Here is a 144,179-nt window from a genome sequence, read left to right on the forward strand (position 1 = left end):
GGACATTTTCATTCGTGCATATAAAAAGTCATGTTCTGCGTCAGCCAAGCAGACCTCGTTACCAGACTCTTTCGAAAAGAAAACAGCCTGACTGCGCCACATGATTGTGAATTTTCTTCCCACGATAGGGTTAAAGTATTAAGTGCAACAGAAACGTGCCTCCACACCAAGCATAACACCTTATTAATATAATGTCTTTTAATTGGTTGTTTTTGATCACGTGGCTTTAAATAAGAATTTTCATTTTACTGACTGTGCAATGCAAGTTTTCATTGCTCAGTCTAGCCGTGCAAATAGTTATTTTCATTGCAGGGTTGCTTTCACTATATTCAATCACTCAACGGTGTGCAAAAATCTAAAAATTTGCCCCTAAATTACTTTGGTTTTAGCAGCGATGGTTTTAAACTTCGCTCTCGTACTCGGTTCGTTTTGTGTCAAATTAACCCATGAGATTAGCCATTAAGTTACAGTCTTTAGGTACGGAAGACGTCGACGAGCTCGACATTAGGTCCCTCTGATGATTTGGAGTCCTTACTAGTTACTACTTCCAAACGGTAAGCTACAGCAGCGAGTTTTTAATCCTTTGAGCATAATCATGGTTAAAGCATTTGTCATTCTTTCTTGTTTTTAACTAAATAATTGTGTTCACGACTTTTCTGAACCCAGTTCACTTCACGCGGTCGACCAATTAGAAAACGTCACAAACGTATGTCTAATCGTGTGGATGTTAATAAGAGACTAATTAGGTTGTTAATTATTTCTAATTGCGCGTTCTGAGACGAACATCTACTCAATTTCACGTGAATCCATAGCTTTAGAATGGCATTTTTTGCACAACGTCGCCTGCTGATGAGTGCGGGAGGTATCTTGGCCGCTGGAGGTATGGTCGCTACTGGTTTTCTACATGGTCAAAGTTTACAAGCTGCGAAAATAAGAAAACTTTCTCCCTCGTTGGATTATCCAGATCTTCGAGGACACAATAACCTCATGGCTAAACATTTAACTCCAAGGATCTACTCCAAACTTCGTGATAAATCTACAAAATCTGGATTCACGTTAGATCAAGCAATCCAGACTGGAGTGGATAACCCAGGACATCCGTTTATTTCCACTGTTGGTATTGTCGCCGGAGATGAAGAGAGTTATGAAGTATTCTCTGATCTGTTTGATCCAATTATTGAAGAAAGACACAATGGCTTTAAGAAAACTGATAAACACAAGACAGATTTGGATTATCAAAGGCTAAAAGGAGGAGTCCTGGATGATAAATACGTGTTATCTTCGCGCGTGCGCACTGGACGTTCAATTCGTGGATTTTCTTTACCACCGCATTGTTCACGTGGAGAACGACGGGAAGTTGAGAGAATTGTGAATGATGCGCTGGAGGGACTAAAAGGTGAGATGTTCATACGTATTTCGTTAACAGTGGGTATTATTATTCTGCTAAATATCTCCACTGTTTGCTGTGCTGTTTTGCTACACGAGTAATGTAATAGAATCTAGATCTTGACAGCTTACGCGCGCAGTAATTTGCTCGTGATACTAAATTTATTGTGCGACTGTATGTCTTCAACTGAGAGACTAGATTGGGATCCAGTATTAAAAGTTCACCTGAGGCTAAGTAAACCAGTGGTCGCAGTGGACCCAGTGTATCACCTGAGTCATACAATCATTGTTCTTTTACGTTGATTGCGCTGAATATAAAATATGTATGTTTCAATGAAACAAAGTTAGTCTGCGCAAGTACGGTTCATATTGTCAATGTTGGGGGAAGTTCAACACAATACAACACAATGTAACATTTTATAATTTATTAACTAAAACGAAAGAATAGATTTATTCTAACTTTAACTATAGAGAGGTTAAGATACCCCGGTTTCGGTGTTCGGGTACGGATATTTCGTTCACGTAACATGACGGCAGCACCATGTTTTCCGCTTATTATAATACTATAATTCCTGGAGAAAATAAAACAAAAAACATGGCTGCTGCCACTGACCATGTTTGAACTCTGAAAAATATTTTTTCATCAAAATGACGAGGTGCGGATAAAATTTTATTTCATTTTGACTACACTTGTATCACAAATAATGAATTTATCAATGAAATCCGCTTTATGTATAATAAAAAATGCATGAACTTTGAAATGCTAGACTGCTGCCAGTGTTGGTCATTTAGTGTTTTTGCAACGTGACTGGCTGTCCCAGGCATAAAGTAATAATTATAATTATATTTATTTCAGTGCAGATATTAAGTAACACTTTCTTCCACCAGCAACATTATCTGTAGCTTAATGGTTAAAGTTCGATATTTTTTATGTTGAAATATACACTTCTAATCTATATTTCGTGAGAATCGATCGTCCAGAATCTTTGGAAAGCAAACAATGCTGCAAGAACGTATGTGAACTAGATGAAATAGTGAGTTGTATCTTTTAATATGCTTTACAAAGGGGATGCAAGAGTTCGTTACATCTATCAATGACATAAAGTATTAACTGTTTAACAAAGACAATTTTGCCTTGTCCACATGCAGACGAAGAATTTCTATCTTCTGTCCCTATGATAAAATACAAAAGGAACTGGATTAAAGAGCGATCATGAGCGATTTAAGAGACGGACTCGTCACTCGTGGCTCTATCAGGAATGGCAACGTTTTTTCAATCCTACTCTATCTTTTTTTTCTAGTTCATTTTATAGTCAGAGTTCAGGAATGTTCGATAATGTTTGACTGAATTATTTGTCCCATGCACTAAAACACCGATATAGCAAATTAGCAATATCGGTACAATATACTTTGAGAGGATACGAAGGAACATATTGCCCACGTACTCTTTTGCATTGTGGTGATGGCTTTTTACCCCAACAAGAAATTTTTTTCCCTGGCACATAATAATCCATATAACGATTCGAGTCATTGACGTGGTGAGTCCAAAGTACAATCACGTTGACAATCATTTGCTGTACGACAACATTTGAAATTAAATTGTCTGTCTTCGTTATCAATACTGTGTCGTGAATGTACACCATTGTATCATAATTATATAAGAGTTGTTGCAATAGCTTGAATCACCTTATCAAAAATACTAAAGCTAATTACTATAAAAACAAGCTAATAAACAGTAAAAATAGGAAAGGAAAGAAAGGGAAGAAAAATATTGAATGATTTACGATACAAAAAGCTGGTCTCAGCAAGTTTTCTTTATTAACTGATGATAAGATCATCGCTGAAGAATAAATATTTCAGTGCACTTGGGCAAAAGGTCGCAGAGGAGACCCGTCACTGGACGTCTAGATTTCATTGCGTAGGAAACCTAAAATCAATTAAAACGCGTAACACTTATTGAAATCAATTAACAGCTAATTGGGTATCGCGAAGTATAAGATCTTGGCGAATTTACTAATTAATTAATTAATTAAGAAACTATTGCGACGCAACAGTGAAATTTCGTGTCAGTGGATGTTGTCGAAGGATCAGGTCATGGTATTTTTAGCACAACGTAAAGTTTTACTTGCTGCTGGGGGACTCTTTGCTGCAGGAACTGCTCTTTATGCTTGTTGTGGTAGAAATAAGAAGATTACTGTCACTTTAAATAACTTTCCTGACATACGGCAACATAACAACTTAATGGCAAAACATCTCACGCCAAAGTTGTATGACAAACTACAAGATAAGGCGACAAGTTCTGGATTCACGTTAGATCAAGCAATCCAGACTGGAGTGGATAACCCAGGACATCCGTTCATCTCCACTGTTGGTATTGTCGCCGGAGATGAAGAGAGTTATGAAGTATTCTCTGATCTGTTTGATCCAATTATTGAAGAAAGACACAATGGCTTTAAGAAAACTGATAAACACAAGACAGATTTGGATTATTCTAAATTGAGAGGAGGCAATTTGGATGATAAATACGTGTTATCTTCGCGCGTGCGCACTGGACGTTCAATTCGTGGATTTTCTTTACCACCGCATTGTTCACGTGGTGAACGACGGGAAGTTGAGAGAATTGTGAATGATGCGCTGGAGGGATTAAAAGGTAGACGTTTGCCTAAGTGGTTATGCAGTCAGCGGTCTGCTATGGTTTCATTATTTTTTTATTTTCCCTCGTTCACTTTGTTAAAAATTACTCTAGTAAATTAGAATTAAAAAACGATGCTTCAAGTACTGTACTACGATTCTGTACGATAATTGACAAAATACACACTTATTTGACAAAGAGCGTCTGCTAAGAAGATTGACAAGTAACATTAATATATTAGAAAGGACACGTACTGATTATTTTTCTTAGCGAGAAATTTGCTCTATTTGATAATAAGAACACAAGAATTGTAGCCTCAGGTATATTTCTCTTCACGTGACAAAAGGCCAAGAAGAGCGGTTGAAGAATTCATTATCATGATCTTCGCATAGTCCTAGATACAATCTCATCATTTCATTGTTTATAGGTGAACTATCTGGACGTTACTACCCATTAAATGGCATGACCGAGGCAGATCAAAACCAACTTATTGAAGATCATTTCTTGTTTGATAAGCCCGTTTCTCCGCTGCTGACATGCGCAGGAATGGCGCGCGATTGGCCTGATGCAAGAGGAATATTCCACAACAAACATAAGAACTTCCTCGTCTGGGTACGTGTGTGTAGACATGCAGAAAGAAACATGCAAAATAGAGAGAAAACACAGAAACCGACGTTTTCAAATACAAAATCAATGAAATGATTTCGGAAATTGACGTTTTCCTTCCAGATCAACGAAGAAGATCACACTCGTATAATTTCGATGGAAAAAGGAGGAAACATGAAAAAGGTTTTCCAACGTTTCTGTGAAGGATTGAATGAAGTTGAACGTTTAATCAAGAAAGAGGGTTACGAGTATATGTGGACATCTCATTTGGGATATGTGTTGACATGTCCTAGCAATCTTGGAACAGGACTGAGAGCTGGAGTTCATGTCAAATTACCAAATCTGTCCAAGGTATATCTTAATTATAGATTTTGTTTGGTATACAGCTTTAAATGATTATTTACATCTATATCATTAATCCATAACTAAATATTGCACACCTTTGCCAAGCATAGTTGTGAATAATTTGATCGCGGAATGATCTATTTAAGGATAAACGCTTCGATCAAATTTTGGAGAATCTGAAGTTGCAAAAACGTGGGACAGGTAGGAAATCTTGTTTCAGTCTGATTTAGTTATGTATAGATTAAAAGCATGCAATTAGAGCAAGTTAGTTATAAGGCGAACAAACAAAGTTAGTGCATCGTTTTTCATTGAGGCGTAAAAAATATTAGGGCCCATGCAGGTCAGTAGTCTAGTCATGTGCATACGAAATGATGATTGATTGAGTAGCTAAAGCTTTTGAGTGTAACAATAGATACAAGTTTTGGTTCTAGGAAGTCACTGTCTTGTTCCTTGTCTCAGGTGGTGTTGATACAGCAGCAGTAGGTTCAACCTTTGATATCTCGAACTCGGACCGTCTTGGATTCTCTGAAGTTGAACTGGTTCAGCTGGTTGTCGATGGCGTCAATCATCTCATTAAAATTGAAAAGAGATTGGAAAAAAACCAAAAGATTGATGACCTCATTCCTTGTTTGTAAGGTAAATCTATGTACCTCGTGTTTAACAGTAATTTGTAAGTTTGGCTTTTACCAAAAACTTGCATTGAATACGTTATATTTCGTCGACAAATAATAGTTTCTATGTATACCTTGTTCATAAGGTTGGACCAGTGGACCTACATATTGATTTTCACGGGGAATAATACGTTATAATTCGACGTGCATGCATGGGATCATCAATCTTAGTACTTAGTTTTAAATTTGCCAATTGCAATCTTGATGAATATATTTAATATTTTCGGCAGCAAGCCTGAAATATAAAGGTGAAAATAGAAAGTCAGAAAACTTCAATTAAAGGACCTCTAATGTATTGAAACAATGTAAATGTGTTTTGAGACGCCTTTACTGAATTATTATTATTTTGTTTTTAGAACTCAAATTTTATCAAAGAAAGAATAATTTGTGACATTCCCAGGATATTTTTGATAATCGGATGAACGTAAGATGGAATAATTGTATATATACAACTTGATGATGACATCTCATACCACATGCACATGAAATACATTTTTCATTGAAAACAATTCAAATTATTTCGCTATATTTTTATGCTAAGAAATCTCCAACTGCGTTTCCTTTCCGGGGCTGCTTGTGCCTCTTATGACCATGATTGAGCTTGTGAAATTAAGAATTGATGGGAACCCACTCAGGATCAAACATTGCGGGTCAAGTGGCAGGTTGCATGTAGTAGGAATGCTTTGAATTTGTGTTGATTGCGAGGTTGCCACTTTAATCATTGCGTAAAATTGGGGTGGGTTGTATAGAAAATGAATAAACTTTTAACTATAGTTAGCATGACAGAATTCGCAACCACAATCGTGTATTTTCAGTAGAGATTACTGCGATTTAACCATATCACGTATAGGCAAAATGTAGTTACGCATTCGTAACGCTGCAACTAGAGAGTTACGCAACTGCACCTCCTTTAAATTCTATACATGTTGTACTTTGTGCTTTTTATTTGTATTTGATTGCCAGGCCCATGTGGGATACAGCATGTTACGGTATAAAGTCCTCCTTACTGATTGTGTTGCATGCAAGAGAAGCAATTAACAACATGCACAGTGTAACAGCGCCAACGCAATCTGACGGCAGCAATATGCATGTCAAAAGTGGTTAAAAAAAGCAACAAGGATCAACAGCCTATGCATGTGTAGCTAATTGAAAGTAAATATTACTTCAGCAATGAAATCTCCATATAATAAACTGCTTTGCATAAAACACTTTATAATATCGTAAACATTGATTTCTTATGAAGACATGCACTAATAAAATATATGGCTTTGATATTTGTTAGAATAGTCAACTGGTATATTATCGATCTATTCAGATGTTAACCATTCAGATGTTAACCATCATGTGCTATTCTCTAACTCTCTTTGGTGAGTCCACTGTCTATGGGTTATATCAATTACACATCTTATAGAAGGAACTCTTTTGAAGGGAATATCGAAATCTCTTCATCATTCTGATAAGAGTCTCGATGCTATATGCCTAGCATTGTTTATCGGTCTATCCAGCACCTTGATGGTCCAACTTATCCAGCACAAATATATAGATCCGTCTTTAATTGCAGTAGTATATTGTACGATATGTCGTTATATGTACTTTTTGATATTCAGTCCTAAAAACACAGATATTTCGTTAGATATTTAGTCTTGTATCAGTTGTTTGGGACGGATATATTGTCGGTTATAAGTAATTGCATGAGTTATGAGAACATTAACATGACTCCTATAATAAACACCATCAATCATAATTGCAATATATAGAGATTGACTATATACCTATAGCCTATACACGTTCAAACTATACATTTTTGAGAGTCCGAGCTAGTGTTTTAAATTTAATCTAGAGACAAAACTTAAATAGATGTGCCTCTATATCCACCAATGAATGCACCAAACATATATTTAAAGAACGCCTATAAAAACCTCACTTGCATGGTCTTGCCCATCTTAGGTATCGAAGACACCATTTTGTTGAACTTGTAGTAATTGGAATATATTCTGTCCTCCTTTGTGGAACTACACGTGTTTTGTAGATACAGGACCTTAATTAATTGTGCAGACAGCATATGAAGATGAACATATATAATATCAAAGGTGACTATGGGCACTTACTATATGGTTGATATGCAGAATAATAATAACGCGCATTTGAGTTGAGTTGCAAAGCACTCTGGTCTTATAGCAGTTAAATAATGCATTTTCTATACTATTACTGGATTAGATTAGATATATATATGGTGACGTATTGTTTAATTATGATCGTACCTTCTGTCACAAGAATTTCCAAAGAAACCAGAAGGACAGACACATTGATTTGGAGCCACACATGTTCCTCCATTGCGGCACCCCTGTTGACATACCGCTAAAAAAGTGATACGCCGTTATTTGACGAACACAACATTTAGTTGCAGTAAACTAACTATTTCTTGATATTGCCGGCATAAAAAATTAAACAGCCATTTCACCTGATGGTTAGTTGTCGTTACTTACGTGTTTCGCATCGAGATCCTGAGTATCGATGAGAACAAAGACAAATATTTCTTCTTAAACATTGACCTCCATTCAAACATCGGGGAGTACATGCCACTGAAAAAATGTAAAAATGTAATAAATTATGAATAAACATACATCGATTTTATACCGGCTATAGTCGGTCACTGCAGTGAGGACAAAGTGAACGTCTCCTTTGTCTAATTAGTTCTCTCCCGCTTATCTGATGCGCAAATCTGAGCAAGGAAACATGTAGGTTTGCGGTTTGCCACACCATTTTGATGACGTGCAGAAATATTTTGTAATTTACTATAGCGTGATTTTTCGCATTTTCTAGTGTAGTGCCTCATGCATGCATGTGACACACAAATAATAACAGGCTTAAAGGAAATGTATGAGCTATGATTTTTGTAGATTTAATTTAATTTAATTTAAGAGATTTCTTTTGCGTGTGTTACATAGAAAGATGCTCACTTACGAATTTCAGAACCGTTAATTAATTCGTTTGGTGGCCGCGCATGATGGTTTTGAAATCTTTATATCTTTAATCTCTGCCCTCGGGTGTATCTATAGTATGCAGGTATTTCGGATTATTGATTATGAGATTAATCTTACAGTTGTTTTTATTGTATTAATTGGCAGAAACAAGGTCACGATTTTGAACTCACTTCTTACAAAGAAAAAGTATAAATCGACTAAGTTTCTCTTCCAAGCATGCAGGCATGTATATAAGTTATAAAAACTAACGTATATTAAAAGTTGAAAAAATAATGCAGACAAATCAGGCTTTAATACAACAAATACGTTTTATAAATGTTTCCAATAGAATTGGTTTAATTAAATTAGATTTGCAGTCGGCATGCAACAACTCCCTGCATGTTTTTTCCAGCTTTATATGCATGCACTGCATTGGTAAGCCAGCTTATAATAACAGGATTTTAAGTCATCACATTTAATTCTTTTAGATTAGAGCATTTGAAAAACCGCAAAATAAATATTGAAATTTCTCACTAAAGTACAATAATATTTCTGTAATTATAAATATAGGAATTGGCAATTTCTTACACGAGTAACACGACACTAAAACGATGAAGACTGATTTACGATTGTTGTTCGCATGGATGATGTTCATGCTTTCGAAATCTTTTCTTCAGTGATGAATGATGATGATGTAATCCATATATTTAAATCTCTGGAATGACAGTAAAACTCGAAACTAGATTGGAATTCGCGTGTTTGTCGAGTAATGATAACGCTGAAGACAACGATGATGAACTGGATGAAATAAAATTTATGGGAAATGTAATATTTTCGTGTTTGACAAGTGAATAATTAAAATATTTTCGAGCAACCTTGTTGTTAAAATCTTTCCGGATTAAGAAAAGAAAACAGGAATCTGATTGCTTATGTCGTTTTTCACTCAAGCCTCGAGCAAGATAAGGTCTGACTGGAACAGAAGAAGGAATATAGTCTAACTTATGGGCAATTGAATGAAATTATCAGATAATTATAACTGAAGAATTATACAGTATATTTTCTTAAGCAATGTATTTTAATTTTACATTAACACAACCAATTTTCACTATTAGTATAGAATTTTAACTGTATACCAAGAGAATATGTAACGAAATGCTTTGAAACGACGCTATGACGTGTTTGCTAAAATGGAACAATGGGTAAGTGTTTACCAGTAGCAGTGGTTTTTATCACAACAATCACAGTTTTCATAACGTTCAGTCAGTGTCAAAATATACACGTCGCAAAATTATACACTAGAAATCCATATAACACAGGGAGCCGCGTAGCGTTAATTATATAAACTATTTAGTGTTAATTGTTTTACTTTCTTAATTTATGTCGTCTTTTTTAGCGTCCATGACAGTGGAGATCACCGATGCATGCATGGGTCAAAGAATGTTGGGGATGGACGATGGTGACTATGATTTAATGCAGTTAACAATGGATCGGTGAAAAATTAAAGCTAAATTAAGTTTCAAGTAAGTTTTATACTTGGTTCAACTAGGTTCGCTGCATCATGGTTTGCCTGTAATTAAAGCTAGCTGAAAATTGAAAGCAATTGAAAATTGTATTCCCAGCCCAATAAGAAAGTTTTCTCGGAGCCAGGGAGCATAAGCACCCTTCTAAACTTACTCGATCCGTTACCAATTAGGTATATACCTATATTTCAAAAGCAGAAATAAAATATTGTCACTGACGAATATCGTGCTTCGAATGCATGCATGCATGGTTTTGTTTCGAAATTTAAATTATTTGGAGGATGTTCTATCTTTAAACACATGCACATGCATTCCTATACGAATCCTAACAAATTCCTAAGTATGCAGAAAAAGTTCTTCACGGTTCGACCCATAAATTCTCTGTACTAAAAAAGCTGCTTGGCGGATACATAATTATCTGATTTTTTGGAAAATACTTAATACAACCGAAATACTTTCCTTTTTCACCATGGAAATTTATGCTTAATCGCCGCGTAATTGCCAGTATGGAAAAGAGAAATTCTGTGAATTCCAATGGTCAGTGAATAAATGTATAAAGACTTTTAATTTAAAGAGAGTAGTCAATTTTGCCCTATATACTATTTTACATATATATATATAAGATACGTTTTATCTAAACGTTTTATATATATTTCTTAATTTATAGTTTAGCATGTGACTAACGTCAAAAGTATATTTTCTCACAAAAGGTCAATACATAATTAGCTTCTTGCAAAAGGTAACACAGCTAGTTTATTGTTTCTCATTGTATAATCCTTTGTTCGACATCAGACTAGTAGATTGATTTGGTAAAAACTCTGCCTTATGGCTTCGTTAATGGAATAAGTTAATCAACCATGCAAATGTTAACGTTAAGGTTAATGTCAAAAGGAATTTTCTAACCAAATCGGTATTCTTTTGGAAGCACCAGGTCAGAGCACTGATGTTACAACTAAAATGGAATAAAACGAATGTCAGGAAACTGCTCAGGACCATGAAGTGAATTTGTGAGACGTGCAAAAATAAGTAAGAACATTAAACCAAATCGATTTTATTATGTTTTTTAATTGCATGTGTCTGAAATGAAAAAACAAGTCATGATTGCACGCGAGTATTGCTAGTGAAAGCACAAAAGTAAATGATTCTACTATTCACTGAATTTCATTGGATTTCTCAGAATTCCCTCGTTCAACATTCACGAATAAATGTCAACTAATCTCATCATCCAACAGCCGCGGGTCACGTAATGTCCAATTCAATCAGTGCATATTGCTAGTGATGCATGGATGTTCAGTAATAATCGAATACGTGCTTTCTGCAGTAAATAAATAAGAAAAAAAGGACGTGCAGAGACATATATTATAAATAAGCTAGATAAAGCAAATTTGTCAAACATTACATAAGGATATATGAGTCGGTCAGTCACTATATAATCCTATAATGACAACGATGTTTCCATTTTTAACCTATCATAACTAAATACAAAACAATAGAAACTCCGTAAAAGCTAAACGTTTAGAAAATCACATCAGGAGAAGAATGATTTATCTGCATCATGATTTTCCTTTATGATTCTCCTGATGATGACAATATTTTAGTCGAGACAAAGAAAATGATATATTTTAAAATATGGAGTTTCTTTTGTCATCCACTTTTGGGGTAGGAGGGGCGAATATATAATTGTCCTCCCCCCCTACTTTTTATACCATAGTTTCTTATTTAAGGTTTATTAAATAAGAAAAATGTTAAATAAAAAAAATAAGAAATGGTCTTCACAAATGTGAACTTGAAAGTCCATTGCCCAACCATAACATAAAACAATTGATAAATGAATGCAAAATATAAAGATAAATTGCATTGATCGCTGACCGACTTTGAGCTAGCTTTTGTAACGTTAAATAATACACGCCTAAAAACTCTGAGCCTGCGGTCTATCAGCATGGAGCAATGTTGTGCTGCCAATATTATTCACACTTGTCAACAACATTGAACAATGTAGGCAGCAAAATATTGTTCCATCCTGTTCATATCAATATTGCATCAACCTGATCGTTTTTAGGCGTGTAACTAATGTTAATTTTATCAAAAGATATTTAAGAGATATTTAAGAGGTAAGTTCTGTTAAAGAGTTTATATTTTGATTTTACCCACTATTTTCCTGGTCCCGCTTAGCGGAGATGCAACGAAGCGTTAGTGACTCAAAGTTTAATCATAAGCATTAACTAATCTATGCAAACCGAGGCGTCTCCCCACTTTCCAATTTTCGCCCTTGTAAAATGCATGCTACGGAGTTTAATTGCTTTGTGACAGATGCTTGTGTTACATTTAGCTCCGTAAAATTATTTTTAAGAAGCTGATCCATAAACGAATCTTGAACTGCTTTTCCCTCTTTATTGGTAATCTTAATTTTATCTTCTAAATTATGATACATTCGAAGTCATCATACGTCATTAAGTGGCGATGAATGGAATTGTACTGATTGCAAGAGAACTCGAACGCCACTTTTGAAAGAAACAAGCTAGAGGCGTATACATGGATTCAAGAATTATGTTTTCTCTTCGAAGGCGCCTAATTGTCTCCTGGTTTCCTCCAATGATTAAAACAATTCCGTAGTACAGCATATGCTGTATATTATGAATTATCATTGATAATAACAGAACAGCGTGTGTTCGAGATCTTTTTTAGTGTCTTAAAATGTACTGAATGGAACATTGTTTTACATGCTCGAACGAATATTATTCATTTTTTTTAAATCACTCTGTTTTTAATATATTTATTGGAGTCGTGCAGATTTACACAATTTTGGCGTTTGATTGGAAACATTCGTACAAGTTTCTTTATATTATTTTCTTAACCCAGAAGCTTCATTTGATGAGCATGCACAAGTGATATAGCACAAACCATTACGGGAATAATGATATATAATATTTGCAGTCAGACGAGACTAAATGGCAGCCATTGGCACTTGTCATTGCCAACAGAAGTACAGAACAAAATATGAAAGGGGAGAAAGAGGTACTTACTGGTAGGTTTATAGAGAGAGAAGAAATGAACCACCTGATCAGGGAAGATCTTAACGCAGTGAAAAAGTACTTACCATTTTGACAATATGTCCCACTTGTTTTGTTCGGACAGGAACATCGGTTAGGAAATCTACACCTCCCTCCATTTTGACATTTTGGATGACATATCGCTGAAAGATAACGGGAAAAGAGGATTTTTACCCAGTTTTAAGGATCTAACTATAAACTTAGCTACTTATTTCCTCGTTCCTACAAAAACCTTTCCTACGCATATACGTATACTTACATTAATAAGAAATATCTTACCAACATTACATGTATCACCTGTCCATCCTGATTTACAGTTACATTTATTGTTGTCATAACAAACTCCTCCGTTCAAACACACTTTCCTACATACAGCTGAAGAAACAAACAACATCGCTATCAGAAATTTGACCAGACCATAAAAACAGCCAAAGAACATGATTCTATTTGGTCATGGGAATTTGTACACAATTTCAAAATCAAGAGGTTTTTGAAATAGCTCAAAACACGCAAATCTTTGGCTTCGGGTCAAATATGAAATATTCCTTCTGGCAAATGCCAAATTTACAATAGCCGATTGTGCAAATACGGCGATTGCTACCTTTGCTACACTCTTTGAATGGTTGGCAATTGCCATATTTTCAAACACCCTTCTTTGCTACGCTCCTGGTTTAGACAGCAGGGCTGGGTTTATGTTTCTCGGACGCGTGCTGCTATTTAAGCGCTGGGATATTTCATCCCTTCCTAGCGCTTGAATTCGATATGGGAAAAACCGTTTCATATATTTGCGTTTGTCCAGCTTTTTATTCGAGTCTATCGGAGTATATGCATCTACCGAGAACTATCATCATTACAAAACAATCACTTCTCCTTGTGCGGAATATGTTGATAGCCTCGAACTGTCCCCCTTCCCCCCAATGCATTGCATTGCCCCATGCACCTGTTTGTAGCTCGAATTTATACTACAGGGGCCGGTTGTACAAAGACTGGATAGCGCTATTCAACGGAGAGTACATTTTTTCAACCGTTCTAAAAATGCTTGAAAAACAATAAAATTTCTGCTTTTGGAACAAACAATTTTTAAAGAGGTCCTCAATTTAGGAATACTAAGATGTAATCAAAGTTATACCCAACAACGGATAATTTTAAAGCGAAATGAAAGAGGTAATGAAAGGAAATTATCGCATTCATGAAAAGTGCAATACAACAGTATCAAATCGAGATGCGTAATGTTCCTAGAAATACAAAATGAGTTTTCTGATTGGATAATTAACGGTTGGAGATATAAAACTATTAAACATGTATCTATACATATCCTTTGTTACATGAAATCAGGGACGTATTTGGAAATACTGTAAGGGTAAGTGTGTAAAGTACGCCAACAAACAACTCAGCAACGATGTGTTATCTATAGAGTCCTAGACGTTGCAGAAAGGATCGATTTTGCCAGGTTTAAATTTTCGAAATAATTCGAAGAATAAATACTCCGTTGGGTAGAATGTCGTACATTAACCAAAAAATAGTCTTGAAGCTGCTATTTATTGTACCTACATAGTATGTAGCATGTTTCTGTAACGGCGACTATTATCTCACCCATTCATAAGCTAAAAAAGACGAGCCAACTAACGAGGTACCTTAAATGTACCTGGATCTAATTGGGCCAACGTAGTTGATAGAAAGCGTCATATGAAAATCCAAATGAAGTTTGGTAGTCAACATTGTCGGATTTTTTGTTCTTTTATATTGGTTTTTACTTTTTATTTTACCAGCAATGCGGACATTTTTTGATCGCATTAGCCCAAATTTGCGGAATAATTTAGACGCGAGAAATTGACCAATCCGGCTAGTCGATCTGTTGGTTGTTACCTTGGTAACTTCAATAATACTGGTTACTGAAGGTGAATATATTATTTAGAAACCAGTGATTTTAGTAATAGAACCATAGCTTATATACTGCCGCACCATGCAAAGAATTGTTTTTAGAATGTTAAACGTCCATGCTGGAGACCTCCAAGACGTGGGTAAGTGTCAGTTTTAAAGCGTAGCTCGTTCTTGGCGTAGGCGAAAACTGTAGATTTTTTCAACTAAGTTCCATGAAAATTTAGTGAACGTTCGTCCCATTATTTCTAATATTTGTGTGAATTGTGCATGTCCGCTACCATCTTGACCATAATTATGCTGCAAATTTTCATCCATTTTTATACTCTGAACACCTGAATAGGATGAATTCGAACACGGTGTTCCGTGTGTTAACGATCGTAGTTCACGTTTTAAATAACAGAGGCAGTTTTGGTTGAATTTAAATCTTTTTATTGCATCTTGCATAAGCCATGATAAGTTGTTAATTCTATGCAGATTATATTATCGCTGCTGCTAGTGCAATTGTGGCTAATAATCTGGCATTAAAAATCTTCACAGCATTTTATTAATTACAAAATTGGACCTGCTCAGATAGGAATTTCGAAAAGTGCAAAAGTGCCCTATATCTTGATGCTTCAACTTGCAAGGTTTATTAGTCAGTGTTATATGTCTCATATATCTTGAACATGCAGATTCTGCATAGATACTACATACTAGCTATATTAGTTTGTTTATTTTGCTATGTGTTCTCTCCTGAAAATTCATAAACAACAAAGCTGATTCAAGTAAAGGTCGTTTATCTAAAAGTCAGCTTAAGATGGTTAAACGTGCATGAAGACTGCTGCACCATATGTTATAATAATAGTTTATTCTGTTTCATATAATACATTGCATTTTATGAAGTAAGATTGCAATTTCTTATGTATGAGTATTGTAAACAATATTTAAATATAAAAAATTTAAAGTTAATCACCGTATTGACATCGTCTGCCAAAATATCCCCTTCTGCAATGACATCGATTTCGCATAAAACAAATGCCTTTGTTCATACATGATGGTCTACACACAGCTGATGGGAAACAAAAGAGAGGTTTTTAAAATTATTATTAGTGGTAACATTTTCCAAGGGGATTTTTTTAAAATTGAGGAGAACTTAAGTCTTTTTTATAGTTGTATATGAGCACCCTTTACCCTTGTGCATTTAATGAGTACCAGTGCTTGTTTTAACAATGATTTGAATGATAACTGCAAAATATATTTCTTATAAATAAACATTACCGGAACATTGCATGACATGAGAGTATGATGCAAAGAAATGCATGTGTACTAATTTGCATTTCACCCCATACATAATGAACTTCAACTATAGTGCACATCAATTAATCAACTATCTGGAATTGAAATATTCCTATGATTGTGAGTTATTATATGAAGTATGTTGAGAGGATGTGGCCAAAACAGCAAAACTTTAAGTAACATATTTTTAAATGGTGAAGATTGAAGAAATGCAGAAGGGAAAGTGAGAAGATTTGATTACAAAAAAGTTATTAAAGAGTTTCTCTATTGATGTAGAGGTCGGAAAACAGTGCTCCAAATCTGTGATGATTTTATGTTATATATTTTCAATCAATGCATTTTATTGTAAAGGCCATTATGTATGGATGAAATGCAAATTGTGTCCAAGCCATTTGGTCACTAATTTCTGTAATGCCTCACTGTAAAGAGCTGAGATTCATGTATGTTTATAATGATACAAGAGGAAAAAATCTCTTCTTACATTTACAAAGTGGGGGTTTTAATCCAGGTAGACATTTGCACACTCCAGCTTTTGTACAAACACCCCCTTGTTGACACATTGGAGAGCACTTTGCTAGAATAAAAGAAACAGAGTGTTGATAGATTCGTTGGACAATAAACTATGCAAAAATATATCTAAATAGAGACAGCAGACCTTTTTCACAACTTTTCCCGAAAAATCCTTGTCGACATTTACAAATTCCTTTGCTACATTCAGCACCATTACTGCAGGCTGGTTTACAGAGTGAAGCTAGAAATATAAAATATTTTATTGCTTAATTTTACATTGAATGTTGATTGCCAACAAGGTTAATTAAGACGTTAAAAATGGAATACGTCTTTCAGACATCTTTATCTATTAGTCCAATAACTATGTTTTATTTTATGGTCATATTTGCTTTTATGTGCACTGTATGTGTATCTCACGTTCGTCAGGGAATTGCTTGAATTGCGTTTACTTCTGTGCGCACTAATTTAACATAATTGCGTTGTATATTGTGACGGCTTTGTATCATGAGAGAATGAATTCATTGGTGAATGGAATCAATTCACCAGACTACGCACACTTCTATTTTCAATTAAAGAAAGTAATTAAGGAATACAGTGGCAGTGCTAACCTCTCTTATAACGACAATTAGGGCCGTAATAATTTTTTTTGCATTTGCACTTGTTTTTCGCCGCACATATTCCATTTATACAACGTTGTCGACACTTCCCTATACAGATAATAAAAGAACGATTAATAATGCCATATAATGGTAATAGAACGAATAGGAGTGCTATTAGTTGATTTGTTAATCACGCGTATGATTTTGCCATTAATTGCACGACTTAATTCGTTCTATTACTTATTAATTATATGCCTTCTGTAATCAACTTGTTTTAAGGAAAAATACTAAAACACAATTGAAAGGGTGCGATTAATGATCAATCACACTCCTCTTCACCAATGAAATTGCAGTATTTGCCCCTGATTACAGAAGGTAATCAATACTTCAATTGTTTCACTCCAAAGTTTCTTCCATAGATTGGAAATTCACTTTTGACAGATTTAGTGTCGTCGTCATTTCAATCTTACCAGGACAAGGAATATTATTGCAAGATTGTTCTTCAGATAGTTGCAATATTTGTTGGCATTCTTCTGGTCTTTCCTCCCTGGATTTCCTTGAACACATCTTTATACGACGTCGAACTCCGTCCGTTCCGCATGTTTTGCTACAAGCTGTCCATGTTGTCCACGTGTACTCCAACTCTAAATTTTAAAACAGATTTAAGTGATTAATTACGTTATTTGGTTTGAATGAGGCAACGCCCAAATCTCAGTTTATATAAACGTAATCCAGCCTTTGCGGGCAATAATCTTTTATATTTAAGATATTTACTGATTTAAGGCTGGTCTTCACATGAAATATTCGGCGTATTTCTGTACTATTTCATACGTCGTAATTTGTTATTATTTTTTTAATTCGGTTTTTATATGTCAGATTTCGAATAACATGTACAACGAATTACAAATTATCACATGTTAACTAAGACGAATTATAAAGCTTAACATTTCAAAATTTTGATTTTGCATTATTTAGGCACCGTTTAAATTGATGTTCATGTTACTCACGTTTCCCATGAACTGATGAACTAGAAACTCAAACAATAAGTTGAGATACACTATAGGTTTGTTCGGATATATTTTTGGAAAAAAATAGCAGGTGTTACTAGAAAACATATGTGGGTAAAATGCACAAAGTTTTTCACAACATTTACCTGGTGGCCCAGCACCTGATCCCTCTGAAAACGGCTCCTGGGCAGTTGATGTCTGCATTATTAGAAAAAAAGGATCGTTTATATTTATATATGAATAACTGCATTCACAAAACAACTGAATTTGAAAGGGGTATATTCTAAGAAGGATCTTGCCTTTACTACTACATGTCTTGAGACTTTACATACGCTAAGAAATGGTTATGCCTAGCCTACAGCCTGCAGGCAAAAGTCGTGCGTCATTTGTGTTGCATCTGAATGATAAGTGTGAATGGCAACTGTACAACGTGATGATGGAATGAGTCATATATATTGAAACCAGCCTTGAGATTTTAATTAAAAAACGAAAAAATTCATCACGTTTGTAGTCCGACGAGTGTGGAATGCTCACGCGACTGTCAATTGACGGGAGACATGTCCACTTGTCTGACGCCTAATTTCTGGGATTAGGAATACATTTGCAGATTTTCCGTTAAGATTAGAGTTATAATTGCAGATAATCCGCATTATTTCGTAAGAGTTAATCAATATTGTAAATATTTACACGCTTTTACTCCACTTGTGAGTTCAGAACGACCTTGCATGGGCCTTTTTTTTTCCCAAAAATCTTACTGACTTATAAATAAATGACACATGGATTGTATATACGTATAGAGAAAGATTAATTTAATCATTTATAATCTATGACTGTGCATGTACACTCGATTTAAGAGGGATTTGAATGTACAAACCCTGAAGAATATAATGCATATGAAGACAGAAAACTTTGAGGAAATAGAGACATTTTTAACATTTTTTCACCACTATATAAGCCTGCCGTTTTAGAACTTGCCACACTCTTAAATAAGGCGATAATGTATATTTGGTTGATAGAGTTCCTGTAATGCAGCAACTCGGTTAGAACAAGACAAATCCTTCTCCAACGTCAAAGACAAATATTACAATCAATGAATTAAACTGAAAAAGCAACAAATATTCCAAACACGTTCCCTATTATTAGATCAGTTGGATATTACCCATTACACGCTATATTAGTATATATGATGTCTCTTTTGAAGCAGGTGATACAACAGTTATCATCGTTGCGTAAAATGTGTCCTAATACTGAAAATTTAAGGCATATGTACTTACAAATATATTATCATCCTTGCATTGTTGTTGACCAGCGCTCGCATTGAACAAAGTAAGCTCTTCGATATAAAACTGAAAATTTAAAGAACGTATTAAAAAGCACGTATTAAAACAGGTGAATTTAATTAAAAAAAGCACAGCTTTATTTAAGTTTATGATAATGCAAACAGCTTCTAAGACTCATGACTTATGGTATTATATCGCTTACCTCGATATTTTCCTCTCGTCTCTGAGGAGGCTCGGGTTTTGCATTGAGATATACATTTCCTGAACGATCAACACGAGATAGGCCATTTTGTGCAATTTCGCGAGTTCCTATCATTTCACAATCTAAATAGAACGAAACTAGACCTTCTCCAACGCTGAAAGCAAACCGATGCCATTTTCTGTCTACGACTTCCACGTTGAACGCTATGAATTGATTATTTCTTCCAGCCTGGGAATATTCCAGTGCAACTGAGGTTCTACTCACTTTGATACCAATCTGCAGTCTATCACTGGCATCAATGAAACTAATCATATATCCCCCAGTATAATTGACATACTTTGCAGCAGCAAACATAGTAAAATGTCGTGGAAATGGCTCCCAGAATATTTGATGTGTCGGTACAGAGAGATTCCTCAAACTGTTGATCTTTAAAGCATCTTCATGCATGGGAGGTGTTGGAATACTGCGAGTTTTTCGACGCTCTATGAAGTGTTCCAATACGTTCGTGGCTCCTGAAAATGTGTCAGATATAGTACTAGGTATAAGGAATACATGTAATGCAGATAACGAACATTGTTAAAAGTTTTAGGAAAATAATGACACCCATGCATACAACGAATAGCGTCCATACTGCTTTTAATTACGGGTAATCTACGACGTGACAATTTTCGAGTGTTCAATTTTTATATGTTTAAAAGTGATGGTAACAAATAATTGGTGGAAACTTCAACATGTGTTTTTTTATTTTAGGCAATTGTTAAAATACACACAGCTGTTTAGATATATAAGCTCATAATAGAGTACTGCATGATTTATTTTGAACACGATTGTTCCTATAAATGGATATATGAATATTCTAATTTCGCTACGGCCCTGTTAAAAAGTTAATCACTATTCATAAACGCTAGGATATATATTTTCCGCTATGCGCCTGAAATATGTGAAAATGAAATCATACAGTGCATGTATCTTACTATATGAGTTTTTTTAATGTATTAACGCCATGCAGATTTTTCACATATGCATGTGTTATATAAACAACTTTTCCTAAGAATATATACATTTTATTACAAGCAGTCCTCACGTTCTTTCACAGTGATTCTATATTAGTTCATAAACAATTGATATGCATGGATATATACTTTTACAATGATAGATAAACCTCCGTAAATAAGAGATACATCATATAATGCAGACAATTAATATCCCTATATTCTACGGGGTTTTTTTTCAGTCAAAGTTCCTAAATATTGTTTTCAGATAATCAGATATTTTACTTTTACATTCTTGGATTTCCTGTATGAGTTTTGCACAACACATGACAATGCTCTTGCGCGCCAACATAATCTTCTCGAATCACTATTTTGTTGTGTTGCTAGGTTCAAATCACACTTTGAATTAAAAAAAAATTCCGGCATATCTTTCATAATGAAAATTTCATCCCATAAGTGTGAGGTATTTTCAGTATGTATTAGCGTGTCATAGATCTTATACGTATTTGAAGATTATATTTATAGAAAATAAAAGAACTTAATGGTCTTGATACATGTTTCTTTCCAGCCAGATTTAATTTCAGTCCGTGGGGTAAGAATGTCGCTATCACATGTCGCAGCTTGATTTGGCACCACTAAAAAGTTTCAGTAAGCGCACGAGACATAGCATGCTGACTACACATATAACTTGGGAATTACATGAAATTTAGAAAATTAAGAAATTTGCCAAAAGTTGTTAGATACTAAAACGAAATTCATCTTAATTGAACTACGGTAATGCTAATTGCTTAATACACAAAGTTATAGTCACCGGATTTGAGTTCTGCATGGACATAATGGACAACAAAATTAGATAATAAACCCTGTAGGCCGCTCAATATCCCAGTTGGTCATTTCCAGTTTTAGCGTCTTTGTTTGCCACAGGACATGGTTTTATCAGTACAGACTATAAATCGTGTATATAATGCGTATTTCTTTTATAGAATCCCCCTAAAAAAACCCGATTTCTATTACTTCCTTCAAGGTGGCGTCTTGTGAGAAAAATTCAAATCAAAATAAAATGAAATCACCGACAAACTGCGGATGCGCAATTCCACAAAGCCATGCATTTAGAAAAAAAATACATCCAGATGACAAACAGGAAATTAAACCTTTTTGCGAAAGTTTGATAAGTTATTGGATATGAGTTGCGGTAGATTTTCCGACATATACGATAAATTTCTTGAACACATGATCAAGACCGTTATAAAATTTATAAAATTTGTCATTACAAAATATAAAATTCAACAACTTCGTATGGAGATCACGATAATTTTTCTTGTATTTTTATGGAAGCATATATAGATTAATCAAACAATACAAAAACGAGATGTGATACAAAGAAACTGTCGCCATATTGAATTCATTACCTATTACCATTACTCATGTTTTCACCATGAGGTCAAAAATTCACCAAATCATTATGACGCACATTTTTGTTTCCATTGACATATTATATAACAATTATATAATCATTACAAAATAATCGCTCTTAAATGAAATCGTTTTTGCTTCGATCTACATGCCGCCCTAAGTGCTCTTTTTCGTGTTTTCTTACCAATACACAAAAGGTATAAAAGTACAGTGGTTTTCCCTTCTGCATGATCTAAAACTTTTTGCAAGACGCCAAATTTATTTGGACAGGTTCCTATATATAGAACTACACTATACCTGTTCTAGATAGAACGGAATTAAGGATCTAACTATCTTAGGAAGGCGAGAACGATGTAGAAACTTTATGGATTATATAAACTTACCATCACATTCGTAGTTATTACAGGCTCGTCGTAAGATTTTGGAACCCTCACATCTTCTTTTTCTGCACGTCCTTGTTCTTCTATCCCAACCCCCCGAGCAAGAGGCTGAGCACGAGGACCAGTCTGACCAGGGCCCCCAACCTGAAACAAAAATATTTCTTATTAATTGATCATGCAGCAATGTTTCTTGGTCGTTTTCGTAAAGTCGAAGGCCAGTGAAACGGAATGAATTTTCAAATTCAAAAATCTACATGGCAAAATTCGTAGATATTCTGTTCACATAATCTAATCTAACTGGCATCATAATTTTTTTCTTTATCTGAGAAAAGAGTAGCAATAATTGTTTGCAACTTTCCCATTTATGATTTTTCGTATATAAATACAGATGAAGTCGAAAAATAGGTCGAAAACTAAAAGATGAAGCTTTCTCGGACTTTTGATTTTGACATCATGGCGAACTTTATATATCATTGACTTTGGTATCTTCAAGACTTCAACATACATGTACTATGCTGTATCTTTACTCTACATGTATATATTTATATAAAACATTCGAGGATTGACTTGTGCATGCATAATATAAAATTTTCCCGCTTGTATTAGCGTTTCTTGTAGCCGGTAAATGATTATATAACATAGGGCATTTAGAACACATAAGAACTGTTCGTATCGCATAACTGCGTGTAGTATGACATATTTTCACGGGTATGCGTTTCATCTACGATAAAGCAACATCATGCATGGTTGTGCTTTATGGTCATATAATTAATTGCTATATTACACAAACGCTGATCCTCATACACGAGATGAAGAAATAGTCCGAAGATTGCCCCAATAAAACCTCGGTGTTGTCATGTTTCTCATGCACCATGCACGTTTTTAAGAGCAGGGATCTAGATTATGTTTTTATACTACCACCTTGAATTTGTAAGCCCAGCACGATTAAATAAACTTAAAGGAATCTAACACTGCCGCCTATAGTTGAACAACAATGTAAACACCCCATGATTAGAGGAAGAAATATAGTTTATAAAATCAACAGCGGTATTTCGATTTATAAAAGGCCCGAGAGGGTGAGAATTTTTTATTGATATTTTCATACAACAAGTTATTATCTCACTCTTTTCGATGTATAATTTATCCAGGCGGCTATGACCACATGGTCATAGTGTATTTAGGAGTTGTTTTTATATGGGATTGTTGGAACCTCAAAAAACTCTATTAATCGCTATAGCAGCATGTACAAAAATCAGCGTCCCGGTTTGTAACTAACAACTTCATATTTTAACTTGACTTCAAAAAATTATTAGAAAATATGTTTTAAATATCTTAATGCAATTGAACAAGTCATCATACTGAACTTATCTGGGTCTAATATTTTTCTTTTAATTTACTCTTGTGACGTTAACTTCAAAGCTATTTAGTGCGATCTTTGTATCTCAGCTCTTTTGGGTTTTGGTCAATCAACAGACTTATTAGTTTCAAGCACCGTTAGATTAACCAACCAGCTATAAATATCTGAGATGATCAAGTATATAAGAGGCATGTGGACTCCTGTTTAATAGCATTCCTTTTAACGTTATCTGGCGGCAAACTGTCCGATACAGAGGATTTGAAATATGTCGTGAAAGATATGAATCTTAGTCAGACAAATAACACGATCCTGATCTTTTTGGCGCTACACTTATGTTCACGAGCAAAATGCTAACTTTCGGTTCTACACTTGTATCTTACGTTTCCATAGGCAAAGGCCTAATTAAGGTTTTTAATTAGATTTCTTTCTCAGCTTGTGGTTGAACTATATAGGTCTAGCTAACCTATACAAGCACACACTACTAGTCAAAATACATATAGCTATATATACTTCTCGTATATATAAAACACCTTGTTTTTCAAATATAAATCCTGTCAGGTTTCAAATAATGATAGTCTGTTTCATTCCTGAGCCTGAGGTAAACTCACATGAAACATCAAACAAATAGGTATATAGAGAGTTTGAAAGATAATTGCGCCGGTTACAATGATAAAATGAATTTGACTGAAAAAGTTTTATAAAATGAGTGCTATTAAATGTAACTATAATAGCTAGTGACTTTCCTTGCGAACACGAAAACGTCGATATTTTTCTTTATTGATGCATGATGCTGTTGCAAATGTCCTAAGTCATGTTACACGTCAATTGCTGTGGGCTTACGTGATGCTCTTAAAAAGTGAATAAGTGATACCTTCACTCTCTTAAGTGTTGCTGCTGTCGCAACACAGTTAATGGAACCATTAAAACTGTGGTCGCAAGCAGCCAATACATGTCATGTATGTACAGTACGGCCAAATTTGCCATGTCCATATATATGTCTGCTATTCATATCAATGCTATTCAAGAACTATCAGGAATTTGATATATTTATGTCGATGCATTTTTGAATGGACGTAAACACATTCTTAAATTTTTTTATGCGATACATACAATTCGTATATAAAAAGAGTCATTTTACTTTTGTGATCTGGATGAATTAGATTCTATAACTCTATAATTTATGGCTCACAGAAAGTCGTTTTCAATTCTGAATAAAAAATTCATTGGCAGTGGGTCCGTTTTGATGTTAGGCATTGTGATTGACCTTACAAGTGACATTTTTGCAGTCTGACCTTCATCCATGCAGACACCAAATGAACTTACAAAATATAGAATTTTCATTATCGCAACGCGGTTTACAAAGTATTTGGGTCTTACGAGCTATTTATTATTGCAACTTGGTACGATTTACCAAATGTTGTTACAAAGATACTGAAATTTACATATATATAATATAGACTATACATTCTACAACGTTTTCATCAGTCTTTCCAAAGTATAAAGTAGAAAAGCCTACTGCAGAATCGGTACAACATTGAGACAATAGAAATACTAGTTTTCCAAATACTATATATAGCAATATTTAGGATCTATGACTATGGCGGACGTTTAGCGAATAGATTTACATTAATTCAAAACGTGTTTATGGTTTTGTGGAATGAAAGCTATGTATAGTATAGTATGGACTCGCAAAACGTCTTTTACTATACGTTCACATTGCATTGGCAAGTGCACTCCTGTCTCCTGCATGGGCTAACGTGGATATCTTACACCACAGTGGTAGCTAGTGTATATAGTTATTCTTGCACGTTTACCGAAAGGTTTCGCGCAATTGAATGAAAACAGATGATATGGACAATGATCGGTATTAGCAGATGAACCGACACAAGTATCAAGATAACAACACTTTATCAGAAACGGATCTCAGAGTCTTCTCATTTGTGCTTTGTCTTGATTGTCTTTGCCACAAGTGTTCATGAATACGAACACAATTCCCTCCGTTGGCAATGCAAAGCAGTGTGATGCTTCTATATATAGCTAATAATAATCGACTATTTAGGTATTTGCGTGAGTCTTAACCACCATGGGAAACATGCGATTTAACAACACATGTGCAGGTCATTGGGACTATTTTTTTTACCTAAACCTAATAATAAAATACACTTCCTTCAACAAATTGAACAAGATACAGTTTTACTGCTGACATTTGATTTATTTAATTGCTTCTAAGCGAACATGACAATGTCAAGCAATTGTAAACATCAAATTTTCTATATTATTGACCCCAGGTTGACAAAACGTCTCCACTGTAATAAGCACCCTCAGCTGTTTCTCTATACGAGGCCTTCATCAGCTCAATATGGAACTAAGCCGCTCTAGGATTTGCAATAAAAACCTACATTCTTTGTTGATTTCCCACCAAAAGGTCAGGGTATCGCTAGACATAAAATAACCTCGCCAGCATATGTGCAATATGGCCTAGATAATATATGACGATTAACATAAAACGCGTTCAGATTAACGCTATTCAGCACTCGGAACTTCCTATATCAAAAACAATCCTAAACTTCCGTAAAATATTACACTTTTTACCACACGAAACCTCTCTTCCGCACGAAAGGATTTAAATAACTCAAATTACCTTAAAATCAAACTTACCCAGTGAAGCTAATATTTTATCTTGATTTTCAATAGTTGCTTCGGCTGTTGCGGAAAAGGCTGTTTCGTATTTAGCAACCAACGACGTAGTTTCTGGCACGAAGGTAAGAAATAACAAGTATGTTTTATATTTCTCGATATCAGCAAGACATCTGGCTGAGCTGCCGAAACCCAAAACATAAAATACCGAATCGTTGTATTTTTTATAGATTTTTTCTGTTATTTGTTTTCCTTTGAGTACATCCAAAAAATAAAATCCTCCAATTTTCCAAGTGCGATTCCGAGAGTTATCGGTGAGGATCGTGACTGACTTCCCAACTGCTACCACATTAGCTCTTCTTGCGCGCTCGACTACAGACAGTTGTTTCCATCCCTCCTTCAATACCATTGGGCATGATTTAATTGTAGTTGAAGCAAACAGCAAGATATATAAAAATCCATACTTCAATACTTGTTGTAGTTTGAGAAACATTGTTTATCCAAGCTGGTTTTTATTTAAGCGATTCCTACATCCGACTAGTATGTTTGTCAGTGCCGGGATCTCTAATAAACGGTCTGAGCATGATTTTATATCCTTGGTAGTTCATGTATGTCTACGGTGTAACGTATCAACACTTTACGGATTAGGAAATCTTGAGTGTCATTGTTTAGTGAGCATACAGTGAACATAAACTGTTGCAATATTATATCGATCTGTCAAATACCGAAACAATGCTTTAATTATCTCACATATACAAATCGTCTCGGATGGCGTTAATCGCACGGTAATTGACTGTGATTAAGTCGATTAATTAGAACCATTAATTAGAACAATACATTTGAATTATTTGAAGTAATCCGTCTTTAACGTAACAAACCTTTTTGAAAGGTTTCTAGTCAGTGAAGATGTGGAGAGATTTGCTTGAAAGTTTCCAGTGTGAATAACGTCATTCAGCGAGAGTTAGGTTACTTTAGCAGGATCATCATTACAGCAACCAATTCTTATTATTTTTGCCTACTCACAAGTTTGCATGGTAGCTAGATAGCTTCTTAAGTGCTAATACTCGCTTATGCGCAATTTGTACGGATAAAACGTTTGATAAAATATAAGACCAAAAAATGCAAATAACGGAGTGTCCGGCTTCGCCAGAGTGATAAACATGTTAATCCAAAATCCAAATATGATAAACTGGTGTCAATACACGTCATTTGCGTCAAAATACTCTCTTCCAAAAGGCTATAAATGCATTTTTACATTCATTCAATAACACGAATAATTTTTCTTGATTGCGCAATTGTACTTTTGATGGTTTGTCGGCCTCTACTTGGACTTATTGCATCATCATCGCAGTGACTCATTGAGATAAGTTTGACTGACTATATTTTAGATCCACCATCAAAACCTAGATTAAAAGCAAATTTCACGATCTAATACCGAATTAGGGGAATTTATCATTTAGAAGAATATGGTTATACTTACTGGCTTATTTATTACATTTATTACATGATTTCAAAAGGCTTTTTTTTCTTGAGATAGGAACAAAATAATAAAGTTTTGAGTGACATTTGAAATAAATTATTGTTGATATTAACAGAAAAAAAGTTGGTAGAACTGCAAACATTTTTCTTTTTAAAATACATTTACTTAATTAAAGGGTATAAACATTTTGGAAGAACAGTAAATCACATGGGCGAAAATACCATTTTATGTTGCCTGGCGCGTGATTGATGACTAATCAATTCACCGTATAGACAAAGCGATTGAGCAGAATGCTGGCGATGATAAGATATCTTCCTATATCTATATCTAACCATAGCTAAAGTCCAGAGGCTTGAAACCATTACTCTTTATAAGTTTCGTATGAAGTTCTGCCTTATCAATATTGACAAAAACGTGTGTAGTCGAGATACACATGGTCATAAAAGGTGGATGAGTGAAATATGTATCAGCAAATCCGGGAAGATGGTTAAAGGTGATAAAATATCTTATGCCACCAATATGGAATTATGTATTTCTCATATACTCTGTCTTCTCAGCTTTCATTTTTCGTTTAACATTTCAGACAATATACTGAATTATTATACTTGTTGGAGATTTAATCACCAGCTTTGCAAATGGTTATTCTTTCATGCCTTATAAGGACACGTGCCTCAACGTTAGGCTTAGTTCAAGACAAACAAAAAATAGTGTGGTGCCATCGTTTGACGTAAGACGAACTTTGTGACATCTTCTGGTAAATAAAAAACAGAAAATTAAAGTTCAAATCCTCTGATTACAATTAAGAACAGAAATGCCATGGAGTAGTTATTTCCGACTTGGAAGAGTGGATTTCCGTTTAGGTAAAATCTTATTTGAATTATTAAGAAATTAGTGACTTTTTTTTACGGGCGTCAGTTGAAAGGGTTTTGAAACGTTCAGTTGAGCAGGATTTAAAAAACCCAAGCGCGTTTCAGTTAAAATTCCAAACATCATGAACAAGGATCCGATTATGATGTAGCTATATACGGTTTGAGTCAGTGCTCAGAACAGTTTGAATATTTCGAGGAACACTTATCTTATTTTGAGCCAATCAAGTTTCTTCTAGTATTTCACCGTTTTTCGCGGCTTTTGACGTCATTGGAAACGTTTTAAAGTCTATTTGAAATATGACAGTAGCTTAAATCCGTGCAATATGGGCTTACCTATATCTTCCTTGTCTGCACTGATTCTAGTAAGAGAGAGGATTTAACCAACGTTACGTCAAGCTCACTCGGTTTAGCCTAGAGTTCACTGCATGGTTTAGCCCGTTTTCGCACTGATTTATATTTGCCTTTGGTAGATCGTGTTATAAGTTTACTGACTGAAGGATTTGTCCCAATAAATTGACTTACTAATACGTACATTTACATTGTGTTATGCAAACTATAAGAAGTTCTGGAACTATTTTCCATTGCAACCATAAAGAGTCAAAAGCAAATCAACTAAAATCCAATCTACTTATGTTCTTTACCATATTATCTGTCGAAAGAATTTTGTGCAAATAATTTCCTCAATCTTTTAAGGATCCGTATTTCTAGACATTTGTGAGGGCCTAATTTTTAGATTGCCGTTTTTTGCTCTGCGAGTTTTTAGAAAACATGTTTTAAAAAAACGCGCAACCCTGTTAAACGACTGATGCACATGTAACCTGGCAGTTCTAAACTGTTCTAGTGCACCTTGTGTAGTTACAGTTAATAAGCCTTTTTCAAAAGGAAGTCTTCCTTGATTTATCTGACATTTCAAATTGGATTTGTCTCGCCATCGTCTACGGAAGGTTCTAAAAGGTAGCGGGCATGACATAAGACATCGCCTAACCTTCAACCACTGGCAAAATACTGTTAATGTAATTGATTCTACGTACAAGTACGTTTATTTGATTTGATCAACAACCAGCCTACACCGGCGCGTCAGCAAACATGAAAAATTGAACTCACTCCCTGGAATAAACTGGGGTAAAAATATACACGTTACACGTAAATCAGTTTTGGTTAAAAACGCTTTTACTATACGAAAGTCAACTGGTTTTGAAATATGATTAAATAAATGCACATTACACAAAGATACTGAGTGTATGCATGTTAGGCTATATTATACATGTACGTAAAAACTTTCATAAAAGCTTCACTGGGGTTCACTCGAATCCCGAGCCGCGAACCCGGAGGTTAATATCCTGTCATCTGTAGAAGCGGGAAGGGGCGCTTTATAGGGGTGCATGGCGACAACCAGCACACGTTTGACTCCTGCCCGTCTGCCAGGTACTCATTTTTTAAAATACTGAAGGCACTGTTACACTATACAACTTTCTTTAGGTTCTTGCATCTTGCAATGCAAATTTACTCCTGAGGCAAATAAAGTTGACTAATACGAACATTTCTTAAGATCTGCTAACTTCTTCTTAGCATACGAATTAACATCCCTCAAAATTATAACCGCATCGCAAGTTGCAAGAAAAATTGCCTAGTGTAACAGCGCATTTACACACGAAAGCCTACGAAAGCCTCGGTTCTGAGAAGAGGAGTTTGTCGGCTCAAATATTTGCCAAGAAATACTGACTTTAGTATCGGTATCGAAAAAATGGCGGTATCCGCATATCGAATGAAAAAAGGTGGTATTGCCTATCACTAAAACTCAAGACTTCAATTAATCGGGTAACTATAGGGTGCCGATGATTGAATCTACCGAACATTGAATAATTATATGCACAAATACACATCATGAATATAATATGATATCTGATATCTTATTATGAAAATGCCAGTGTCATCTTGTGAAAGTAAGAGATTAATATTACAATCATAAACACAATTCCTGCAGTTAGCTGTAGAATTTTGGTCTTTAATCTTTGCTTCCATTAATATGTGGTCAGAATGAAAGGTAATCATATAACTGTTGATCGTTACGTTGACGAACATATATTATTATATGACGTTGGCAATTTAATGCTTTTTCAATCAAATGCTTTTTATTTATCGTCTGTGTAATAAGTTTGAGGGCATGCTTGTGTAGAAAAGCACAAAACAGGGGAGGCTAACAACACATCGTAGTGTAATCACTCGAGATCACTAATGTCATGTAATGAATATGAGGTATGTTTGTTTAAACAACTGCCTTAATTGTTCCTTAAGAGTTCCATATCATTTATTTTATGTTCACGGTAGGGCGCATGCGCATTAGGCGCCCAAAGGGGCCTAAAAAGGTGCCTTATTGCATGCAGTTTGCCACTACACAATAGCCTCGGCTTTAGAATTTCCTAGTTTCTGGTTTGCCGTCTCCAGTTTCTAAAAGAATGTAAGTAAAGAAAGATCGATCAATTTATTTAGCAAATAAATAAATAGCATTTCTGTTATTGTCTTTCTTGCAGGCATTAAAACCTTTGTAAACTGTTGTGTCGAGTATTTGGTATTCCGATGTTTGTAATTTCGTTTGCAAAGGCGTTTTTACGAGGACGTTTTCCAAAAAGATTTATCATCAGGATTATATTAATCTCTATTCTCTTCCTTATATTTCTTATTGGAACTGTCAAAATAGCTTCAAACTCATCGAATAGTATTGCTTTAACAAATGACATTGACACTGACAACTGCACTTCATCAACTAAGAATATTTCGTGCATCAAGTCTGGAGAATTAGAGATCGATTCAACATCGGAACGATTCAGTCAAAAGTGTGACATACCAATAAAAAATAGCCATTTCTCTTTGGCCCATAGATTTCCTCACATTATAATAATTGGTTTCGGAAAGGCAGGAACACGTGCTCTGTATCAAATAATTCGCCTTAACCCCAAGGTTGTTGGACCTCCCAATGAACTGCGCTTCTTCTCAAATGACGCGAAATACAAATTGGGAGTGAACGCCTACACCAAACGGATGCCACCAACAACGTCAACTCAGATAACAATAGAAAAGAGTCCAGATTATATAATTAAACCAGTTGCAGCTATACGATTGAAGAAAGCAATTGAAAGATGTGGTCGCAGTAGGGACATTAAATTTATTGTTGTTTTACGAGACCCATTCACTCGAACAGTTTCTGAATACCTGCACTGGAAGTTGTATTTACAATCTGAAGGGAAAAACATTCGTAGTTTTGAAAAACTGGCTATCAAGAATTCCGGCCACGTTGACAATCTCCGTGCTCAGGTAAAACCGTAAAGCTAAATGTCATAGTCATTGTGGTCAGTAGTGTAATATAGCGATAAGCAAAAACCTCACTTAATCATTCTACCACACTAACCACCGTCCCTTAATATTCACCTTATGATGAAACATAAGAAAATCACACTCCGAAGAACATCTTGTAATACCAAGATTTGTGTATTAATGATCACAGGGCAAAACCAATGGAATCGAAGATGAGAATATCCAGCAAAAAAACTTGAATGCCTGGGCTAGGGAAAACAGTCCTTAGACTTAGGGGTGGGGGGTGTTTAGGAATGTGTCACAGGGAGTGACCGTGTTACTGGGGACGTGAAATGCCTCGAAGAATGTTTGTCGCTATACAATTACTTAATGGTTTCCGTGTTTGGATGGCCTGATCCAAACACGCGGTTAATTTTTAAACAACTGGTCCCAGTGCGCCAGAAATAGCTGTAAGAACGTCACGTATTTCTATTTCGAAATCGTTAGGTTTTAGTGTCCACCGAAAAACGAGGTGACGTTTATTATGAATTATTTCAGGTAAATACAAGTGCTTATTCTTATCACGTACAAAATTGGCTGAAAGTATTTGATTTGAGTCAAATGTGTTTTGTTGACGGTGACCGTCTTGCCAAAAATCCATATCCCGTTGCGAAGAAGTTAGAAAAATGTCTGGAACTTGAAGACTTTATCACACAAGAACATTTTTACTATAATAAAGCGAAAAGATTTTACTGTCCTGTAGACCGTAAAGGAAATCCAAAATGTCTTTCTTCAAACAAGGGTAGACCTCATCCAAAGATTGACGTGGACGTTGAAATGAAACTAAGAGCATTTTTCAAGCCATACAACAAGGCGCTGTATAATGTAACTGGGATAAATTTTGGTTGGAGGTAGTGAAATAAACGTCAGTGTACCTGATTTTAACATGATACTGATGATAGACTTGCGGATGATAAATAAATGAGTACAAATTGCTCGACTTGTCACCAATTATTCCTCGACTCCTCAAATCGTACACCTCTATTCAACTTCACAGGATTGACCCTAACCCTAAAAATATCGTTTGGTTTAAAATGTCGGAGACGGGGGGCTTCGAGACATAGGGGCCTCGTACAAAAAATAATTAGAACTACAAAACAGTAGGACTAAAAGACCAGACTTTGAACTTTAGTATGGCAAATGCCATTAGGATTCTTTGAAGCCATAATATCAACGTCATAAAATATTGGAATTAATTATTTTGGTAGACAAATGGGTCCTATTTTGTATTTTAGCGTATCTGAGGGGGCCAAAAATGAACGATTGAGGGATGGGAGGGATGGTGGCACAACGGTTGCGTTACGCAACTGCTAACAGATGTCATACCGTTCATAACCAAAGAAAAAAGACAAATTAGACAATATTTTCGCTGATCTCTATGTGCTCCCAAGCCATGCTATTTATGCGGAATGCTGGTGCATACTATGGCTGGTGGAGTCGCTATATATAGCTCAGTGCATCAGTAACACGAAATTTGATTGGCTATTACACAGGTCAATGTCGAACCAATCAAGTTTAATGTTACATGGGTCTTCTATACGCTTCACTTTAGTACTAGTTTTGTACTTGTATTTTGGCTATTATAAATAATAAATATTTCATTTTCACAAAATCAATACATATAATTGTATGTCCACGAAAAAAAGGATTCTTTGATGGTGCATATTTGATTCCTGATTCTTCTTTAAAGATAATCGTTACGAAGGAAGTGCTCTAAAGTTCTGGATATGTATATAGAAAAACGACCTGGTCTTAAAACGTGTGCTTATTATAGCTCAAAAAATTCACTGGCTGTTTTAAATGTTATTTACATTGTAAGTATATAAATGTTCATTTGATTATATCTCTTCAATTTATAATAGTTTCAGTTTAATGATGATGTTTAAAAATAAGAAATTGAAATGTAGTGTGAATCATGGGCTGTTCATTTAATAACCAACAACCAACCTGAACCTCTTTAGTCTTTCCTGAGGACAAATGAGATGTCATTTTGATTTACAATGTTTCATAGTATTAGGAGGTTCAAATAAAATTTAAAAATATTTTGTGTGCAGGTTGCTTTAGTCAACTACTTAATTTCAGGTTCCTATAAATCTCAGTTAATCAAATTTCAATTAGCCATTATCAGCTCAAGTTTTAATAAAGATACCAATATGATTAGCTTTTCATATGACTCTGCTTTCTATACTTTTGCCTTTGACAATCATTTCAATCAGGAACAAGCCCCACAATACCCCCTCCCTGTCTTTCTAATTACTTCACAGCCTTGGTTGAGCTGTATGACTTGATGGCTTGTGATTTTAAACCTAAAATTCCAAATTTCAGTTGTTACAGTATACCATATTTGATGCTAAGTTGTTTGAAGACGCTACCACGTTGCACCCTGTTTATATTAAAATTCACTGTGGTAACATTCCAGATATTTTATGTGACAAAAAATAGGTGACACAGAGTTGGATAAATTTTTACCTAGCCAGCTGAGAAATAATAAATTATGACATATATAATATTATTACATAGATTAATGGTTGTATAATTTAATTATTTTCTAGTTTCTTGCAATTCTGTTAATATGCATTGCTGTCTATGCCAAGATCACAGCTGTGTTGACTAGTCTACCAATATTGGGTGCTGTGGTAGCATGTGGTGTTTTCTTGCTGATTATTTCAATATTTGGTCTTATTGGTGCAGTAAGGCATCAACTAGTTATCCTATTCTTTGTATCCATTTTATTTTATATCTATGTATATTATATCTGAGAATTTTTGGTACCTAATTAGGTCATAATCAAAGAATTTGAGAAGGATTAGCTATTGCCCCCCAGCATACTAGCTGCTACTGATATCCATTGTTTATTGCAATCACAGTATATGTTTTACCCAGTACACTTCACAACGTAGTAGTATTTCTTAACATGATTTAGTACATGATAACACTGGCATTCTCATTTTCCTACTCTCCGTATCAATTGCTGCTCTGACTGTGCCTCCGGCTAAGCAAGAAGCCTTATTAAGATCGAGTTGGCAACGTCTGGGGAATCAAACAAAGGATGAACTTCAAGTTGCAGGAAATTGTTGTGGTTTTCATGTTTTGGCAGATTTGGCAAATACTACCATGTCTCATCCACCCTGTGTGAAAGTAAGGTTTCAGACATTGATATGGCATGTGGTTTAGTCAACTAACAATAATATTCTCATCTTCTTTGTCACCTTTCTAATGATTGGCTTTCCTATTGCAAGCCTATGAATAACAGGTGTCTGGCACCAAAATATAATATTCTGTTCCCAACTATTATTAATATAAGATGCAGTTGGGTAGTCAGCCTGACAATTTAGTCCAGCTCTTTAGAAAATAATGGTTTTCACAGAACTTTAATGAGCACCAAAGTTTCAGTACAGCAGGATTAAATCTTTAGGTCAGCTATGCTCCTGATAAGATGTTATAGAAACATATAATTATGAAGATTGTTTAGAAAGAATTAACACCAGGGGCCGGTTGTATGAAAGCCGGATAGCGCTATCCACCGGATAGTGGTTTTTTCAATCGCTTCAAAATCGCCCGTTATTTGCTACAACTTGATTAAATCTTAGTATTCCTAAATCGAAGATCCTCTTTAATAATTGTTGCTTCTAAGCTGAAATTTTATCGCTTCTCGAGCATTTTTAGAACGGTTGAAAAAATCACTATCCGGTGGATAGCGATATCCGGCTTTGATACAACCGGCCCCAGGTCAATTATACATGCAATCCAGACAAACTTTGGGCTTAATTGTAAATGTATGTTATCCTAACAATAAAAGAAATGGTATATGTTCTCTCAATTCGTTTGATGATTGGCATAGATATGTCATAAGTTTTACAACAACTTTCCAAACATGTGATGAAGTAGTCATTCTAATGAAATTTTTAAATTTGGTTGCACCCAATAGCAACTACACGCCTACTGCTGTAGTTGTACATTACCAAAAAGGCTTTCTGCCAAAACAAACAATTGTGCTGGACAGTCACTTTGTCATACTGGGGCCGGTTGTATTGAGCCCGTTTAGCTTAAACGGTGGATAGGTTCAAAATAGAAAAAAAATTATTAATTTATTGAATAACTAAACTAAAAAATTTCAATGTAAATAGTTTAATTTTCAATGGAAGTGCATATTTAATACGAAAGATGTATGTTCAGTCATTCACAAGATGCATGAGAATATTTTTACACTTTGGCTTATCAAACGTTTAAGCTAAAGGCCTTTCGAACAACCAGCCCCAGTACAATAATTTACCAATCTTTGCCCCAAAATGTATTTATTCCAATTAATGAACAAAAACTTCACAGAAGTAACAAATAACAAAATATTAAGTCAATTGTTATGTCCTATGACATTCATGTTTTCCTTTTTTTAGCTTCCTTGCTGTAAGAAAAAGACTCACAATCATTGCGATGAATGCCCAGCATGTTTTGCATATTTCAAAGATTCTATTGATCAAGTTCTCTCAGTTGCTGGAGGTGTTGGGTTATTTTTCAGTTTTACTTTGGTATGAATAATTCTTTAAATTATAATATAACGATGCTATAGTTAGCCTTTAACTGATCAATTAGCTTTTCTTACTATTTATGTGCATGGTCACTGTCTTTTCCAGTTGTTGTTTGTGGTTCATGACTTATATCATTGTTTCACTAATGAAAAAAGTAGATTAACGATTTAGTCCAGACTATGTTTTTACAGGACTCCATGTTTTACTCTCGGACAACAAAAAGCCTTGGGCTTGGGAGAGTTTTTTTATCATTTCATAATTCATATGCTATTTTGATTACATGGATGGGGGTATTTTACTGAGAACTAAAACACTCGTAGAACTCATACGCCGGTCTTTGGTTCGTGTATAAAACGAAACTAACGTTGGAAATACAAACGAAAACACTTAAAAGACATCTTTAGATAAGTAAAATTTATTCTACTTTAATTTTTAGGCCATAATTTAAAAAATATTCGCTTTTATAATGGTCTTTTGCGGCTTACTTACTTGTCGTCTTATGTCGTCGAAAATATGGATTTTATTTTATATTCTCGTGTAAAAACGATTTCTTGCCACTGGAACATAAAATCCATATCTACTCGCAACCGAGTTTAGAGCAATATCTATATCATTGTCATGAGCAATCGAAAACACTCCTTGCTATATTTCTTTTACAGATATTTGGTGTTTATGTGGCGTACAAGTATCGAAATATTAAAGATCCAAGGAGTCTTTCGGGATCATTTCTCTAACGTCTGTTCCAAAGGATAGTTTAGTGCAGCTTCACATAGCTTTACAGTAAAGCTATAGTAAAACAGTAGAGCTGGATGTATTTGAAACCCCAACTTAATCTTAAATATTTAAAAAGAATGCGATGAGTGATGAGGGTTCGCCTGACTCGGTCAAAGAATGTTGAAAACTTGAAAGAAGACGAAACAAGAATACTGATTCTAGGATATTAAAATGATTGAAGGCGGAGCTGTTTTCTTGAAAATTAGTATTTATTAAGACATATTGTAAGGCCTGTTTCAGACGTCGAACTTTTCATGTGCCTAATCGAATGTAAATGTAGTTAAACAAATACTGTAGCTCATTAACATTAACATTAGGTTCGGCGCATGAAAAGTTCGAGAAAAAAAGTTAAGTTAAGCCTTTAAGGCATTTGGTTCTGTATGGGAGGCCTTGTAGTATTTATGTATGCCGTGTAGTATTTTAGGCTATTACTATGTGCACACGATTCACACGATTTTTTTCTAGTTTATCGTTTCGAAAATAAAAACGCTCCAAAATGATAAGCAATGACGTTCTTCTTCTATATGATTGATTGAGGTTGACCATGCAATGGCAATGAAGTAGATATTTTATTTCTATCGACAAAGAATTTTATGCACCAATAAGGCAATAACCACCGACAATATCCATTGCGGACGAATCACGATTTGACTGCGTTTGACCGTTGCCGTTGTTACGGTCCGTCGCGTTGATGCATTTACGACTTCCACTCCTCCAGAAGTCGATTTTTGATGACCAGACCATAAAGGTTTAATTATTTATATCACACAGGGCTGCCCGAAATAGTCTAATCCAAGGTAACGGAGACTTAAAGAATATACTGCAATCATAAAATAACTCTGGCTTCAGGGCAGGCTGTTCACGTTCCTGTGAGAGGTTATTACATTAAGTGGCTATAATTGGCTATTACCACTGAGCTATATAATAATTCCTGGAGGACCGGCTCCTAATGTTTTTTTCTCAAAAAGTGAAGCAAAAACATGGCGGACTTCGCCCTTCTGCGCAACCGCAGAAGCTCTGCTGACGCCACTTGGTTCCTTTTGGCCATGGTATTTACCACTGACCAGGCTCAATAATGAGCCCGCTACAGCAGTATTCTCCCCCCTGGTTTTTGTAAATAACATTTCTCCCCCCTGGTTTTTATATTTTTTTTGCCGTGAAATCTTGTTTGTTTTTGAAATATTTTTTGGTTGTTTTGTTGATATTTTTCGCACTGACATCTAATAAAGTTTTATTTTAAGATGAATACAAGTCATACACGCTGTTTTTGCCAGTGCGGGAACGAATATATATTAAAATATCGAAAAATGTGGACAAACTAAAGATTTTAATACTGACACGAACTGACAGGTTTATTATTTTATTAGTCTTAATAATATTTTTGTTATTTATACATTCCAATATGAAAGTTTACAAATGTTTGAATGTTTTGGCACTATCCTCGCATATTTTGAAGACAACTAGGAATTTATGGGCAACAATTTGACTTTTCTAAACCCTGAACTGATGAATTGCGCAGGAAGTATGTAATCAGTATTCAGTATGTGATGCTGTCTTCAAGACTTTATATCTATGCACAATCCAAAATCCAAAGAAACAGAGGCCATAGCTCAGGCAAAATGCTGGGCAGTTGACGAATACTAAGTGCAGGAATATAATTTCAACCAAGAATCATATTTGCATAATATACTTTTCATTCAAGTCATCAACTTGTACCTTAATAAACCTGTTTTCAGCATTCTCTAATTGCATCCCTGGACCCCTGGTCATAGAAAAAATAACATTTATCCCTCCATAGGCTCCACTGATTAGCCTAATGAATATAGCCCTCTTAGAGGTTGATACCATACACAGAAAATTACAAACGTTGCTGCAGATTGAAGACACACTGCTCAGTCAATGCATGTTTATATTTATTTCATTAATTAATAAATATGACAAATGGTATAAGAACACCAGCCAACAACAAATCAGATAACATGGAAATGAAAAATAACAATGCACAGTCATAAAATGCATGAACTTCATCCTGAAAAATAAAAATGGAGATATAATCAAGATTTATTCCCAAGGTGCAAGAAGCTAAAAAATAAATTAAAAGCCATTATAATTGATCATTTCACTTTGGATTTGACAAAGTAAACAAGATAATATATTAACTAGGCTTTAACAGAGCTCACTATCAAAGGTTGGAATTAATTTACACTGTTTACAGCATCTTTTTATTTTGTATTAGCACCCTCAGATCATGTTAATTGATGCTGGGTGGGATCAATAGAAGAGGGACTATAGTAGACTCACTGGGGGAATGGTTTACCTATTAGCATTGATGTTTGCTATCATGAAAACAACATAGACCAAACTCAAAAGATTGACACTGCCAGGAATATAATTTTTTCCCCACACAAGTTAAGAAAAAATGATAAAATTTGGGTATATAACATTGCATTGACTGTTTGTACCAAACCTTTTGATGGATTTATTGTCTCAGAGGCTTTGGTAACCAGTTTATACTATAGTCCAACTCGAAAGGCCAAAAACGAAATTGTTTATAGTAAAAAAGTTGAAAAACGGCTTACCTCAGTTTAATACCTGGATGTTATAAAATAAGAGCAAAATGAGAAAATTCACCCTACCGATAAGTGAAAATAAGCCATTCACAACGTCAGACGCAGAGCACGAAGCTACGTGTCCTTTCCATTTGTTGAATAGGGAAAAAGAGAAACACTTTTATCCATTTTATATGAAAAACAAAAAATATATACGGAAAGCTGAAAATATTTTCATAAAATCCAGGAGGGAGACGGACTCAATTTCTCACTTTGTATCGCGGTATGTCAGTGGTAACTACCATGAGCAAAAGGAACCAAGTGGCGTCAGCAAACGCCGAAATCCGCCATGTTTTTTGCTTCACTTTCTGGTCAAGAACCGGTCCTCCAGGAATTATTATATAGCTCAGTGGCTATTACGCAATCAAAATGAGTGTTGCGCGATGCATGCTGGGAGTGATCAAGTTTCTCCAACATGGCGGCGGCTGGCCTTTCTGTTATTTCATCTTTTAATAGCGAGAATAGAAATATTTTGAAAAATGATGATCTACCAAAAGCTAAAAGCAACAAAGAAGTTAAGGTAAATATTTTCTGTCAGTAAGATACAAAGTAAACGTATAAAAATACTTGAAATATATTAAATAAAAATTACAAAGTTTGTGTTTTAGTTTTATTTCACGGCTTCTTGATTTTATTTGTCAAATTTAGTAACCATAGTACGTCTATAGTACGTTAGATGTACGGATGTATGATTGATTTAAACCGGTCATATAACTTTGATTTCATATTTCATTTTCAACTACACGTGATTTTCTAGCTTAATAATGAATTTATTTATAGATCTTGATTAACCATTCTGAAACTTTTTCTAACGTTTAATACGTCATATAATGTACTTATATCTTAGTTGTTTCAGAAGGTACATATATCAGATTATCAGAAATCATGTTTGAGACATGACTTCAAGTCATTACTATGTAACATGTGGTCAGAAAAATTTTGCATCAAATCTGGTATTTTCTGCTCCCTGGTTTTATTGAGATGTAGACAGAAGTGTGACCAACAAAGTCTAATTTTTTTATTCAATCACACTAACGTGAATATTTAGAAATCACAATTACTTTTGTTTGTGAAAAATAAAACATATATTCAATGATTATAATATAAGCTCTTGTGAAGTAAGATTTGATAGCCAACAAGGCAAAGCTGAGCAGAAGCTGAGCTATTTATGATGAGAGTGAATGGTATCATTGTTAACATTATAATCTCAGCTGTATATGGTTGGCAGCATTCTCACTTCTAAGGAAATTTCCTTAGAAAAGTTTGACTTTTTCAAGGGGAGGGAGGTATATTTAATATAATATACTCAATTTTTTTTTGTCTCAGGTTGTTCAAAACATCGTGAGAGCCCTGATGGCTGGAGTGAATGACATAATTGTTGAATAAAATAGCCAAAATAATAATAATAATATAATAAAATATTACAAAATATATAATAAAATAAAATATAGGGTTCAATAGCTATAGATAAAAACAGATAATTTTGATCAGTGTATTGGTATAAACATATTGTCTAAAATTGGATATTATTTGTAACTGATTGCATATAATATAATAGGCACATTTGGATGTTATATGCTTTCAGATGGAGATTGAAATTGATAAAAGCCATGAGGGAATTCAGCAATACTATGTCACAAAAATTGAAGAACTTCAGGTGACCTTTCACGTCTTTAGTTGCAATAAAAATTTGGGTTAAAATTGCAGATATAAGTTCATTCATTCTGGAAGAGAATTGAATTCATAGTCAGTCATATTATTCCATCTATGTTACAATTTGGAAACCAGGAGAGTAGTAAATGTTGTTTTGCATGAGTTTTTGGTGGTTGTGTCACTTTTCGACCCTATGAAGCATGGATTATATTCTTACATTTGTTTGTAAACAATACCTATTTTTGTTTCAAAATAAAGTTATGCATATTTATCATCTTAAGAAGTGCCTTTTCTCAAAAGTGAAAGTAGTTTCTTTCGGATGACTTCAGAGTTGCGTTAGCAGTTAGTTGGGTACTGTATAATGTAGGTGTTTTTTAAATAATTAAATCAATGCATGTCATAGTTGTAAAATACTTTGATTGAATTTTCCTCAGCTGACAGTTACAGAAAAGGTTAAAAACCTTCGAAGACTTGAAGCACAGAGAAATGAATTAAATGCTAAAGGTAATTTATTTATTTTATACTATAAAATGGCTTTTAAAATTCCTTTTTAAAACATCTCACACAATACTTTTTTATGCTGTTCAAGTGTTTATGATATTTTGACACAATGTTGAATTCATGTTTTGTTCCAGTGCGTATGTTACGAGAGGAATTGCAGTTATTGCAGGAACAAGGATCATATGTGGGTGAAGTTGTAAAGCCAATGGATAAAAAGAAAGTTCTTGTTAAGGTGAGTATTTGGTTTAGTAATTCAAAAAAATCATTTGAGTTTAATTAAATGAGCACATCAAAATCATCATTAGATGCTACTCACTCTATGAATGCTAATCTATGTAATATGTCATACCAGAAAGAGTTTTTTGTTGTCAAATTGTTAACTCCTCCCATCACCATTTTGGTGATGAACAGAATTCATAACCCTTCTGTTTAATTGCATACACACATCTGGTTCATATATCAAATAGGATATTTATGATGCTTTTTGGTTTAATATTTCAGGTTCATCCTGAAGGAAAGTTTGTGGTTGATTTAGATAAAGCTATTGATATTAATGATGTATGTATTCCTCTTTTGCTTTCACTAGATATATACACAAGATATTTGGTTTTTTATGGAAAATCCAATACTTTTGTGCAAAGCCTGTTTCCCAGTAATAATATTAAATGGACATGTATAATTCTTGAATATATAGTATTTATTATTGTTTCAGGTCACAGCCAACTCTCGTGTTGCTTTAAGAAATGACAGTTATACCTTACATAAAATTCTTCCAAACAAGGTATGTTCAAATTCCCAGTTATACAATATATGTACATACATTAGAAGACTAAGCTATGTGGACAAAATGTTTGTTATGATACTACAGTATATCTTTGTTATTGCAAGGTTGATCCTTTAGTAAGCTTGATGATGGTTGAAAAAGTCCCAGACTCTACATATGAAATGGTTGGTGGTCTGGATAAACAGATTAAAGAAATAAAAGAAGTATGTTTTGTTATTGTTGGTCCATGACTTTTGTAGCTTTACTGTAGAATGTAAGTTTGTAATTTTTTAGGTAATTGAACTACCTGTTAAACATCCTGAATTATTTGAAGCACTTGGGATCGACCAACCCAAGGTTTGTTTTAACTTGTACAGTATAATATTGATAATACGAAAACATCAGCTGAGCTGTATGCTGGCCAGGGATATACATAAGGGTGTGACACCCCCCCCCCACCCTAGCTCTTGTTAAATTAGTCAGTCTGAATATATGTATTGAATGATCAAATTGAATTAAATTGAATTGATCTGGTTTAATGTGATACAAATTGTAAAGAAATTGGTGAACACAGTATTCTAATGCTTTAGTGTTAAAGAAGTGCATTTGCATCATGGTACTGTTGAGTATTGTACTATATCATCTATCGACATCGTATAACATTGTATTGGAGTAACCCAATTCGCGCTTGTGGTACACATTGACGATCCAGTAAATTAAGATCACTAGATCCATAGGCGGCCCAAAATTATATTGACAAATTAGCTCTAGAAAGAAAACTAGAAAAATTTCTCGCGCAATTTTGTGTTGCCTTTTGCTAGATCTTTGCGAGTGAGAGCGAACCAGACAGGGAGAAAACTTGTTTTTCTTAAGCAACTTTCAGAGCAAATGTCATGCCTGTGGTCCCGGCAAGAACCTCATCAGCTTTGTCTACTAACAATCTTTAAGATTGACTTAATAGCATTGTATCGCATTGCGCTTCGCTAGAGTATTTTATGTAAGTTACACCACACCACTGGAAGCCTGGCAAAGTACTGTAAGCCCAAAATTTTAATATTGATTTAAAATACATATCAATTTTATTTTATATTCAGGGTGTGCTATTGTATGGTCCACCAGGCACAGGAAAGACTCTTCTTGCTCGAGCTGTGGCTCATCATACTGCATGTACTTTCATCAGAGTCTCAGGTTGGAAATTCATTTCTTTTATCCTTATAATTGTAATCTATTTGTCCAAGAAAATGGTTTGTATAGTTGGTTTGTATAATGGTTAGTTCCACAACAAGGCCTTGACCAGCAATTATTGTTAATAGAATTTTTTACTTCTCTAACTTAGACACGTTATTATTATGATTATTATAATAATATTAAAATTTTAAGATAAATGATCAGAATGTAATATCGATTGTTGCAATGTATACAGTTTATGTATGTATCATTCAAGTAATCGACGATAAACTAGATGTTAAAAATCAAAGTTTATTAATGTAATTATGCAACACATAGATATAATAAATAAAGTTTTCATCATCATTATTATTATATAGGGTCTGAACTAGTTCAGAAGTTTATTGGAGAGGGTGCTAGAATGGTGCGAGAATTGTTTGTTATGGCCAGGTAAAGACATTTAACAATTAATTCTGAAAAAGGAACAAAGTACAAAATAAAACATTAGTACAATTTGCTAACATATGAAGAAGAGATAATACTTTATATCATTTGACACGACTACAGAGAGCATGCTCCGTCAATTATTTTCATGGATGAAATTGATTCAATCGGATCTTCAAGAATTGAATCTGGTGGATCAGGTTTGTTTTTTGACAATGTTTTCATTGCATGTGTAGTAAATATACAGAGTGCATTCGTGATTTAATTGTCTTGTGCGTGAAGCTTTTCTAAATGTCATGTTAAATTATTAACCACTGTATCCAGAGCATTGAGTGCAGGACCGCAAGTGATGCAGTAAACTTTGATTTGTAGGTGATAGTGAAGTACAGAGAACAATGTTGGAATTGCTAAACCAACTAGATGGATTTGAGGCTACCAAAAACATCAAGGTTGAGTTCTGGAACTTCTGGCGTTCATGATTTTTCGATTGCGTTAAACTTGAGAGGCTGAGAAAATATCGAAGCGATTATACCTTAAGTTTTCGTACTCTGTAGGTTATAATGGCCACGAATCGCATAGATATCTTGGACGCAGCTTTACTACGACCTGGCCGAATTGATCGAAAAATTGAATTTCCTGCACCGAATGAAGAGGTATGATTTCTTTAGATTTTTAAAAATATTTATTTCTTCGCAGCTTGTTAAATAACAGACATGCATCTAACATTATTAACATCAATATTTATAATAGGCTCGCTTGGATATCTTGAAAATTCACTCACGCAAGATGAATTTAACGAGAGGAATAAATCTTCGAAAAATTGCCGAATTGATGCCTGGAGCATCTGGTGCTGAAGTAAAGGTAATTTTTTTAAGTTCCAACACTGCTGCAAAAAGTATTACATTAACATTAAATATAGTACATCGTCATATGACCTGTATGCTGCTATTTCCCAAATCTAGGGTGTCTGTACAGAAGCAGGTATGTTCGCCTTAAGAGAGAGAAGAGTTCATGTGACACAAGAAGATTTTGAGATGGCCGTGTCTAAGGTAACAAACCTGTCGGTAATTACGTCACGTTAAACACATGCAGAACATCTTTCGTAAACGCATGCATTAGAAAGAACTTTAGGAAAAGGTCCTCAGCGAAGACACTTGAAAACGTGCAATGAAGTTGTGACGTAATTACCGGGAACGTCTATTGTTTTTAATGCATGTTAGCCGACAGAGGTATTTTATCACCGTCGTAAAGGCGGATTTCCATTCAGTGCAAAATGTCGCGCAATCGGCTTTTTGCGATCGCTTTCTTTTGAAATACAAACAGTCTAGCAGAACTAATCCCATTAGGTGAGCTTGTATGAATACGTTTCAAAAGAAAGCGATCGCAAAAAATTGATCGCGCGACATTTTGAACTAAATGGAGATACCCGCCTTAAGACTGCTTTCCATTTTGTCAGAGTTAGGTCATGCACTATGTAGCTCGTTGGTCCTAGCATTTCCCTGGTCCTAGCATTTCCCTGGTCCTAGCATTTCCCTGGTCCTAGCATTTCCCTGGTCCTAGCATTTTCCTGGTCCTAGCATTTCCCTGGTCCTAGCATTTCCCTGGTCCTAGCATTTCCATACACTACGTAAAACATTTTGCGAGATCATGGCATGGGTGCATGTAGAATTTTTCCCTAAATGTAGGGTGTTTTAGACATTCTCTATCTAGAGAAGTGAAGGCCCGGGTTAACAAACCGAGAGCTCTATTGATGTCTGCAAGACTTTGGTTATTAGGTTTTAAACATTTTTTATGCAACTGCGTCGAAACATGATCGACATTTTTTTCTTGAATTTCAACAACACAAGGTGCTGATAATTGAAATCTTTATTTTACTGAGTGGTTTACTGTTTTTCTTTAGATCATGCAGAAAGATTCTGAACGAAACATGTCTGTGAAGAAGCAATGGAAATAATAACGTCAGTACGAATTGGTGCATGGACGCGTGGTTTTTTATTATATCTGTCGATTGATGATATGCATATTTTGCTGTTGTTACATCAAAATTCTAAGTTAGGGAGGAGTGAGGTTGCAATTTAAAGAGAGTATTTGATGTGGATGATTGAATACACATTACTCTGCAGTCGTGTGCAAGAGTCAGTTTTTGACAGCGATATTCCATCACTTGAAAAACGTAAATGTTTTTTATATAAATGAAGCCTGTTCTACATATGCGGAAAACCTTTCTAGAGTATCAATCCAATCTCCATACCTTCTATAAATGAATATTTCCTAATTACCTTTTGGACTTTGTACGTAAAACCAGATTGCATTTATCAGATGTGCATAACGTAAAGTAAAGTCATTTGTCGTTGAAACTTCTACAGTAACCGTGTTGTTATGTAATATAAGTTTGCTGATTTCGTCCAACTGTCGTAGGTTGCTTGTAATTTTTGCAGTATTAAACTGAATATAGAAATTCGAAAAAACACCTTGCAGTATACTTGTTTGCATAGTCATCGCAGTTGTATACACGAAATATTTTCTTACTGTGTATACATTTGTATTAAAATACACAACTTTACACACTGGTTCTCATATAATAATATTGTTGTACGTTTGCATGGTGACAATCGATAAGTAATTAAGCTTGGGTACACCACATACCACGTACCTACAAGCTTAATTACTGTTTCTCATATGTTCAACGTCAGTCGGCGATGTATTGTTTGTGCCCGGTGCATGACGAAGAAAGTTTATTTAAAATAACAAAGCACTTCGTTCATCAGTGATCACCGACAATAGCCATCGCGGCCGTCGGTTAAGCCTGGTTTTCTTGTGGCATATAACGCCGACCTGTCGCCTCAAAATTAGATTGCCTCAGATGCTGTCATCACAGATGCTGTGTGTGGCCTGGACACATTCAGTGTCAGAGCCAATCAGAACATTCCATCTGAGATACCAAGATGGCGAACAGAATGCGGTTAATTTGAACAGGAGTAACTACTTTTTTAAAGTTCTTCATAATATAAAAGAGTCCTCGCAATTTTTCATATATTATGGACTTCTTTGCAAAAGAAGAGGATGATGTGCTGATGTGTTCATCGACAAATTTTCGTCGGATTGAAGTTAAAAAACTGAGATCAACGGCTGACGAAATAATATTGTTTTCTCATAAAGTAAGCACGCATGTTCTCTACAGTGTGTTGTATTTACCGTATGTATTATCTATTTGTAGTTATGACTCATATTTACTAATACCCAATAGATCCATCTAATGGTAGTAATGATGTCATGCGGCTCATGCCTACAATTGATAGAGAGAATTAGATTAATGAAATGATTATTAAGTTACTTCTCATGTGATATTGAGAATTATCATAGCCTTGGTTAGCATATATTATCTGTATCAACCTGCAATAAGTAATGGCACCCTCTTCCTTGACAATTCTTGCAATCATGCTCAAAGCCAACCAGTAATTATTAGTGATTGACCGATAATTGGTTATTGGTATCAGGCCGATATTTGCCTTATTGGTAGATTTTGAGTAAAAATAATAAATATATTCAAAATGTATGACATCGTCTATATTCGATCAATTAATTAAATTATGATTTCATTTAAAATTGGTATCGGTATCAGGTTTGAGTGCTGTGTGAAAAATTAACACAATCAGTTAATAAGTAGTAATAATTTTATTTGTATAGTATTAGCTGTTACTAACATAGTTTTTACTTTTATCTGTAAAATGTTTGACAAAAGGGGGATTTTCATCTTTTGCAGGAATTCTTATGGAGAAATGGTATCAGCTTCTTGTGGTTCATATGTCTTCTACCTGCAATCTGTATTTTGTATTTGACTCTGGTTTTGTTTAGTCTGCAACATCCTCTCACTTGGATCACAGGTGCAAAATAATTACGTAAACACTGTTTTAGTTGATTATATGAATTATTTGTAATATTATTATATGCAATTTTTATCATGAAATTTGTCAATGTTCTATAACCATTAAAATCATTTGTATGTGCTATTGTATTGTAGATGTTTTGTTGAGGATATTTTCATTTTGGGATATTTTTGTTTTTGTTGTCATCTTTGGCATTGCTGTTACTCCTGTGATCTTGCTTAATATAAAAATATGCTCTGGTATGTAAACTTCTGTAAGCTCTAATTTACTTATTTTCTGTGAATTATGTAGGTAATTTTTAATTCAATAATTATCTCTACACATTTAGTTGAAATAAAAACGGGTATAACCAGGCTCTCTGTGATCAAATCATTCTTCACTGTTAAACATTTATCTCATTTGATATTCTCGACGATTACTGCCTCCTTTGCAATTCATTGGCTCACATCGATGACATATCATGAATATGGAGTATTTACACGCAACTGTTCCATGTAAGATAATTAAAATGAATATGTTTAAAATTATGAAGTCTCAAGACAAATTTAATTGCATTAATTTACTTGATTTAGTTCCTACGACCGTAGAATCTCGTTGTGTCTCAATGAAACTACTTTGTTCATTCATTGCTTTGGTGGTGTTCTGGTAAGTATGCATGTCAAATATATATGTAATATTTTAACAAGGGGATAGGTGTTGAAGATTTCTGTCTATAAGCCCATTACCGTTTCGTTATTTTGAAAAGTTTAAATGAAAACAACCAGCGACGTTTTAACCTTGTTAGCAATTATAAGCTTGGTTTCCATTTAGTCCTAATGTAATTTAATCCTGAACATGTCTGGTTGATACATTACAATGTTGCTGCTACACATGTGCAGTCTGGTGTGCACTCGACAATGACAAATTTGAATACAGGAAAAGAAATATATATATATAATATATATATATATATATATATATATAATTAATAATATATATATATAATATTTCCCATTGGTGAGAATGATTTGCTCACAACAATTATGACAAAGTGGAAACAATGAAATGTTTTATTTTATATGTTTAGGGAGTTGTCTATTCAATCTTGTATTTTAAAGACAAACATCACCATATAATATTTCCGGTTGTTCAGGTTAGCATGATGTAATAAATTATGATTATATTGAGTCCAATTATTTTTTTCTTGCAAGCAAGGGCAAGGAGTCATATAGCTTTCAGAGTACCTCTCTGCATGCATACCCAAAGCTCATGAATGCATGATTCAATGTTTTGAAACAACTACTTTTAATTGAAAGGCTATATGCATAGAAAAGACAGAAGTACAATTAATATAATAAAATTCTGCTTTCAATAGCTTTACAATAACATGATATAGTATAATATTGAAGAAAAAACATTAAAATTGCATTTTTTTTCTGGGAAAAATACGATAATGGCACATTCAATCTCCAGCTGGTTCACAATAATGTCACATGTTTCATTTTATGGGAAGTCTCCGCACTTTTTGTCATGTACTGAAAGAGTATCTTTTAAATATCTTATTTTAGCAAGAAAGGATTTTCAGAGTAAAAGCATGTATGGTTCCTTGTTTGTGGCAAGCTATTCGCATTTCTTTCAAGGTACAAGCAAAAAGGTTTTCTTGCAACCACTGCATGCAACGCTTTAGGGTGTTTGATACGACACTATGACATATTTTGTGTAATTAATTTCTGACGTGCATAGTTATTTATAAAGAAGCTTCCCTCTCTTGATTTTTGAAAATATCTATTATAGATTTTTATTGAATTTACTTTCATTTCTAGAGCATTCAGATTGGCTTTGTTTTGTTTTTTTGTTTCGGTAAATATATTCAATAATTTTTGTGCTATAGTAATTTATTGATTTCATGTTTTATATTAAGAATAGTTTCATTTATATCTCTATCCATGCATGTATATAAATGCTTCATTTTCATACTATTTTTTTCAGGGTCTTGTGCAAACGAAATTGTTCAACTGCTTACTGGACTTGACCATGATAGGTATTTTGCTTTAAAAATTGTAATTAAATAAAGAGTTTATAACCTGGAAACCCACATCAAGTTTGTACATGAAGTCACCAGTTAGCTATATTAGGGACCTTTATATGATACACGACTCCGGATGTGACATGAAATCAGCCGGTAGTGTTAAGCACCCAGTTTTAATTGGTTTTACATTGTTTACCAAAAGGAGTCCATAATTTTATTCCTGTTGTGAAACTGTGGAAATAAAGACAGTATTAGTCATCCGAGTTAGGCCCTGTTAGTCATATATAAGACAAGTATGTTTAAAGATTTGTAATCTAGGCATATTTGCAAAAATTTATTTTCAGTCAAATTAATCGTTTGGATTCTTTCTATCGCCTATTTGACCTTCGTTTCCTCTGGTTCTGTTTCTTATCTGGAATTGTAATTCCTTACATCTGGTTGTTGACAAATAAATTGTTTGGAATAATTCATACAGAGGTTAGTTATTTCATAGCTTATAACTGATATTAATTGTGCTTGGCAAAGTAAAAATATACATGCAAGGGGACTTTTTGCCTTTTTTCAATATACAATGATATCACAATAAGTGGTAATTACAAAATGTAAGTATGTTAGATGTTGAAAATCATCCAGGAAAGATAAGATAAGATTTCCTTAGAATTTGCCCTAAGCATCTTGTCGATTATTTACTTGCTTAAACTTTGGGGGATCCATGCAGGGTACGTACAGCAGCATAAATTACCCTGGCAGCTCTATATGTCATATGTGGCTTGCATGTATTAAAAAAACTAAAATTATTTGGAGATCAATAACCAATGGGGTTATTATTAAGGTGTGTTCAATTTGAAATCATGCTATTGTAGTTTATTTTGCTAAATGTCTTGTTTTCCTACCGTTTTCAGGTTCTTAGATTTCCACTTCAGTCAACATTTACTGACGTTTCTGATCAAACTCTTCCTGTTGCGTTGAAATGCCAGACTGTTCCGTTACTCAAGGTTAGTATGTGCTACTGAATCTTGAAAGAATTAACACGGCCTCACCCTATCGAAATTAGCAAATGTACTTCGCTTTATATTTCAAACGACTGTTTTTCTTATAGTAATCATGCAAGGGTTGTATTGTCTTTATATGAATTTCTTTAGTACCATGCCTTTAACGATCTCTGTCAATTGTCGCAGTTTTCACAGAAACGAAGAAAACAAATATTTGCTTTGAGTGTCCCAGGTAATAATGCAAAAATCTTTTGAACCGTTCGTTTAGTGCCATGAATACTCTATAAAGACAGTATCCTTGCTTACTGGAAAAGTTTTAATTAACAGTCTTAATTTCGTCAATTAAAATGCCTTCTGAAACCTACCAATACTACAGGATAAGATATTTGATATTCGCTAATTTTGCTTCTGTGTGGTAGTCTTTCAAGACCATTTCATTTTGTTGTTCTAGAAAACCTTTTTGGGAAACATTTAATTTTTATGTAATTCTGGAAACAAGTTGTTAAGAACAAGTTATTGAGTTATTGATACCCAGCATTGACCGTCTTGAAAACAAACTTCGCGTAAAAAGGTTTTTAGTTACCCACCAATGCACTGTTTGCGCATGCACGAGTGCACTTCGATTTAAAACAGGCTTCTTGATCAACAAATGGTTCTATTGTACAGTTGAATATTCTCCTCAGCATTTTTTGAGCCTAATAATTGATATGGGAAAAAAACAGTTAAAAATACAAAACAAAACAAATCGAATTTAAAAAATGTCTTTCACGTAAAACAGTTTTCGTTCTCAAATGAACGAAGCAAAGAAATCGAGCTTTTTTAACAAGCTCACCCCAGTCCTAACATGTTCTGGTCCCTTCATTGAGACTTTCGTCTGATAATCTCGTAGATTACCTGTGCATTCTTGTATTTCAAGACGATGATCTAATATTTTAGGCGTAACTATGATTTATCATGACGTACATTCTGCATGTGTGATACGAAAAGGACTATCGCCCTGTATATAGAGTAGAACAATCCGGCGGTTGATTCAGCAGTTTTTTAGAAAGTGTTTTTCATTTTTGACCTGGATTGCAAATTGTTTTCCTTTTACCGGCTCTGGGTGGCTTTTCACGACACTTTTAACATTTTAAACTTTGCTCCCATCTATCTTTTTTAGGTGGTCGACCCTTGAATTGGTTATGGATTTCAGATGACTGTCTGACTTGCCTCAACAATCTCAAAGAACGGCTTGTTTCATATGACAATCATAATCACGTTGCGTACAGACAATCTGGAACAAACGAGTCTCTAGGAGAGAATAAAAACCAATATTTCAGAGGTATGCGGTGACTTTTGGAAGTAACATTAAAGAACAGGTTTGCGGTGTATTATTTATGGTAGTTTTAGGAAAACTATAATCGTGCATCTTTCGCTGTATTTTCCCATCCACATGCAGTTATCTCATTGCAAATATGTTTTCACTGCGAGGTTTTGAAAATTTTTGTCGCCACGATATCGTGTCGGCATCACATCAGCCGCACAACGAAAACTAAATTCATATTTTATATTGTAGCAAGAAATCAAAGTTCAGTGAAGAAAACTCCCAATTCAGTGAAGTCTCAAACAACACTTGGATTAACAAATTCAGGAAACAAGTCGCTACGGCATACATTAGCTGGCCATCAGTTATCATCTTCACTTCCATCTGAGAATACCCGCTTCGAGATCAAAAGCAAGGTATTACTATTATTAATCTTTAGTACATCTGTGATCTTTATTCAGTCATAGCTTAATAAATATTAAAGCCCAACATAGTGCTTTTAATAAAGCCATTTAGGACGATTTCAACGATTTAAAAGTATAAAAATATATTTAATGCATGGTGACATTTCGTCGTAACCTAAGCAAAAGTATTGTCGAGAAAGTTGCGGACAGCGCGGTGAAACAAATGCGAAGGGCAGGTGTACATGCAGGGGGCGCCACCCCCAGTTTCGGCAAGGTGGTCGGTTGAACGCGACGTCGGTCGGTAATCTCCAATCAATAATTATGTTCACTTTAAGCCAGTGGGTAATGTTTGTATATGTTTGTATGACCAGAGATTGAAGATGCGATAGAGTAAGCATGATATTAAGCAGCGTTTGTAATTAAGTGGTAGCTATAAAGAGCTATGGAAAATGGCGAAAAGACCTGAAAGTAAACATGAATTTGCGAGAAACATGCAGAAGTTCGTAAATTTACCTTTGGAGCGTATATAATATCTCAACATCAAGAAAAGGGAGCTTGCCATTGTGTTCGTTGTCATATGTGAAAGATATATTGGAATGTTGTCGGTTGAGATAATCAAGAAAGAAAGGAACGTGGTCCAAGGATCGGAACCAATCATCTATTAGCGTCGATAGAGTTTTCGGTTTGAACGGGAAGGACAGTTTATCCAGTCATGGTGATTGACGATGTCTCAGATGATTGATAATTGTCAAATGATTATTTTAATACTTCTAAATATTTAATGGCTTTATTAAAAGCAATTTGTTGGTCTTTTTTAATATGATTAGGTGTCCTCTCAGTAAGCTATTGTTCACACGATGCAGTATGTATATAGATTCCAGTGGTGGTCAACTGAAAATCGAGACTCGATAATCGGAGTGACAGAGAATGAGTTCTTCACTGGATGTGTTGGTTTTGTATTTGTTGAAAATATGTGTAGTCTCGTAACAATGTTTCACTATACTTCTCCTGTGTTTCATAATCATCGAAACATTTCAGGTTGACCACTAAATGAAACACTGATTAAAATGTTAATGAAACTCATCGATTCAAAATTCTGAATATTATATGTCCCATAATGCCCCTAAAATTGCATCTTCGTATATAACTATGGTCGTAATTTTTGTCAACGAATGTTACTGATGTCCCTTATTGTCTATTATGCGTGAAGGTTTTGCTGTCTAATGAATTGAAGCAAATTCCAGTGATAGAATATTTTTTAGAGAAGGTAATATATATTTTTTAATATTTTGAATCTGTCAAAGTTGTACAAAAATATGGGATAAAATGTTTGGTATCAACAATACTGAAATTTACTATCCTCTGGCTGCTGTTTCGAACATAATCCTTATCTTTTTTCCAACATAAAGGTGGACGAATTAGAAATGGAACGTTTATTTACTGACGTACAGTTGCAGATTTGGGCCGCAGAAGGTTTTGTTTCTAGCTAGAATTTTTTCGTGTGAATTTGGTGATTTTTAAAGCTTTATAGTAAATAGGAAACTAGAGATTGCCATTTTACACAGTCGCATTTTATAGCTAGTCCAGTGGTAAAGTTATATTCACACACTGTATACTAACCACCGATTGTGTTTGGTGCGTTTAAAGTGTATAGCTACTCTTCTTACATAAAAGTATTGAATCTGAAAAGAGTTACTGTTATTTCAGCTTTATCGCGACTTGTCGTTGCATCGTTTACGGATGATGTTTTTGGTGTCGCTCAAAAGGTAAATGTTTGGCCTTTCGATTTCACAAATGATTTGCATGAACTTTTAAAAAGTTCTGTATCTTCTGTATTTTTACTTTTATCCAGTCATTGCCATTTATACTGACATCGTTACTGGAACTATTTCAGGTATATTTTTAAAAACAGTTTTGACTAGACATGTTATTTTTTAGCTAGCCGTACGCATGATTGTGGAACTTTTCATTTAAATTTTTCTGATATAACCAGGAAGCAGCATGAAGGGTCTTCAAACCACTTCGCATTAAATGTTGTATAACAACGGATAAAATAGATAAAACGCTTCTCAACGTTTCGAGTGTGTTTTGCCACGTTCTCGTTTCCCATTCGGTACCAATACTACAAAAGTGTTCTATAGTGTATATCTGGGTTTTTAGTTATCGATCTCATGCAGAATTATCACAACCGTTACATGCATTGCAGAGTGTGAAATTCCAAGCTGTTTTGTTGTTTAAGGCAGTAGAGCTTTACCTAAAAAGACCTCCTGATGTGGAAGCATACAGAAAACGACATCCTGCGAAGATAAGGAGAACGGTATTCGTTTTGAGAGATTGTGAGTATTTCATATAGAGTCAGAGAGTAATTAATATATATGATATTGTAACTGAGCCAAAGGACAATATTTAGCAGCTACAACTTGCATGCAACGCAAATTTTCACGCATACATGTTATCCCGCCCCGCGTTTGTGGTTTGTATAAATAGATATGCCCATGCAGTAACGAATAAAACAGCGTTTTATTACAATGACCAGTGATGTAAATGTCATGAGTTTTTGTCGCCTCAAATGTAATGCTATCAGTGTATTATATAGCACGAACCATAATTATATATGTTTATTCGTTTTTTGGGCTTGCATGGCCCTTTAAAAAGCGGCATTTTTAATATTTTAGCTTTACGAAGTTCTATATACAGAATAACTGAGACTTTCAAACAACACATCAGGTATTTAAAACTTGCGTCTCTTTTCGTATGTGGTTTTCTATGAACTACATTTTCGTATATCATTGTCTTCATGCAGGAGTAAGTGAACTCAAATGTAAAGTTCACTGTGAGGAGTTGATATTATCAAAAGAGTAAACGTCAGCCAAATGCAAAAGCAACGCCTCGTTGTTATATCCCACCTTTCGGCAAATTTATGGTTTTTATTTTTATATACTAGGGCCTTTATTAACATGAATGATAACGATGCTTTAAATCTCTTCTTTTCAAGTAACATCAAACTGTCAACAAGTAACAAGGAATTTTTGGTATCTTTCCTGGAGTTCCAGAACTGAAGAGGTAGCCCTAGAATTGCTAAAATTCATGGACTAAATAGCTAGATGTAAACTGTAATATGTCTGACATTTTCCAGTTCTGCTTAAGCTAAGGCGCCAAATTAAAAGACGAATTCAAAGAAGATTTTCTCTACATGATTTGGCCATGAGAATTGAGAATTGGGTGTTTCTTTCCAGAATGATGAACTTCGCCACCACGGGAAAGATTATGTACCATATGATATGTATTACATGAAGTACTCTACTTACAATGCATGATTATTTCTTGTAAATTTTAATAGCTTTTCTGTTTAAATCACAAATGCTTTTATAATTAAACCATGTAGATGGTTTCACAAATCTTTAGATAAATAGATATATGTACGTCAAGCCAGAGTCAAGTACGGTTCAGTCGGGAAAGATGGTCACGCTCCAGTTGATGCTCCATTATTATGTCAGCCAAAATGGTCGATGGCGGAACATTCAATTATGATTTGTGATCAGATATATTAAACAACGATTGTTTCGGTATGTAAAGAAGTTAATATCAATGGCACTTTAAAATATGGAAAGCAGGATCGCGTTTATGAGCAGTGCCTAAGGGACTAAGTATCTAATTTTTGCCGCCGAAATTCTAAAAAGATACAAATGATCAGCAGATGTATTTTGATGCAACGTTCGTTGGTTTTATTTTTCTTATCTCTCGTCTCTGTCACTTTTCTCTGGATTCAGATTTCTATGTACAATAATATAAATCGTGGGAAACAGGTAAAAACCTTTTTGATTTAATGCATAATATAAGTTTAAATAGTATTATATTAATATAACCAGGGAGCAGCTAGCCTGCAACGCAGACTATATATTGGGATATATACCCCAATATATAGTCTGCGTTGCAGGCTAGGGAGCAGCGTCTTCAAATATCTTAACATCAAATGTGGTATAACAAGTAACAACTCCCTGAAAAACACTTCTCCACGTCTCGATCTGAGGCCTTCGTCAGGAGAGACTAACTATCCATACTAACTCTCCTGACGAAGGGAGAGTTACTATGGCGTGTAACGATGTAAATACTTCTGGACATACTTGGCAATCATACTAACACTCCTTTTGGTACCAGTATGCTCTTTTTAGCTGTGGTGATTTATTTCCCTTTTGTTGGGTAGATCATCTATGATGCAAAAGTATATTTTCTGTACTTTACAATATTTCTCAGCCAAACTGGGCAATTTTACTAAGTTTAGTATGCACTCTTTGGAAATTCCTTTTTTGTTGCCTAAATCAAAAGTTGATCTATTATGCAAAATTCTATTTGCCTTGATGATCCTTTTGTGGACTGGTAACTGGTTGCAAACATTTTAGAGTGATTATACTAAAAAAATCTGTCACATCATCTACTCTCAGGGCTGTATTACTAGAACGATAATTGGGGAGGGGGGTATTTATTCATATCTTCAGTTCTGCCAAACGGGTTTCTTTTGTAAGTGCAATAGCTTACAATAGAAATCCGTTATGCAAAACTGAATATATGAATAAACACCCCCCCAATTATCGTTCTAGTTACGGCCCTGTCTACTCTGGAACTCATTGAAACTCCAAACAACCTGTTCTATAATATTCTTATATTTTGGTGTCCAATGTTTTTACTTGGTCTAGCCAGGGTCTAGCTAAGATCCTCCTGGTGCATTGTGAAAACATTTCATACTATATACATACTTGTAACAGAGGTAATTAATAATGCTTACCACAGTTTGCAGCCTAAGTTTTTTTTCTATTGGAATATTGACAAATTGGGCAAAAAAGGGTGATTCCATGACTTAGATTTACAATTTGGTAGAGGGGTATGATAGATCTCCCAATCGTTTCCACCAACAAGAACACAGTTCTCAAGGTTTTGTCATAACCCAGTGTCAGTGTATGCGCTGATAAGTATTACGGTCATTCTTCTCTGATATGTTTTTATTATTCAGAGTTTTCTTGTTAACATCGCTCCAGCGTGGATTTCAAGCAAACACAAGGATTTGAAAAAAACTGGACAGAATTTACTTGTAGGTACATATCAAATTTAATAGTAAGATGCAACAGGGGCCGATTACCTGGACCGGGCTAGCCCACTTTATCGGGCGTTTCCTATTATTATATTAATATAATTTCTTGAGGTGCATCTTGATTTCAGCGATTTTTGTTTGTCAGGATGATTTTTGAGCATGCTTATTGAGCATTCCAAACTTCACAAAAATAAAATCATATTTTTTTTCTGTTAAGCTTAAAAACTTCATAAAAATAAAATATTCGTCTCTTTTTGGTATATTGATTATTGAGTAATTTTCAAATGTTTAGTCAGAGACTTACTACTTTATGTTGTACAATATAACAATGCAGATGTCAAAGAAGTTTATTAGGCCATTTTAGTCGATTTTTTCGCTGATTTTCAAATCGAACTTTATATTGGAATATATATATTTATTATATAATATGCAGTGTTTTATTGACGAATCCGCCAACACATTTGCATTGTAGCTCATCTAAAGAATGTATACATCAATGATTATATTGTCGTTTTTAGTCACTGCTGGATGACTTCCTTGAAACATGTTCCGAGAATCGTATCACAATAATTATCATTGATCCGACAGTTTTGAAGAGTGTCCTAGATGACGTGAATTCCCAAAAGACACACCATAGAAAAGGATGCTATCATTTTTGTCAAAAACCTATAATCACTCTAGGTGTGCTTGAATCTCGATTGAATCCAAGTGGTTTAAATGCCCGGGTGAGTATATATACATATAGATTGCATTGTAGGCATGCGTGAATCCGTGTGAAACTAATTGGAGTATTTTCGTGTACACAAGTGTACACAAGTGTACACGGTCATCTTTGACTTCAATTTATTTTAACACGTTCATTTAGCTGGTAACTGAAACCATTGACTATGTTCGTTCACGCCGTTTCAATTTTAAAATACAATAAAAAGTAAAAACCGTTACAAATCGGAGGGTTTGGATTATCCCAGAGCCTTTGTTTCTTCGCTAGAGGAATGTGGGCTCGGGGAACGAGATTCGGCTGCCTGATGATACGGAAGAATCAGAGCAGAGTGTTGTAAACGACGTTTGGTAGCGAATGGAACACTCTTTACTTTTTTGTGGACCAAACCACATAATATTAGAATTGAATTTTTTCATTGATCCAGTTTATTTTTAATTTTCGTAGGTATTGCACAGTTTGAAAGAAAAAAAAATTGTTTATACAAGTGTGACAGGTCAAGATCCTAGACTTATTAAACTAAATGGCACAATGGAAAAACTCGTACCATTCCATTATTTATTTACTCGTCTTGATGTTATCATTCATGTGATAGTATTTTATGATAGAAAAGCACTTGGCTTATGGCATGGCTCAATTTCATGGAAAGACTTCGCTATCAATCTGGACAAAAAATTGATTTCTTATTATTTTCATAATGAAAGTGTTCTTAATAGGTAAGTATGATCACATTGCATGCAAATAAATTAAATCAGATACAGTAGAATCATTAATTCTTGCATTTTTTGTACAGATTCTCTTTGGATATTTCAACTGTTGACGGTTATACAATCAGATTACCTTCTGAAATTGACGAGTTTCTGAAGAATTTAAACACTTCCCGATATTTGCCTTGTAACATGAAACGAGCAAGACAATTTTATTCCAAATATGGAGATGATGGGACATCAAAGGCAGGAACGTTTAGAAAGCGCGGGAAAGAAGTGTTGAAGATTGCGAAAATTATTTTAGACGATCTAAGAGTGAGATTTTGGCTTAGTAGTGGAACATGTCTGGGTTAGCAAGAATCCTTTATAACATAAAACTAGTGTGTCGTTACAAGTATCATGACTCTGAGATTTGCTTGATGGCAAATTATATAATAAATTAGCCAAACGCGTTGTTAGTGCTCTCCAAGCCTGGCATTAGCATGCATTGACGCATATAAGTATTCCCATAAAAATCTATCTCCAATAAATGCTTATCTAGATTATCTAGAAAGGCATATATGACTAGCTTACATAATTTGTTTTTTCCTCCGTAGGTTGGTTCCGACAATGTAGTGTTATCTCTCATGGTAAAGATATGGATATTGGAATGTGGATCACTGATTATAATAAGCAACTTATTGATGAATTCCAAAATAATGGATTGTACTTAGAGCATTTATTTGGAAGGGTAAGCCTGAAATTGATGTTTGTGAGAAATTTCTAGCGTAAGACGTTGCAGGTCTACGAACATGCACTGACCTGTAGAGTTGAGTCAAGAATAGAGATTAGAGACAGCATAAATATAAACCAATAGCAATCTTTTAATTAACATATTTTTCAAGTCAAGGTTGATGAGCTTAGCAAGACGAATGCCATTGATAAGTTTGGCTAAAATACAATAGACACTGACGAGAAAGGAACTATTTCTTGCACAAACCTGGACAATAACATAGTGTTAACTAGCTACCAATTGTGATAAAACGTTTTTCCTATAGAGGTTGAATAATCAAATAATAATGGATTTGATATCTGTCTTTTATAGGTCAATGATAGTTTTCAGATGTCATTTAAGACAGTTGATGATATTAAGTTGGATATTTTCTTCTTTTATGAAGAAGAAACTTACATGTGGAATGGAGGGACTCAGGCCAAAACTGGAAAAAAATTCAAGTAAGTCTAGAGTAGTTATAAGTATAGTCAACTTATTATATTCGTTCACCTTCAAATTTACCCTTGAGTACCGATGGATATAACGTCGTTATAGTCTTCTCTACAACGAACCATGCAATCGTGATCGTCTTTTTGTTACATGCAGATTGCAGAAACAATTATTCTTAAATTATCAAAAGTTTTTTTGACAGTTTTACTTTACGACAGCTATATATACTAAAGGTGTATAAAAAACGCATGGACCTGGTAAATGTTCTTCCTGCCAGGCGTACGCCTGCGCGCGCGTCATTTGTGGTGAAATATTTTGGTATGTGTATGGATACTTTGACGCCTTCGGAGATCTCCTGTAGAGAAAGTTTGTACACAGTGTTTTTACAAGTGTGTTTTTAGCAGTCAATGAATAAACGATTTGCGCTCAAAAATGGGTGAATGAAGGAAAATTCAGTTTAACTTAACAGGCCTAAATACGCAGGAATATGTAATGTAAGTTATTAAAGTTTTTGTGACTATTAGATATGCATAACTTGTAAAATCAACCACGTTAAAGTTGCAGCTCCCAAAGTACAAGGAATTTAGATGTTAGTTCAAAAACAAAATTCCTGCTTATCTCAAACACTGCTCCTGCTTAGTTACTTGTTACCTCTTGGAAGGGTTCTCGGTCCGCTAAAAACATAACACACCGCCCCTTTTAGTCTGCGATACAAGAGTGATCTCTGCCTCCCCCCTGATCTCTGATCTCTGTTTCTCCGTCTCCTCCATGGGGGGAGGCAAAGATCAGTCTGCTATCGCAGACTAAATTTAAGAGTGCAGTGCGAAAAATAAATGCAGTGTAAACATTCTAACGTTAACATCCGTGAAATACATTGCAACATTCTGTTGGTGTAATAACATCTAAATTAAAACTCATTTATAATGTTCGTTATAATAATTAGTTACAACTGAAATTAACGAGTATCAAGTTACCAGAAAATCTGATTTAAAAGTTGAAATACCCAATCTTTTGAACCTTGCACACCTGCGCCAAATTGCCTGAAACCGTATTCAAACTGCATTGTCACTCCCAATTTTTGTGCCCATTCTTTTTTTTACAAACACAAACATTTTTCACAAATGCAAAATCATTATTTTCGCAAACCTTCTGTACAGAAGATGTCTGAAGGCCTCAAACTACCCACACATACCAAAAGATTACCCTATTGATGAGGCGTGTACTATGTGTGAACATGAATAAACAGTTCCACCAGGCATTGTTCATTATTAAGGCTGAGGACTGGTCTAGGTAGGTGTGGGAAAAATTGTAGATAAAGAAACTAGAATTTAAACCTCTTTTAAAATTAAGTAATGTAATTATTAAATAATGTAATTTTTAATTGAAATGTATTTGCATTATTTATCTAGGTACATTTTCCCCAACTTTTCATTATGTTGGACAGAATTTCTCGGAATGAAAGTTCGAGTACCATGTCAAACATTATCTTACATTGAGGCAAATTACGGGAAATCCTGGGCTGAGCCAGTCAAACATTGGGACTGGAAAAAAAGTCCATCAAATGTTATTGAAAATGGTGAATGGGATGAAAAAGACTGGCCAGATGTTATTCAATTTTTTGAGATTCAGTAAAATATTTTGCAATGATATTCCCTTATTATACAAAGAATGTATATGTATATAGACTAACTTTTGGTTTGTAATTACTTTTTGTAACAAATATATTTCTTGATTTGTTTAAAAATGAAGTATTTTAATCAGTGTTTCTGATTTGGCAAATGAATACAACTAACACAAATTTAGCTTTTATACATCCAGCACAGATTATATACTAACGTTAGGAATTCAAGCAAATTCATTGGTCGAGAGCCATGATCTATAAGAGGACAGACACACAGAATGATGTCACAGATAATTTTACTCAGTTTAATCGGTCATCTCTTGTTTTATTTTTCAGCCAATCACATTTTAGCATGCAATAGCATTTCCTCAGTCATACAGATCGTGTATGCTTGATATCTGCAAAATTTCTACTTTGCAATTTCCAAGTGATGGGAAAACTTGCCTGTTAAATTTTGACAGAAATGATGTCATACTGTGTATCTATAACTAACAGACAACGGTTCAATGTTATCTATTTGTTAAATACCAATCAGAAAGACAACTCCATTGTTTTTTGCAAGTGTGATTCCTCATGATTTGACACTCAGCACATACTATAAATAAAAGCAATCATGTTGTTCTGTGATATTTGAACTAACTCTGCAATCAGACCTTTTTCAGAATATTTTATTTGAAAACCAAAATTTTAGTCAGTACAAAGGAAATTCAAGAACACAGGCAGTCATCTTCATTATTTATAAGACACATTATTTGTCATTATTTTTCGAAAAGAAGTGTAAATTGCAAACTTCTCACAAAAGTGATGTGACATTGACTGTAATCAAATTACCAGTAACAACTATTAAATATGATCTACAAGCTCAGCATCTGGATCACCATTAATTAATACACTAGTTTTACCACCATGTTCACTGTCACTCTGATAACCATCTGTTATTTCTGTCTCACGTAAATTGCCATTTATGTCATTATCATTAATATTCATCTCTTGAACAATTTTGAAATATGATAACAAACCTTCCAGTGAACCACGAAACCCGACAACGTCATCCAAAATTTTACTTTTGCTTTGTAATTTTTCCATTTTTACTTCATTGTCAAAGAGCTCTTGTTCTAAGTTATTTATTTTCTCCTTTGCTATACGTAGTTCTGCTCGTAATTCTCGAATTTCCGTGTCTTTCATGTTTACAACTTGTTGCTTTTGAATATTGCTTTCTTCTAGATTTTCTTTCGACGATAATTTTCCATTCAAACGTTCAATTTCCTGTTCCAGTTCTTGCATCTTAGAATGCATCAGTAATATTTGGTCGTTTGCTTCCTTTATAGCATTTGTAGGCACTGCCATATTTAACAAAAGTTTACTCAATATTATACAAGACGACCCTTGTTGTCAGAAAATATGTTTTGTATAAATTGATTATCGTCATGGCTAAAAATAAGACACAGGATCTCCGGAGTTCGGGCCATCTTTAAAAGTGGGAACGGGGAATTCTGGAATCAGGGAATCGGGAATCGGGCTCATAATTTGAAACTGAATTAAACTTTTTTTTAACAATTACAACTGTTAACTGACGAGATCAATGATTGATATTTTTGAGAAAAAGGCCTTGCACACGTTTTAGTAATTTTGAAAACAACAGGATATCAAAATGCGTATACCAAACACAACAATAATTAAGCACACCTACTGTATCGTTTTTATTTAAAAGTTCTGGAGAAACATGGTGATATATATAGCAATACCTCGGAATGACCACGAATTCGTTTAAATCATATTTGAAGTAAATTTGGAATTTGAATAGAAATCATAAGAAGTTTACACTTTCATGGTCCATCACAAAACGCGCGCCAGCATACTCGCCGGGTGCTAAACGATGCAAACCTCTGTATTGCAGAGAAACTGTGTCTTTTGCAGGGTGACGCAAACAAACTTCTGAGCAAAAGATCAGAGATCAGAGAAAGGTATAAAAAAACCCAAAATGAAGTCAGTTAATTCAGTTTCAAACTATAAGCCCCATTCCCTTTATTTGCCAATTCCCGAATTCCCCGATACCCCGTTCCCCCATTTAAAGATAGCCGCATCTCCGAATATCTGCGCAGGATGTTACAAAATGCTTCATGATCACTGACACTGAGCTATAATTGATAGCCCAGTGTTGGAGTGATGTACCTCCTCCGCAGGCCCTTTTGGCCTTTTCCGGGGAAAGCAGCATGGCGGCAACCCTGGGAATTCAAAGCGACATATCGACTGTTGAACTTATCCAAATGCTGCAAGCTGAGTCTGAACAGTGTTTTAAAAGAATGTAAGTTGCTTTTTATTAATGTCTTATCTTTTATTTTCTGTTTCCAGTACCGTGATCGTCTAATCTATACTGCAACATATTGTATATCAGTATCATGGATATAGACATTGTCTGTATTCACTGTGACTACCGTCTATTTACAATGATAGATTATAGCTTCATTATTCTGCCACACAAGAGTAATCCTTTAACACTTGCCCATCCAATTTGTTTTACTTTTGATTGCTTCAAGTACTATAATATTGACAGTTTCACCTTTTTAGACACTATTAAATTGAATGTTAACTGTACTGTCTATGTTATTTTGATTTCCTAGGGAAGCATTATCAAGTTATTCATGTTCAGATAATGAATTGCAAAGTTAGTCTAAAAGTGAAATAATTTCATCAATTTCAATAACTACATGGAAAATTTGCATATAATATAAAATTGTTTCTATTTTTGCAGATGAACTTGAGAGACTACAAGGAATAACAAAACAACTAAATCAAAGTTTGGAATCCTCTGGTCTTTCAGCTCTCCCAGGGGATCTGGATTTAATGCAGGATTCTCAAGCATTTATCAAAAAGCAAGAGAAGAACTGATAACAGTAGAAGTACACTAAAAAGAATTCAAGCTAACTGTAAAACATTACTACAAGCTATGGTGAAGAAATAATACATAACATACATATTTATGTATTAATACATTATGTTTCACAAGACTGTAACAGGCAACACCCTTTCCTTCCCATTGGTCGTTGCAACAGGAAGAATTTTACGGTATCTAGCTTACAGTCTGGAATCTTCTATATCTAATACTTGAGGAAAAGTTTGTTTGTTTCTTTCATATTGGTGAAATATTTATAGACACAGACTGTATAACATGGACTGGTGTCAGGATTGCATTTGGTATGTACTACTTACTAAATATAGATTTACTAAAAATAAAATTCAATTAAACAATAGTTATCTATTTATTAGAAATATGTATAACAAAACAAAACAAAGGATTGGAACACTTCAGCTTACACCCAAATAATTTACCTTCACAAATAATTGTACAGTCAGACTGAGCTGGTTATCCAAGAAATGTTGAAGAATAAGGTAGAACATTTAATTAATGTGTGATCAGTAACTCAGTACACTTTATGAAACACTTGCTTGTGATATGCTTAGTATATTAATTGCACTTAATATTTATCCAGGAGCATATTCTTAGTTCATCTGGTATCTTGAATGTTTTGCTAAAATGAGAAAAAAAATGGTTGTTTCCTTTGTATACCTTACAGAAATGCTATACATACAGTACACACTGACACAAAATGTACATGTGTGGATAAATCTACACGCTAGTATGCTACCCTTATGCGTCAGAAAAAACATTAAATGCATCCATTCGCCTGATGATCGCCTTGAGGGAAATAGTGAGTCTTGTTTTCCTAAGAGTCTGAATATTTGAAACATTGAGACTTGAGGGAAAACAAAACTCACTATTTCCCGAGGGAGTGTACATTAAGTGTTTTGTTATATGGGAACGAAAACATACATGTTACACAACAATTTCATTACAAAAACACTTTGTTATGACAATATGCGAGCAACAATTTTTCACTTGTTTCCGTGGCGGGAAACATTGCATTTATTTAAAGTCATGTGACTACGAATGAACCAATCACATTTAAGATACAAACGGATTTTGAGATCCGGATTTCATGTTGTGGTCACGAGGGTTTTTCTCCGGGCACTCCGGTTTCCCTCCATTTCATGTTTGGCAAAAAACAGTGTCCATGTCTGGGGCCAAACAAAGATCTATAGTGAATTCTATTTTTTCATTAAACAGTGCTGTTATGTTTGGCCTCTGGGTTAAAATCCCAGAACACTGCCTTATTGTGTTAAAATGCAGGGGCAACTGCTGTCTTTACGTCCTTTTACTCGCAGGTGGAAGGGGGGATAAAAGATGCACCCACTAGTAATTCTATTTAGATTGCTTTAAAACTTGTTAATAAATTCGCTAGAAATGGCACAATCGACTTGACAACTGTCCCAGTGTAGCGTAGATTTGAATATACATACTGAGCGGTCAGCATGGATCCTGAAGATTTCAAGTTTGGGTTGACGAAAGTATTTTTTAGACCAGGAAAGTTAAGATTATTGTATCATTGTTAAAGTGATTGATTTATTGAAAGGTTTCCACTAAAATATGGCTAAATTCGTTTTCATTTTTGTAATTTGCAACATTTGATCATATAATGCTGTCAGATCCTGAGAGTCTAAAAGCTCTTGTATCGAAAGTTTCAAGGTGGATCGTTGTCAATTGCTGGAAGAAAGTGATATGGTGCGCAATCTCAGTCCAGAAATGTGACAATGCTCCATGCTTAACTTCGCAGAGAGATCTTGGATATAGTTAACGTCAAAAAGCTGGTTCTAACTCTCATGCCTTCCAGTGGCAAACAAGATCAAGTTCAGAGCAAAAGCTTGGGCCACGATTCAGAAGACCGTCAAAATGTTCCTCGCGTGGAAATAACACCAGCAAAGGTATATCAGGAGTTTACAAAATTCTACCGAGGGCAATGAAACTATTCCACCGAAATTTCTTATAAGGCCAACTATTTCAAATATTCATAATTAGTTAACTTATCAGACCATGTGTTTTGTTTTTCACAGATATAAAGGAATGATTATGATTAAACTGGACCTCTAGGAAGAACAATTTAGAACTGATAGAGCTATCCAGTATAAATAAAGTTAGTTCAGTTTAGGTTTCCTCCTGTAGTAACACTGGATCAATAAGAGATATGATCCTTACTGGACCTCTAGGAAGAACAGTTTAGAACTGATAGAGCTATCCAGTACAAATAAAGTTAGTTTAGTTTAGGTTTCCTCCTGTATTAACACTGGATCAATAAGAGATGATCCTTACTAGACCTCTAGGAAGAACAGTTTAGAACTGATAGAAGTATATCCAGTATAAATAAAGTTAGTTTAGTTTAGGTTTCTTCCTGTAGTAACGGTTGGGGGTGATTCTACAACACCTCCACTGACGGTTTCCTCGTTGTTTCAATGTAGTTTCAGGTTTAAAAACCGACAAGAATGTTCTGACCAAACAGATTTCTGATATCGAAAAAGAAATATCGGCTGCTATACAGAAAATCAAGGTTAGTAGACGTGTTGAAATGCTGCCTCAGGAACTTATCAAGGAGTGTTGTTGAAGGCCCGTCTGTTATGTATCATTGTCGATCTAATCATCTCTTGGTGCTGCATTTTAGAACACGATAATGAGCCGTGATCAGATCGAGAATCTCCACCGTATTCTTGTGGCAAAGGTGGACAAACAAGTCGTAGATTTTCAGAAGCAAAAAGGGAGGGAGAAGAGGGAGGAAGAAGAGAAGTTGAGAAAAATCAAAGAACAGATGGAACTGAAAAGAAAAGGGCGAGAAGAGGAGGAAAGGAGAAGAAAACAACTTGAAGAAGAAGCAAGAATGTAAGTTTAAAATGATCAACGATATCATATTCTTTTTCCTCCTAAACTCACACCAGATGATCCAAAATGGCGGAAATAGATTTGACTATTTGTCAAACTAAACAAAAATCAAATTCTCGGTTGAAACAACTTAATATCACTTAAAGTATATGTCACATTTATTGCAGTTCTTATAACTAAACATGTTCACGAAATTTCGGCTATTTTCATAAAGAATAACAAAAGATTTGATGGATTAAATACTGCAGAATGGTTTCTTTTTTGAAAACCCTGCTGAGCACTGATTGGCTGAAATATGAGCGCTGGCTGTGTACGATATTTAAATGTTTACATTTTTTTTGTGTGTTTTAGTAAAGCTGAAATGGAAGCCGAAAGGCGAAGGGCAGAAGAGGAAGAAATGAAACGGAGGGAACTTGAAAAAGCGAAACAGGTTTTGAGCATTATTACGATAAATAAATAAAATTATTTTCAAAACTTTTTATGTATTAATGTCGTACCATACTTGATCACCTCTGGCAATATTTTTACCGTGAATCTTTTCTGGGTTTTTTAGAAAGAAATCGAGGAACAATTAAGGAAAGAGGAAGAAGAGGCAAAATCTCGGTATGAACTTATTTTTGCTACCATAAACATCTTTGCGAGGTTTTCCAAAAAAATTCCCGAGTCCTTTTTATAGACTCACACGTAATGCTTTAAATCTGATATTTTTTTTAATGTAAAATTTTATTATTTCAGACAAGCTGCTCTTGAACAAGAGAGATTAGATCACGAACTGGCCTTGCGTTTGGCAAAGGTATTATATCTCAATATTTTTTCAATTTCTTTGGCGATTAATACTACTAAATGCTTCCGTTTAACTGTTCAACTGTGTGGAAGTTTATGTTCATTTTCTGCTAGACAGAATTAGGCCTATACTAATTTGTTCTCATTTTAGGAATCCAACTCGAATGTAGAACCCATGGAGGAACAAAAAGCTATTATAAGGTAAATATTTTATAATATTGTATAGCTCTATCAGTTCTAAACTGTTCTTCCTAGAGGTCCAGTAAGGATCATCTCTTTTTGATCCAGTGTTACTACAGGAGGAAACCTAAACTAAACTAACTTTATTTATTTGTACTGGATAGCTCTATCAGTTCTAAACTGTTCTTCATTGAGGTCCAGTAAGGATCATCTCTTTTTATTGATCCAGTGTTACTACAGGAGGAAACCTAAACTAAACTACCTTTATTTATTTATACTGAGTAGCTCTATCAGTTCTAAACTGTTCTTCCTAGAGGTCCAGTAAGGATCATCTCTTATTGATCCAGCGTTACTACATGCAGGAGAAAACCTAAACATACTTTATTCTGATCAGCTATCACAAACAAGATACTAAAAAATGAACTTGTTTTCCAACAGAGCGGCTTCCTTGAAAGATCCGAATAAGAAATATGACCTGAGTAAATGGAAATACGCTGAGTTAAGAGACACCATCAACACCTCGTGCGGTATGTGTTGTTGTCATTACTTGGTTCCTGTGGAAAGTTTAGTTTTGAATACAAAATGGACTTCTGTTTTTGTTTTTCTAGATGTCGAGTTATTAGAAGCTTGTAAACAAGAGTTCCATCGCCGTCTTAAGGTTTATCATCAGTGGAAAAATAAAAATAAGGCATCGAAGTCGACGGGTCAAAGTGCTGGTGATCAAAGAGCACCTCAAGAGGTCGTAGAAGAAGGTTGGGAAATAGTTAATATCAATTACATGTTTATATTTTAACAAGTTCATTTATCAGTTCTGAACTCTTGTTACTACGGAGGAAACCTAAACTAAACTAACTTTATTATACTGGATAGCCCTATCAGTTCTAAACTGTTCCTAGAGTTTCAGTAAGGATCATCTCTTATTATCCAGTGTTACTACAGGAGGAAAACCTAAACTAAACTAACTTTATTTATAGTGGATAGCTCTATCAGTTCTAAACTGTTCTTCCTAGAGGTCCAGTAAGGATCATCTCTTACTAAATTAACTTTTTTCATACTGGATATAGCTTTGTATCAGTTCTCAAACGTTTAATTTCTCGTTTTAGCTGCAAGTCACGCAAGCGTTAGTAAGCCAACTTCCAGACTTCCCCCGCGTCGACCACAGCGATATTTCCGCGTTCCCTTTGTGAAGCCCGGTGACGAGTATCGTGACAATGACTTCAAGAAGCGCGGGTACTGGTTCGCCCATTTTGACGGGCAATGGATAGCCCGCCAGCTGAGATACACCCGAACGGAGTGAACGTTGTCCTGGTCGCGGGCACAGATGATCTTGATATGTGTGAGCTGAGTCTGGATGAAACAGGTCTGACTCGCAAACGTGGCGCTGAAATAACAAAACGTGAATTTGAATTTAGTTGGCAGAAATGTGGCAGCAAATCAGACGCTTATAAACAACCGACTTTTGAATGAAATCACTTCACCTAGGATTTTTTTTGAGATCTCACCAAAATAGAACTTCATTTCTTTCCTAAATCTAATTTGGAGGAGATAGACTGAAAAGAGCCTCACATAATATCTTCGCAAATCAATTTCCACAATAGAACACTGTTCGACAGTTTTGGAGCATGTTTTTACAATGATCTCGTAATATTATTGAACTTCAATCTTTTCTCATTGCACCTATGAGCATGCACTGCTGGTGAACTGCTCCAACACTTAATGGTCACTATAGATAACGTTTTCCAACACTAGATCACATTCGTAGATAGTCATTTTTAATCTATACGTTTATTTATTTCACTTTGTAATATTTATATACATAAAAATACTATGATGACTATTATGCAGTTAGGATAATTTTTTTTCAATCGTCGTATTTTTCAATTTTGTGTTGTCTGTCTTTATTTGCCGGTTTCTTAGCATAATTTGGTAAAGTGTGCTTGCATTGGGCGAACTGGAATGTGTCTGTAATATGTGTGTCTTTACTCTTACATTTATCTCCAGCTTTATTGACATAATTGTTGTATTATTTGTTTTCAATATGAAATACTCTGCGTACAAGGTTATGAAAAGTTTCGAGCTCTGATTCGGCCTGCAATGGCCAATGATGATCATTTTTTACGTTAAGATAGCGTTAAAGAAGGTACCGAGAAAAAAGTTGTTATATAGGGTTTATCAAAAAAAACGCAATCATATTCTAGCGGCACAATCGTCGGTAAACAAAGTCGGGTGCGTAAACCAACGAGCTGAATTGAAAGTATTTAACGAGTAAAATGTTATTTACAATTTATTTGACAAGGTCGACAGTTAGCATTCAAGTTATCATGCACGACAATAAAAACTCGTTCGGTTGTTAGCTGCACCATTATTAGTTTAGCTGATTTGACTATTAGCAGTTGAACTGTACGATTAGAAGCCATTTTAAAATCCCAGGGGCGTAAAATCTATTGAGCTTATGAACAATATGAATTTTAGAAAATAGTGGTTGCGTTTTTTTTTGAGACACCCTGTAGTTTTAGTTGTATTAACGCGAAAAGAGAAGGCTTTTAAATCAAACTAAGAGTTTGTCCATTAATCGCTTCACGGAGCGGAATTTTGCTAATCACTTACAACGGACAATAGAAATATGCAAAACATTTTCATTTGGCTAATTTATATCCATTCCGGACAAGTCTGGCATGAGTTAGTTGATTATCTATTGTTATCAATGCTAAAATTGTCCGTTGGAATTTTCTTTGTCGTTGAAGTAATAAAAGGCGGTTGAATCTAGACGAAACTCAGTGTTTGCAGTCTCGAAAAGGAAGCATCAGTCGAAGAAGTTCAGGAAAAGTTGGAAGAGTCTTGCTTACTAAGGTACATGGTGATAGTTGGTTTGAACATCTTTTGGCTTGATCTGGCTTTGCAAACAAATTTACTGATCGCTGTGTTGATTTGAATAGCGTGGGAAGACGTGAGCGAATGGAGTCATATTCTTGCCGATTTTTACTGCTTTATCTTGTATATTTCGATTGAAAATGTCCAATGCAAGTGAGCTGTTACTTTAATTTAGTTTTTCCTTGCTTATTTGATTACAGAACGAACTACGGCGCCGAAAGATGGGAAAGGAGAAACGTAAAGGCTTGCTCGCAGCGAATAATAGGTATTGTTCTTAGTATATGTGTATTTTGCATTTGTGACTTGAAAAAACACGTTTGTACTTTGTTTACGGACAGTCGGGGTGGACGAAACTAGAATAGTTTTGATATATAGAAATGAATTCGAACTTTATGACTGAAACTAACTTTCCAGGCTGGCCTATTCGTTTTTCGGACAGGGTTGCCCAAAGGGAATGCTCGTTTTGAAAGGGAAAGACGGATTAAAACTCAATGCCTATATATATTTGTATTGGTATATGATTGTATTATGCTAGACTTCCCTGTCCTTTCGTTTTACCGAAGTTCTGTTTTTGTAGAACGAAAGAATCGTAAAGAGATGTCGGACATGCCTTGGGACATTAATGCACGCAAATACAAAACTCGATTTCGACAATATGCATGAGTAAAAATTGCATGGAATTGGCTTTTTTGACTAAGATATAAACTGAAGACTCTTCTGTTTACCTCCTTCATTTTCACGTTTTTCGCCTCTGCATGATTTTTGCATGAAGTCTGGTCGTATCAAGCATGCGGAGTGAATACAAGTGATTCTGGGCCCCAATCACTTGTGTTTTCTCCATTTGACGACTATAGTCCGACAAAAATATCGCTCAGAGAGCGCTTAAAACATAAAAACATGACATATGTATTTCTAGAAGGAGATGATAGTCCAGTGTTCTTGTCTTGTACAAAAACGTGCATGACATTTTGTATTAAAACGTGCATGACATTTTGTATTAAAACGTGCATGAATTTTGTATTAAAACGTGCATGACATTTTGTAAACGTGCATGACATTTTGTATTAAAACGTGCATGACATTTTGTATAAAACGTGCATGACATTTTGTATTAAAACGTGCATGACATTTTGTATTAAAACGTGCATGACATTTTGTATTAAAACGTGCATGACATTTTGTATTAAAACGTGCATAACATTTTGTATTGAAACGTAAATGACATTTTTTATTAAAACGTGCATGACATTTTGTATTAGAACGTGCATGATTTTGTATAAAACGTGCATGACATTTTGTATTAAAACGTGCATGACATTTTGTATTAAAACGTGCATGACATTTTGTACCAAAACGTGCATGACATTTGTTTAAAACGTGCATGACATTTTGTATTAAACGTGCATGACATTTTGTATTAAAACGTGCATGACATTTTGTAAAACGTTGCATGACATTTTGTATTAAAACGTGCATGATATTTTTTACCAAAACGCGCATAACATTTTGTATTAAAACGTGCATGACAATTTGTATTAAAACGTGCATAACATTTTGTATTAAAACGTGCATAAAATTTTGTATTAAAACGTGCATGACATTTTGTATTGAAACGTGCATGACATTTTGTATTAAAACGTGCATGACATTTTGTATTAAAACGTGCATGATATTTTGTACCAAAACGTGCATGACATTTTGTATTAAAACTTGCATGACATTTTGTATTAAAACGTGCATGACATTTTGTAATCAAACGTGCATGACATTTTGTACCAAAACGTGCATGACATTTTGTAATAAACGTGCATGACATTTTGTATTAAAACGTGCATAACATTTTGTATTAAAACGTGCATAAAATTTTGTATTAAAACGTGCATGACATTTTGTATTGAAACGTGCATGACATTTTGTATTAAAACGTGCATGACATTTTGTATTAAAACGCGCATAACATTTTGTATTAAAACGTGCACGACATTTTGTATTAAATCTTGCATGACATTTTGTATTAAAACGCGCATAACATTTTGTATTAAAACGTGCATGACATTTTGTAATAAAACGTGCATGACATTTTGTATTAAAACTTGCATGAAATTTTGTACCAAAACGTGCATGACATTTTGTATTGAAACTTGCATGAAATTTTGTACCAAAACGCGCATAACATTTTGTATTAAAACGTGCATGACATTTTGTATTCAAACGTGCATGAAATTTTGTATTAAAACGTGCATAACATTTTGTATTAAAACGTGCATGACATTTTGTATTAAAACGTGCATGACATTTTGTAATAAACGTGCATGACATTTTGTATTAAAACGCGCATAACATTTTGTATTAAAACGTGCACGACATTTTGTATTAAATCTTGCATGACATTTTGTATTAAAACGCGCATAACATTTTGTATTAAAACGTGCATGACATTTTGTAATAAAACGTGCATGACATTTTGTATCAAAACGTGCATAACATTTTGTATTAAAACTTGCATGACATTTTGTACCAAAACGTGCATGACATTTTGTATTGAAACTTGTATGAAATTTTGTACCAAAACGCGCATAACATTTTGTATTCAACCGTGCATGACATTTTGTGTTAAAACGTGCATGACATTTTGTATTAAAACGTGCATGACATTTTGTGTTAAACGTGCATGACATTTTATTTTGAAACGTGCATAACATTTTGTATTAAAACGTGCATGAAATTTTGTATTAAAACGTGCATGACATTTTGTATTAAAACGTGCATGACATTTTGTATTACAACATGCATGACATTTTGTATTAAAACGTGCATAAAATTTTGTATTAAAACGTGCCTGAAATTTTGTATTGAAACATGCATGACATTTTGTATTAAAACGTGCATGACATTTTGTATTAAAACATGCATGATATTTTGTACTAAAACGTGCATGACATTTTGTATTAAAACTTGCATGACATTTTGTATTAAAACGCGCATAACATTTTGCACTAAAACGTGCATGACATTTTGTATTCAAACGTGCATGACATTTTGTACCAAAACGTGCATGACATTTTGTATTAAAACTTGCATGTCATTTTGTATTAAAACGCGCATAACATTTTGTATTAAAACGTGCATGAACTTTTGTATTAAAACGTGCATGACATTTTGTATTCAAACGTGCATGACATTTTTTACCAAAACGTGCATGACATTTTGTATTAAAACGTGCACGACATTTTGTACTAAAACTTGCATTACATTTTGTATTAAAACGCGCATAACATTTTGTATTAAAACGTGCATGACATTTTGTAATAAAACGTGCATGACATTTTGTATTAAAACGTGCATGACATTTTGTATTAAACGTGCATGACATTTTGTATTAAAACGTGCATGACATTTTGTACCAAAACGTGCATGACATTTTGTATTAAAACTTGCATGACATTTTGTACCAAAACGCGCATAACATTTTGTAATAAAACGTGCATGACAATTTGTATTAAAACGCGCATAACATTTTGTATTAAAACGTGCATAACATTTTGTATTAAAACATGCATAAAATTTTGTATTAAAACGTGCATGACCTTTTGTATTGAAACGTGCATGACATTTTGTATTAAAACGTGCATGACATTTTGTATTAAAACGTGCATGATATTTTGTACCAAAACGTGCATGACATTTTGTATTAAAACTTGCATGACATTTTGTATTAAAACGTGCTTAACATTTTTTATTAAAACGTGCATGACATTTTGTATTAAAACGTGCATGACATTTTGTATTCAAACGTGCATGACATTTTGTATTAAAACGTGCATGACATTTTGTATTAAATGCATGACATTTTGTATTAAAACGCGCAAAACATTTTGTATTAAAACGTGCACGACATTTTGTATTAAAACTTGCGTGACATTTTGTATTAAAACGCGCATAACATTTTGTATTAAAACGTGCATGACATTTTGTAATAAAACGTGCATGACATTTTGTATCAAAACGTGCATGACATTTTGTATTAAAACTTGCATGACATTTTGTACCAAAACGTGCATGACATTTTGTATTGAAACTTGCAAGAAATTTTGTACCAAAACGCGCATACCATTTTGTATTAAAACGTGCATGACATTTTGTATTGAAACGTGCATGACATTTTGTATTAAAACGTGCATGACATTTTGTAATAAAACGTGCATGACATTTTGTACCAAAACGTGCATGACATTTTGTATTAAAACGTGCATGACATTTTGTATTAAAACTTGCATGACATTTTGTACCAAAACGTGCAAGACATTTTGTATTGAAACTGCATGAAATTTTGTACCAAAACGCATAACATTTTGTATTAAAACGTGCATGACATTTTGTATTGAAACGTGCATGACATTTTGTATTAAAACGTGCATGACATTTTGTATTAAAACGTGCATGACATTTTGTACCAAAACGCGCATAACATTTTGTATTAAAACGTGCATGACATTTTGTATTAAAATGTGCATGACATTTTGTATTAAAACGTGCATGACATTTTGTATTAAAACGTGAATGATATTTTGTACCAAAACGTGCATGACATTTTGTATTAAAACGTGCATGACATTTTGTATTAAAACGTGTATGACATTTTGTATTAAAACGTGCATGACACTTTGTACCAAAACGGGCATGACATTTTGTATTAAAACGTGCATGACATTTTGTACCAAAACGTGCATGACATTTTGTACCAAAACGTGCATGACATTTTTTAATGAACGATCATGACATTTTGTATTAAAACGTGCATGACGTTTCGTATTAAAACGTGCATGACGTTTTGTATTAAAACGTTCATGACATTTTGTATTAAAACGCGCATAACATTTTGTATTAAAACGTGCATGACATTTTGTAATAAAACGTGCATCACATTTTGTATCAAAACGTGCATGACATTTTGTATTAAAACTTGCATGACATTTTGTATTGAAACTTGCATGAAATTTACCAAAACGCGCGTAACATTTTGTATTAAAACGTGTATGAATTTTGTATTCAAACGTGCATGACATTTTGTATTCAAACGTGCATGACATTTTGTATTAAAACGTGCATAACATTTTGTATTAAAACGTGTATGACATTTTGTATTCAAACTTGCATGACATTTTGTATTCAAACGTGCATGACATTTTGTATTAAAACGTGCATAACATTTTGTATTAAAACGTGCATGAAATTTTGTATTAAAACGTGCATGACATTTTGTATTAAAACGTGCATGACTGCCATGACATTTTGTAATAAAACGTGCATGACATTTTGTATCAAAACGTGCATGACATTTTGTATTAAAACTTGCATGACATTTTGTACCAAAACGTGCATGACATTTTGTATTGAAACTTGCATGAAATTTTGTACCAAAACGCGCATAACATTTTGTGTTAAAACGTGCATGACATTTTGTATTGAAACGTGCATGACTTTTTGTATTAAAACGTGCATGACATTTTGGTTTAAAACGTGCATGACATTTTGTACCAAAACGTGCATGACATTTTGTATTAAAACGTGCATGACATTTTGTACCAAAACGTGCATGACATTTTGTATTAAAACTTGCATGACATTTTGTACCAAAACGCGCATAACATTTTGTAATAAAACGTGCATGACAATTTGTATTAAAACGTGCATAACATTTTGTATTAAAACGTGCATAACATTTTGTATTAAAACATGCATAAAATTTTGTATTAAAACGTGCATGACCTTTTGTATTAAAACGTGCATGACATTTTGTATTAAAACGTGCATGATATTTTGTACCAAAACGTGCATGACATTTTGTATTAAAACTTGCATGACATTTTGTATTCAAACGTGCATGACATTTTGTATTAAAACGTGCATGACATTTTGTATTAAAACGTGCATGACATTTTGTATTAAAACGCGCAAAACATTTTGTATTAAAACGTGCACGACATTTTGTATTAAAACTTGCGTGACATTTTGTATTAAAACGCGCATAACATTTTGTATTAAAACGTGCATGACATTTTGTAATAAAACGTGCATGACATTTTGTATCAAAACGTGCATGACATTTTGTATTAAAACTTGCATGACATTTTGTACCAAAACGTGCATGACATTTTGTATTGAAAGTTGCAAGAAATTTTGTACCAAAACGCGCATACCATTTTGTATTAAAACGTGCATGACATTTTGTATTGAAACGTGCATGACATTTTGTATTAAAACGTGCATGACCTTTTGTAATAAAACGTGCATGACATTTTGTACCAAAACGTGCATGACATTTTGTATTAAAATGTGCATGACAATTTGTATTAAAACGTGCATGACATTTTGTATTAAAACTTGCATGACATTTTGTACCAAAACGTGCAAGACATTTTGTATTGAAACTTGCATGAAATTTTGTACCAAAACGCGCATAACATTTTGTATTAAAACGTGCATGAAATTTTGTATTGAAACGTGCATGACATTTTGTATTAAAACGTGCATGACATTTTGTATTAAAACGTGCATGACATTTTGTACCAAAACGCGCATTACATTTTGTATTAAAATGTGCATGACATTTTGTATTAAAATGTGCATGACATTTTTGTATTAAAACGTGCATGACATTTTGTATTAAAACATGAATGATATTTTGTACCAAAACGTGCATGACATTTTGTATTAAAACGTGCATGACATTTTGTATTAAAACGTGTATGACATTTTGTATTAAAACGTGCATGACACTTTGTACCAAAACGCGCATTACATTTTGTATTAAAATGTGCATGACATTTTGTAATCAAACGAGCATGACATTTTGTAACAAAACGTGCATGACATTTTGTAATGAACGTGCATGACATTTTGTATTAAAACGCGCATAACATTTTGTATTAAAACGTGCACGACATTTTGTATTAAATCTTGCATGACATTTTGTATTAAAAGCGCATAACATTTGTATTAAAACGTGCATGACATTTGTAATAAAACGTGCATCACATTTTGTATCAAAACGTGCATGACATTTTGTATTAAAACTTGCACGACATTTTGTATTGAAACTTGCATGAAATTTTGTACCAAAACGCGCGTAACATTTTGTATTAAAACGTGTAGGACATTTTGTATTCAAACGTGCATGACATTTTGTATTAAAACGTGCATAACATTTTGTATTAAAACGTGTATGACATTTTGTATTCAAACGTGCATGACATTTTGTATTCAAACGTGCATGACATTTTGTATTAAAACGTGCATAACATTTTGTATTAAAACGTGCATGAAATTTTGTATTAAAACGTGCATGACATTTTGTATTAAAACGTGCATGACTGCCATGACATTTTGTAATAAAACGTGCATGACATTTTGTATTAAAACTTGCATGACATTTTGTACCAAAACGTGCATGACATTTTGTATTAAAACTTGCATGACATTTTGTATCAAAACGTGCATGACATTTTGTATTAAAACTTGCATGACATTTTGTACCAAAACGTGCATGACATTTTGTATTGAAACTTGCATGAAATTTTGTACCAAAACGCGCATAACATTTTGTGTTAAAACGTGCATGACATTTTGTAATGAAACGTGCATGACTTTTTGTAATAAAACGTGCATGACATTTTGTACCAAAACGTGCATGACATTTTGTATTAAAACGTGCATGACATTTTGTATTAAAACGTGCATGACATTTTGTAATAAAACGTGCATGACATTTTGTATTAAAACGTGCATGACATTTTGTATTAAAACGTGCATGACATTTTGGTTTAAAACGTGCATGACATTTTGTACCAAAACGTGCATGACATTTTGTATTAAAACATGCATGACATTTGTACAAAACGTGCATGACATTTTGTATTAAACTTGCATGACATTTTGTACCAAAACGCGCATAACATTTGTAATAAAACGTGCATGACAATTTGTATTAAAACGTGCATAACATTTGTATTAAAACGTGCTAACATTTTGTATTAAAACATGCATAAAATTTGTATTAAAACGTGCATGACCTTTTGTATTGAAACGTGCATGACATTTTGTATTAAAACGTGCATGACATTTTATTAAAACGTGCATGATATTTGTACAAAACGTGCATGACATTTTGTATTAAAACTTGCATGACATTTTGTATTAAACGTGCTTAACATTTTTAATAAAACGTGCATGACATTTTGTATTAAAAGTGCATGACATTTGTATTCAAACGTGCATTACATTTTATTAAAACGTGCATGACATTTTGTATTAAAACGTGCATGACATTTTGTATTAAAACGCGCATAACATTTTGTATTAACGTGCACGGCACGACATTTTGTATTAAAACTTGCGTGACATTTTGTATTAAAACGCGCATAACATTTTGTATTAAAACGTGCATGACATTTGTAAAAAACGCATGACATTTGTATCAAAACGTGCATGACATTTTGTATTAAAACTTGCATGACATTTTGTACCAAAAACGTGCATGACATTTGTATTGAAACTTGCATGAAATTGTACAAACGCGCATACCATTTTGTATTAAAACGTGCATGACATTTTGTATGAAACGTGCATGACATTTTGTATTAAAACGTGCATGACATTTGTAATAAAACGTGCATGACATTTTGACCAAAACGTGCATGACATTTGTATAAAATGTGCATGACAATTTGTATTAAAACGTGCATGACATTTTGTATTAAAACTTGCATGACAATTTGTACCAAAACGTGCAAGACATTTTGTATTGAAACTTGCATGAAATTTTGTACCAAAACGCGCATAACATTTTGTATTAAAACGTGCATGAAATTTGTATTGAAACGTGCATGACATTTTGTATTAAAACGTGCATGACATTTTGTATTAAACGTGCATGACATTTTGGTTTAAAACGTGCATGACATTTGTACCAAAACGTGCATGACATTTTGTATTGAAACTTGCATGAAATTTTGAACCAAAACGCGCATAACATTTTGTGTTAAAACGTGCTTCAATTTGTATTGAAACGTGCATGACATTTTGTATTGAAACGTGCATGACTTTTTGTAATAAAACGTGCATGACATTTGTACCAAAACGTGCATGACATTTTGTAATAAAATGTGCATGACATTTTGTATTAAAACGGTCAATACATTTTGTATTAAAACGTGCATGAAATTTTGTATTAAAACGTGCATGACATTTTGTATTAAAACTTTAATGACATTTTGTTCCAAAACATGCATGACATTTTGTATTGAAACTTGCATGAAATTTTGTACCAAAACGCGCATAACATTTTGTATTAAAACGTGCATGACATTTTGTACTGAAACGTGCCTGACATTTTGTATTAAAACGTGCATGACATTTTGTATTAAAACGTGCATGACATTTTGTACAAAAACGCGCATTACATTTAGTACTAAAATGTGCATGACATTTTGTATTAAACGGAACATTTTGTATTAAAACGTGCATGAAATTTTGTATTAAAACGTGCATGACATTTTGTACCAAAAAGCATGACATTTGTATTAAAACGTGCATAAAATTTTGTATTTAAACATGCATGACATTTTGTAATAAAACGTGCATGACATTTTGTACCAAAACAAGCATGACATTTTGTAATAAAACGTGCATGACATTTTGTACCAAAACGTGCATGACATTTTGTATTAAAACGTGCATGACATTTTATTAAAACGTGCATGACATTTTGTACAAAAACGAGCATAACATTTTGTATTAAAACGTGCATGACATTTAAAACGTGCATGACATTTTGTATTAAAACGTGCATGAAATTTTGTATTAAAACGTGCATGACATTTTGCATTAAAACGTGCATGGCATTTTGTATTAAAACGTGCATGACATTTGTACCAAAACGTGCATGACATTTGATTAAAACGTGCATAAATTTTGTATTTAAACGTGCATAACATTTTTTATTAAAACGTGCATGACATTTTGTACCAAAACAAGCATGACATTTTGTATCAAAACGTGCATGACATTTTGTATTAAAACGCGCATAACATTTTGTATTAAAACGTGCATGACATTTTGAATTAAAACGTGCATGACATTTTATTAAAACGTGCATGACATTTTGTATTAAAACGCGCATAACATTTTGTATAAAACGTGCATGACATTTTGTATTAAAACGTGCATGACATTTTGATTAAACGCATAACATTTGTACTGAAACGTAAATGACATTTTGTATTAAAACGTGCATTAAAATTTGTAATAAAACGTGCATGACATTTTGTATCAAAACGTGCATGACATTTTGTACTAAAACTGCATGACGTTTGTACCGAAACGTGCATGACATTTGTATTGAAACTTGCATGAAATTTTGTACCAAAACACGCATAATTTGTATTAAAACGTGCATGACATTTTGTATAAAACGTGCATAAAATTTGTAATAAAACGTGCATGACATTTGTATAACGTGCATGAATTGTACTAAACTTGCATGACGTTTTGTACCGAAACGTGCATGACATTTGTATTGAAACTTGCATGAAATTTGTTACCAAAACACGCATAACTTTTGTATTAAAACGTGCATGACATTTGTATTGAAACGTGCATGACATTTTATTAAAACGTGCATGACATTTTGTACAAAAACGAGCATAACATTTTGTATTAAAACGTGCATGACATTTTATTAAAACGTGCATCACATTTTGTATTAAACGTGCATGAAATTTGTATTAAAACGTGCATGACATTTTGTATTAAACGTGCATGGCATGGTATTAAAACGTGCATGACATTTGTATTAAAACGTGCATAAAATTTGTATTTAAACGTGCAAACATTTTTTATAAAACGTGCATGACATTTTGTACCAAAACAACATGACATTGTAATAAACGTGCATGACATTTGTACCAAAACGTGCATGACATTTTGTATTAAAAGTAAAAATTTTGTATTTAAACGTGCATGGCATTTTTTATTAAAACGTGCATGACATTTGTACCAAAACAAGCATGACATTTTGTATAAAACGTGCATGACATTTGTACCAAAACGTGCATGGCATTTTGTATCAAAACGTGCATGACATTTTGTATTAAACGCGCATAAATTTGTATTAAAACGTGCATGACATTTTGTATTAAACGTGCATGACATTTGTATTAAAACTTGCATGACATTTTGTATTAAAACGCGCATAACATTTTGTATTAAAACGTGCTGACATTTTGTATGAAAACGTGCATGAATTTTGTATTAATGCATAACATTTTGTACTGAACGTAAATGACATTTGTATTAAAACGTGCATAAAATTGTAATAAAACGTCATGACATTTTGTATCAAAACGTGTATGACATTTTGTACTAAAACGTGCATGACGTTTTGTACCGAAACGTGCATGACATTTGTTATTGAAACTTGCATGAAATTTGTAACCAAAAACGCATAACATTTTGTATTAAAACGTGCATGACATTTTGTATTGAAACGTGAATGACATTTTGTATTAAACGTGCATGACATTTTGTATTAAAACGTGCATGACATTTTGTACCAAAACGGCATTACATTTTGTAATATAATGTGCATGAATTTTGTATTAAACGTGCAGGACATTTTGTATTAAATGTGCATGACATTTTGTATTAAAACGTGCATGACATTTGTATTAACGTGCATAACATTATGTAAAAACGTGCATAAAATTTTGTATTAAAACGTGCATGACAATTTGTATTGAAACGTGCATGACATTTTGTATCAAACGTGCAGACATTTGTATTAAATCGTTGATGATATTTTGTACCAAAACGTGCATGACATTTTGTATTAAAACTTGCATGACATTTTGTATTAAAACGCGATAACATTTTGTTTAAAACGTGCATGAACTTTGTATTAAAAACGTGCATGACATTGTATTCAAACGTGCATGACATTTTGTACCAAAACGTGCATGAATTTGTATTAAAACGCGCAAACATTTTTGTATAAACGTGCATGACATTTGTAATAAAAACTTGCATGAACATTTTGTATTAAACGTGCATGCACATTTTGTATTAAAACTTGCATGACATTTGTACAAAACGTGCATAAGATTTTGTATGAAACTGCATGAAATTTTGTACCAAAACGCGCATAACATTTTATTAAAACGTGCATGACATTTGTAAAAAACGTGCATCACATTTTGTATCAAAACGTGCATGAATTTTGTATTAAACGTGCATGACATTTTGTATTAAAACGTGCATGATAGTTTTGTATTAAAACGTGCATGACATTTTGTATCAAAACGTGCATGACATTTGTATTAATCGTTGATGATATTTTGTACCAAAACATGCATGACATTTTATATTAAAAACTTGCATGACATTTTGTATTAAACGCGATAACATTTGTATTAAAACGTGTAATGAACTTTGTATTAAAACGTGCATGAATTTGACAAACGTGCATGACATTTTGTAATAAAACGTGCATCATATTTGTATCAAAACGTGCATGACATTTTGTATAAAACTTGCATGACATTTGTATTGAAACTTGCATGAAATTTTGTACCAAAACGCGCATAACATTTTGTATTAAAACGTGCATGACATTTTGTATTCAAACGTGCATGACATTTTGTATTCAAACGTGCATGACATTTTGTATTAAAACGTGCATAACATTTTGTATTAAAACGTGCATGAAATTTTGTATTAAAACGTGCATGACATTTTGTATTAAAACGTGCATGACTGCCATGACATTTTGTAATAAAACGTGCATGACATTTTGTATCAAAACGTGCATGACATTTTGTATTAAAACTTGCATGACATTTTGTACCAAAACGTGCATGACATTTTGTATTGAAACTTGCTTGAAATTTTGTACCAAAACGCGCATAACATTTTGTGTTAAAACGTGCTTGACATTTTGTATTGAAACGTGCATGACCTTTTTTTATTGAAACGTGCATGACTTTTTGTAATAAAACGTGCATGACATTTTGTACCAAAACGTGCATGACATTTTGTAATAAAATGTGCATGACATTTTGTATTAAAACGTGCATGACATTTTGATTAAAAACGTGCATGAAATTTTGTATTAAAACGTGCATGACATTTTGTATTAAAACTTTCATGACATTTTGTACCAAAACGTGCATGACATTTTGTACCAAAACGTGCATGAAATTTTGTACCAAAACGCGCATAACATTTTGTATTAAAACGTGCATGACATTTTGTACTGAAACGTGCCTGACATTTTGTATTAAAACGTGCATGACATTTTGTATTAAAACGTGCATAAAATTTTGTATTAAAACGTGCATGACAATTTGTATTAAACCTTGCATGACATTTTGTATTAAAACGCGCATAACATTTTGTATTAAAACGTGCATGACATTTTGTAATAAAACGTGCATGACATTTTGTATCAAAACGTGCATGACATTTTGTATTAAAACTTGCATGACATTTTGTACCAAAACGTGCATGACATTTTGTATTGAAATTTGTATGAAATTTTGTACCAAAACGCGCATAACATTTTGTATTAAAACGTGCATGACATTTTGTATTGAAACGTGCAAGACATTTTGTATTAAAACGTGCATGACATTTTGTATTAAAACGTGCATGACATTTTGTACCAAAACGCCCATTACATTTTGTATTAAAATGTGCATGACATTTTGTATTAAAACGTGCATGACATTTTGTATTAAAACGTGCATGACATTTTGTATTAAAACGTTCATGACATTTTGTATTAAAACGTGCATGGCATTTTGTATTAAAACGTGCATGACATTTTGTACCAAAACGTGCATGACATTTTGTATTAAAACGTGCATGATAGTTTGTATTAAAACGTGCATAACATTTTGTATTAAAACGTGCATGACATTTTGTATTCAACCGTGCATGACATTTTGTGTTAAAACGTGCATGACATTTTGTATTAAAACGTGCATGACATTTTGTGTTAAACGTGCATGACATTTTATATTGAAACGTGCATAACATTTTGTATTAAAACGTGCATGACATTTTGTATGAAAACGTGCATGACATTTTGTATTAAAACGTGCATGACATTTTGTATTACAACATGCATGACATTTTGTATTAAAACGTGCATAAAATTTTGTATTAAAACGTGCCTGAAATTTTGTATTGAAACATGCATGACATTTTGTATTAAAACGTGCATGACATTTTGTATTAAACATGCATGATATTTTGTAATAAAACGTGCATGACATTTTGTATTAAAACTTGCATGACATTTTGTATTAAAACGCGCATAACATTTTGTACTAAAACGTGCATGACATTTTGTATTCAAACGTGCATGACAGAGTACCAAAACGTGCATGACATTTTGTATTAAAACTTGCATGTCATTTTGTATTAAAACGCGCATAACATTTTGTATTAAAACGTGCATGAACTTTTGTATTAAAACGTGCATGACATTTTGTATTCAACGTGCATGACATTTGTACCAAAACGTGCATGACATTTTGTATTAAAACGTGCACGTCATTTTGTACTAAAACTTGCATTACATTTTGTATTAAAACGCGCATAACATTTTGTATTAAAACGTGCATGACATTTTGTAATAAAACGTGCATGACATTTTGTATTAAACTGCATGACATTTTGTATTAAAACGTGCATGATAGTTTGTATTAAAACGTGCATAACATTTTGTATTAAAACGTGCATGATAGTTTGTATTAAAACGTGCATAACATTTTGTATTAAAACGTGCATGACATTTGTTGTCAACCGTGCATGACATTGTTGGTTAAAACGTGCATGACATTTTGTATTAAAACGTGCATGACATTTTGTGTTAAACGTGCATGACATTTTATATTGAAACGTGCATAACATTTTGTATTAAAACGTGCATGACATTTTGTATGAAAACGTGCATGACATTTTGTATTAAAACGTGCATGACATTTTGTATTACAACATGCATGACATTTTGTATTAAAACGTGCATAAAATTTTGTATTAAAACGTGCCTGAAATTTTGTATTGAAACATGCATGACATTTTGTATTAAAACGTGCATGACATTTTGTATTAAACATGCATGATATTTTGTAATAAAACGTGCATGACATTTTGTATTAAAACTTGCATGACATTTTGTATTAAAACGCGCATAACATTTTGTACTAAAACGTGCATGACATTTTGTATTCAAACGTGCATGACATTTTGTACCAAAACGTGCATGACATTTTGTATTAAAACTTGCATGTCATTTTGTATTAAAACGCGCATAACATTTTGTATTAAAACGTGCATGAACTTTTGTATTAAAACGTGCATGACATTTTGTATTCAAACGTGCATGACATTTTGTACCAAAACGTGCATGACATTTTGTATTAAAACGTGCACGTCATTTTGTACTAAAACTTGCATTACATTTTGTATTAAAACGCGCATAACATTTTGTATTAAAACGTGCATGACATTTTGTAATAAAACGTGCATGACATTTTGTATTAAAACGTGCATGACATTTTGTATTAAAACGTGCATGACATTTTTGGTTTAAAACGTGCATGACATTTTGTACCAAAACGTGCATGACATTTTGTATTAAAACGTGCATGACATTTTGTACCAAAACGTGCATGACATTTTGTATTAAAACTTGCATGACATTTTGTACCAAAACGCAACATTTTGTAATAAACGTGCAAGACAATTTGTATTAAAACGTGCATAACATTTTGTATTAAAACGTGCATAACATTTTGTATTAAAACATGCATAAAATTTTGTATTAAAACGTGCATGACCTTTTGTATTGAAACGTGCATGACATTTTGTGTTAAAACGTGCATGACATTTTGTATTAAAACGTGCATGATATTTTGTACCAAAACGTGCATGACATTTTGTATTAAAACTTGCATGACATTTTGTATTAAAACGTGCATAACATTTTTTATTAAAACGTGCATGACATTTTGTATTAAAACGTGCATGACATTTTGTATTCAAACGTGCATGACATTTTGTAATAAAACGTGCATGACATTTTGTATTAAAACGTGCATGACATTTTGTATTAAAACGTGCATGACATTTTGTATTAAAACGCGCATAACATTTTGTATTAAAACGTGCACGACATTTTGTATTAAAACTTGCGTGACATTTTGTATTAAAACGCGCATAACATTTTGTATTAAAACGTGCATGACATTTTGTAATAAAACGTGCATGACATTTTGTATCAAAACGTGCATGACATTTTGTATTAAAACTTGCATGACATTTTGTACGAAAACGTGCATGACATTTTGTATTGAAACTTGCATGAAATTTTGTACCAAAACGCGCATACAATTTTGTATTAAAACGTGCATGACATTTTGTATTGAAACGTGCATGACATTTTGTATTAAAACGTGCATGACATTTTGTAATAAAACGTGCATGACATTTTGTACCAAAACGTGCATGACATTTTGTATTAAAATGTGCATGACAATTTGTATTAAAACGTGCATGACATTTTGTATTGAAACTTGCATGAAATTTTGCACCAAAACGCGCATAACATTTTGTATTAAAACGTGCATGAATTTTGTATTGAAACGTGCATGACATTTTGTATTAAAACGTGCATGACATTTTGTATTAAAACGTGCATGACATTTTGTACCAAAACGCGCATTACATTTTGTATTAAAATGTGCATGACATTTTGTATTAAAATGTGCATGACATTTTGTATTAAAACGTGCATGACATTTTGTAATAAAACATGAATGATATTTTGTAAAAACGTGCATGACATTTTGTATTAAAACGTGCATGACATTTTGTATTAAAACGTGTATGACATTTTGTATTAAAACGTGCATGACACATTTTGTACCAAAACGCGCATTACATTTTGTATTAAAATGTGCATGACATTTTGTAATCAAACGTGCATGACATTTTGTACCAAAACGTGCATGACATTTTGTAATAAACGTGCATGACATTTTGTATTAAAACGCGCATAACATTTTGTATTAAAACGTGCACGACATTTTGTATTAAATCTTGCATGACATTTTGTATTAAAACGCGCATAACATTTTGTATTAAAACGTGCATGACATTTTGTAATAAAACGTGCATCACATTTTGTATCAAAACGTGCATGACATTTTGTATTAAAACTTGCATGACATTTTGTATTGAAACTTGCATGAAATTTTGTACCAAAACGCGCATAACATTTTGTATTAAAACGTGTATGACATTTTGTATTCAAACGTGCATGACATTTTGTATTCAAACGTGCATGACATTTTGTATTAAAACGTGCATAACCTTTTGTATTAAAACGTGTATGACATTTTGTATTCAAACGTGCATGACATTTTGTATTCAAACGTGCATGACATTTTGTATTAAAACGTGCATAACATTTTGTATTAAAACGTGCATGACATTTTGTATTGAAACTTGCATGAAATTTTGTACCAAACGCGCATAACATTTGTATTAAAACGTGCATGAACATTTTGTATTAAAACGTGCATGACATTTTGTATTAAAACGTGCATGACATTTTGTATTAAAACGTGCATGACATTTTGTACCAAAACGCGCATTACATTTTGTATTAAAATGTGCATGACATTTTGTATTAAAATTTGCATGACATTTTTGTATTAAAACGTGCATGACATTTTGTAATAAAACATGAATGATATTTGTAAAAAACGTGCATGACATTTTGTATTAAAACGTGCATGACATTTTGTATTAAAACGTGCATGACATTTTGTATTAAAACGTGCATGACATTTTGTACCAAAACGCGCATACATTTTGTATTAAAACGTGCATGACATTTTGTATCAAAACGTGCATGACATTTTGTACCAAACGTGCATGACATTTTGTATAAACGTGCATGAAATTTTGTAATAAAACGCGCATAACATTTTGTATTAAAACGTGCACGACATTTTGTATTAAACGTGCATGACATTTTGTATTAAAACGCGCATACATTTTGTATTAAAACGTGCATGACATTTTGTAATAAAACGTGCATCACATTTTGTATCAAAACGTGCATGACATTTGTATTAAAACTTGCATGACATTTTGTATTGAAACTTGCATGAAATTTTGTACCAAAACGCGCATAACATTTTGTATTAAAACGTGTAAGACATTTTGTATTCAAACGTGCATGACATTTTGTATTCAAACGGGCATGACATTTTGTATTAAAACGTGCATAACCTTTTGTATTAAAACGTGTATGACATTTTGTATTCAAACGTGCATGACATTTTGTATTCAAACGTGCATGACATTTTGTATTAAAACGTGCATAACATTTTGTATTAAAACGTGCATGAAATTTTGTATTTAAACGTGCATGACATTTTGTATTAAAACGTGCATGATGCATGACATTTTGTAATAAAACGTGCATGACATTTTGTATCAAAACGTGCATGACATTTTGTATTAAAACTTGCATGACATTTTGTACCAAAACGTGCATGACATTTTGTATTGAAACTTGCATGAAATTTTGTACCAAAACGCGCATACCATTTTGTATTAAAACGTGCATGACATTTTGTATTGAAACGTGCATGACATTTTGTATTAAAACGTGCATGACATTTTGTAATAAAACGTGCATGACATTTTGTACCAAAACGTGCATGACATTTTGTATTGAAACTGCATGAAATTTTTACCAAAACGCGCATAACATTTTGTATTAAAACGTGCATGACATTTTGTATTAAAACGTGCATGACATTTTGTATTAAAACGTGCATGACATTTTGTAATAAAACGTGCATGACATTTTTGTACCAAAACGTGCATGACATTTTGTATTAAAACGTGCATCATTTTGTATTAAAACGTGCATGACATTTTGTATTGAAATTTGCATGACATTTTGTATTGAAACGTGCATGACATTTTGAATTAAAACGTGCATGACATTTTATTAAAACGTGCATGACATTTTGTATTAAAACGTGCATAACATTTTGTATTAAAACGTGCATGACATTTTGTATATACAAAAACGTGCATGACATTTTGTATTAAAACGTGCATGACATTTTGTACCAAAACGTGCATGACATTTTGTATTAAAACGTGCATGACATTTTGTACCAAAACGTGCATAACATTTTGTATTAAAACGTGCATGACATTTTGTATTAAAACGTGCATAACATTTTGTATTAAAACGTGCATAACATTTTGTATTAAAACATGCATAAAATTTTGTATTAAAACGTGCATGACTTTTGTATTAAAACGTGCATGACATTTTGTTAAAACGTGCATGACATTTTGTATTAAAACGTGCATGAATTTTGTATTAAAACGTGCATGACATTTGTATTAAAACTTGCATGACATTTTGTATTAAAACGTGCATAACATTTTGTATTAAAACGTGCATGACATTTTGTATTAAAACGTGCATGACATTTTGTATTAAAACGTGCATGACATTTTGTATTAAAACGTGCATGACATTTTGTATTAAAACGTGCATGACATTTTGTATTAAAACGTGCATGACATTTTGTATTAAAACGCGCATAACATTTTGTATTAAAACGTGCATGACATTTTGTATTAAAACTTGCATGACATTTTGTATTAAAACGCGCATACATTTTGTATTAAAACGTGCATGACATTTTGTAATAAAACGTGCATGACATTTTGTATCAAAACGTGCATGACATTTTGTATTAAAACTTTGCATGACATTTTGTACGAAAACGTGCATGACAATTTTGTTTGAAACTTGCATGAAATTTTGTACCAAAACGCGCATACATTTTGTATTAAAACGCGCATAACATTTTGTATTGAAACGTGCATGACATTTTGTATTAAAACGTGCATGACATTTTGTACTAAAACGTGCATGACATTTTGTACCAAAACGTGCATGACATTTTGTATTAAAATTTTCATGACATTTTGTATTAAAACGTGCATAACATTTTGTATTAAAACTTGCATGAAATTTTGTACCAAAACGCGCATAACATTTTGTATTAAAACGTGCATGAAATTTTGTATTGAAACGTGCACGACATTTTGTATTAAAACGTGCATGACATTTTGTATCAAAACGTGCATAACATTTTGTAATAAAACGTGCATGACATTTTGTATTAAAATGTGCATGACATTTTGTATTAAAATGTGCATGACATTTTTGTATTAAAACGTGCATGACATTTTGTAATAAAACATGATGAATTTTGTACCAAAACGTGCATGACATTTTGTATTAAAACGTGCATGACATTTTGTATTAAAACGTGTATGACATTTTGTATTAAAACGTGCATGACACTTTGTACCAAAACGCGCATACATTTTGTATTAAAATGTGCATGACATTTTGTAATCAAACGTGCATGACATTTTGTACCAAAACGTGCATGACATTTTGTAATAAACGTGCATGACATTTTGTAATAAAACGCGCATAACATTTTGTATTAAAACGTGCACGACATTTTGTATTAAATCTGCATGACATTTTGTATTAAAACGCATAACATTTTGTATTAAAACGTGCATGACATTTTGTAATAAAACGTGCATCACATTTTTTATCAAAACGTGCATGACATTTTGTATTAAAACTGCATGACATTTTGTATTGAAACTTGCATGAAATTTTGTACCAAAACGCGCATAACATTTTGTATTAAAACGTGTAAGACATTTTGTATTCAAACGTGCATGACATTTTGTATTCAAACGTGCATGACATTTTGTATTAAAACGTGCATAATTTTGTATTAAAACGTGCATGACATTTTGTATTCAAAACGTGCATGACATTTTGTATTCAAACGTGCATGACATTTTGTATTAAAACGTGCATAACATTTTGTATTAAAACGTGCATGAAATTTTGTATTAAAACGTGCATGACATTTTGTATTAAAACGTGCATGACTGCTATGACATTTTGTAATAAAACGTGCATGACATTTTGTATCAAAACGTGCATGACATTTTGTATTAAAACTTGCATGACATTTTGTACCAAAACGTGCATGACATTTTGTATTGAAACTGCATGAAATTTTGTACCAAAACGGCATACATTTTGTATTAAAACGTGCATGACATTTTGTATTGAAACGTGCATGACATTTTGTATTAAAACGTGCATGACATTTTGTAATAAAACGTGCATGACATTTTGTACCAAAACGTGCATGACATTTTGTATTGAAACTTGCATGAAATTTTTTACCAAAACGCGCATACCATTTTGTATTAAAACGTGCATGACATTTTGTATTGAAACGTGCATGACATTTTGTATTAAAACGTGCATGACATTTTGTAATAAAACGTGCATGACATTTTGTACCAAAACGTGCATGACATTTTGTATTAAAACGTGCAGGTCATTTTGTACTAAAATCTTCATGACATTTTGTATTAAAACGCGCATAACATTTTGTATTAAAACGGGCATGTCATTTTGTAATAAAACGTGCAAGACATTTTGTATTAAAACGTGCATGACATTTTGTATTAAAACGTGCATGACATTTTGTTTAAAAACGTGCATGACATTTTGTACCAAAACGTGCATGACATTTTGTATTAAAACGTGCATGACATTTTGTACCAAAACGTGCATGACATTTTGTATTAAAACTTGCATGACATTTTGTACCAAAACGCGCATACATTTTGTAATAAAACGTGCATGACATTTGTATTAAAACGTGCATACATTTTGTATTAAAACGTGCATAATTTTGTATTAAAACTGCATAAATTTTGTATTAAAACGTGCATGACCTTTTGTATTGAAACGTGCATGACATTTTGTGTTAAAACGTGCATGACATTTTGTATTAATACGTGCATGATATTTTGTACCAAAACGTGCATGACAATTTGTATTAAAACTTGCATGACATTTTGTATTAAAACGTGCATAACATTTTTTATTAAAACGTGCATGACATTTTGTATTAAAACGTGCATGACATTTTGTATCAAACGTGCATGACATTTTGTATTAAAACGTGCATGACATTTTGTATTAAAACGTGCATGAAATTTTGTATTAAAACGTGCATGACATTTTGTATTAAAACGCGCATAACATTTTGTATTAAAACGTGCACGACATTTTGTATTAAAACTTGCATGACATTTTGTAATAAAACGTGCATGACATTTTGTATCAAAACGTGCATGACATTTTGTATTAAAACTTGCATGACATTTTGTACGAAAACGTGCATGACATTTTGTATTGAAACTTGCATGAAATTTTGTACCAAAACGCGCATACATTTTGTATTAAAACGTGCATGACATTTTGTATTGAAACGTGCATGACATTTTGTATTAAAACGTGCATGACATTTTGTAATAAAACGTGCATGACATTTTGTACCAAAACGTGCATGACATTTTGTATTAAAATGTGCATGACAATTTTGTATTAAAACGTGCATGACATTTTGTATTGAAACTTGCATGAAATTTTGTACCAAAACGCGCATAACATTTTGTATTAAAACGTGCATGAAATTTTGTATTGAAACGTGCATGACATTTTGTATTAAAACGTGCATGACATTTTGTATTAAAACGTGCATGACATTTTGTACCAAAACGCGCATTACATTTTGTATTAAAATGTGCATGACATTTTGTATTAAAATTTGCATGACATTTTTGTATTAAAACGTGCATGACATTTTGTAATAAAACATGAATGATATTTTGTACCAAAACGTGCATGACATTTTGTATTAAAACGTGCATGACATTTTGTATTAAAACGTGTATGACATTTTGTATTAAAACGTGCATGACATTTGTACCAAAACGCGCATTACATTTTGTATTAAATGTGCATGACATTTTGTAATCAAACGTGCATGACATTTTGTACCAAAACGTGCATGACATTTTGTATAAACGTGCATGACATTTTGTATTAAAACGCATAACATTTTGTATTAAAACGTGCACGACATTTTGTATTAAATCTTGCATGACATTTTGTATTAAAACGCGCATAACATTTTGTATTAAAACGTGCATGACATTTTGTAATAAAACGTGCATCACATTTTGTATCAAAACGTGCATGACATTTTGTATTAAAACTTGCATGACATTTTGTATTGAAACTTGCATGAAATTTTGTATTCAAACGTGCATGACATTTTGTATTAAAACGTGCATGACATTTTGTATTAAAACGTGCATAACCTTTTGTATTAAAACGTGTATGACATTTTGTATTCAAACGTGCATGACATTTTGTATTCAAAACGTGCATGACATTTTGTATTAAAACGTGCATATTATTTGTATTAAAACGTGCATGAAATTTTGTATTAAAACGTGCATGACATTTTGTATTAAAACGTGCATGACTGCTATGACATTTTGTAATAAAACGTGCATGACATTTTGTATTAAAACTTGCATGACATTTTGTACCAAAACATGCATGACATTTTGTATTGAAACTTGCATGAAATTTTGTACCAAAATGCGCATAACATTTTGTGTTAAAACGTGCTTGACATTTTGTATTGAAACGTGCATGACATTTTGTATTGAAACGTGCATGACTTTTTGTAATAAAACGTGCATGACATTTTGTACCAAAACGTGCATGACATTTTGTAATAAAATGTGCATGACATTTTGTATTAAAACGTGCATGACATTTTGTATTAAAACGTGCATGAAATTTTGTATTAAAACGTGCATGACATTTTTTAAAAAACGTGCATGACATTTTGTACCAAAACGTGCATGACATTTTGTATTGAAACTTGCATGAAAATTTGTACCAAAACGCGCATACCATTTTGTATTAAAACGTGCATGACATTTTGTATTGAAACGTGCATGACATTTTGTATTAAAACGTGCATGACATTTTGTAATAAAACGTGCATGACATTTTGTACCAAAACGTGCATGACATTTTGTATTAAAACGTGCACGTCATTTTGTACTAAAACTTGCATTACATTTTGTATTAAAACGCGCATAACATTTTGTATTAAAACGTGCATGACATTTTGTAATAAAACGTGCATGACATTTTGTATTAAAACGTGCATGACATTTTGTATTAAAACGTGCATGACATTTTGGGTTAAAACGTGCATGACATTTTGTACCAAAACGTGCATGACATTTTGTATTAAAACGTGCATGACATTTTGTACCAAAACGTGCATGACATTTTGTATTAAAACTTGCATGACATTTTGTACCAAAACGCGCATAACATTTTGTAATAAAACGTGCATGACAATTTGTATTAAAACGTGCATAACATTTTGTATTAAAACGTGCATAACATTTTGTATTAAAACATGCATAAAATTTTGTATTAAAACGTGCATGACCTTTTGTATTGAAACGTGCATGACATTTTGTGTTAAAACGTGCATGACATTTTGTATTAATACGTGCATGATATTTTGTACCAAAACGTGCATGACATTTTGTAATAAAACGTGCATGACATTTTGTACCAAAACGTGCATGACATTTTGTAATAAAATGTGCATGACATTTTGTATTAAAACGTGCATGACATTTTGTATTAAAACGTGCATGAAATTTTGTATTAAAACGTGCATGACATTTTTTAAAAAACGTGCATGACATTTTGTACCAAAACGTGCATGACATTTTGTATTGAAACTTGCATGAAAATTTGTACCAAAACGCGCATACCATTTTGTATTAAAACGTGCATGACATTTTGTATTGAAACGTGCATGACATTTTGTATTAAAACGTGCATGACATTTTGTATAAAACGTGCATGACATTTTGTACCAAAACGTGCATGACATTTTGTATTAAACGTGCACGTCATTTTGTACAAAACTTGCATTACATTTTGTATTAAAACGCGCATAACATTTTGTATTAAAACGTGCATGACATTTTGTAATAAAACGTGCATGACATTTTGTATTAAAACGTGCATGACATTTTGTATTAAAACGTGCATGACATTTTGGTTTAAAACGTGCATGACATTTTGTACCAAAACGTGCATGACATTTTGTATTAAAACGTGCATGACATTTTGTACCAAAACGTGCATGACATTTTGTATTAAAACTGCATGACATTTTGTACCAAAACGCGCATAACATTTTGTATAAAACGTGCATGACAATTTGTATTAAAACGTGCATAACATTTTGTATTAAAACGTGCATACATTTTGTATTAAAACATGCATAAAATTTTGTATTAAAACGTGCATGACCTTTTGTATTGAAACGTGCATGACATTTTGTGTTAAAACGTGCATGACATTTTGTATTAATACGTGCATGATATTTGTACCAAAACGTGCATGACATTTTGTATTAAAACTTGCATGACATTTTGTATTAAAACGTGCTTAACATTTTTTATTAAAACGTGCATGACATTTTGTATTAAAACGTGCATGACATTTTGTATTCAAACGTGCATGACATTTTGTATTAAAACGTGCATGACATTTTGTATTAAAACGTGCATGAATTTTGTATTAAAACGTGCATGACATTTTGTATTAAAACGCGCATAACATTTTGTATTAAAACGTGCACGACATTTTGTATTAAAACTTGCGTGACATTTTGTATTAAAACGCGCATAACATTTTGTATTAAAACGTGCATGACATTTTGTAATAAAACGTGCATGACATTTTGTATCAAAACGTGCATGACATTTATTAAAACTTGCATGACATTTTGTACGAAAACGTGCATGACATTTTGTATTGAAACTTGCATGAAATTTTGTACCAAAACGCGCATACAATTTTGTATTAAAACGTGCATGACATTTTGTATTGAAACGTGCATGACATTTTGTATTAAAACGTGCATGACATTTTGTAATAAAACGTGCATGACATTTTGTACCAAAACGTGCATGACATTTTGTATTAAAATGTGCATGACAATTTGTATTAAAACGTGCATGACATTTTGTATTGAAACTTGCATGAAATTTTGTACCAAAACGCGCATAACATTTTGTTTATAAACGTGCATGAAATTTTGTATTGAAACGTGCATGACATTTTGTATTAAAACGTGCATGACATTTTGTATTAAAACGTGCATGACATTTTGTACCAAAACGCGCATTACATTTTGTATTAAAATGTGCATGACATTTTGTATTAAAATGTGCATGACATTTTTGTATTAAAACGTGCATGACATTTTGTAATAAAACATGAATGATATTTTGTACCAAAACGTGCATGACATTTTGTATTAAAACGTGCATGACATTTTGTATTAAAACGTGTATGACATTTTGTATTAAAACGTGCATGACACTTTGTACCAAAACGCGCATTACATTTTGTATTAAAATGTGCATGACATTTTGTAATCAAACGTGCATGACATTTTGTACCAAAACGTGCATGACATTTTGTAATAAACGTGCATGACATTTTGTATTAAAACGCGCATAACATTTTGTATTAAAACGTGCACGACATTTTGTATTAAATCTTGCATGACATTTTGTATTAAAACGCGCATACATTTTGTATTAAAACGTGCATGACATTTTGTAATAAAACGTGCATCACATTTTGTATCAAAACGTGCATGACATTTTGTATTAAAACTTGCATGACATTTTGTATTGAAACTTGCATGAAATTTTGTACCAAAACGCGCATAACATTTTGTATTAAAACGTGTATGACATTTTGTATTCAAACGTGCATGACATTTTGTATTCAAACGTGCATGACATTTTGTATTAAAACGTGCATAACCTTTTGTATTAAAACGTGTATGACATTTTGTATTCAAACGTGCATGACATTTTGTATTCAAACGTGCATGACATTTTGTATTAAAACGTGCATAACATTTTGTATTAAAACGTGCATGAAATTTTGTATTAAAACGTGCATGACATTTTGTATTAAAACGTGCATGACTGCTATGACATTTTGTAATAAAACGTGCATGACATTTTGTATCAAAACGTGCATGACATTTTGTATTAAAACTTGCATGACATTTTGTACCAAAACGTGCATGACATTTTGTATTGAAACTTGCATGAAATTTTGTACCAAAATGCGCATAACATTTTTTTTGTGTTGCGGTATTAAAACGTGCTTGACATTTTGTATTGAAACGTGCATGACATTTTGTATTGAAACGTGCATGACTTTTTGTAATAAAACGTGCATGACATTTTGTACCAAAACGTGCATGACATTTTGTAATAAAATGTGCATGACATTTTGTATTAAAACGTGCATGACATTTTGTATTAAAACGTGCATGAAATTTTGTATTAAAACGTGCATGACATTGTGTATTAAAACTTTCATGACATTTTGTACCAAAACGTGCATGACATTTTGTATTGAAACTTGCATGAAATTTTGTACCAAAACGCGCATAACATTTTGTATTAAAACGTGCATGACATTTTGTACTGAAACGTGCCTGACATTTTGTATTAAAACGTGCATGACATTTTGTATTAAAACGTGCATGACATTTTGTACAAAAACGCGCATTACATTTTGTAAAAAAATGTGCATGACATTTTGTATTAAAACGCGCATGACATTTTGTATTAAAACGTGCATGAAATTTTGGATTAAAACGTGCATGACATTTTGTACCAAAACAAGCATGACATTTTGTAATAAAACGTGCATGACATTTTGTACCAAAACGTGCATGACATTTTGTATTAAAACGTGCATAAAATTGTATTAAAATGCATGACATTTTTTATTAAAACGTGCATGAAATTTTGTACCAAAAAAGCATGACATTTTGTAATAAAACGTGCATGACATTTTGTACCAAAACGTGCATGACATTTTGTATTAAAATTTGCATGACATTTTATTAAAACGTGCATGACATTTTGTACAAAAACGAGCATAACATTTTGTATTAAAACGTGCATGACATTTTATTAAAACGTGCATGACATTTTGTATTAAAACGTGCATGAAATTTTGTATTAAAACGTGCATGAAATTTTGTATTAAAACGTGCATGGCATTTTGTATTAAAACGTGCATGACATTTTGTACCAAAACGTGCATGACATTTTGTATTAAAACGTGCATAAAATTTTGTATTTAAACGTGCATAACATTTTTTATTAAAACGTGCATGACATTTTGTACCAAAACAAGCATGACATTTTGTAATAAAACGTGCATGACATTTTGTACCAAAACGTGCATGACATTTTGTATTAAAACGTGCATAAAATTTTGTATTTAAACGTGCATGGCATTTTTTATTAAAACGTGCATGACATTTTGTACCAAAACAAGCATGACATTTTGTAATAAAACGTGCATGACATTTTGTAATAAAACGTGCATGACATTTTGTACCAAAACGTGCATGACATTTTGTATTAAAACGCGCATAACATTTTGTATTAAAACGTGCATGACATTTTGTAATAAAACGTGCATGACATTTTGTATCAAAACGTGCATGACATTTTGTATTAAAACTTGCATGACATTTTGTACCAAAACGTGCATAAGATTTTGTATTGAAACTTGCATGAAATTTTGTTTCAAAACGCGCATAACATTTTGTATTAAAACATGCATGACATTTTGTATTGAAACGTGCATGACATTTTGTATTAAAACGTGCATGACATTTTGTATTAAAACGTGCATGACATTTTGTAAAAAAACGCGCATTACATTTTGTATTAAAATATGCATGACATTTTGTATTAAAACGTGCATGACATTTGGTAATAAAACGTGCATGAAATTTTGTATTAAAACGTGCATGACATTTTGTATTAAAACGTGCATGGCATTTTGTATTAAAACGTGCATGACATTTTGTATCAAAGCGTGCATGACATTTTGTATTAAAACGTGCATAAAATTTTGTATTTAAACGTGCATAACACTTTTATTAAAACGTGCATGACATTTTGTTTCAAAACAAGCATGACATTCTGTACCAAAACGTGCAAGAATTTTTGTATTGAAACTTGCATGACATTTTGTATTAAAATGCGCATAACATTTTGTATTAACACGTGGATGACATTTTGTATTAAAGCTTACATGACATTTTGTATTGAAATGTGCATGACATTTTGTATTAAAACGTGCATGACAGTTTGTACCAAAACGTGCATGAAATTTTTTTTTAAAACGTGCATGACATTTTGTATTGAAACGTGCATGACATTTTGTATTGAAACGTGCATGACATTTTGTATTAAAACGTGCATGACATTTTGTATTAAAACGTGCACGACATTTTGTATTAAAACGTGCATGACATTTTGTATTCAAACTTGCATAACATTTTGTATTAAAACGTGCGTGACACTTTGTATTGAAACGTGCAAGACATTATGTATTAAAACGTGCATGACATATTGTATTAAAACGTGCATGACATTTTTTATTAAAAGGTGCATGACATTTTGTATTAAAACCTGCATGACATTTTGTATTAAAACCTGGATGACATTTTGTATTAAAACGTGCATAACATTTTGTATTAAAACGTGCACGATATTTTGTATTAAAACGTGCACGACATTTTGTATTAAATCTTGCATGACATTTTGTATTAAAACGCGCATAACATTTTGTATTAAAACGTGCATGACATTTTGTAATAAAACGTGCATGACATTTTGTATCAAAACGTGCATAACATTTTGTATTAAAACTTGCATGACATTTTGTACCAAAACGTGCATGACATTTTGTATTGAAACTTGTATGAAATTTTGTACCAAAACGCGCATAACATTTTGTATTCAACCGTGCATGACATTTTGTGTTAAAACGTGCATGACATTTTGTATTAAAACGTGCATGACATTTTGTGTTAAACGTGCATGACATTTTATTTTGAAACGTGCATAACATTTTGTATTAAAACGTGCATGAAATTTTGTATTAAAACGTGCATGACATTTTGTATTAAAACGTGCATGACATTTTGTATTAAAACTTGCATGACATTTTGTACCAAAACGTGCAAGACATTTTGTATTGAAACTTGCAAGAAATTTTGTACCAAAACGCGCATACCATTTTGTATTAAAACGTGCATGACATTTTGTATTGAAACGTGCATGACATTTTGTATTAAAACGTGCATGACATTTTGTAATAAAACGTGCATGACATTTTGTACCAAAACGTGCATGACATTTTGTATTAAAACGTGCATGACATTTTGTATTAAAACTTGCATGACATTTTGTACCAAAACGTGCAAGACATTTTGTATTGAAACTTGCATGAAATTTTGTACCAAAACGCGCATAACATTTTGTATTAAAACGTGCATGAAATTTTGTATTGAAACGTGCATGACATTTTGTATTAAAACGTGCATGACATTTTGTATTAAAACGTGCATGACATTTTGTACCAAAACGCGCATTACATTTTGTATTAAAATGTGCATGACATTTTGTATTAAAATGTGCATGACATTTTTGTATTAAAACGTGCATGACATTTTGTATTAAAACATGAATGATATTTTGTACCAAAACGTGCATGACATTTTGTATTAAAACGTGCATGACATTTTGTATTAAAACGTGTATGACATTTTGTATTAAAACGTGCATGACACTTTGTACCAAAACGCGCATTACATTTTGTATTAAAATGTGCATGACATTTTGTAATCAAACGTGCATGACATTTTGTACCAAAACGTGCATGACATTTTGTAATGAACGTGCATGACATTTTGTATTAAAACGCGCATAACATTTTGTATTAAAACGTGCACGACATTTTGTATTAAATCTAGCATGACATTTTGTATTAAAACGCGCATAACATTTTGTATTAAAACGTGCATGACATTTTGTAATAAAACGTGCATCACATTTTGTATCAAAACGTGCATGACATTTTGTATTAAAACTTGCATGACATTTTGTATTGAAACTTGCATGAAATTTTGTACCAAAACGCGCGTAACATTTTGTATTAAAACGTGTATGACATTTTGTATTCAAACGTGCATGACATTTTGTATTCAAACGTGCATGACATTTTGTATTAAAACGTGCATAACATTTTGTATTAAAACGTGTATGACATTTTGTATTCAAACTTGCATGACATTTTGTATTCAAACGTGCATGACATTTTGTATTAAAACGTGCATAACATTTTGTATTAAAACGTGCATGAAATTTTGTATTAAAACGTGCATGACATTTTGTATTAAAACGTGCATGACTGCCATGACATTTTGTAATAAAACGTGCATGACATTTTGTATCAAAACGTGCATGACATTTTGTATTAAAACTTGCATGACATTTTGTACCAAAACGTGCATGACATTTTGTATTGAAACTGCATGAATTTTGTACCAAAACGCATAACATTTTGTGTTAAAACGTGCATGACATTTTGTATTGAAACGTGCATGACTTTTTGTATTAAAACGTGCATGACATTTTGGTTTAAAACGCATGACATTTTGTACCAAAACGTGCATGACATTTGTATTAAAACGTGCATGACATTTTGTATTAAAAACGTGCATGACATTTTGTATTAAAACTTGCATGACATTTTGTACCAAAACGTGCATAAATTTTGTATAAAACGTGCATGACAATTTTGTATTAAAACGTGCATGACATTTTGTATAAAAACGTGCTTGAAATTTTGTATTAAAACGTGCATAACATTTTGTATTAAAACGTGCATGACATTTTTGTATTAAAACGTGCATAACATTTTGTATTAAAACGTGCATGACATTTTGCACCAAAACGTGCCTGACATTTTGTATTGAAGTTGCATCACATTTTGTATTAAAACGCGCATAACATTTTGTATTAAAACAAGCATGACATTTTGTATTAAAACGTGCATGACATTTTGTATTAAAACGCGCAAACATTTTGTATTAAAACGTGCAGGACATTTTGTATTAAAACTTGCGTGACATTTTGTATTAAAACGCGCATAACATTTGTAATAAAACGTGCATGACATTTTGTAATAAACGTGCATGACATTTTGTATTAAAACTTGCATGACATTTTGTATTAAAACTTGCATGACATTTTGTACCAAAACGTGCATGACATTTTGTATTAAAACTTGCAAAAATTTTGTACCAAAACGCGCATACATTTTGTATTAAAACGTGCATGACATTTTGTATTGAAACGTGCATGACATTTTGTATTAAAACGTGCATGACTTTTGTATAAAACGTGCATGACATTTTGTACCAAAACGTGCATGACATTTTGTATTAAAATGTGCATGACATTTGTATTAAAACGTGCATGACATTTTGTATTAAACTGCATGACATTTTGTACAAAACGTGCAAGACATTTTGTATTGAAACTTGCATGAATTTTGTACCAAAACGCGCATGACATTTTGTATTAAACGTGCATGAAATTTTGTATTAAAACGTGCATGACATTTTGTATTAAAACGTGCATCACATTTTGTATTAAAACATGCATGACATTTTGTACCAAAACGTGCGCATTACATTTTGTATTAAAATGTGCATGACATTTTGTATTAAAATGTGCATGACATTTTGTATTAAAACGTGCATGACATTTTGTATTAAAACATGAATGATATTTTGTACCAAAACGTGCATGACATTTGTATTAAAACGTGCATGACATTTTGTATTAAAACGTGTATGACATTTTGTATTAAAACGTGCATGACACTTTTACCAAAACGCGCATGACATTTTGTATTAAAATGTGCATGACATTTTGTAATCAAACGAGCATGACATTTTGTAACAAACGTGCATGACATTTTGTAATGAACGTGCATGACATTTTGTATTAAAACGCGCATAACATTTTGTATTAAAACGTGCACGACATTTTGTATTAAACTGCATGACATTTTGTAATTAACGCGCATAACATTTTGTATTAAAACGTGCATGACATTTTGTAATAAAACGTGCATCACATTTTGTATCAAAACGTGCATGACATTTTGTATTAAAACTTGCACGACATTTTGTATTGAAACTTGCATGAAATTTTGTACCAAAACGCGCGAACATTTTGTATTAAAACGTGTAGGACATTTTGTATTCAAACGTGCATGACATTTTGTATTAAAACGTGCATAACATTTTGTATTAAAACGTGTATGACATTTTGTATTCAAACGTGCATGACATTTTGTATTCAAACGTGCATGACATTTTGTATTAAAACGTGCATAACATTTTGTATTAAAACGTGCATGAATTTTGTATTAAAACGTGCATGACATTTTGTATTAAAACGTGCATGACTGCCATGACATTTTGTAATAAAACGTGCATGACATTTTGTATTAAAACTTGCATGACATTTTGTACCAAAACGTGCATGACATTTTGTATTAAAACTTGCATGACATTTTGTATCAAAACGTGCATGACATTTTGTATTAAAACTTGCATGACATTTTGTACCAAAACGTGCATGACATTTTGTATTGAAACTTGCATGAAATTTTGTACCAAAACGCGCATAACATTTTGTGTTAAAACGTGCATGACATTTTGTAATGAAACGTGCATGACTTTTTGTAATAAAACGTGCATGACATTTTGTACCAAAACGTGCATGACATTTTGTATTAAAACGTGCATGACATTTTGTATCAAAACGTGCATGACATTTTGTATTAAAACTTGCATGACATTTTGTACCAAAACGTGCATGACATTTTGTATTGAAACTTGCAAGAAATTTTGTACCAAAACGCGCATACCATTTTGTATTAAAACGTGCATGACATTTTGTATTGAAACGTGCATGACATTTTGTATTAAAACGTGCATGACCTTTTGTAATAAAACGTGCATGACATTTTGTACCAAAACGTGCATGACATTTTGTATTAAAATGTGCATGACAATTTGTATTAAAACGTGCATGACATTTTGTATTAAAACTGCATGACATTTTGTACCAAAACGTGCAAGACATTTTGTATTGAAACTTGCATGAATTTTGTACCAAAACGCGCATAACATTTTGTATTAAAAGTGCATGAATTTTGTATTGAAACGTGCATGACATTTTGTATTAAAACGTGCATGACATTTTGTATTAAAACGTGCATGACATTTTGTACCAAAACGCGCATTACATTTTGTATTAAAATGTGCATGACATTTTGTATTAAAACGTGCATGACATTTTGTATTAAAACGTGCATGACATTTTGTATTAAAACATGAATGAATTTTGTACCAAAACGTGCATGACATTTTGTATTAAAACGTGCATGACATTTTGTATTAAAACGTGTATGACATTTTGTATTAAAACGTGCATGACACTTTGTACCAAAACGCGCATTACATTTTGTATTAAAATGTGCATGACATTTTGTAATCAAACGAGCATGACATTTTGTAACAAAACGTGCATGACATTTTGTAATGAACGTGCATGACATTTTGTATAAACGCGCATAACATTTTGTATTAAAACGTGCACGACATTTTGTATTAAATCTTGCATGACATTTTGTATTAAAACGCGCATAACATTTTGTATTAAAACGTGCATGACATTTTGTAATAAAACGTGCATCACATTTTGTATCAAAACGTGCATGACATTTTGTATTAAAACTTGCACGACATTTTGTATTGAAACTTGCATGAAATTTTGTACCAAAACGCGCGTAACATTTTGTATTAAAACGTGTAGGACATTTTGTATTCAAACGTGCATGACATTTTGTATTAAAACGTGCATAACATTTTGTATTAAAACGTGTATGACATTTTGTATTCAAACGTGCATGACATTTTGTATTCAAACGTGCATGACATTTTGTATTAAAACGTGCATAACATTTTGTATTAAAACGTGCATGAAATTTTGTATTAAAACGTGCATGACATTTTGTATTAAAACGTGCATGACTGCCCTATGACATTTTGTAATAAAACGTGCATGACATTTTGTATTAAAACTTGCATGACATTTGTACCAAAACGTGCATGACATTTTGTATTAAAACTTGCATGACATTTTGTATCAAAACGTGCATGACATTTTGTATTAAAACTTGCATGACATTTTGTACCAAAACGTGCATGACATTTTGTATTGAAACTTGCATGAAATTTTGTACCAAAACGCGCATAACATTTTGTGTTAAAACGTGCATGACATTTTGTAATGAAACGTGCATGACTTTTTGTAATAAAACGTGCATGACATTTTGTACCAAAACGTGCATGACATTTTGTATTAAAACGTGCATGACATTTTGTATTAAAACGTGCATGACATTTTGTAATAAAACGTGCATGACATTTTGTATTAAAACGTGCATGACATTTTGTATTAAAACGTGCATGACATTTTTGGGTTTTTAAAAACGTGCATGACATTTTGTACCAAAACGTGCATGACATTTTGTATTAAAACATGCATGACATTTTGTACCAAAACGTGCATGACATTTTGTATTAAAACTTGCATGACATTTTGTACCAAAACGCGCATAACATTTTGTAATAAAACGTGCATGACAATTTGTATTAAAACGTGCATAACATTTTGTATTAAAACGTGCATAACATTTTGTATTAAAACATGCATAAAATTTTGTATTAAAACGTGCATGACCTTTTGTATTGAAACGTGCATGACATTTTGTATTAAAACGTGCATGACATTTTGTATTAAAACGTGCATGATATTTTGTACCAAAACGTGCATGACATTTTGTATTAAAACTTGCATGACATTTTGTATTAAAACGTGCTTAACATTTTTTTAATAAAACGTGCATGACATTTTGTATTAAAACGTGCATGACATTTTGTATTCAAACGTGCATTACATTTTGTATTAAAACGTGCATGACATTTTGTATTAAAACGTGCATGACATTTTGTATTAAAACGCGCATAACATTTTGTATTAAAACGTGCACGACATTTTGTATTAAAACTTGCGTGACATTTTGTATTAAAACGCGCATAACATTTTGTATTAAAACGTGCATGACATTTTGTAATAAAACGTGCATGACATTTTGTATCAAAACGTGCATGACATTTTGTATTAAAACTTGCATGACATTTTGTACCAAAACGTGCATGACATTTTGTATTGAAACTTGCATGAAATTTTGTACCAAAACGCGCATACCATTTTGTATTAAAACGTGCATGACATTTTGTATTGAAACGTGCATGACATTTTGTATTAAAACGTGCATGACATTTTGTAATAAAACGTGCATGACATTTTGTACCAAAACGTGCATGACATTTTGTATTAAAATGTGCATGACAATTTGTATTAAAACGTGCATGACATTTTGTATTAAAACTTGCATGACAATTTGTACCAAAACGTGCAAGACATTTTGTATTGAAACTTGCATGAAATTTTGTACCAAAACGCGCATAACATTTTGTATTAAAACGTGCATGAAATTTTGTATTGAAACGTGCATGACATTTTGTATTAAAACGTGCATGACATTTTGTATTAAAACGTGCATGACATTTTGGTTTAAAACGTGCATGACATTTTGTACCAAAACGTGCATGACATTTTGTATTGAAACTTGCATGAAATTTTGAACCAAAACGCGCATAACATTTTGTGTTAAAACGTGCTTCACATTTTGTATTGAAACGTGCATGACATTTTGTATTGAAACGTGCATGACTTTTTGTAATAAAACGTGCATGACATTTTGTACCAAAACGTGCATGACATTTTGTAATAAAATGTGCATGACATTTTGTATTAAAACGGTCATGACATTTTGTATTAAAACGTGCATGAAATTTTGTATTAAAACGTGCATGACATTTTGTATTAAAACTTTAATGACATTTTGTTCCAAAACATGCATGACATTTTGTATTGAAACTTGCATGAAATTTTGTACCAAAACGCGCATAACATTTTGTATTAAAACGTGCATGACATTTTGTACTGAAACGTGCCTGACATTTTGCATTAAAACGTGCATGACATTTTGTATTAAAACGTGCATGACATTTTGTACAAAAACGCGCATTACATTTAGTACTAAAATGTGCATGACATTTTGTATTAAAACGTGCATGACATTTTGTATTAAAACGTGCATGAAATTTTGTATTAAAACGTGCATGACATTTTGTACCAAAAAAACTGCATGACATTTTGTATTAAAACGTGCATAAAATTTTGTATTTAAACATGCATGACATTTTGTAATAAAACGTGCATGACATTTTGTACCAAAACAAGCATGACATTTTGTAATAAAACGTGCATGACATTTTGTACCAAAACGTGCATGACATTTTGTATTAAAACGTGCATGACATTTTATTAAAACGTGCATGACATTTTGTACAAAAACGAGCATAACATTTTGTATTAAAACGTGCATGACATTTTATTAAAACGTGCATGACATTTTGTATTAAAACGTGCATGAAATTTTGTATTAAAACGTGCATGACATTTTGCATTAAAACGTGCATGGCATTTTGTATTAAAACGTGCATGACATTTTGTACCAAAACGTGCATGACATTTTGTATTAAAACGTGCATAAAATTTTGTATTTAAACGTGCATAACATTTTTTATTAAAACGTGCATGACATTTTGTACCAAAACAAGCATGACATTTTGTAATAATATCAAACGTGCATGACATTTTGTATTAAAACGCGCATAACATTTTGTATTAAAACGTGCATGACATTTTGAATTAAAACGTGCATGACATTTTATTAAAACGTGCATGACATTTTGTATTAAAACGCGCATAACATTTTGTATTAAAACGTGCATGACATTTTGTATTAAAACGTGCATGACATTTTGTATTAAAACGTGCATAACATTTTGTACTGAAACGTAAATGACATTTTGTATTAAAACGTGCATTAAAATTTGTAATAAAACGTGCATGACATTTTGTATCAAAACGTGCATGACATTTTGTACTAAAACTTGCATGACGTTTTGTACCGAAACGTGCATGACATTTTGTATTGAAACTTGCATGAAATTTTGTACCAAAACACGCATAACATTTTGTATTAAAACGTGCATGACATTTTGTATTAAAACGTGCATTAAAATTTGTAATAAAACGTGCATGACATTTTGTATCAAAACGTGCATGACATTTTGTACTAAAACTTGCATGACGTTTTGTACCGAAACGTGCATGACATTTTGTATTGAAACTTGCATGAAATTTTGTACCAAAACACGCATAACATTTTGTATTAAAACGTGCATGACATTTTGTATTGAAACGTGCATGACATTTTATTAAAACGTGCATGACATTTTGTACAAAAACGAGCATAACATTTTGTATTAAAACGTGCATGACATTTTATTAAAACGTGCATCACATTTTGTATTAAAACGTGCATGAAATTTTGTATTAAAACGTGCATGACATTTTGTATTAAAACGTGCATGGCATTTTGTATTAAAACGTGCATGACATTTTGTACCAAAACGTGCATGACATTTTGTATTAAAACGTGCATAAAATTTTGTATTTAAACGTGCATAACATTTTTTATTAAAACGTGCATGACATTTTGTACCAAAACAAGCATGACATTTTGTAATAAAACGTGCATGACATTTTGTACCAAAACGTGCATGACATTTTGTATTAAAACGTGCATAAAATTTTGTATTTAAACGTGCATGGCATTTTTTATTAAAACGTGCATGACATTTTGTACCAAAACAAGCATGACATTTTGTAATAAAACGTGCATGACATTTTGTACCAAAACGTGCATGGCATTTTGTATCAAAACGTGCATGACATTTTGTATTAAAACGCGCATAACATTTTGTATTAAAACGTGCATGACATTTTGTATTAAAACGTGCATGACATTTTGTATTAAAACTTGCATGACATTTTGTATTAAAACGCGCATAACATTTTGTATTAAAACGTGCATGACATTTTGTATTAAAACGTGCATGACATTTTGTATTAAAACGTGCATAACATTTTGTACTGAAACGTAAATGACATTTTGTATTAAAACGTGCATTAAAATTTGTAATAAAACGTGCATGACATTTTGTATCAAAACGTGTATGACATTTTGTACTAAAACTTGCATGACGTTTTGTACCGAAACGTGCATGACATTTTGTATTGAAACTTGCATGAAATTTTGTACCAAAACACGCAATACTTTTGTATTAAAACGTGCATGACATTTTGTATTGAAACGTGAATGACATTTTGTATTAAAACGTGCATGACATTTTGTATTAAAACGTGCATGACATTTTGTACCAAAACGCGCATTACATTTTGTAATATAATGTGCATGATATTTTGTATTAAAACGTGCAGGACATTTTGTATTAAAATGTGCATGACATTTTGTATTAAAACGTGCATGACATTTTGTATTAAAACGTGCATAACATTTTGTATTAAAACGTGCATAAAATTTTGTATTAAAACGTGCATGACAATTTGTATTGAAACGTGCATGACATTTTGTATCAAAACGCGCATAACATTTTGTATTAAAACTTGCATGACATTTTGTATTAAAACGCGGATAACATTTTGTATTAAAACGTGCATGAACTTTTGTATTAAAACGTGCATGACATTTTGTATTCAAACGTGCATGACATTTTGTACCAAAACGTGCATGACATTTTGTATTAAAACGCGCATAACATTTTGTATTAAAACGTGCATGACATTTTGTAATAAAACTTGCATGACATTTTGTATTAAAACGTGCATGACATTTTGTATTAAAACTTGCATGACATTTTGTACCAAAACGTGCATAAGATTTTGTATTGAAACTTGCATGAAATTTTGTACCAAAACGCGCATAACATTTTGTATTAAAACGTGCATGACATTTTGTAATAAAACGTGCATCACATTTTGTATCAAAACGTGCATGACATTTTGTATTAAAACGTGCATGACATTTTGTATTAAAACGTGCATGATAGTTTGTATTAAAACGTGCATGACATTTTGTATCAAAACGTGCATGACATTTTGTATTAAATCGTTGATGATATTTTGTACCAAAACATGCATGACATTTTATATTAAAACTTGCATGACATTTTGTATTAAAACGCGGATAACATTTTGTATTAAAACGTGTATGAACTTTTGTATTAAAACGTGCATGACATTTTGTATTCAAACGTGCATGACATTTTGTAATAAAACGTGCATCATATTTTGTATCAAAACGTGCATGACATTTTGTATTAAAACTTGCATGACATTTTGTATTGAAACTTGCATGAAATTTTGTACCAAAACGCGCATAACATTTTGTATTAAAACGTGCATGACATTTTGTATTCAAACGTGCATGACATTTTGTATTCAAACGTGCATGACATTTTGTATTAAAACGTGCATAACATTTTGTATTAAAACGTGCATGAAATTTTGTATTAAAACGTGCATGACATTTTGTATTAAAACGTGCATGACTGCCATGACATTTTGTAATAAAACGTGCATGACATTTTGTATCAAAACGTGCATGACATTTTGTATTAAAACTTGCATGACATTTTGTACCAAAACGTGCTTGACATTTTGTATTGAAACGTGCATGACCTTTTTTTATTGAAACGTGCATGACTTTTTGTAATAAAACGTGCATGACATTTTGTACCAAAACGTGCATGACATTTTGTAATAAAATGTGCATGACATTTTGTATTAAAACGTGCATGACATTTTGTATTAAAACGTGCATGAAATTTTGTATTAAAACGTGCATGACATTTTGTATTAAAACTTTCATGACATTTTGTACCAAAACGTGCATGACATTTTGTACCAAAACGTGCATGAAATTTTGTACCAAAACGCGCATAACATTTTGTATTAAAACGTGCATGACATTTTGTACTGAAACGTGCCTGACATTTTGTATTAAAACGTGCATGACATTTTGTATTAAAACGTGCATAAAATTTTGTATTAAAACGTGCATGACAATTTGTATTAAACCTTGCATGACATTTTGTATTAAAACGCGCATAACATTTTGTATTAAAACGTGCATGACATTTTGTAATAAAACGTGCATGACATTTGTATCAAAACGTGCATGACATTTTGTATTAAAACTTGCATGACATTTTGTACCAAAACGTGCATGACATTTTGTACCAAAACGTGCATGAAATTTTGTACCAAAACGCGCATAACATTTTGTATTAAAACGTGCATGACATTTTATTAAAACGTGCATGACATTTTGTATTCAAACGTGCATGACATTTTGTATTCAAACGTGCATGACATTTTGTATTAAAACGTGCATAACATTTTGTATTAAAACGTGCATGAAATTTTGTATTAAAACGTGCATGACATTTGTATTAAACTGCATGACTGCCATGACATTTTGTAATTAAAAACGTGCATGACATTTTGTATCAAAACGGCCATGACATTTGTATTAAAACTTGCATGACATTTTGTAAAAACGTGCTTGACATTTGTATTGAAACGTGCATGACCTTTTTTTATTGAAACGTGCATGATTTTGTATAAAAACGTGCATGACATTTTGTACCAAAACGTGCATGACATTTTGTAATAAAATGTGCATGACATTTTGTATTAAAACGTGCATGACATTTTGTATTAAAACGTGCATGAAATTTTGTATTAAAACGTGCATGACATTTTGTATTAAAACTTTCATGACATTTTGTACCAAAACGTGCATGACATTTTGTACCAAAACGTGCATGAAATTTTGTACCAAAACGCGCATAACATTTTGTATTAAAACGTGCATGACATTTTGTACTGAACGTGCTGACATTTTGTATTAAAACGTGCATGACATTTTGTATTAAAACGTGCATAATTTGTATTAAAACGTGCATGACAATTTGTATTAAACCTGCATGACATTTTGTATTAAAACGCGCATAACATTTTGTATTAAACGTGCATGACATTTTGTAATAAACGTGCATGACATTTTGTATCAAACGTGCATGACATTTGTATTAAAACTGCATGACATGTTTGCCAAAACGTGCAGTTGACATTTTGTACCAAAACGTGCATGAAATTTTTTACCAAAACGCGTATAACATTTTGTATTAAAACGTGCATGACATTTTGTACTAAAACGTGCATGACATTTTGTATTAAAACGTGCATGACATTTTGTATTAAAACGTGCATAATTTTGTATTAAAACGTGCATGACATTTGTATTAAACTTGCATGACATTTTGTATTAAAACGTGCATGACATTTTGTACCAAAACGTGCATGACATTTTGTAAAAAACGTGCATGACATTTTGTATTAAAACTTGCATGACATTTTGTATTAAAACTTGCATGACATTTTGTACTAAAACGTGCATGACATTTTGTATTAAAACGTGCATGAATTTTGTCAAAATGCATAACATTTTGTATTAAAACGTGCATGACATTTTGTATTGAAACGTGCATGACATTTTGTATTAAAACGTGCATGACATTTTGTATTAAAACGTGCATGACATTTTGTACCAAAACGCGCATTACATTTTGTATTAAAACGTGCATGACATTTTGTATTAAAACGTGCATGACATTTTGTATTAAAACGTGCATGACATTTTGTATTAAAACGTGCATGACATTTTGTATTAAAACGTGCATGACATTTTGTATTAAAACGTGCATGACATTTTGTATTAAAACGTGCATGACATTTTGTATTAAAACGTGCATGATAGTTTGTATTAAAACGTGCATAACATTTTGTATTAAAACGTGCATGACATTTTGTATTCAACCGTGCATGACATTTTGTGTTAAAACGTGCATGACATTTTGTATTAAAACGTGCATGACATTTTGTGTTAAACGTGCATGACATTTTATATTGAAACGTGCATAACATTTTGTATTAAAACGTGCATGACATTTTGTATGAAAACGTGCATGACATTTTGTATTAAAACGTGCATGACATTTTGTATTACAACATGCATGACATTTTGTATTAAAACGTGCATAAAATTTTGTATTAAAACGTGCTGAATTTTGTATTAAACATGCATGACATTTTGTATTAAAACGTGCATGACATTTTGTATTAAACATGCATGATATTTTGTAATAAAACGTGCATGACATTTTGTATTAAAACTTGCATGACATTTTGTATTAAAACGCGCATAACATTTTGTACTAAAACGTGCATGACATTTTGTATTAAAACGTGCATGACATTTTGTACCAAAACGTGCATGACATTTTGTATTAAAATTTGCATGACATTTTGTATTAAAACGCGCATAACATTTTGTATTAAAACGTGCATGAACTTTTGTATTAAAACGTGCATGACATTTTGTATTCAAACGTGCATGACATTTTGTACCAAAACGTGCATGACATTTTGTATTAAAACGTGCATGACATTTTGTACCAAAACGTGCATAACATTTTGTATTAAAACGTGCAAAACATTTTGTATTAAAACGTGCATGACATTTTGTATAAAAACGTGCATGACATTTTGTATTAAAACGTGCATGACATTTTGTATTAAAACGTGCATGACATTTTGTATTAAAACGTGCATGACATTTTGTAATAAACGTGCATGACATTTTGTATTAAAACGTGCATGACATTTTGTACCAAAACGTGCATGACATTTTGTATTAAAACGTGCATGACATTTTGTATTAAAACGTGCATGACATTTTGTATTAAAACGTGCAATGACATTTGTATTAAAACGTGCATGACATTTTGTATTAAAACGTGCATGACATTTTGTATTAAAACGTGCATAACATTTTGTATTAAAACGTGCATGACATTTTGTATTAAAACGTGCATGACATTTTGTGTAAAACGTGCATGACATTTTGTATTAAAACGTGCATGACATTTTGTAAAACGTGCATGACATTTTGTATTAAAACGTGCATGACATTTTGTATTAAAACGTGCATGACATTTTGTATTAAAACGTGCATGACATTTTGTATTAAACGTGCATGACATTTTGTATTAAAACGTGCATGACATTTTGTATTAAACGTGCATGACATTTTGTATTAAAACGTGCATGACATTTTGTATTAAAACGTGCATGACATTTTGTATTAAAACGCGCATAACATTTTGTTAAAACGTGCATGACATTTTGTATTAAAACGTGCATGACATTTTGTATTAAAACGTGCATAACATTTTGTATTAAAACGTGCATGACATTTTGTATAAAACGTGCATGACATTTTGTATTAAAACGTGCATGACATTTTGTATTAAAACGTGCATGACATTTTGTAAAAACGTGCATGACATTTTGTATTGAAACGTGCATGACATTTTGTAAAAACGCGCATACATTTTGTATTAAAACGTGCATGACATTTTGTATTAAAACGTGCATGACATTTTGTATTAAAACGTGCATGACATTTTGTATTAAAACGTGCATGACATTTTGTACCAAAACGTGCATGACATTTGTATTAAAATGTGCATGACAATTTGTATTAAAACGTGCATGACATTTTGTATTGAACTTGCATGAAATTTTGCACCAAAACGCGCATAACATTTTGTATTAAACGTGCATGAATTTTGTATTGAAACGTGCATGACATTTTGTATTAAAACGTGCATGACATTTTGTATTAAACGTGCATGACATTTGTACCAAAACGCGCATTACATTTTGTATTAAATGTGCATGACATTTTGTATTAAAATGTGCATGACATTTTTGTATTAAAACGGCATGACATTTGTAATAAAACATGAATGATATTTTGTACCAAAAACGTGCATGACTTGTTTTAAAACGTGCATGACATTTTGTATTAAAACGTGTATGACATTTTGTATTAAAACGTGCATGACACTTTGTTCAAAAACGCGCATTACATTTTGTATTAAAATGTGCATGACTTTTGTAATCAAACGTGCATGACATTTTGTACCAAAACGTGCATGACATTTTGTAATAAACGTGCATGACATTTTGTATTAAAACGCGCATAACATTTTGTATTAAAACGTGCACGACATTTTGTATTAAATCTTGCATGACATTTTGTATTAAAACGCGCATAACATTTTGTATTAAAAACGTGCATAACATTTTGTAATAAAACGTGCATGACATTTTGTTCAAAACGTGCATGACATTTTTGTATTAAAACTGCATGACATTTTGTTTGAAACTGCATGAAATTTTGTACCAAAACGCGCATAACATTTGTATTAAAACGTGTATGACATTTTGTATTCAAACGTGCATGACATTTTGTATTCAAACGTGCATGACATTTTGTATTAAAACGTGCATAACCTTTTGTATTAAAACGTGTATGACATTTTGTATTCAAACGTGCATGACATTTTGTATTCAAACGTGCATGACATTTTGTATTAAAACGTGCATAACATTTTGTATTAAAACGTGCATGACATTTTGTATTGAAACTTGCATGAAATTTTGTACCAAAACGCGCATAACATTTTGTATTAAAACGTGCATGAAATTTTGTATTGAAACGTGCATGACATTTTGTATTAAAACGTGCATGACATTTTGTATTAAAACGTGCATGACATTTTGTACCAAAACGCGCATTACATTTTGTATTAAAATGTGCATGACATTTTGTATTAAAATTGCATGACATTTTTGTATTAAAACGTGCATGACATTTTGTATAAAACGATGATATTTTGTACCAAAACGTGCATGACATTTTGTATTAAAACGTGCATGACATTTTGTATTAAAACGTGTATGACATTTTGTATTAAAACGTGCATGACACTTTGTACCAAAACGCGCATTACATTTTGTATTAAAATGTGCATGACATTTTGTAATCAAACGTGCATGACATTTTGTACCAAAACGTGCATGACATTTTGTAATAAACGTGCATGACATTTTGTAATAAAACGCGCATAACATTTTGTATTAAAACGTGCACGACATTTTGTATTAAATCTTGCATGACATTTTGTATTAAAACGCGCATAACATTTTGTATTAAAACGTGCATGACATTTTGTAATAAAACGTGCATCACATTTTGTATCAAAACGTGCATGACATTTTGTATTAAAACTTGCATGACATTTTGTATGAAACTTGCATGAAATTTTGTACCAAAACGCGCATAACATTTTGTATTAAAACGTGTAAGACATTTTGTATTCAAACGTGCATGACATTTTGTATTCAAACGTGCATGACATTTTGTATTAAAACGTGCATAACATTTTGTATTAAAACGTGTATGACATTTTGTATTCAAACGTGCATGACATTTTGTATTCAAACGTGCATGACATTTTGTATTAAAACGTGCATAACATTTTGTATTAAAACGTGCATGAATTTTGTATTAAAACGTGCATGACATTTTGTATTAAAACGTGCATGACTGCTATGACATTTGTAATAAAACGTGCATGACATTTTGTATCAAAACGTGCATGACATTTTGTATTAAAACTTGCATGACATTTTGTACCAAAACGTGCAAGACATTTTGCATTGAAACTTGCATGAAATTTTGTACAAAACGCGCATAACATTTTGTATTAAAACGTGCATGACATTTTGTATTGAAACGTGCATGACATTTTGTATTAAAACGTGCATGACATTTTGTAATAAAACGTGCATGACATTTTGTACCAAAACGTGCATGACATTTTGTATTGAAACTTGCATGAAATTTTGTACCAAAACGCGCATACCATTTTGTATTAAAACGTGCATGACATTTTGTATTGAAACGTGCATGACATTTTGTATTAAAACGTGCATGACATTTTGTAATAAAACGTGCATGACATTTTGTACCAAAACGTGCATGACATTTTGTATTAAAACGTGCACGTCATTTTGTACTAAAACTTGCATTACATTTTGTATTAAAACGCGCATAACATTTTGTATTAAAACGTGCATGACATTTTGTAATAAAACGTGCATGACATTTTGTATTAAAACGTGCATGACATTTTGTATTAAAACGTGCATGACATTTTGGTTTAAAACGTGCATGACATTTTGTACCAAAACGTGCATGACATTTTGTATTAAAACGTGCATGACATTTTGTACCAAAACGTGCATGACATTTTGTATTAAAACTTGCATGACATTTTGTACCAAAACGCGCATAACATTTTGTAATAAAACGTGCATGACAATTTGTATTAAAACGTGCATAACATTTTGTATTAAAACGTGCATAACATTTTGTATTAAAACGCATAAAATTTTGTATTAAAACGTGCATGACATTTTGTATTGAAACGTGCATGACATTTTGTGTTAAAACGTGCATGACATTTTGTATTAATACGTGCATGATATTTTGTACCAAAACGTGCATGACATTTTGTATTAAAACTTGCATGACATTTTGTATTAAAACGTGCATAACATTTTTTATTAAAACGTGCATGACATTTTGTATTAAAACGTGCATGACATTTTGTATTCAAACGTGCATGACATTTTGTATTAAAACGTGCATGACATTTTGTATTAAAACGTGCATGAAATTTTGTATTAAAACGTGCATGACATTTTGTATTAAAACGCGCATAACATTTTGTATTAAAACGTGCACGACATTTTGTATTAAAACTTGCGTGACATTTTGTATTAAAACGCGCATAACATTTTGTATTAAAACGTGCATGACATTTTGTAATAAAACGTGCATGACATTTTGTATCAAAACGTGCATGACATTTTGTATTAAAACTTGCATGACATTTTGTACGAAAACGTGTATGACATTTTGTATTGAAACTTGCATGAAATTTTGTACCAAAACGCGCATACAATTTTGTATTAAAACGTGCATGACATTTTGTATTGAAACGTGCATGACATTTTGTATTAAAACGTGCATGACATTTTGTAATAAAACGTGCATGACATTTTGTACCAAAACGTGCATGACATTTTGTATTAAAATGTGCATGACAATTTGTATTAAAACGTGCATGACATTTTGTATTGAAACTTGCATGAAATTTTGTACCAAAACGCGCATAACATTTTGTATTAAAACGTGCATGAAATTTTGTATTGAAACGTGCATGACATTTTGTATTAAAACGTGCATGACATTTTGTATTAAAACGTGCATGACATTTTGTACCAAAACGCGCATTACATTTTGTATTAAAATGTGCATGACTTTTGTATTAAAATGTGCATGACATTTTTGTATTAAAACGTGCATGACATTTTGTAATAAAACATGAATGATATTTTGTACCAAAACGTGCATGACATTTTGTATTAAAACGTGCATGACATTTTGTATTAAAACGTGTATGACATTTTGTATTAAAACGTGCATGACACTTTGTACCAAAACGCGCATTACATTTTGTATTAAAATGTGCATGACATTTTGTAATCAAACGTGCATGACATTTTGTACCAAAACGTGCATGACATTTTGTAATAAACGTGCATGACATTTTGTATTAAAACGCGCATAACATTTTGTATTAAAACGTGCACGACATTTTGTATTAAATCTTGCATGACATTTTGTATTAAAACGCGCATAACATTTTGTATTAAAACGTGCATGACATTTTGTAATAAAACGTGCATCACATTTTGTATCAAAACGTGCATGACATTTTGTATTAAAACTTGCATGACATTTTGTATTGAAACTTGCATGAAATTTTGTATTCAAACGTGCATGACATTTTGTATTCAAACGTGCATGACATTTTGTATTAAAACGTGCATAACCTTTTGTATTAAAACGTGCATGACATTTTGTATTCAAACGTGCATGACATTTTGTATTCAAACGTGCATGACATTTTGTATTAAAACGTGCATATTATTTTGTATTAAAACGTGCATGAAATTTTGTATTAAAACGTGCATGACATTTTGTATTAAAACGTGCATGACTGCTATGACATTTTGTAATAAAACGTGCATGACATTTTGTATCAAAACGTGCATGACATTTTGTATTAAAACTTGCATGACATTTTGTACCAAAACGTGCATGACATTTTGTATTGAAACTTGCATGAAATTTTGTACCAAAATGCGCATAACATTTTGTGTTAAAACGTGCTTGACATTTTGTATTGAAACGTGCATGACATTTTGTATTGAAACGTGCATGACTTTTTGTAATAAAACGTGCATGACATTTTGTACCAAAACGTGCATGACATTTTGTAATAAAATGTGCATGACATTTTGTATTAAAACGTGCATGACATTTTGTATTAAAACGTGCATGAAATTTTGTATTAAAACGTGCATGACATTTTTTAAAAAACGTGCATGACATTTTGTACCAAAACGTGCATGACATTTTGTATTGAAACTTGCATGAAAATTTGTACCAAAACGCGCATACCATTTTGTATTAAAACGTGCATGACATTTTGTATTGAAACGTGCATGACATTTTGTATTAAAACGTGCATGACATTTTGTAATAAAACGTGCATGACATTTTGTACCAAAACGTGCATGACATTTTGTATTAAAACGTGCACGTCATTTTGTACTAAAACTTGCATTACATTTTGTATTAAAACGCGCATAACATTTTGTATTAAAACGTGCATGACATTTTGTAATAAAACGTGCATGACATTTTGTACCAAAACGTGCATGACATTTTGTATTAAAGCGTGCATAACAGTTTGTATTAAAACGTGCATGACATTTTGTATTAAAACGTGTATAATATTTTGTACCAAAACTTTAAGAATTTTGTAATAAAGGTGCATGACATTTTGTATTAAAACGCGCATAACATTTTGTATTAAAACGTGCACGACATTTTGTATTCAAACGTGCATGACATTTTGTACCAAAACTTTAATGAAATTTTGTATTAAAATGTGCATGACATTTTGTATTAAAACGTGCATGACATTTTGTATTAAAACTTGCACGACATTTTGTACCAAAACGTGCATGACATTTCGTATTGAAACTTGCATGACATTTTGAAATAAAACGCCCATAACATTTTGTATTAAAACTGGAATGACATTTTGTATTACAACTTGCATGACATTTTGTATTATCACGCGCATAACATTTTGTATTAAAACGTGCATGACATTTTGTACTAAAACGTGCATGACATTTTGTATTAAAACGTGCATGACATTTTTTATTAAAACGTGCATGACATTTTGTATTAAAACGTGCATGACATTTTGTACCAAAACGAGCATGACATTTTGTATTAAAACTTTCATGACATTTTGTGCCGAAACGCACATAACATTTTGTATTAAAACGTGCATGACAATTTGTAATAAAACGTGCATAAAATTTTGTATCAAAACGTGCATAACATTTTGTATTAAAACGCGCATAACATTTTGTAATAAAACGTGCATGACATTTTTTATTGAAACTTTCATGACATTTTGTATTAAAACGTGCATGACATTTTGTATTGAAACGTGCATGATATTTTGTATTAAAACGTGCATGACATTTTGTATTAAAACGTGCATGCATTTTGTATTAAAACGTGCATGACATTTTGTTTTAAAACCTGCATGACATTTTGTATTAAAACGTGCATGACATTTTCGTTTTATTTTCGTATTTGTTGGCGATGTGCCAATTAAAAGAGTAAGAGAAAAAAAATCACTCGGAGTCTTGATTGACGAGTTTTTATTATGGGATAAACATATTGACAAAATTGCTAAAATGGTCTCATCCGGAATTGGAGCAATCAGAAAGCTCAAGTCTTGTGTGGATCGAAATACATTAATTAGTGCCTATAATGCACTCATATTACCACACTTTGACTATTGCTGCGAAGTTTGGGATACTATTGGTACCACGCTTGCTGATCGTCTCCAAAAATTACAAAATAGGGCTGCTAGAGTGATTACAGGTCGTAAAAATGAACACGGCCAATCTGAACTTGCGTTAAATGAACTAAAATGGACTACTTTGAAAGAACGTAGAATTCAATTTTCAGCAAGTCTCATGTATAAAATAACTCATGAAATAGCGCCCAAGCAATTAACCGATCTTTTTCTTAAGACGCCTTCCTCTCAGTATTATAATCTACGAGGTTCTACCACGCAGCTCCAATTGCCTAAACCCAAGACAGAATATCTTAAGAAAAGTCTTAGTTATAGAGGAGCAAAGTTGTGGAATAGCCTTCCAGATGAAGTAAGAAATTTACAATCATTTAATCTATTTAACTCAAGTGTGCAACACTTGGCCAGTAGACTAAACTAATTTAGTAATATATGTGTTAATTAATAATTTGTAATTAGTAGATGTAAGTGTAATGTTTAATTGTAACTTTTCGTTTATATCTGTAATCTGTTGTAAGCTAATTATTTGTAACATTTTTAACCTACGCCCCCCTTGGAAACCAGCGTATGCTGTAGGGGTTAGCGTAGTCAAATAAAGTTTTTACTTACTTTACTTATTTTGTATTAAAACGTGCATGACATTTTGTATTAAAACCTTCATGACATTTTGTATTAAAACGTGCATGACATTTTGTATTAAAACGTGCATAAAATTTTGTATTAAAACGTACATGACATTTTGTATTAAAACCTGCATGACATTTTGTATTAAAACGTGCATGACATTTTGTATTAAAACGTGCACAATATTTTGTATTAAAACGTGCATGACATTTTGTATTCAAACGTGCATGACATTTTGTATTAAAACGTGCATGACATTTTGTATTAAAACGTGCAGGACATTTTGTATTAAAACGTGCAGAACATTTTGTATTGAAACGTGCGTGACATTTTGTATTAAAACGTGCATAACAGTTTGTATTAAAACGTGCATGACATTTTGTATTAAAACGTGCATGATATTTTGTACCAAAACGTGCATGACATTTTGTATTAAAACTTGCATGACATTTTGTATTAAAACGCGCATAACATTTTGTATTAAAACGTGCATGACATTTTGTATTAAAACGTGCATGACATTTTGTACCAAAACTTAAATGACATTTTGTAATAAACGTGCATGACATTTTGTATTAAAATGCGCATAACATTTTGTATTAAAACTTGCACGACATTTTTTATTAAAATTTGCATGAAATTTTGTATTAAAACGCGGATAACATTTTGTGTTAAAATGTGCATAACATTTTGTAATAAAACGTGCATGACATTTTGTATCAAAACGTGCATGACATTTTGTATTAAAACTTGCACGACATTTTGTTCCAAAACGTGCATGACATTTTGTATTAAAACTTGCATGAAATTTTCTACCAAAACGCGCATAACATTTTGTATTAAAACGTGCATGACATTTTGTATTTAAACGTGCATGACATTTTGTATTAAAACGTGCATGACATTATGTATTAAAACATGCAGGACATTTTGTATTAAAACGTGCAGAACATTTTGTATTGAAACGTGCGTGACATTTTGTATTAAAACGTGTATAACAGTTTGTATTAAAACGTGCATGACATTTTGTATTAAAACGTGCATGATATTTTGTACCAAAACGTGCATGACATTTTGTATTAAAACTTGCATGACATTTTGTATTAAAACGCGCATAACATTTTGTATTAAAACGTGCATGACATTTTGTATTAAAACGTGCATGACATTTTGTACCAAAACTTAAATGACATTTTGTAATAAACGTGCATGACATTTTGTATTAAAATGCGCATAACATTTTGTATTAAAACTTGCACGACATTTTGTATTAAAATTTGCATGACATTTTGTATTAAAACGCGGATAACATTTTGTATTAAAATGTGCATGACATTTTGTAATAAAATGTGCATGACATTTTGTATCAAAACGTGCATGACATTTTGTATTAAAACTTGCACGACATTTTGTTCCAAAAAGTGCATGACATTTTGTATTAAAACTTGCATGAAATTTTCTACCAAAACGCGCATAACATTTTGTATTAAAACGTGCATGACATTTTGTATTTAAACATGCATGACATTTTGTATTAAAACGTGCATGACATTTTGTATTAAACGTGCATGAGATTTTTTAGCAAAACGCACATAACATTTTGTATTAAAACGTGCATGACATTTTGTATTAAAACGTGCATGACATTTTGTACCAAAACTTAAATGACATTTTGTAATAAACGTGCATGACATTTTGTATTAAAATGCGCATAACATTTTGTATTAAAACTTGCACGACATTTTGTATTAAAATTTGCATGACATTTTGTATTAAAACGCGGATAACATTTTGTATTAAAATGTGCATGACATTTTGTAATAAAATGTGCATGACATTTTGTATCAAAACGTGCATGACATTTTGTATTAAAACGTGCATGACATTTTGTATTAAAACCTGCATGACATTTTGTATTAAAACGTGCATGACATTTTCGTTTTATTTTCGTATTTGTTGGCGATGTGCCAATTAAAAGAGTAAGAGAAAAAAAATCACTCGGAGTCTTGATTGACGAGTTTTTATTATGGGATAAACATATTGACAAAATTGCTAAAATGGTCTCATCCGGAATTGGAGCAATCAGAAAGCTCAAGTCTTGTGTGGATCGAAATACATTAATTAGTGCCTATAATGCACTCATATTACCACACTTTGACTATTGCTGCGAAGTTTGGGATACTATTGGTACCACGCTTGCTGATCGTCTCCAAAAATTACAAAATAGGGCTGCTAGAGTGATTACAGGTCGTAAAAATGAACACGGCCAATCTGAACTTGCGTTAAATGAACTAAAATGGACTACTTTGAAAGAACGTAGAATTCAATTTTCAGCAAGTCTCATGTATAAAATAACTCATGAAATAGCGCCCAAGCAATTAACCGATCTTTTTCTTAAGACGCCTTCCTCTCAGTATTATAATCTACGAGGTTCTACCACGCAGCTCCAATTGCCTAAACCCAAGACAGAATATCTTAAGAAAAGTCTTAGTTATAGAGGAGCAAAGTTGTGGAATAGCCTTCCAGATGAAGTAAGAAATTTACAATCATTTAATCTATTTAACTCAAGTGTGCGACACTTGGCCAGTAGACTAAACTAATTTAGTAATATATGTGTTAATTAATAATTTGTAATTAGTAGATGTAAGTGTAATGTTTAATTGTAACTTTTCGTTTATATCTGTAATCTGTTGTAAGCTAATTATTTGTAACATTTTTAACCTACGCCCCCCTTGGAAACCAGCGTATGCTGTAGGGGTTAGCGTAGTCAAATAAAGTTTTTACTTACTTTACTTATTTTGTATTAAAACGTGCATGACATTTTGTATTAAAACCTTCATGACATTTTGTATTAAAACGTGCATGACATTTTGTATTAAAACGTGCATAAAATTTGTATTAAAACGTACATGACATTTTGTATTAAAACCTGCATGACATTTTGTATTAAAACGTGCATGACATTTTGTATTAAAACGTGCACAATATTTTGTATTAAAACGTGCATGACATTTTGTATTAAAACGTGCATGACATTTTGTATTAAAACGTGCAGGACATTTTGTATTAAAACGTGCAGAACATTTTGTATTGAAACGTGCGTGACATTTTGTATTAAAACGTGCATAACAGTTTGTATTAAAACGTGCATGACATTTTGTATTAAAACGTGCATGATATTTTGTACCAAAACGTGCATGACATTTTGTATTAAAACTTGCATGACATTTTGTATTAAAACGCGCATAACATTTTGTATTAAAACGTGCATGACATTTTGTATTAAAACGTGCATGACATTTTGTACCAAAACTTAAATGACATTTTGTAATAAACGTGCATGACATTTTGTATTAAAATGCGCATAACATTTTGTATTAAAACTTGCACGACATTTTGTATTAAAATTTGCATGAAATTTTGTATTAAAACGCGGATAACATTTTGTATTAAAATGTGCATAACATTTTGTAATAAAACGTGCATGACATTTTGTATCAAAACGTGCATGACATTTTGTATTAAAACTTGCACGACATTTTGTTCCAAAACGTGCATGACATTTTGTATTAAAACTTGCATGAAATTTTCTACCAAAACACGCATAACATTTTGTATTAAAACGTGCATGACATTTTGTATTTAAACGTGCATGACATTTTGTATTAAAACGTGCATGACATTATGTATTAAAACATGCAGGACATTTTGTATTAAAACGTGCAGAACATTTTGTATTGAAACGTATGTGACATTTTGTATTAAAACGTGCATAACAGTTTGTATTAAAACGTGCATGACATTTTGTATTAAAACGTGCATGATATTTTGTACCAAAACGTGCATGAAATTTTGTATTAAAACTTGCATGACATTTTGTATTAAAACGCGCATAACATTTTGTATTAAAACGTGCATGACATTTTGTATTAAAACGTGCATGACATTTTGTACCAAAACTTAAATGACATTTTGTAAAAACGTGCATGACATTTTGTATTAAAATGCGGATAACATTTTGTATTAAAACTTGCACGACATTTTGTATTAAAATTTGCATGACATTTTGTATTAAAACGCGGATAACATTTTGTATTAAAATGTGCATGACATTTTGTAATAAAATGTGCATGACATTTTGTATCAAAACGTGCATGACATTTTGTATTAAAACTTGCACGACATTTTGTTCCAAAACGTGCATGACATTTTGTATTTAAACTTGCATGAAATTTTCTACCAAAACGCGCATAACATTTTGTATTAAAACGTGCATGACATTTTGTATTTAAACATGCATGACATTTTGTATTAAAACGTGCATGACATTTTGTATTAAACGTGCATGAGATTTTTTAGCAAAACGCACATAACATTTTGTATTAAAACGTGCATGACATTTTGTATTAAAACATGCATGACATTTTGTATTAAAACGTGCATGATATTTTGTACCAAAACGTGCATGACATTTTGTATTAAAACTTGCATGACATTTTGTATTAAAACGCGCATAACATTTTGTATTAAAACGTGCATGACATTTTGTATTAAAACGTGCATGACATTTTGTACCAAAACTTAAATGACATTTTGTAATAAACGTGCATGACATTTTGTATTAAAATGCGCATAACATTTTGTATTAAAACTTGCACGACATTTTGTATTAAAATTTGCATGAAATTTTGTATTAAAACGCGGATAACATTTTGTATTAAAATGTGCATAACATTTTGTAATAAAACGTGCATGACATTTTGTATCAAAACGTGCATGACATTTTGTATTAAAACTTGCACGACATTTTGTTCCAAAACGTGCATGACATTTTGTATTAAAACTTGCATGAAATTTTCTACCAAAACGCGCATAACATTTTGTTATTAAACGTGCATGACATTTTGTATTTAAACGTGCATGACATTTTGTATTAAAACGTGCATGACATTATGTATTAAAACATGCAGGACATTTTGTATTAAAACGTGCAGAACATTTTGTATTGAAACGTATGTGACATTAAAACGTGCATAACAGTTTGTATTAAAACGTGCATGACATTTTGTATTAAAACGTGCATGATATTTTGTACCAAAACGTGCATGAAATTTTGTATTAAAACTTGCATGACATTTTGTATTAAAACGCGCATAACATTTTGTATTAAAACGTGCATGACATTTTCTTTTAAAACGTGCATGACATTTTGTACCAAAACTTAAATGACATTTTGTAATAAACGTGCATGACATTTTGTATTAAAATGCGGATAACATTTTGTATTAAAACTTGCACGACATTTTGTATTAAAATTTGCATGACATTTTGTATTAAAACGCGGATAACATTTTGTATTAAAATGTGCATGACATTTTGTAATAAAATGTGCATGACATTTTGTATCAAAACGTGCATGACATTTTGTATTAAAACTTGCACGCATTCCAAACGTGCATGACATTTTGTATTTAAACTTGCATGAAATTTTCTACCAAAACGCGCATAACATTTTGTATTAAAACGTGCATGACATTTTGTATTTAAACATGCATGACATTTTGTATTAAAACGTGCATGACATTTTGTATTAAACGTGCATGAGATTTTTTAGCAAAACGCACAAATAATTAAAACGTGCATGACATTTTGTATTAAAACGTGCATGACATTTTGTACCAAAACGTGCATGACATTTTGTATTAAAACTTGCATGACATTTTGCATTAAAACGCGCATAACATTTTGTATTAAAACGTGCGTGAAATTTGTATTAAAACGTGCATGACATTTTGTATTAAAACGCGCATAACATTTTGTAATAAAACGTGTATGACATTTTGTATTAAAACTTGCATGACATTTTGTATTAAAACGCACATAACATTTTGTATTGAAACGTAAATTATATTTTGTATTAAAACGTGCATGACATTTTGTACCAAAACGTGCATGACATTTTGTATCAAAACTTGCATGACATTTTGTACAAAAACGCGCATAACATTTTGTATTAAAACGTGCATAACATTTTGTATTGAAATGTGCATGACATTTTGTGTTAAAACGTGCATGACATTTTGTATTAAAACGTGCATGACATTTTGTATTAAAACGTGCATGACATTATGTATTAAAACGTGCATGGCATTTTGTAATAAAACGTGCATGACATTTTGTATTAAAATTTTCATGACATTTTGTACCGAAACGCACATAACATTTTGTATTAAAACGTGCCTGACAATTTGTAATAAAACGGGCATAAAATTTTGTATTAAAAAGTGCATAACATTTTGTATTAAAACGTGCATAACATTTTGTAATAAAACGTGCACGACATTTTTTATTGAAACGTGCATGACATTTTTTATTAAAACGTGCATGACATTTTGTATTGAAACGTGCATGACATTTTGTAATAAAACGTGCATGACATTTTGTATTAAAACGTGCATGAGATTTTGTAGCAAAAAACACATAACATTTTGTATTAAAACGTGCATGACATTTTGTATTAAAACGTGCATTACATTTTGTACCAAAAACTTCCATGACATTTTGTATTAAAACTTGCATGACATTTTGTATTAAAAGGCGCATAACATTTTGTAATAAAACGTGTATGACATTTTGTATTAAAACTTGCATGACATTTAGTATTAAAGCGCGCATGACATATTGTATTGAAACTTGCATGACATTTTGAAATAAAACGCCCATAAAATTTTGTATTAAAACTGGAAAGACATTTAGTATTAAAACTTGCATGACATTTTGTATTATCACGCGCATAACATTTCTTATTAAAACGTGCATGACATTTTGTACTAAAACGTGCATGACATTTTGTATTAAAACGTGCATGACATTTTGTATTAAAATGTGCATGACATTTTGCATTTTAACGTGCATGACATTTTGTACCAAAACGAGCATGACATTTTGTATTAAAACTTTCATGACATTTTGTACCGAAACGCACATAAAATTTTGTTTTAAAACGTGCGTGACAATTTGTAATAAAACGTGCATAAAATTTTGTATTAAAACGTGCATAACATTTTGTATTAAAACGTGCATAACTATTTGTAATAAAACGTGCATGACATTTTTTATTGAAACGTGCATGACATTTTGTATTAAGACGTGCATGACATTTTGTATTGAAACGTTCATGATATTTTGTATTAAAACGTGCATGACATTTTGTATTAAAACGTGCATGACATTTTGTATTAAAACGTGCATGACATTTTGTTTTAAACCTGCATGACATTTTGTATTAAAACGTGCATGACATTTTGTATTAAAACGTGTATGAGATTTTGTAGCAAAACGCACATAACATTTTGTATTAAAACGTGCATGACATTTTGTATTAAAACTTGCATGACATTTTGTATTAAAACGTGCATAACATTTTGTATTGAAACGTAAATGACATTTTGTATAAAAAACGTGCATGACATTTTGTACCAAAACGTGCATGACATTTTGTATCAAAACTTGCATGACATTTTGTACAAAAACGCGCATAACATTTTGTATTAAAACGTGCATAACATTTTGTATTGAAACGTGCGTGACATTTTGTAATAAAACGCTTATAATATTTTGTATTGAAACGTGCATGACATTTTGTATTAAAACGTGCATGACATTTTGTATTAAAACGTGCATGACATTTTGTATTAAAACGTGCATGACATTTTGTATTAAAACGTGCATGATATTATGTATTAAAACGTGCATGACATTTTGTATTAAAAAGTGAATGACATTTTGTACCAAAATGTGCATGACATTTTGTATTAAAACTTGCATGACATTTTGTACCAAAACGCGCATAACATTTTGTATTAAAACGTGCATGAAAATTTGTATTAAAACGTGCAAAACATTTTGTATTAAAACGTGCATAACATTTTGTATTAAAACGTGCAAAACATTTTGTATTAAAACGTGCATGACATTTTGCATTAAAACGTGCATGACATTTTGTACCAAAACGTGCATGACATTTTGTACCAAAACGTGGATGACATTTTGTATTAAAACTTGCATGACATTTTGTATTAAAACGCGCATAACATTTTGTATTAAAACGTGCATGACATTTGTATTAAAAAATGCATTACATTTTGTATTAAAACGCGCATAACATTTCGTAATAAAACGTATGACATTTTGTATTAAAACCTGAATGACATTTTGTATTAAAACGTGCACAATATTTTGTATTAAAACGTGCATGACATTTTGTATTAAAATGTGCATGACATTTTGCATTTAAACGTGCATGACATTTTGTACCAAAACGAGCATGACATTTTGTATTAAAACTTTCATGACATTTTGTACCGAAACGCACATAAAATTTTGTTTTAAAACGTTCGTGACAATTTGTAATAAAACGTGCATAAAATTTTGTATTAAAACGTGCATAACATTTTTTATTAAAACGTGCATAACATTTTGTAATAAAACGTGCATGACATTTTTTATTGAAACGTGCATGACATTTTGTATTAAGACGTGCATGACATTTTGTATTGAAACGTGCATGATATTTTGTATTAAAACGTGCATGACATTTTGTATTAAAACGTGCATGACATTTTGTATTAAAACGTGCATGACATTTTGTTTTAAACCTGCATGACATTTTGTATTAAAACGTGCATGACATTTTGTATTAAAACGTGTATGAGATTTTGTAGCAAAACGCACATAACATTTTGTATTAAAACGTGCATGACATTTTGTATTAAAACTTGCATGACATTTTATATTAAAACGTAATAACATTTTGTATTGAAACGTAAATGACATTTTGTATAAAAAACGTGCATGACATTTTGTACCAAAACGTGCATGACATTTTGTATCAAAACTTGCATGACATTTTGTACAAAAACGCGCATAACATTTTGTATTAAAACGTGCATAACATTTTGTATTGAAACGTGCGTGACATTTTGTAATAAAACGCGCATAATATTTTGTATTGAAACGTGCATGACATTTTGTATTAAAACGTGCATGACATTTTGTATTAAAACGTGCATGACATTTGGTATTAAAACGTAAATGACATTTTGTATTAAAACGTGCATGATATTATGTATTAAAACGTGCATGACATTTTGTATTAAAAAGTGAATGACATTTTGTACCAAAATGTGCATGACATTTTGTATTAAAACTTGCATGACATTTTGTACTAAAACGCGCATAACATTTTGTATTAAAACGTGCATGAAAATTTGTATTAAAACGTGCAAAACATTTTGTATTAAAACGTGCATAACATTTTGTATTAAAACGTGCAAAAAATTTTGTATTAAAACGTGCATGACATTTTGCATTAAAACGTGCATGACATTTTGTACCAAAACGTGCATGACATTTTGTACCAAAACGTGGATGACATTTTGTATTAAAACTTGCATGACATTTTGTATTAAAACGCGCATAACATTTTGTATTAAAACGTGCATGACATTTGTATTAAAAAATACATTACATTTTGTATTAAAACGCGCATAACATTTCGTAATAAAACGTATGACATTTTGTATTAAAACCTGAATGACATTTTGTATTAAAACGTGCACAATATTTTGTATTAAAACGTGCATGACATTTTGTATTCAAACGTGCATAACATTTTGTATTAAAACGTGTATGACATTTTGTATTCAAACGTGCATGACATTTTGTATTCAAACGTGCATGACATTTTGTATTAAAACTTGCATGAAATTTTCTACCAAAACGCGCATAACATTTTGTATTAAAACGTGCATGACATTTTGTATTTAAACATGGCTGACATTTTGTATTAGAACGTGCATGACATTTTGTATTAAAACGCGCATAACATTTTGTAATAAAACGTGTATGACATTTTGTATTAAAACTTGCATGACATTTTGTATTAAAACGCACATAACATTTTGTATTGAAACGTAAATTATATTTTGTATTAAAACGTGCATGACATTTTGTACCAAAACGTGCATGACATTTTGTATCAAAACTTGCATGACATTTTGTACAAAAACGCGCATAACATTTTGTATTAAAACGTGCATAACATTTTGTATTGAAATGTGCATGACATTTTGTGTTAAAACGTGCATGACATTTTGTATTAAAACGTGCATGACATTTTGTATTAAAACGTGCATGACATTATGTATTAAAACGTGCATGGCATTTTGTAATAAAACGTGCATGACATTTTGTATTAAAATTTTCATGACATTTTTTACCGAAACGCACATAACATTTTGTATTAAAACGTGCCTGACAATTTGTAATAAAACGGGCATAAAATTTTGTATTAAAAAGTGCATAACATTTTGTATTAAAACGTGCATAACATTTTGTAATAAAACGTGCACGACATTTTTTATTGTAACGTCCATGACATTTTTTATTAAAACGTGCATGACATTTTGTATTGAAACGTGCATGACATTTTGTAATAAAACGTGCATGACATTTTGTATTAAAACGTGCATGAGATTTTGTAGCAAAAAACACATAACATTTTGTATTAAAACGTGCATGACATTGTTTAAAACGTGCATTACATTTTGTACCAAAAACTTCCATGACATTTTGTATTAAAACTTGCATGAAATTTTGTATTAAAAGGCAAATAACATTTTGTAATAAAACGTGTATGACATTTTGTATTAAAACTTGCATGACATTTAGTATTAAAGCGCGCATGACATATTGTATTGAAACTTGCATGACATTTTGAAATAAAACGCCCATAAAATTTTGTATTAAAACTGGAAAGACATTTAGTATTAAAACTTGCATGACATTTTGTATTATCACGCGCATAACATTTCTTATTAAAACGTGCATGACATTTTGTACTAAAACGTGCATGACATTTTGTATTAAAACGTGCATGACATTTTGTATTAAAATGTGCATGACATTTTGCATTTAAACGTGCATGACATTTTGTACCAAAACGAGCATGACATTTTGTATTAAAACTTTCATGACATTTTGTACCGAAACGCACATAAAATTTTGTTTTAAAACGTGCGTGACAATTTGTAATGAAACGTGCATAAAATTTTGTATTAAAACGTGCATAACATTTTGTATTAAAACGTGCATAACATTTTGTAATAAAACGTGCATGACATTTTTTATTGAAACGTGCATGACATTTTGTATTAAGACGTGCATGACATTTTGTATTGAAACGTGCATGATATTTTGTATTAAAACGTGCATGACATTTTGTATTAAAACGTGCATGACATTTTGTATTAAAACGTGCATGACATTTTGTTTTAAACCTGCATGACATTTTGTATTAAAACGTGCATGACATTTTGTATTAAAACGTGTATGAGTTTGTAGCAAAACGCACATAACATTTGTATTAAAACGTGCATGACATTTTGTATTAAACTTGCATGACATTTTGTATTAAAACGTGCATAACATTTGTATTGAAACGTAAATGACATTTTGTATAAAAACGTGCATGACATTTTGTACCAAAACGTGCATGACATTTGTATAAAACTTGCATGACATTTTGTACAAAAACGCGCATAACATTTTGTATTAAAACGTGCATAACATTTTGTATTGAAACGTGCGTGACATTTTGTAATAAAACGCGCATAATATTTTGTATTGAAACGTGCTTGACATTTTGTATTAAAACGTGCATGACATTTTGTATTAAAACGTGCATGACATTTTGTATTAAAACGTGCATGACATTTTGTATTAAAACGTGCATGATATTATGTATTAAAACGTGCATGACATTTTGTATTAAAAAGTGAATGACTTTGTACCAAAATGTGCATGACATTTTGTATTAAAACTTGCATGACATTTTGTACCAAAACGCGCATAACATTTTGTATTAAAACGTGCATGAAAATTTGTATTAAAACGTGCAAAACATTTTGTATTAAAACGTGCATAACATTTTGTATTAAAACGTGCAAAACATTTTGTATTAAAACGTGCATGACATTTTGCATTAAAACGTGCATGACATTTTGTACCAAAACGTGCATGACATTTTGTACCAAAACGTGGATGACATTTTGTATTAAAACTTGCATGACATTTTGTATTAAAACGCGCATAACATTTTGTATTAAAACGTGCATGACATTTGTATTAAAAAATGCATTACATTTTGTATTAAAACGCGCATAACATTTCGTAATAAAACGTATGACATTTTGTATTAAAACCTGAATGACATTTTGTTTTAAAACGTGCACAATATTTTGTATTAAAACGTGCATGACATTTTGTATTCAAACGTGCATGACATTTTGTATTAAAACGTGCATGACATTTTGTATTAAAAAGTGCAGGACATTTTGAATTAAAAGGTACAGGACATTTTGTATTGAAACATGCGTGACATTTTGTATTAAAGCGTGCATAACAGTTTGTATTAAAACGTGCATGACATTTTGTATTAAAACGTGCATTATATTTTGTACCAAAACGTGCATGAAATTTTGTATTAAAACTTGCATGACATTTTGTATTAAAACGCGCATAACATTTTGTATTAAAACGTGCATGAAATTTTGTTTTAAAACGTGCATGACATTTTGTATTCAAACGTGCATGACATTTTGTACCAAAACTTTAATGAAATTTTGTAATAAAGGTGCATGACATTTTGTATTAAAACGCGCATAACATTTTGTATTAAAACGTGCACGACATTTTGTATTAAAACTTGCATGACATTTTGTATTAAAACGTGGATAACATTTTGTATTAAAATGTGCATGACATTTTGTAATAAAACGTGCATGACATTTTGTATCAAAACGTGTATGACATTTTGTATTAAAACTTGCACGACATTTTGTACCAAAACGTGCATGACATTTTTTATTAAAACGTGCATGACATTTTGTATTGAAACGTGCATGACATTTTGTAATAAAACGTGCATGACATTTTGTATTAAAACGTGCATGAGATTTTGTAGCAAAATGCACATAACATTTTGTATTAAAACGTGCATGACATTTTGTATTAAAAGGCGCATAACATTTTGTAATAAAACGTGTATGACATTTTGTATTTAAAATTGAATGACATTTTAGTATTAAAGCGTGCATGACATTTGTATTGAAACTTTATGACATTTTGAAATAAACGCCCATTAAAATTTTGTATTAAAACTGGAAAGACATTTAGTATTAAAACTTGCATGACATTGTATTAATCACGCCATAAATTTTGTATTAAAACGTGCATGACATTTTGTACTAAAACGTGCATGACATTTTGTATTAAAACGTGCATGACATTCTGTATTAAAATGTGCATGACATTTTGCATTTAAACGTGCATGACATTTTGTACCAAAACGCGCATAACATTTTGTATTAAAACGTGCATAACATTTTGTATTGAAACGTGCGTGACATTTTGTATTAAAACGTGCATGACATTTTGTATTAAAACGTGCATGACATTTTGTATTAAAACGTGCATGACATTTTGTATTAAAACGTGCAGGACATTTTGTATTAAAACGTGCATGACATTTAGTATTAAAACGTGCATGACATTTTGTACCAAAGCTTTAATGAAGTTTTGTAATAAAGGTGCATGATATTTTGTATTAAAACGTGCATAACATTTTGTATTAAAACGTGCACGACATTTTGTATTAAAACTTGCATGACATTTTGTATTAAAACGTGGATGACATTTTGTATTAAAATGTGCATGACTCTTTGTAATAAAACGTGCATGACATTTTGTATTAAAACTTGCAGGACATTTTGTACCAAAACGTGCATGACATTTCGTATTGAAACTTGCATGAAATTTTCCACCAAAACGCGCATAACATTTTGTATTAAAACGTGCATGACATTTTGTATTGAAACGTGCATGACATTTTGTATTAAAACGTGCATGAAATTTTGTATTAAAACGTGCATGAGATTTTGTACCAAAACGCGCATAACATTTTTTATTAAAACGTGCATAAAAATTTGTATTAAAACGTGGAAAACATTTTGTATTAAAACGTGCATAACATTTTGTATTGAAACGTGCATGACATTTTGTATTAAAACATGCATGACATTTTGTATTAAAACGTGCATGGCATTTGTTATTAAACCGTGCATGACATTTTGTATTAAAAGTTCATAACATTTTGTATTAAAACGTGCATGACATTTTGTATTGAAACGTGCATGACATTTTTTATTGAAACGTGCATGACATTTTGTATTAAAAAGTGCATGACATTTTGTACCAAAATGTGCATGACATTTTGTATTAAAACTTGCATGACATTTTGTACCAAAACGCCTATAACATTTTGTATTAAAATGTGCATGAAAATTTGTATTAAAACGTTGAAAACATTTTGTATTAAAACGTGCATAACATTTTGTATTGAAACGTGCATGAAATTTTGTATTAAAACATGCATGGCATTTTGTATTAAAACGTGCATGACTTTGTTATTAAACCGTGCATGACACTTTGTATTAAAACGTGCATAACATTTTGTATTAAAACATGCATGACATTTTGTATTGAAACGTGCATGACATTTTTTATAGACACGTGCATGACATTTTGTATTGAAACGTGCATGACATTTTGTATTAAAAGGTGCATGATATTTTGTATTAAAACGTGCATGACATTTTGTATTAGAACGTGCATGACATTTTGTATTAAAACGTGCATAACATTTTGTATTAAAACTTGCATGACATTTTGTACCAAAACGCGCATAACATTTTTTATTAAAACGTGCATAAAAATTTGTATTAAAACGTGGAAAACATTTTGTATTAAAACGTGCATAACATTTTGTATTGAAACGTGCATGACATTTTGTATTAAAACATGCATGACATTTTGTATTAAAACGTGCATGGCATTTGTTATTAAACCGTGCATGACATTTTGTATTAAAAGTTCATAACATTTTGTATTAAAACGTGCATGACATTTTGTATTGAAACGTGCATGACATTTTTTATTGAAACGTGCATGACATTTTGTATTAAAAAGTGCATGACATTTTGTACCAAAATGTGCATGACATTTTGTATTAAAACTTGCATGACATTTTGTACCAAAACGCCTATAACATTTTGTATTAAAATGTGCATGAAAATTTGTATTAAAACGTTGAAAACATTTTGTATTAAAACGTGCATAACATTTTGTATTGAAACGTGCATGAAATTTTGTATTAAAACATGCATGGCATTTTGTATTAAAACGTGCATGACTTTGTTATTAAACCGTGCATGACACTTTGTATTAAAACGTGCATAACATTTGTATAAAACATGCATGACATTTTGTATTGAAACGTGCATGACATTTTTTATAGACACGTGCATGACATTTTGTATTGAAACGTGCATGACATTTTGTATTAAAAGGTGCATGATATTTTGTATTAAAACGTGCATGACATTTTGTATTAGAACGTGCATGACATTTTGTATTAAAACGGGCATGACATTTTGTATTAAAACGTGCATGACATTTTGTATTAAAACGTGCATGACATTTTGTATTAAAACCTGCATGACATTTTGTATTAAAACGTGCATAACATTTTTTGTATTAAAACGTGCATGACATTTTGTATTAAAACGTGCATGAAATTTTGTACCAAAATGTGCATGACATTTTGTATTAAAACTTGCATGACATTTTGTACCAAAACGCGCATAACACTTTCTATTAAAACGTGCATGAAAATTTGTATTAAAACGTGCAAAACATTTTGTGATAAAACGTGCATAACATTTTGTATTGAAACGTGCATGACATTTTGTATTAAAACATGCATGACATTTTGTATTAAAACGTGCATGACTTTGTTATTAAACCGTGCATGACACTTTGTATTAAAACGTGCATAACATTTTGTATTAAAACATGCATGACATTTTGTATTGAAACGTGCATGACATTTTTTATAGACACGTGCATGACATTTTGTATTGAAACGTGCATGACATTTTGTATTAAAAGGTGCATGATATTTTGTATTAAAACGTGCATGACATTTTGTATTAGAACGTGCATGATATTTTGTATTAAAACGGGCATGACATTTTGTATTAAAACGTGCATGACATTTTGTATTAAAACATGCATGACATTTTGTATTAAAACCTGCATGACATTTTGTATTAAAACGTGCATAACATTTTGTATTAAAACGTGCATGACATTTTGTATTAAAACGTGCATGACATTTTGTACCAAAATGTGCATGACATTTTGTATTAAAACTTGCATGACATTTTGTACCAAAACGCGCATAAAATTTTCTATTAAAACGTGCATGAAAATTTGTATTAAAAAGTGCAAAACATTTTTTGATAAAACGTGCATAACATTTTGTATTGAAACGTGCATGACATTTTGTATTAAAACGTGCATGACATTTTGTATTAAAACGTGCATGACATTTTGTATTAAAACGTGCATGAAATTTTGTAGCAAAACGCACATAACATTTTGTATTAAAACGTGCATGACATTTGTTATTAAACCGTGCATGACATTTTGTATTAAAACGTGCATAACATTTTGTATTAAAACGTGCATGACATTTTGTATTGAAACGTGCATGACATTTTTTATTGAAACGTGCATGACATTTTGTATTAAAAAGTGCATGACATTTTGTACCAAAATGTGCATGACATTTTGTATTAAAACTTGCATGACATTTTGTACCAAAACGCCTATAACATTTTGTATTAAAACGTGCATGAAAATTTGTATTAAAACGTTGAAAACATTTTGTATTAAAACGTGCATAACATTTTGTATTGAAACGTGCATGACATTTTTTATTAAAATATGCATGACATTTTGTATTAAAACGTGCATGACTTTGTTATTAAACCGTGAATGACATTTTGTATTAAAACGTGCATAACATTTTGTATTAAAACGTGCATGACATTTTGTATTGAAACGTGCATGACATTTTTTATAGAAACGTGCATGACATTTTGTATTGAAACGTGCATGACATTTTGTATTAAAAGGTGCATGATATTTTGTATTAAAACATGCATGACATTTTGTATTAGAACGTGCATGACATTTTGTATTAAAACGGGCATGACATTTTGTATTAAAACGTGCATGACATTTTGTATTAAAACGTGCATGACATTTTGTATTAAAACCTGCATGACATTTTGTATTAAAACGTGCATAACATTTTGTATTAAAACGTGCATGACATTTTGTATTAAAACGTGCATGACATTTTGTACCAAAATGTGCATGACATTTTGTAATAAAACTTGCATGACATTTTGTACCAAAACGCGCATAACACTTTCTATTAAAACGTGCATGAAAATTTGTATTAAAACGTGCAAAACATTTTGTGATAAAACGTGCATAACATTTTGTATTGAAACGTGCATGACATTTTGTATTAAAACGTGCATGACATTTTTTATTAAAACGTGCATGACATTTTGTATTAAAACGTGCATGAGATTTTGTAGCAAAACGCACATAACATTTGTATTAAACGTGCATGACATTTTGTAAATTAAAACGTTAAAATGACATTTTGTACCAAACGTGCATGACATTTTGTATTAAAATGCATGACATTTTGTATTAAAACGCGCATAACATTGTTAAAACGTTCATGACATTTGTATTAAAAAATGCATTACATTTTGTATTAAAACGCGCATAACATTTCGTAATAAAACGTGTATGACATTTTGTATTAAAACTTGCATGACATTTTGTATTAAAACGCGCATAACATTTTGTATTGAAACGTAAATGACATTTTGTATTAAAACGTGCATGACATTTTGTACCAAAACGTGCATGACATTTTGTACAAAAACGCGCATAACATTTTGTATTAAAACGTGCATAACATTTTTTATTGAAACGTGCGTGACATTTTGTATTAAAACGTGCATGACATTTTGTATTAAAACGTGCATGACATTTTGTATTAAAACGTGCATGACATTTTGTATTAAAACGTGCAGGACATTTTGTATTAAAACGTGCATGACATTTAGTATTAAAACGTGCATGACATTTTGTACCAAAACGCGCATAACATTTTGTATTAAAATGTGCATGAAAATTTGTATTAAAACGTGCAAAACATTTTGTATTAAAACGTGCATAACATTTTGTATTGAAACGTGCATGACATTTTGTATTAAAACATGCATGACATTTTGTATTTAAACGTGCATGACATTTTGTATTCAAACGTGCATGATATTTTGTATTAAAACGTGCATGACATTTTGTATTCGCGTGCGCAATGCGAAGGCCACGAATGACTGACTTTGGAGTGTTGGAGGTTCGATATAATTTATCCTGAGTGCTTTATACATAAGTGACATTTTTCTCTTGGAAATTATTCATAATGATGATGACGGATCGTCGCAGGATCAGGAGGATCATCGCAATATCAGATGTTCAAGAATCGTTGCAGGATCACATGGTATGGTATGGTGTGGTATGGTATGGTATGGTATGGTATTGCTACCTAAGTGATATTTGTGTCTTGAAAATTAATGTCATATCATTTTGATAAAGTATTGTTGAAGGATCAGATGTTGAAGGATTGTCGCAGGATCAGATGATGAAGGATCATCTCAGGATCAGATGGTGTGGTATGGTATGGTATGGTATGATACTGGTATCTAAGTGATATTGTGACTTGAAATTAATATCATATCTTTGTTCTAAAGATCGTTGCAGGATCAGATGTTGAAGGATCGTCGCAGGACCAGACGGATCGTCGCAGGATCAGTGATGAATTAGATGTTGGAGGAGCGTCGCAGGATCAGTGATGAATTAGATGTTGGAGGAGCGTCGCAGGATCAGTGATGAATTAGATGTTGGAGGAGCGTCGCAGGATCAGTGATGAATTAGATGTTGGAGGAGCGTCGCAGGATCAGTGATGAATTAGATGTTGGAGGAGCGTCGCAGGATCAGTGATGAATTAGATGTTGGAGGAGCGCAGGATCAGTGATGAAGATGTTGGAGGAGCGTCGCAGGATCAAGTGGAAGCTGGTTGAGGTATATACTATAGGTATGCATGATTAGTGCATGTGCATGCTGCATGGCATTGGATCCTCCTGGTGGTCTAACCTAGTATATTCACACATCAAGTGACATTTCAATCTTTTCGACTATGCATGATAACAGGAAATTTCTCACAGCTCTTATGAGGGCATTTTTCGAGTTTTCTCGATAAAAAAATTCCTAGTTTTGTCACTTGTGTGAATACGTGTGAAATCCAACGACGTAGCGTCTGCGTATGCATGATGGCTTTAAGGCGTTCAAAAGAAACTAACAAAATGCAATTTGTTAGAGAAATATCGAATTCGTATTAGCCTAATTTTAGATTAATACGAAGGTAATCGCGAGTACTTATATGATTATATAAGTTCTCTGTTCAGCCTGTTATAATGCGTTTCGAAGGACCGTCCGTCAGTGGCAACAAAAATTATACCTTAGCATGGAATTTTGAAGTTTGAAATGAAAAAAAAAATGAGTGCTTTGCTGTTTAGACACTTAGTACTCTTCTTTTTCCCTTGTTCGTATTATTTTTTGGTTGGCAGTTGTAAGCTTTGAAAAATCCGATTAATCCCGAACATGAAGGAAATAAACGTTATCTAATCACTTTGACTAACTTGATGAAATTTGTATAAGAGGAGAAAATATACCTCCCATATTGCATTGCATGATAACTGGACTTATAGTGGGGGTATCTCGAGGTATAATGTTTAAACTGTAGCTTTAATATTGTATAGTACTCTCTTGCCTGAAAAGCCAACCCTTTAAAGAAAACCCTTTGCATTTTGACACACTTACTATGTTGTTTAATTTCTTACACGCCCAACCGTCGAGATGCTGTTGAAGAAGAAGATAACTGTTTGGAGTGGAGCAACGAAGCAAGTGAAATTCGATACATTGTTTACCAAAGGTAATTATACGTTACGAAAAT

At 32.4% G+C, this 144,179-nt stretch overlaps 8 protein-coding genes and 2 long non-coding RNA genes across 18 annotated transcripts; 9 read left to right on the forward strand and 1 right to left on the reverse strand.

Annotated features, from left to right (window-relative positions):
• Window positions 1–972: 972 nt before the first annotated feature.
• Window positions 973–6,069, forward strand: LOC114535867 (creatine kinase M-type-like). Its single transcript, XM_028557192.1, has 6 exons — window positions 973–1,396; window positions 4,446–4,630; window positions 4,748–4,975; window positions 5,116–5,170; window positions 5,429–5,605; window positions 5,997–6,069. The coding sequence occupies exons 1-5, from the start codon at window positions 988–990 to the stop codon at window positions 5,602–5,604; spliced, it is 1,053 nt and encodes a 350-aa protein (XP_028412993.1). The 5' UTR covers window positions 973–987; the 3' UTR covers window position 5,605; window positions 5,997–6,069.
• A 754-nt stretch (window positions 6,070–6,823) lies between these two features.
• On the reverse strand, window positions 6,824–29,984 carry LOC114535927. 4 transcript variants are annotated; one of them, XM_028557264.1, is made up of 16 exons: window positions 26,728–29,984; window positions 22,716–22,856; window positions 19,928–20,439; window positions 19,720–19,791; window positions 18,592–18,643; window positions 17,909–18,082; window positions 17,448–17,546; window positions 16,985–17,080; window positions 16,811–16,903; window positions 16,007–16,102; window positions 13,453–13,548; window positions 13,221–13,316; window positions 8,127–8,222; window positions 7,902–7,998; window positions 7,565–7,652; window positions 6,824–7,249 (listed from the first exon to the last, which is right to left on the reverse strand). In XM_028557264.1, the coding sequence occupies exons 1-16, from the start codon at window positions 27,197–27,199 to the stop codon at window positions 7,244–7,246; spliced, it is 2,286 nt and encodes a 761-aa protein (XP_028413065.1). In that variant the 5' UTR covers window positions 27,200–29,984; the 3' UTR covers window positions 6,824–7,243. The 4 variants fall into 4 exon arrangements, with proteins under 4 accessions (XP_028413065.1, XP_028413064.1, XP_028413067.1 ...); XM_028557263.1 differs by having other exon boundaries at window positions 7,565–7,678; XM_028557266.1 differs by lacking the exons at window positions 6,824–7,249; window positions 7,565–7,652; window positions 7,902–7,998 and adding an exon at window positions 11,027–11,075 and having other exon boundaries at window positions 8,165–8,222.
• Window positions 15,096–37,754, forward strand: LOC114535929 (tetraspanin-31-B-like). The gene is given in 8 exon segments (XM_028557271.1): window positions 15,096–15,194; window positions 26,764–26,831; window positions 34,097–34,220; window positions 34,959–35,126; window positions 35,330–35,344; window positions 35,347–35,544; window positions 36,801–36,932; window positions 37,592–37,754. Coding segments are annotated over 6 exon segments (675 nt in total). The 5' UTR covers window positions 15,096–15,194; window positions 26,764–26,831; window positions 34,097–34,133; the 3' UTR covers window positions 37,667–37,754.
• On the forward strand, window positions 30,339–33,481 carry LOC114535928 (heparan sulfate glucosamine 3-O-sulfotransferase 3B1-like). 3 transcript variants are annotated; one of them, XM_028557267.1, is made up of 3 exons: window positions 30,339–31,099; window positions 31,587–32,367; window positions 32,905–33,481. In XM_028557267.1, the coding sequence occupies exons 2-3, from the start codon at window positions 31,633–31,635 to the stop codon at window positions 33,259–33,261; spliced, it is 1,092 nt and encodes a 363-aa protein (XP_028413068.1). In that variant the 5' UTR covers window positions 30,339–31,099; window positions 31,587–31,632; the 3' UTR covers window positions 33,262–33,481. The 3 variants fall into 3 exon arrangements, with proteins under 3 accessions (XP_028413068.1, XP_028413070.1, XP_028413069.1); XM_028557269.1 differs by having other exon boundaries at window positions 31,935–32,367; XM_028557268.1 differs by lacking the exon at window positions 30,339–31,099 and adding an exon at window positions 31,148–31,311.
• A 2,946-nt stretch (window positions 37,755–40,700) lies between the features above and the next one.
• LOC114535900 (26S proteasome regulatory subunit 8) lies at window positions 40,701–47,313 on the forward strand. Its single transcript, XM_028557237.1, has 16 exons — window positions 40,701–40,835; window positions 41,901–41,972; window positions 42,403–42,472; window positions 42,604–42,701; window positions 42,971–43,027; window positions 43,182–43,250; window positions 43,358–43,456; window positions 43,527–43,589; window positions 44,327–44,420; window positions 44,780–44,849; window positions 44,967–45,043; window positions 45,216–45,292; window positions 45,398–45,496; window positions 45,594–45,704; window positions 45,806–45,892; window positions 46,744–47,313. Exons 1-16 carry the CDS (start codon window positions 40,731–40,733, stop codon window positions 46,795–46,797), a joined length of 1,302 nt encoding a protein of 433 aa, XP_028413038.1. The 5' UTR covers window positions 40,701–40,730; the 3' UTR covers window positions 46,798–47,313.
• Window positions 47,314–47,764: 451 nt separating this feature from the next.
• On the forward strand, window positions 47,765–59,123 carry LOC114535868 (nucleoporin NDC1-like). Of its 4 annotated transcripts, none has more exons than XM_028557193.1 (24): window positions 47,765–48,001; window positions 48,607–48,727; window positions 48,865–48,969; window positions 49,059–49,224; window positions 49,303–49,375; window positions 49,797–49,862; window positions 50,278–50,349; window positions 50,533–50,569; window positions 50,699–50,750; window positions 51,083–51,215; window positions 51,641–51,733; window positions 51,881–51,962; window positions 52,890–53,051; window positions 53,286–53,449; window positions 54,648–54,704; window positions 54,847–54,910; window positions 55,145–55,203; window positions 55,290–55,331; window positions 55,677–55,773; window positions 56,113–56,164; window positions 56,433–56,500; window positions 56,574–57,243; window positions 58,446–58,527; window positions 59,042–59,123. In XM_028557193.1, the coding sequence occupies exons 1-21, from the start codon at window positions 47,882–47,884 to the stop codon at window positions 56,494–56,496; spliced, it is 1,881 nt and encodes a 626-aa protein (XP_028412994.1). In that variant the 5' UTR covers window positions 47,765–47,881; the 3' UTR covers window positions 56,497–56,500; window positions 56,574–57,243; window positions 58,446–58,527; window positions 59,042–59,123. The 4 variants fall into 4 exon arrangements, with proteins under 4 accessions (XP_028412994.1, XP_028412995.1, XP_028412996.1 ...); XM_028557194.1 differs by having other exon boundaries at window positions 56,585–57,243; XM_028557195.1 differs by having other exon boundaries at window positions 56,674–57,243.
• Window positions 57,527–62,852, forward strand: LOC114535888 (fukutin-like). The gene is made up of 9 exons (XM_028557216.1): window positions 57,527–57,541; window positions 58,446–58,523; window positions 59,042–59,252; window positions 59,689–59,737; window positions 59,850–59,957; window positions 60,035–60,297; window positions 60,545–60,678; window positions 61,033–61,160; window positions 62,559–62,852. The coding sequence occupies exons 1-9, from the start codon at window positions 57,527–57,529 to the stop codon at window positions 62,779–62,781; spliced, it is 1,209 nt and encodes a 402-aa protein (XP_028413017.1). The 3' UTR covers window positions 62,782–62,852.
• A 4,654-nt stretch (window positions 62,853–67,506) lies between these two features.
• On the forward strand, window positions 67,507–68,371 carry LOC114535916. The gene is made up of 3 exons (XR_003688373.1): window positions 67,507–67,591; window positions 68,123–68,211; window positions 68,323–68,371. It is a non-coding gene; the product is annotated as an uncharacterized LOC114535916 (long non-coding RNA).
• Window positions 68,372–68,459: 88 nt separating this feature from the next.
• On the forward strand, window positions 68,460–71,245 carry LOC114535914 (unconventional myosin-VI-like). The gene is made up of 8 exons (XM_028557251.1): window positions 68,460–68,537; window positions 68,889–68,967; window positions 69,091–69,140; window positions 69,273–69,330; window positions 69,472–69,521; window positions 69,939–70,027; window positions 70,109–70,252; window positions 70,604–71,245. Exons 1-8 carry the CDS (start codon window positions 68,467–68,469, stop codon window positions 70,795–70,797), a joined length of 735 nt encoding a protein of 244 aa, XP_028413052.1. The 5' UTR covers window positions 68,460–68,466; the 3' UTR covers window positions 70,798–71,245.
• A 1,017-nt stretch (window positions 71,246–72,262) lies between these two features.
• On the forward strand, window positions 72,263–73,047 carry LOC114535915. Its single transcript, XR_003688372.1, has 3 exons — window positions 72,263–72,350; window positions 72,572–72,636; window positions 72,949–73,047. It is a non-coding gene; the product is annotated as an uncharacterized LOC114535915 (long non-coding RNA).
• Window positions 73,048–144,179: the final 71,132 nt, after the last annotated feature.

The sequence above is a fragment of the Dendronephthya gigantea genome, unplaced genomic scaffold (assembly GCF_004324835.1).
Source record: "Dendronephthya gigantea isolate DGI-Jeju-01 unplaced genomic scaffold, DenGig_1.0 000127F, whole genome shotgun sequence".
Lineage (NCBI taxonomy): Eukaryota > Metazoa > Cnidaria > Anthozoa > Malacalcyonacea > Nephtheidae > Dendronephthya > Dendronephthya gigantea.

What these genes read in the sequence shown, in the direction of transcription:
- LOC114535867 (XM_028557192.1), top strand. Translation starts at nt 988, where the DNA reads ATGGCTAAACATTTAACTCCAAGGATCTACTCCAAACTTCGTGATAAA. An exon ending in AATTACCAAATCTGTCCAAG is followed by an intron (nt 4,976 to 5,115) that starts GTATATCTTAAT and finishes GATCTATTTAAG; the next exon opens with GATAAACGCTTCGATCAAAT. An exon ending in GTTGCAAAAACGTGGGACAG is followed by an intron (nt 5,171 to 5,428) that starts GTAGGAAATCTT and finishes TCCTTGTCTCAG; the next exon opens with GTGGTGTTGATACAGCAGCA.
- LOC114535927 (XM_028557263.1), bottom strand. Translation starts at nt 27,199, where the DNA reads ATGTTTCTCAAACTACAACAAGTATTGAAGTATGGATTTTTATATATC. An exon ending in TAATTGTCGTTATAAGAGAG is followed by an intron (nt 17,081 to 17,447) that starts GTTAGCACTGCC and finishes TTATATTTCTAG; the next exon opens with CTTCACTCTGTAAACCAGCC. An exon ending in AGGATCTCGATGCGAAACAC is followed by an intron (nt 7,999 to 8,126) that starts GTAAGTAACGAC and finishes TCACTTTTTTAG; the next exon opens with CGGTATGTCAACAGGGGTGC.
- LOC114535928 (XM_028557267.1), top strand. Translation starts at nt 31,633, where the DNA reads ATGTTTGTAATTTCGTTTGCAAAGGCGTTTTTACGAGGACGTTTTCCA. An exon ending in TTGACAATCTCCGTGCTCAG is followed by an intron (nt 32,368 to 32,904) that starts GTAAAACCGTAA and finishes GAATTATTTCAG; the next exon opens with GTAAATACAAGTGCTTATTC.
- LOC114535900 (XM_028557237.1), top strand. Translation starts at nt 40,731, where the DNA reads ATGGCGGCGGCTGGCCTTTCTGTTATTTCATCTTTTAATAGCGAGAAT. An exon ending in AAAGCAACAAAGAAGTTAAG is followed by an intron (nt 40,836 to 41,900) that starts GTAAATATTTTC and finishes ATATGCTTTCAG; the next exon opens with ATGGAGATTGAAATTGATAA. An exon ending in AGATTAAAGAAATAAAAGAA is followed by an intron (nt 43,457 to 43,526) that starts GTATGTTTTGTT and finishes GTAATTTTTTAG; the next exon opens with GTAATTGAACTACCTGTTAA.
- LOC114535868 (XM_028557193.1), top strand. Translation starts at nt 47,882, where the DNA reads ATGGACTTCTTTGCAAAAGAAGAGGATGATGTGCTGATGTGTTCATCG. An exon ending in ATTGCTTTGGTGGTGTTCTG is followed by an intron (nt 49,376 to 49,796) that starts GTAAGTATGCAT and finishes TTATATGTTTAG; the next exon opens with GGAGTTGTCTATTCAATCTT. An exon ending in AGACTGTTCCGTTACTCAAG is followed by an intron (nt 51,734 to 51,880) that starts GTTAGTATGTGC and finishes GAATTTCTTTAG; the next exon opens with TACCATGCCTTTAACGATCT.
- LOC114535888 (XM_028557216.1), top strand. An exon ending in TGTTTATACAAGTGTGACAG is followed by an intron (nt 59,738 to 59,849) that starts GTCAAGATCCTA and finishes ATTTTATGATAG; the next exon opens with AAAAGCACTTGGCTTATGGC. An exon ending in TAGTAGTGGAACATGTCTGG is followed by an intron (nt 60,298 to 60,544) that starts GTTAGCAAGAAT and finishes TTTCCTCCGTAG; the next exon opens with GTTGGTTCCGACAATGTAGT.
- LOC114535914 (XM_028557251.1), top strand. Translation starts at nt 68,467, where the DNA reads ATGGAACTGAAAAGAAAAGGGCGAGAAGAGGAGGAAAGGAGAAGAAAA. An exon ending in AACTTGAAAAAGCGAAACAG is followed by an intron (nt 68,968 to 69,090) that starts GTTTTGAGCATT and finishes TGGGTTTTTTAG; the next exon opens with AAAGAAATCGAGGAACAATT. An exon ending in TCAAGAGGTCGTAGAAGAAG is followed by an intron (nt 70,253 to 70,603) that starts GTTGGGAAATAG and finishes TTCTCGTTTTAG; the next exon opens with CTGCAAGTCACGCAAGCGTT.